This window comes from Hydractinia symbiolongicarpus, chromosome 9, assembly GCF_029227915.1.
Source record: "Hydractinia symbiolongicarpus strain clone_291-10 chromosome 9, HSymV2.1, whole genome shotgun sequence".
Classification (NCBI taxonomy): Eukaryota; Metazoa; Cnidaria; class Hydrozoa; order Anthoathecata; family Hydractiniidae; genus Hydractinia; species Hydractinia symbiolongicarpus.
Window position 1 is genome coordinate 21,296,182 of NC_079883.1, and position 121,896 is coordinate 21,418,077.

The 121,896-nt window shown below is 36.0% G+C and overlaps 7 protein-coding genes across 12 annotated transcripts in view; 4 read left to right on the top strand and 3 right to left on the bottom strand.

Moving 5' to 3' along the window:
- Positions 1-2,033, top strand: part of LOC130656725 (slit homolog 1 protein-like) — a 4,358-nt gene extending 2,325 nt beyond the window's left edge. Inside the window, exon 2 of the mRNA XM_057459639.1 lies at positions 39-2,033. Coding sequence (XP_057315622.1) covers positions 146-1,651 — 1,506 coding nt within the window. The 5' untranslated portion in view covers positions 39-145 and the 3' untranslated portion in view covers positions 1,652-2,033. The remainder of the gene's footprint in view (positions 1-38) is intronic.
- A 19,206-nt stretch (positions 2,034-21,239) lies between these two features.
- On the bottom strand, positions 21,240-32,193 carry LOC130656838 (zinc finger protein 675-like). Of its 2 annotated transcripts, none has more exons than XM_057459780.1 (12): positions 31,981-32,193; positions 26,200-26,295; positions 25,497-25,580; positions 25,252-25,347; positions 24,968-25,078; positions 24,837-24,896; positions 24,520-24,582; positions 23,660-23,713; positions 23,480-23,536; positions 22,962-22,989; positions 22,727-22,771; positions 21,240-22,053 (listed from the first exon to the last, which is right to left on the bottom strand). In XM_057459780.1, the coding sequence occupies exons 1-12, from the start codon at positions 32,035-32,037 to the stop codon at positions 21,269-21,271; spliced, it is 1,536 nt and encodes a 511-aa protein (XP_057315763.1). In that variant the 5' UTR covers positions 32,038-32,193; the 3' UTR covers positions 21,240-21,268. The 2 variants fall into 2 exon arrangements, with proteins under 2 accessions (XP_057315763.1, XP_057315762.1); XM_057459779.1 differs by having other exon boundaries at positions 22,718-22,771; positions 31,981-32,192.
- Positions 28,445-98,421, top strand: LOC130656840 (proteasome subunit alpha type-6-like). Of its 2 annotated transcripts, XM_057459782.1 has the most exons (8): positions 28,445-28,449; positions 90,565-90,664; positions 95,288-95,382; positions 95,511-95,592; positions 96,103-96,258; positions 97,037-97,215; positions 97,316-97,410; positions 98,289-98,421. In XM_057459782.1, the coding sequence occupies exons 2-8, from the start codon at positions 90,589-90,591 to the stop codon at positions 98,344-98,346; spliced, it is 741 nt and encodes a 246-aa protein (XP_057315765.1). In that variant the 5' UTR covers positions 28,445-28,449; positions 90,565-90,588; the 3' UTR covers positions 98,347-98,421. The 2 variants fall into 2 exon arrangements, with proteins under 2 accessions (XP_057315765.1, XP_057315764.1); XM_057459781.1 differs by lacking the exon at positions 28,445-28,449 and having other exon boundaries at positions 90,539-90,664.
- On the top strand, positions 41,422-54,870 carry LOC130656837 (paired amphipathic helix protein Sin3b-like). Its single transcript, XM_057459778.1, has 21 exons — positions 41,422-41,668; positions 41,758-41,824; positions 42,759-42,839; positions 43,142-43,201; positions 44,278-44,324; positions 45,087-45,306; positions 45,794-45,985; positions 46,135-46,969; positions 47,355-47,727; positions 47,825-47,993; positions 48,070-48,165; positions 48,264-48,329; positions 48,758-49,051; positions 49,288-49,471; positions 49,707-49,813; positions 50,261-50,443; positions 50,763-50,846; positions 50,920-51,014; positions 51,551-51,676; positions 53,085-53,223; positions 54,430-54,870. Exons 1-21 carry the CDS (start codon positions 41,442-41,444, stop codon positions 54,712-54,714), a joined length of 3,930 nt encoding a protein of 1,309 aa, XP_057315761.1. The 5' UTR covers positions 41,422-41,441; the 3' UTR covers positions 54,715-54,870.
- On the top strand, positions 62,889-79,972 carry LOC130656836 (uncharacterized). Of its 4 annotated transcripts, none has more exons than XM_057459774.1 (18): positions 62,889-62,948; positions 68,039-68,087; positions 69,029-69,110; positions 69,815-70,435; positions 70,521-70,622; positions 70,821-71,057; positions 71,953-72,057; positions 72,148-72,339; positions 72,632-72,745; positions 73,254-73,448; positions 73,664-73,759; positions 73,838-74,032; positions 74,134-74,217; positions 74,411-74,566; positions 74,638-74,811; positions 74,943-76,229; positions 76,344-76,698; positions 76,872-79,972. In XM_057459774.1, the coding sequence occupies exons 1-18, from the start codon at positions 62,933-62,935 to the stop codon at positions 79,469-79,471; spliced, it is 6,660 nt and encodes a 2,219-aa protein (XP_057315757.1). In that variant the 5' UTR covers positions 62,889-62,932; the 3' UTR covers positions 79,472-79,972. The 4 variants fall into 4 exon arrangements, with proteins under 4 accessions (XP_057315757.1, XP_057315759.1, XP_057315758.1 ...); XM_057459776.1 differs by having other exon boundaries at positions 74,411-74,551; XM_057459775.1 differs by having other exon boundaries at positions 72,148-72,333.
- LOC130656841 (protein FAM177A1-like) lies at positions 83,002-85,414 on the bottom strand. Its single transcript, XM_057459783.1, has 4 exons — positions 85,127-85,414; positions 84,983-85,049; positions 83,849-83,946; positions 83,002-83,537 (listed from the first exon to the last, which is right to left on the bottom strand). The coding sequence occupies exons 1-4, from the start codon at positions 85,400-85,402 to the stop codon at positions 83,418-83,420; spliced, it is 561 nt and encodes a 186-aa protein (XP_057315766.1). The 5' UTR covers positions 85,403-85,414; the 3' UTR covers positions 83,002-83,417.
- Positions 98,422-119,171: 20,750 nt separating the features above from the next.
- On the bottom strand, positions 119,172-121,195 carry LOC130657013 (zinc finger protein 703-like). Its single transcript, XM_057459962.1, has 2 exons — positions 120,857-121,195; positions 119,172-120,432 (listed from the first exon to the last, which is right to left on the bottom strand). The coding sequence occupies exons 1-2, from the start codon at positions 120,998-121,000 to the stop codon at positions 119,266-119,268; spliced, it is 1,311 nt and encodes a 436-aa protein (XP_057315945.1). The 5' UTR covers positions 121,001-121,195; the 3' UTR covers positions 119,172-119,265.
- Positions 121,196-121,896: the final 701 nt, after the last annotated feature.

A 121,896-nucleotide genomic window follows, 5' to 3' on the forward strand; every position in this document is an offset into this window, starting at 1 on the left:
ACTACGAGTTAATTTAAATCTTTTCTCATATCATTTAGACATTAACACAAGACATGTGCTGCTAACAGAAAGAGACACGAAATTACAAATCTAAAAAGAAGTGTATTTACAATACAGACACACGATATACAACTATAAGAAGAAAATGGAGCTGATGACAAGAATGAGGCGCCAAAGTGTTTTCACATTTACGTTATTTTTATACCTATCATATGTTAGCGTGGCGAGTGGGTGCCCGTCATTGTGCAGGTGTAGCAATACCTCAGTTTATTGTCTGTACAAAGAAATGAAAACAAACGATTTGGTGCGAATCGCGCCTTATATACCCACGTATAGCACAAAACTGTTTCTTTCTGGCAATAACTTTGATGAATTTCCAATAAAAGCATTGAAGAATTTGAAAAAGTTGGAATATCTGGCGCTTAGTTTTAATAAATTAAAAAGTGTGCCTCAGAATATTTCGCATTATTTCCCTCGTTTGAAGGAATTGTATTTAACTGCGAACGAAATTCGAGATTTGAAGAGGCTGACTGGATATGAAAATTTAAGGACCCTGAATCTGGACCAAAATCTAATCGAAGAAATTCCCCCTTTTACTTTTAAAGACGTTAAAAACCTGAAGGAGTTGTTGCTGGGGCAAAACAACATAAGAAGAATTTTTGAGAATTCATTTTCTGGGTTGGAACGTTTGGAGCATTTACAGCTCAACAATAATCAGTTAGAACTGATTGATGAAACGGCGTTTCGTTCGAACAGAAGACTGACTGAAATTTATTTGCATGTAAACAAACTGGGTGAAATACAAAATGGTTTATTTAGTCACTTGAAAGAATTACAAACGCTGTATCTGTATGACAACCGCATCTCGAGGATCGGCTCAAGAGCATTCCAAGGTCTAACTGTGAAGACCATATATTTAAGCTCGAATAAGATAAAGTACGTACCAAAGCAAGCGTTTCAAAATATTACAGTTAAAAATAGGATTTACATGCACGATAACCCCTTCCAGTGTGATTGCCAACTCATTATGGTTTCCAAAACATCATTAAAAAAATTACAAAACGACAAGAAAATTATGCTCGGTGCATGCGCATCACCACACCGTTTGGTTAACAAAGGAGTATTTTCATTAAACAGTGAAACAAACAATTGTACAATCTGCGACTTAAATCCATGTGGAAACGAACTAACATGTTCCGCCGATAAAAATGATTCCGAAACATATCAGTGCATTGTACCTGTCGTAACAACTGTTTCGACGACCATTTCGTCAACTGTTTCGACAACCACTTCGTCAACTGTTACAAGAAAGATTAGCAGTACTACTAGCAGTATCGAAGTCACATTCCTCAAGGTAGCCGAACAGCGAGAGGGAGAACAAAGTAAAAATCAGAATAATAAAAAAACAAATAAAACACTTCACGTCATTACTGGCGTGTGTATCGCTGTCGGTTGTGCAATCGCCGTCTTAATCGGCTGGTTGCTATATCAACGACGCAAAAAGAAAGAGTTTGAAGTAAATAATAGAAAAAATGGACACTATGACAACGTTAAGTCTTGTCAAAATGCATTAATCGACCTAAAAAATGTCACTCCAACGAAAGAGAGCGAGACAAAAATTTTTATTAATGACGGCGGAGAATGCGTTTAACAAACAGATAACATAATTTCCAAATCTGCTCTTAAAATCCTAGAAAAACCTAATACTGTACTCCTTACAAAACCTTTCCCATTGCCTCTTTTCGATTTTTAATATTGGTGGGAACGAAGTTACAAACTGTTTTTTATCTTTCTTGTCTATGTGAGTTACTCTTTCACTGTTGTTATTATAAAATATCGGGGTGAACTGCTGGACAGTCAGCTTCAAGAAACCAATCGCCTTATGTTCCCTCCTCCTCTAAATCGTTTCGTCATTACAAAATTTAATACAATATATTCTTAATTTATATGTATTTATTTATAAAATTTTCCTATATAATGTTGACAAAGTGTAAATAACAAGTGTTTAAAAATATATTTTGGTAGATAACTGATTTCTTTTCTCTTTACTGGTGTACACATGACCCCGGTATGGGATTTTTTACCGTTTTAACAAATCCGAAATAAGCCAACTCAAGTTTCAAAGCCTATAGCTATAACTCGATATTGTATGAGCATAATGCGCTTTACCGTTTAAACAGATCCGATATGAGCAACTTATGATTCAATATCTCTGACCATAACCCGATATAACGCAGCTACTCCACAGCCTTACTTTATTGCGCATAATGCGTTCCACTAACCTTCCCCAGGACTTGTTGGTCCTGGGAACGAGATTTTTTTTCTTATTTCTGGGTTTGCCCTAGAACCTATGTGGTAGCCCAAAACAATCTGGTAGGGCATGACGTCATAAGGGATTTTTGCAGAGAAAAATTCCTGGGAACAAGGGCAATGACGTGAGTCACACTTTGAGTAGGAAGTGGATTTGATTTACTTTTATTTTCGCTTCTTTTTAGTCATTATCATCCATTTTTTTAAAATTTGATAAAGGATGTGAATTTTTGAAGAACTTTTGTTACCTTGTTAAAATGTATTTTTTAAAACAGGTGTTATCTTTTTCGACGTATTCGAATGACGACACATAAACTGAAAGTACAGTCACATAGGCATATTTTAACATTTACTTTAGATTCTCAGACATTTTTTTATCACAAGAATAATACATTCGCAAACTTTATTTTCTTCTTTCCATTCTTATGCCAATCATATGATGAGTATTTTAATAGAACAATCATCTCGGCGTGTGGGAGAATGTAGAAGCTGGCATGTTGTAGCACCACTTAATAACGTACTTTGGCTTTACGAACATTACATTCATTGTTTTCCCATATATATATATATATATATATATATATATATGTATATATATATATATATATATATATATATATATATATATATATATATATATATATATATATATATATATATATATATATATATATATATATATATATATATATATATATATATATATATATATATATATACACGTTTTTTTATAAGAAACACGTGTATGAGAAACGGAAGAGTTAAGAAATCTTAAGAAACGTTCACAGGCGCAGCTTGTTTGCACAAATGTAGCTAAAAAGCTTTTGAGAAGCTTGCGCACTGAAAACCGCAGTTTGCCCTAACTGAAACAGACAAAAATGCTCAATGTAACATTGCAAACATAATATTTAATTACTCCTTTCGAATCACATAGAAAACTTATAGTACTAACATAATAAAATAAATGGGATACCTAGAACTCTAGGTTCTTCGCTTAATTTCTTATAAAAAAATACGTGTGGACTACACGCCTTTTGTTTCATAAGAACGATTTTATAAGGACACGAGCCTAAGGTTTGGCCGAAAAATAAGAACAAAATAAGAACAGCTTGAGGCTCAAATTATTGTTTTCATAACCTGAGTCTGTGTTTGCCATTACATAAGAATAATCCAAGATGTAAATTCTCTTGCAATTCTCCCTCAAGCTTTTGATCACGTGTGGCCGTTTCTTTTTTTTCTCGATTTTTCACGAAAAAAATTTTGCAAGCTCGATTAGCAACAAGTATCTGCGCAAAAGGATTCCACAGTAGCAAGACACACGAAATGAAATATATAAGGAATGAGCGAACCCGTAGATTTATCCACGGGCCACAGACTATATTTTAGATAGGACATTAATTCCAAAATGAAGCTGAATTCTGAAGTTGAGAGATAGGAAAATGCCGATCCTAGGACAGCGATTAATAATGTTGTGCCACTCCACGTCAATTTATAGATCATCCACGTCAAATCAACGATAGATGAGTCCATAAAATCCATGTGCACTTTACCACTTTACGTTAAATAAGCGGGCATGCTCTATAATATCCGTCCAAAACCCCCTCCGGACGCGTCCCCCTGGCCCCCTCCCCGTCCCATGGGTCCCTACCCACCCTCATCTGTCGTGCCTTATAATTTATAGTGTTATGTGTGTCTATAATGTCCTCTCGCCAGTGTGGTAATACCATCTTCCAAAATTATGCGTTTATCATCATCAGCATTGAGCGCCAGTTTATTTGTTTTCACCGTGTGAACATCATGCTTAATCGATCGAAAGGTCATTTGGGTTCTGTAAATGTTCTCACCCTCAAACAGGCATCTCTTATAGTCATCGAAACCTATGGTCTCCCTCACCACACATTTCTTCACCCCCTTACATCTCTTACCCTCCCTACCACATAGCTGTTTGTATGCGTATGTCTTAGCTCTTAGGGCGATGAACTCAGTCATCACCTTACCACCCAACTCGTCCTTCATCAGCCCAATGATCTTTTTATTCAAACCTAATGGTAGAGGTCTACCATCTTCCTTATCATACCCAGATGTGTCAAATCTCGCAGACACATCATTCGCTATATCTTTGTAGAAGTCGTCTGTTTTTATGTGGTAAACGAATGAATCCGTATCCATGTAGCAAAGCTTCACATCATCACCATATTTCGGTCTCATGTAATCATGGTGGAACTCATACATAACCATCTTGGATAGATGGAGGATTGTGGGGCCGAGGTAGATCGGTTTGTTCATTTTGATCTTGATCTTGGACATCTCTATCCCCATCAGTGTTTCCGAGAAACGGATTGCACCCCTGAAGTTTGGCTTCATCACCATTTTCTCATAATTCTTTTGGTTGGTGGCCAAACGTATATCCTTCTGTCTTCGCTGATTCTCCATTGTCTTACCAAAGACAGAATTGTTCATCAGCTTGAAGAAATCCTTTTCAAAGTCATTCTTTGACTCCGTGCGCAGCTGTGTATTGAAGTCGATGTAAGGTTTCAACCATGCGCTCTGATCAAACCTCAGTACCCTATGAACCTTATCCAGAACAAGACCGTGATTCAAAGCTTGAGCAAGCGCACGGATATGAATTACATAGTTCCTCTTGTCCGAAAGACACGGTGTCAGCTTCTCGACACCATTGATAACCTTCCTCTCGGGCATGAAAGGAAGATCGTTATGTGTGTCATGAAGATTATGTGGATATCTAACATCAACCTCAAGCATGTACCCCTTTTCACCGTTTTCCACAGCCAACTCTGAAATGAGTTCGGGTGTAAACTTACCGGAATCATCCCACTCAAACCCCCCGGTGGGCATCTTCTGTATCATAGCCCATCCATACAGATTGTTAGCATCAAGATACTGTAGATAGGTTGTATCCTCTGAAGTATTATACATATCACCCATATATGGATTATTTGCCTTCGCGTGTCTGTGAACGGCCTGACAGAGACCACCCCTAATACCCATCTCCACAAACAGTAACATATCCATATCTGACAACAAATCCAGCTCAACATCTGTCTTTTTCAGGCATGCCTGCCAAGCTAATCCGGGGGCCGTGTAAAAATGAGCGGGATCTAGTTTATAGTTTCTCAAACATGTCTCTCTGAATGTCTCAAACACATCACTCAGAAGCAGAACATCCGTCTTGAGATAGATATCATGATAAACGCCCATATTTTCAACTTTCATGTCCTTCCACACCTTCTGGGCATGCGCATAATCGGCATCGCTGATACCATTCATGTTCAACTTGCTATAAAAGTCATCTTTCGAAGGAAGCCTGGTTTCATTAAACCTATCGAATGAATCAACATACTCATATGGGTATACACCCTTCCTTCTCATTATGTTGAATTGCTCATCATTGAAGAATTTTCTAAGGTTTTTACACTGATCGTCGGATAGATTGTCAGCTAAGGAACCTAATCCTCTTGACATAAATCTAAATGAATCGATGAATCTCAGCTTTATCTTTTTGTCTTTGGTCTCACCATTTTTGTCGATGTATTCACCAACCTTAACATCGGTCGAGAAAGAGATATATTTCTCTTTATTCTCTGCGATTACACCCATACCACCTTCTCCGTACTTCCTTGCAAGCTCCTTAATGAATAAATGCGCATCATATCCGCTCAGATTATGGAAGACAACCGGAATATAATTAGGCACCTTGTAACGGAGATTACATTCCATGTGTGCCGATCCACGAAACTTTCCGGTAAAATGACAGTGATCCCTAACCTTGATGTCATCACCAAATTCTCTCATGCAGATGTGGCAGTTGGTGGAATTTTCATATCCATCAAGTTCTTCATCGGTTAGATCTTGCATACCAAGTTGTGGAAACATGTTGTATAACCTTTTCGCCTCGGAAACCACATGATCCACAAAGCGCGGAACACAGTCATCACCACGGTAAAGCTTCAGAGGGTCCAAAACTTCACCATGAGCATATTTACTATAACAACAGAATCCGGTGGGGATATGTTTACCAACTTTCTCGGTGGACGATCCACACTCTATCTCTTCAGGTTTTGTAAAAGCTTCGAAATCGGCATACATAATGAATGGGGCTTTGAGCTGGTACTGACCGTGGGTGAAGGTTAAGGTGCTACCCTCTTTAGGGAGTTGAATATTAACGGCATCGTTATTCTTACAATACTCAAAGTGCTCATCCCTTTTCCGTTCGCTTGGAAAACCAGAGAGACAATTCAAGCAATAATACTCTTTATGTTCATGCTTTGAGTTGACCTTGCTCAAGACACCGCTCAGGTTCTTAACAGCGATATAATGCCTCTTATCCCCTTCACACAGTAAAAACAAAACAACCGTCTCATCCCGGTCAAGATGCTTCGACTTTCGACACATATAGACACCCTCTATGTCATCTTTTGTCAAAACATGCACGGCGATATCAGGGTTCCTTCTCTCAAACAAATCTATTTTATTTAGCGCCATTGGGAAAGATAGACCATCCCAATTGCACTTGTCTTCAAACTTCTTAAGGATTGAGATTCGTTCAGGATGATTATCAATCTTATCATGATATAAGGCAGCTAAAACGGCCCATTTGAAACAGTCCTCGTCACCCTCGTTATGTGGGTTAATCACGGAGAATTTTCCACTGAAATTCTTGGGTAGCGGTAAGTAAGAACTACCTCTGGTTAATTTTAGTTTGTGAAAGTCCACATGCATATGTAGGATCCTTTCGATTGTGAATCCGCTGGCAGGTAGAGCAGGGTGTTCAATCTGCTCAATTATCTTATTACACATACGATCAAAAACATCAGAAATGTCATCGTGAGCGTGTAGTATCTCCATATAACTATTGAAAGCTTTATCGACATATACACACGGGGCATCGGTCGAGCTGGTGTCCTCCCTTACCCACTTCATCCACAAGGTCGCCTGAGTCTTCAGCGACTTCTTTTGACCTAGCACGTCCCTCATTAGCCTCTTTACGACGTGCTCGACCTTTTCGAGAAAGACCCTGACATTCTTCTCACCGTCAGGGTTTATCTTGAACCTTTTGTAGGACCCTACAAACACTTCTTCAATAGGAGTATAAGGGTTTTCCTCCTCTTCCTCCTCTTTCACCTTTTCCTCTCCACTGCCCTTTTTATACAAACCCATGATCTTATCCTTCATGGTTTTGAAAGCTTTACTCGCTTTCTCCTTAATAGCCCTAGGTACATGATTTACCAGTCTCTCCATTCATTCAACTTGCTTTTCACAATAGGTCTGGTTTTAATCATTTCTTGCAGCTCAAACAAATCCATGTCTTGTTGGCTAGTACCGGACCTCGAGGGTCTCGGTGCCGGTACCGGTCTTGGCACTGATACGGGTCTAGTGGGTCTCGGTGGTGGTACCGGTCTGGTGGGTCTCGGCATGGGTACCGGTCTAACCAGTGCTGAAACGGTAGTTGGTCTCAATAATTCGATAATCTCGGCCTTTCTGAGCTTTGCGTAGCCACGTAGGCCGCGTTCTCTAGCGAGAGCTCTTAATTCGGAAACTGTATTTCTCGAAGTCATATCGGGTTGTGATATACTATATGTGGACCTTTAATATGGTTTTATATAATCGTGAAACCAAAAAAAAAAGATTAATTTGTTACTCGCGTGAGTAACAAAAAATCTGACACCAAACAAATCAATTATATTGTTTAATGACAAGATCGATGGATGCGCGACATATGGGGCATTTATCCCCCTCATTCTCCAATTTATATGCACATGATAGACAGCAGCAAAAATGCCCTGTTCTACCATGAACAATGGTTGCGGTCTTTTGTTTAGAAAGACAAATGATACATCTATCATCTTCATCAATGTCATCGTCAGCGTCGTCCTCATCCTCATCAATATTTTGAAAATATCCCCGTACGCAAAATCGGCACCAACATTTGGGATAAGGGCCATAATCATAATCGGGATCTTCAAAATAATTATAATAATGGCCCTTATATGATAAGTATTTTAGCAATGGGGTTATTAATCTGATGTTCACATCCTGTTTATAATCAATGGATCCGTACCGAGTCTCACCATAACCCTCGGTATGATTACGGCTATAACCCATATCTTCAAACCATTGTTGGCTATAAAACCCACCCAATTTATGCCTATTCACATGTCTATTTGCAACAATAGGTACATATCCAGGAAGTACTTCGAACTGTGGTTCATTAGGAGCGTCAACAGATGTTGATACAATATACCGTGTCAAATGGTTTATAATCCGTCGATCCTCATCACCCAAGTCATTCTTCAGTACACTTTCACTTATTTCGAGGTGTTTGGCTATACCTCTTATGTTGTCGGGGACCAGTTCATTATTTATGATCTGGGTTTCGTATTCAACTTTTCTTACCCAATCACTTGGATATCCGGGTTCCGAGATATCTTCGCTTGGATATCCGGGCCCCGAGATATTTTCATCGTAGAAAAATCTTCGGAATAATATCCAGTGTATTTCGAGAGGTGGGGAGGGTTCGTTATCAACTGTCGATGTCATGCTTGGCTATGATATACGATTGTGCAATCTTTAACCCAATTTTTAAAAATCGTGCTGAAGGGTTGTGAGTGTCCTAGTTTGTGGTTGCCCCACCATGCTAAAATTGTAGTAAAACACGCTAAAACACACATACATCGATAGACCATGGGTACCCACCAACATTTGTTACTCGTCTGAGTAACAAAAAAAAGGGTTGTTCAATCACTTGGATCTTTTGTCGTTATAACGTTTTTGAGATTTTAGATATGCCTCCCTGTTTTTCGACCTCCACCTTGAACAGTATCCATACCATTCCCGTTTGGTATCCAGATCTATGGTGTAGGATGGGTCGAGATCATTCTTCTCAATCACCTCAACCAGTTTAGCCTTTTTCATCCCGGTGATATACTTCACCCCACGGGATTTAGCAACCTCTCGCAACTCTCTCAGTTTCATCAATTTGTAGTCGGGTACACCACCATCGGTGGTATCACAATGTAGATCAGTTTGAGTAGCCACGTCAGACATCTTTATATATATATATATATAATCAGTAAAAATACATTAAAGCACTTTTATCGTACTACATCATAACAAAAAGGAGATAAATAAAGGTGTGCATAAATAAAACAGGTCAAACTCTAAACTTCAAGAGACTTACTATCAACCTCAAAATTTATGGAAAGGACAAAAGGCTGTTCAGAATTTAAGAGGATTAGGTTTCAAGCCAAAGGAGATTAAGAAGTGGCTATCAAAACAAGCATTTTGGCAAGTACATTTACCCGCTCCAAAACATGTTGAAAGACCACATTATGAAGTTATCACCCCTAATGATTTACATCAATTCGATTTATTGTACATGCCCGGTGACATACTGTATGGTAATTAATATAAGTACATTTTGTCGGGAATCGATGCTGCTTCCAGATACAAAGTAGCCCGACCTTTGAGGACTAAGAAAGCCAAAGAGGTTGCCGCTATGATTGAAGACATCTACAAGGCAGGACCATTAACTTATCCGAAAACTTTCCAATGTGATAACGGTTCAGAATTCAAAGCAGATGTGACAAAGCTGTTGGAGAAGCATAAGGTTGAAATTAAAAGGGCGACTACAAAATATAAGCATACGCACACAGCTTTTGTTGAGGCGTTGAACAAGATACTTGCGGAAAATTTATTCAAAATACAAGATGCTCAAGAACTGAATGATTCGGAAAAGGTATCATCTACATGGGTTAAGCATCTGTATAAACTGATTGATAGGCTAAACGATACAAAGACGCAGATGATTGGTATGAAACCAAAAGATGCTATTATAATGAAAGAGGTGCCTCTTGCTAAACGAGAGAATTATCCACCTGAAGTAGAATTACCTAAAGATGGCCTGTATAGATATCTACTACAACCTGGTGAAGAGCATGATGATGGGCGGAGACGGGCAACCGATAGAATATGGTCGAAAAACACATATAGATTGCGTGAGGTAATAGCGCAACCCGGTAACCGTGTAATGTACTATGTTCAAGACGGACCCGGACGGGCTTTTGTAAAAGAGGAATTGATGTTAATACCTGAAGATACAGAATTACCTCCTGATTATGTGCAAGGTTGGTGAAAAAAGGGGGACGATACATAAAAAGTATCTTTACCTGTATCTGGTAAAGATGATGCCGGGGATCACACAGGGCGGTCGGCAGATAGGGCCGCTATGGCTCGGGACGATTGCGCCACATAATGTCACAAACCGCCTTACTTTCAAATATTAATTTTTCAAATAGCACACGAAATATGCGAGCGGCGTACATGCACACATCACTAACCTTGTTCCTGATTTACCGTCTTTCTGAGGCTTTGAACCTCGGCCATTAGACTTTTTTCAAACTGGTTGCGCGTTTCGCTCTCCATCTTTCTGTCGGTTTTCGTAATTTTGTCCAGAGCTTCATAGTATATACCGCACAGGGTTTGAAATTCAATGTGACTAATGTCATCATTATTCAGCGCCCGTGAGAAGGAGTTTTCAAACACGGCGATGGCAGACGTCGCAACATCATATAATTTCATGACTTTGTCCAGTTTGCTCTGATATCTTTTAATCAAGGCCGTGATAGAACCTGTGAAAATGGATCCCGACAGTGCTACGGCACCCAATCCGACAGAAACGGGTATCCCAATGAGTGTAGCACCTGTTACCACCGAACCTATGCCGGAAGTGATGGTTAGGGCCGTGGCGCCGGCATTTAGAATCACAAGTCTGTGTAATTTCTTGTTGTATTTCTCATACTTTGTGTTGAATTTGTTTTTTAATTTTATCAACTCCTCAAGTTGAGAGTTCACGGTATTTGTGTTAAACTTGTCTTGCTCGCTCGAATACTCAGGAGCCGTGGGTAGCTTCGGATAAATCTCTGCCATTGGTTACTACAAAGAAAAAAAACTTTACTCTAAATAACCTATATCTAGTTTATCCAGATCCTTGAGAGTTCTGTGATATGTATCACACAAACTTTCAAAATCGGCTCTACTGATGTACAGGCTGTTTGGTAGCGTTTTATCGAACACATCGATGGCATTTTGTACAACGCGATATGAGGCTCTGACTTTGTTAAGTTTCTCCCGATATATCTTAACATATTCGATGGTAATCGCACATGAAGCAGAGATTAATAGACACATACCCGAACCCCAAACTGCGCGGCCTTTTCTAATAATGGCCGCTGCGGTCGCTATCGAGCTGGTAACGGCCACGATTCCGGACATACCCTCCATAAGCATCAATATAATCAGAGATCCGCCGTATTTGTCTATCCTGTCATAGAACTTATGTCGTAATTTCACCAGCTCCTCAAGTTGGGAATTGGATATATCTGTTTTAAACATTTCTCCGGGACTAGTATGCTCGGCCATTTCTATTATCTTAAGAAAAAACTATCCTCTAAATAATAAAATAATGGCGGACATTGATATTGATCCGTTTGGTGAACATGGTCAAACCGACGAGGGTGCCGATGAAACCACGCCCCTGGTACCGAAGGAACGCACACGGGTACAGATACACACACCCGATGAAAAGGAGACATCATTCGGTGGAGGCTCCTCTCAACGCGCTAGAGTTACTAGTGAACGGGTTAAATCACTCTATGAGGTGCTACTAACTAAATATCCAAACGAGGACCCGAGTGTGATACATACCGATCTGTTTGAGATTCGTGGTGGTGAATTATACTACAAGGGTGATAACAGACCGCTGACACATGGTGGATCTCTAAGGTCTACCGGTACCATTGCAGATCTACTGGGCAAGAAAAGGCTGCGCAGTTTGGGGTTCGATATACCGAAAGGTAGTATAACCCCCCGACAGGCCGCCGGACTAAACAAAATAGAAGAGAGACTACCGTCACCTGATAAAATAGAAACGGCGACCGATATAGAATTAGAAACAATATCTGGAGATGTGGTGAACAGTGTGGAGGACCTGGTATCGCTGGTCGATGATGGTACACTGAGAGGTGAATATCCCGCGGGTGATATTCGTGGATTGGATAGTTCCGTACAAAAAATTCGGGGGAGTCTCCAACTCGCGACCGCTAAAAAGGTAGATATCGAACACAACATCAAGAAGGAAGAAATGAAGTTGAAGGAGTTGGAACATCCGTCGTACACAGATGAACAGAGGGAGAAGGTGGCCAAGGAGTTGGAAAAGCTAAACGATATGTTGGAGGCTAACCAGGATGGTATCAATATCCTCAAGGGTAAACTTAACAGTCAAATAAAAAGCATCAAGGAGACAATCGCCAAGGTACTTAGCAAAGATACAACATTGGGTGAAAAGATACGAACTCTATTCCGTGAGCAGGGTATCACCATCGTCAGTGTACTAACGGCATTTGGTATGGTTATCGGCCTTTTGGTTAAAACTTTGACACCCGGAGGTGGGGGGTCATCCACCGGTAATACAAAAAATCATGAAAAAACTGAGGGTGGTGCGAGGGAATGGATAAAGAACAAGCTGAGTGCGCTAGGATCTCTCCTGGGTAGATTAGCCAGTGCCGCAGCCGCACCACTACCTGGTATAATTGGATCCATCGTATCGTGGATCCTCAATAGAGCAAAGGAGGCCGTTGGTTGGTTGAGTCAAAACCTTTGGGCTTTGATAGTTGGAATCGGAGGTCTGATATACACCTACATGGTTACAAAGCGTTAGTGGAATCTGGAATATATGTTACATGTGTCATGTAACATAGTAGTAGTAGTAGTAGTAGTACCACGCGTACTATTTTTCGAAATACCACACAGCGCCCCCGACACCGATCATGCTTAGTGCGATAAATGCCAATTCCCGTTCATGTTGGCCATTGCTGGGTGTATAAAAGTCGCTCAATACAGGTTCGCGTGGAATATCCGTGAGAGTTGACCCTCCAAACACTTTTCTATATTCACGCATCGCATCATCCAGCTCTGTGAATTTCCCCTCAGCCTTCTTCTCAAGTCTGAGCTGCTTATTGATAAAGTCCACCCTCTCTTGTCTTTTACGTTGCCATATAACCTGAGCCTTTTGCAGCTGTTCTATGGCCAGATCATGCCGCTTCCGTTCCTTATCTATCCTATCCTTGGATAAACTTGAAAAGAGGTAGCTTGATCCGGTGAAAGCCAAAGCGTTCGCGAAGGCACCTCCCAACATCATTGCAATTGAAGCCATGTTTCATATACTACTACAGTATATTTTAGTGGCGTTATTTTAATACGATAGCTTCGGAGTCTATGACATCCGTATCCACCTCCGTGTATTCCACCTTGGGTAAAATACTCTCAACTTTCTTACGTCGATATAAAACCCAGACCAACCATTCCAGTATTCGCAACATTATATATTTATAGTTTCAGGTATAATTTTTTGCTTAACTAGATATTCTCTTGTCATCTCACTTGCGGCGACTATGGCTACAAGCTTTCCGGTATCTTCCAGGTCAAACTTCTGAATTGAGGGTGGTGTCATTTTTAATACATTTTTCCCGAGAATTGAATAGCCCACAGCGAAAACGCATACGACCGATGCTTTATAAATATCGTTGACTATACTTTCCTTATCCATGTCTTATATTTACTTCAAGATTATAGTATCGTGATATTATCCCTTTATTCCATTTCAAGCTTACTTATTCTCATAGTTTTTTTATTACCTGAGTTAATTGGTGGGGTACCCTTCACCTTAATATTTTTGTCCTTATTTTTATAGACGAAAAAAGCACCAATTAAGACAAGTACTATCACCCCACCACCACCCATTATTGTGTAGTTCACCCCACCGTGTTTAGGGCCATCTGTCACAGAATCCTCAATGACAATATCCTTAGGATCCTCCAACTGTGTCTGAGGTGCTGAGTGTATCTGAGGTGCCGACTGTACCTCCGTCTGTGCCATGAGCAATCTTTTATATTCTTCCCTAGTTTTACGATTGAATTCAGCCAGCCTCTTACCAGCCTCAACCTTTTTAGGGTTCTTCGTTGTCACCTGAACTGGAGTATCCGACATCTTTAGTATCCGTATCGATATTGTTTAAATTTTTTCCCGCGATATAATGCCTACCTGTTATTAAACCTACACTGATTGGTGATAGTAGTGATCCGAACTTATAATATAGATCACATGTGAACCTTTGGAGTGCCGAGTTTAGGAATGGATCATTCTCCAGGTCATCACTCAGAGCTTTTTGATTTTTTATACCGAGAGCTGTACAGGCACCCAGGGAGTACATGTGGATTATTGACTGTCCCAAAGACTTTACCATTTGACCAGACAGTTTAGCCTCGTATATGGTGAACAGTTTATCCACCTCATCATTCTTGAGCTTTTGAATTTGCTCCTCCGTATACATCTTACCCAGATATAGCTTGCTATTTCCCGTCAGCACACACTCGAGCAATTTCTGTCTCTTCCCATCATCTTGGTCCTCGATAAAAATTAGGTTGTCAATTGCGGTCTCAGCCATTTTAAATAGCGATAGGTATTTTTTAATACAAAAAAGACAGAAACTAACCAATACCAGCAATAGCACTACAGATATCACCAGTAATATGAAATTTATATATTCTATCATTATAGGATAGTACTGTAGTTTTCCTATAGATTTGTTACAAGGGTCTTGTAACAAAAAACTTCCAATCTAGCAAATCACGTGGGTTCTTGGATGTTCCATCCTCATGACTAAATGTGTATATTTGCCATCTTTTAGCCTTTCCTTAACCTTCTGTATCTCTGATGATTCAATAACATCATTCTCCTCGTGTATAGTTGCGAGATCATGTCTGTCCTTTGGATACCACACATATAACATTTTTGCCTGCCTTCGTAAGTTCTTCGGTATCGCGGTGTATGATTGTGTGAGTAGCCACATGGTGTGGTTTCGATGCCGACCGCTGATGGCCAGCTCCAGCAATGGTTGCCTCTTTTTGTCCAGTTTCTCATCCGCGATGATATCGTCGATCAGGAGTAATGTTTTGTATCCTGCGAATAAATCCGTCATCTTTTGGATCCATTCATACAACAAGCCCATGGGCTCAATTAGAATAAAATATCTATCACTCCAGAACCATTTTCGACACATATATGTCTTGTTCCATCTTAATGTTGGACATATAATCACAATGAAATCGAAGTGATCAAAGTATTCACTCTCTAGTAGCGTTACTACGCGTTTGGATTTTCCGCAGCCGGTTGGACCGACGAATAGTGCCGTGTGAGGATCTTTCATGTAGTCCATCTTAATATAGTACATCCATAATTTCACCGTTTTGAATATTTAATTGAGCATCCATTATTAGATATATGTAAGCGTTTAAGGATCCCGCTGCCTCGGCCGTCTTTTCAACTTGCAGTGTGATGCCCTCGCTCGCATTTTCAATCCGTCGGCCGGTCCCGTGCAGTGAGTTTTCATCTATGGTTCTGAAATCCAACCATAGAGCATATTTCGTGGTTAGGTAGTCCGCGACCTTCACATCATGTAATTGCAAATGTTTTTGTATTTCACCTGCATTACCATCCCTTTGCTTACCCTCCGCAAAATACTTGCAAATTTCACCATAATGCTCAAACGGTTGCATCCCCTGAGCGAAAAGTTGGTTGGGCTTACCCTCAACTATGGCGGATACCTTTTTGATCTTAGGATTGTAGAACCTACCTGTATCTCGTTTGTAAGCTTTCTCTTCCTCAAACAGAACCAATATACCCTTCAGGGACTTGCATGGTGTATTGAATGACCAATTCCACGTTGTGTCCGACTTATCCACCCTAATTTGTCTATGTCTCAAGAATCTGTCATAGAGCACGGCCATGTTTTCGTATTCATTTGAGATGAATCTGGCGAGTGTGGGTTGTGTCACAATCTCATATTCGAGAGATATGTTGGAGATTTTGTATTTAGCATCCGGTGCCGGTGCCGAGGCCGAACCGGAAGGTTTGGTTGGAGTTGATAGTACTACCCTGTCATAATTGTTGAATGTTATCTCATAACACAGCCTATTACCTAATCCGGCCTGATAATAAGGAATCGTGCTATCCAACATTTCAAAATCTAGTGGTATGGTGAACTTGTTTTTGTATGCATCATAGATTGCTTTGTCCGCTACCTCCGATGCGTCTTTATCCGCGGCTCCAACTCTCAGTTTCATACAGTTTTCTGTACACCCTTCATCAAAGATGATACCTTGTCTTATTGCATTTCTTTTTTCAGACTTGGTTAACCATAAATCTCTGTAGCACCCGAAAAGATCAAAGTCATCAATGCTCAGAATCTCGGTACCCTCGAACTTGATAGCTAGCTTTTTAACAATTGCCCTCCCTATGTTAGAGACCAATGTTCTCTTCGTGTCAGCTTTTGACTCGAGATCAATGTCGAAACTTATTTTCGAAGTACCCGGAACAATGACATCATCGTTACCTAAATTAGGGAACCTAATCAGGAGTAACTGGTTCTGATCAATCTCACTTGGGTTGTGAGTGACAATTACTTTTTGATGCGTTCCTTTTACGCCATGTGCGGTTCTAAGTGAACGCTCTGGGTTTAACTTTTTCCCGTATTCCATGCTATTCCATATTACTTTTATTTTATTTTACTTTAATTCGGTTAATGCTACGGTATCATCTGTCCGCCGTATCTCTTATGTGTAGGGTAACTGTTTTCTTCATACCACCCCATAACACCTTACCATCCTGACCTGTGACTCTCATGGTAAGTGATTGAAGTAAACCTTTCTTTAGTTTCTTATATTGCGGATTTTTCGGTTCAATATATGTAAAATCACCACCATACTCGGATATATGATATGTCATCAGGTTGTTGCTATATTCACCATCATTAAGATTTAATGAATTATCCAATTCATTAAGATTAAAATGTAGTTCCGTTATACCCCCTAGATTGAATATTTTACTCAACTTAGAGTTTCTAGCTAGTTGTGTTGATTTTACATCACCTCTCACGATTGAATTCAACTCCCTCCCCGTGTAGTGCTGACCCTGTGGTAACCTAACCGTGGTAACTCCATCAGCCAAGGGTATATCTATTAGAGCTGCAACCACATATGTGACATTGTCTGAAAACTTCTCCACGATCGCAACCTCCTTTGTACCATGTGAGTTGTCTATCGGTTGATACAAATAGATTTTCTTCTCGCTATTTACGTCCTTTATTGTGATATACATTATTATATTAGAGATTGTGAATATATTTAAATCAAAGAATGGATGACATTTTCAGATATAACTCGAATGCGACATATAAACCAAATGTAGGGCGGGATCTTCAAATATTGAGCGCTAGGGATCTGTACAAACAGGCTATTATTGTGTCTGAAAGTGGCTCTTTCCCCGCTTCCTTTCCTAATATTTTTACCAATTATGAACTTAGTCAGAACGCGCAACGTATGAGAATTTGGAATGAGCAACCTTTTAGATTATGGCAAACCCAGCTAAATTTCGCCACTTGGTGCGCTTCAAGTGCCTGTGGGGTAAGTTCCGAACACCTTAAGGATGGTAGATCTATGGTCAGGTCGATATATCGTTTTCATGTGTATTATCACATTAGACGAAACATTAAGCGCCTGCAGACACCTCTACCCTTTGAGAATAGTTTTAATCAATATGATAATCCCTATTCAAATGAGGAATTTCTAAAAATCTGTGACGAGTATGATGTTGATTCCAACCCCATGAAATACAGAGGTCAGTACTTTTTCAGTTCATATCAAAAAAGACGTAAAGATTATCCAACTCCCGGGTTGAGTTATTTCACCAACGACTCCATGACGCGGTGGATTGTGGAAAAATCCGATGGATTTACAAAAACGGGCCTTGTTAAGATCTCTAGCAGTGTTAGGGCCTATGCCTATCTAATTCTTAGTTCTCAGGCATCAGCACGCTCCTCCATCCTTGGTAATGATTCAAGTGCTCTGACCGCCCAAAGAGTTTTTATGAATAACCTTGAAGACATTGTTAACCGTAGGGTTGATATTCAGGAGGACATTAAACGTTATCAGGATACTCTAAACTACGCTTCAAGTAAGGTTGATTATTCGGTTGGACAAGGTATTTATATGTTACCTAGTGACATGAATCTCAGAATTAAGACTGGTGTGGTGGGTTACAACAACAAGATTTTGATATCAGGTGAAGATCTGACCATTGGTATCAATCGAAAGGTCAATGTTACCGAAAAAACAACCGAATCACATAAAAGGATAACTAAAAAGAAGCAGGTAACACCCGATCATCCTGATATCCATCCTGATCATCCTGATAAACACATTACCGTACACCACGTGGATACTACAGATAAACAAATTACTGCACCTTACCACAAAGATACTCCTCCTACACACGAAGATGAGAAGATCGCTCTTGTGATTGTTATGACAACAGGTTATTTCATATGGTATTTGTTTAGATAAAGAATGACGTCAATTAAATGTCAATCAAACCAGAATAACAATAGAGAAACAATGCATTCCTTACATACCAAATATCCTTAGCAACGGCTACTTTCGTTTTGACTTTTTTCTTATGTAAACAACTTTCTGGTATGTAAAATCCTATTGTTATAAGCGTTTGATTGACAGATGGTAGATAACAAAAAACTGCTTTCCGATAGAATCTATAAAGTGGTATAAAGAGATGTAATCGTGAATATAAACACAATGGCTTTTCCAACAGTTGAAGAATTTGAACAAAACATAGAACAAGTTACTCCGATCATAAAGTGGAGAGAGCTGCCTAAAAACGATATTTACCTTGTTAAATATGTGAAAGAGATGGAAATATCAAGACCTGGTGCTCTTTCTGAAAAATCTATGTATGCGGAGGTTCAAGATAGAATTGGAAATAAATATAAGACATGGTTGCCCGCAAGACTTTGTGATGAATTGAAGGATTATGGTTGGAAGGGTGATGCCTTTGTCAGATCAAATGGTCTCAAACAATCTCAAAAGAATCATCAAAATCGATTCTTCAGTTATGACATTATGTGGCGCTAAACCTTGCAACATTGCAAGCATCTTTACTTGTTTCTGGTAAAGATAGACACACATAACACTATAAATTATAAGGCACGACAGATGAGGGTGGGTAGGGACCCATGGGACGGGGAGGGGGCCAGGGGGACGCGTCCGGAGGGGGTTTTGGACGGATATTATAGAGCATGCCCGCTTATTCAACGTAAAGTGGTAAAGTGCACATGGATTTTATGGACTCATCTATCGTTGATTTGACGTGGATGATCTATAAATTGACGTGGAGTGGCACAACATTATTAATCGCTGTCCTAGGATCGGCATTTTCCTATCTCTAGCTGTATGAAGAACAAAATAAGAATAAAACAGGCTGAAAAAAGCCTTTACAAGACGATTTTACTAGTTCTGATAAAAAACGTGTATCTATTTCCAAAATTAATGTAATAATTCTTTATTTTACACGTTGGGAGGATACTGTCAAGAAAGAGAGATTAAAGAGACGATGTTTTGCTTTTCCTGAGGAATTTTCTTTAAAAATTACCAGCAGCCGTTTGGTGTTGCGAGGGCGAAATATAATGCTGTGGGAACAAACTATTTGCTCTAGAGACTTTGGCCAAAATCATGCCCTGGAAAACCTGAATATATTCGTCTGCAAAAAAATACGTTCGCAAAATAAGTCAATATTTTAGTACCATTTTTCGCAAAAACGACTTCCGCAAAAAGTTCCTAAGTTGGATTCCACCCAACCTCGTCCCCAGGGACGATACTCGCCGTCCCGAGATAAAAGAGACAACAGGCGCTGGGAACGACGTTGGATTCCACCAACAAAAGTATAAAATGTAGTGCAAGACCAAAATGTTAAACAACAAACGGTTTTCCAACAAGCGTTACTCTCCTGGACAACAAGAAGATGACAAAACCCGTATGTTTAGCTGTTAGAAATTTTGCAAAATTCGCGTTTGTGTGTGCATAGTTCATAGTTTTTACTATAAAACGTTTTTTCTATGGTGTATGCTACATATATGAGCTTTACTCGGCACGCTCTAAACTTTAGAAAATTATAACGCGAAGCTTCGCATTCACAAGGTTCTTGGTTTGATCTACAGCGCGGGTATATTTAGCAGGTGTCTTTACCACAGCTATGGGTCAACCCATGCCATACTAGGGAAATTGGGTAGGCAATACCAGTGTATTTCTGATATATATATTTAGAACACAGGACCCACATTGATAAAATTGTTTTCAACACTGAAGTGGCTATATTCTGTATAAATATCCGGGAATAATAATAATTAGCATGGTGAACCATTCTATGGTAAAAATGACTTTAGAGAGCCCATAGTTTCTAAGGTTCAGAACAAAATTTATACATTTTTCCTGTCTTTTTTTTGATTTTCAGACCGTACATTCCGAGCGTTATGTCAAAAAAATAGTACGTAAAAATCTTGTACTAATCTTAGGTAAAACTAGGAGAAAAAAAATGAAGCATGTTTTATTGTTTGATATTTTCTTACACTTAAAAATAATAAATATATTAGAAAAGAGAACATTATTTAAAATAAACAGAATTTGTCTGCAGGATATAATTTTTACACCATGATTAGAATTAAAATTACTAATTTTCGCAGGTAATTTCGCAAATGATCACGGATCACGCCAAAATTATCAAAATATAAAAATATTTAAGATTTTACACTTATGACGATCGTTTGCTTAGATTTTTCAGGTTTCCATGTGAATAACTTAAGGCAAAAATTTCAAGACTTATCGACATTTCGTTATTTTTAGTATAAGTTCCAAAAATTGGTCAAAATCCGCGAAAATTAGTATCAATAATTTAGGTGAAAAGCATGGTAAGAATTTACAGACACAAGAGAGCGAGCAAAAGAATCAGTCTTTTTAGTTAAAAAAAACTAAATCAACCATCAACCCTCCGCCGTAGTGATAAATTGTACGACAGTGGGACCTGGTTCACCGACCAACTGTTCAAGTTCTTGTTGTTGCTGCTGCATTTGCATTTGTTGCTCTTCTTCGCGTTGCTGTTGCTCCTCTTGCTTTTTCTTTTTATATTTTCTCGGTTCTCCTGTATGCAATTTCATATGTTCTAAATAAGATATTCTCCAACTTGTTCTCATCCCGCAGAAATCACACACGAATCTGCGTGTTTCATTATGAGTACCGTTAACATGCGCGCTCAAACTCGCACTCGTCTTGAACTGTTTATCACAATGCGTACATTGAAAAGAACGCTCCTCCGTGTGTGTCTTTTGATGCTTGGTTAAGAAGTCCTTTCTGTTGAATTTTTTGTCACACACCTCACACGTGTACGCCATGGGATGCTTGTGATAATGATGTACATGTTGAGCTAAACTGCTTTTAGTACTATAGGCCTTCCCACATTCCTTACAGAGATTAGTCTTTGCTGTATGTTTCGCTTTCATATGCTTCGACAAACCAAGTTGGTCACTATACGTAAAATTGCATAAATTACATCTGAAATTAAACTCAGTTACTTCATCGGAGTCTGAATCGGTATCCTCCATGTTTTCGGGAAAGCCAGCTGTGTTATTAAAAGAGTTATCACTGCTTGGTTTCAAGGTGAACGGGACAGTTGTCGTGTTTCCGAATTGTGGTCGTTGTTGATCATCGATAACAGCAGTGGCACAAAACGTCGCGTCGGATGTTTGGAGTATAAATGTAGTCGTATTTCCTGAACACAGATAAATATTCTTCACAAGATAATGGTGTATTATACAGTACCTAGAAAAAGGATGGCTTCTACGAGGAATATAATCGGTAATATATATATTATAATACTGAAAATATCAATAAGCATATCTCAAAAGAAAGAGCTTAAGGGAAGTAATCATCGCGGGAAAAAGTCTTAGCGACATTTTTTCCGCCGGACCATAATTTCGCGAATCTGGTGTTTACAAATTTTAAGTGAAAATTTTGGCAAATAGTAAGAAGAAAACAAATACTGGCCGCAATCGAAAAGACAACGGAGGTAAAATGTGCAGACAGTAAAAACACTATTTGAAAACTAAAGGTGTAATAGTGCAAACAGTGTGATTGTAATTGATGAGAATAATTAAGAAGAATAACTTTCTATATATCATTACTATATCTAAGCAGTTTATGCAGTATAAAATTTCTAAGAATCTGCCAATATTTCTTTTTCGCGAGAAAAAAATTCACGAACCGGAACGATAAATTGGTTAAAATTCTTGAATTAGCAAAAAAATCCTTCCCGCGAAAATTACCTTTTTTAAGGCACTTTATTAAATAGATTCCTTGGAGAAATGAGAGCATATGGACTCAGCTTGAGTTTTTTAGAATACGTAAAGATATTTTAATGAACGGTAAGAATATACCTGATTCGCCTTGATTATTCAAGTCAAATGGCGCAGCTTGAAGGCTGTAATAATCTGCAAATAAAAAAAAAAAATATTCAGCTACACTCTTTAATTTTATCACAAGCAGAAAAGGAGAAATTAATAATAAAAATAGAATCGCCTTTATAATTTAACTGCAACAATTCCCTGCGAATGCAGATTGTGAGATTGTGACTGGCATCACCTTCCTTACTGTTTGTGGATATTAAATGATGTAGATTACCTGTTGTGTCTGTAGTTACCCCGTGATTCTAAACGATAAAAATATGTATTATACAGAATTTGATATATGAAAAGTTTGTATTTAATTAATAATTAATTAATTAATAACTCCCAGAGTTAAAAGCTACACTCCCAGGTTTTTTTTAAAACTAAAAATAAAATTTCCCCCTAAAAATCTAAAAATACAGGAGACCAAACAGTCTTTGATACAGTAAATCAATAAAGCAATATTTAAAACAACTTAACGAGGATTAATAAGGTAACTGGAAAAGCCCACTCATTCGTAGAAACTATCAAGTCTGAAAGATAAGCGAAAATGAGTAGCCATTAGTCGCAAAGTTACGAGTTGTAATTTGTTTCTTTGCTTTGAATATGCCCTGTACACTGAAGTTATATTTTCTCTTCTATTTTTTTTCAAATATAAAACAGAAAAAAAAGAATGCAAAATTATCATGAACAAAATTTAGTACAAATATGGAAACTTTTCACCTTGCGAAATATTAGAAACATATTTTTTACCTGTGTAACACTGGCAGAAGAATTGAGATTAGCATCTAACGAAGTTACCATGTCTGCCTAAAATCACAAATAAAATATTATTATATAACAATAAAAACTTTTACACTTAAGGAACGTTAGCACGGGCTGTGTCCTCCAGTCGCTATGGCTGCTAGAATGCCTTGCGGAATCTATACTCACAGTTGGCATGTTAGATGTCTCTTCAGGTAACGTTGTTGCTAGTGAGAGTTCAACCTAAAAAGGGGACATTCAACCATTTAGTCAGTCAGCTGCAGCATTCTAAGTACTACTATTGAAGATTTTAGGCCAAAATTTTTGTTTTACTGTGTACTTTTGTGGAACTCTCCTATTAGGCAGCAGAAGCTTGAAATATTTTTGGTAAACAATAACTTTATAAAAATAAACTATGAAAAACAATAGTGAGCCAAAACTAACAGCTTTATTTACCAATTCAGTCAATACCGTACTTATTATTCCCGCCTCTCTAGCAAACCCGCCTTTATCGTATGGTACATACTATCCCTGTCTCTCCGATAATCCCCACCTGTACCGTATTTATGACAACAATATTTCAGTCACCGCTAGCAGTGTAAGTAACAAAAAAAACAATTTCGAATGCATACCCGTTAGACAAAAGTTGTGAAAGTTGCGTTATTGCATTGCATTCGACAGATTTGTCCTAAATTAATTCGTTTTTATGCTTTTCACACATAAAAATTATGTTACAGCTTTAAAAACTTGCTGAATTTCTTTTGTTAAAAAGAATACTAGCCCAATTTTCACGCTTTGTAAAAATAATCTGTCTCTTAATATCCCCGCCTCTCTAATATTCCCTCTACTGTAGTAAATTTACCTTTGTTTCTATGGTTGAAATGGTAATTCCGTAGCAGAAACAATTGAGTAAATACGATATATGTAAAAACTTTTTTGAGAGATATTGATATCTAATACCCAACTTTATAAAAATATTAAATTTAGTTCCACATTTCATGCGAAGCGGCCAGATACCACATGAAATTCGACCTTTTAAACAATCTAACCTGTTGTGCAACTGGTTCATTTTCTTGACTTGTGTCAGTTTTATTTGCTGCTTCATTGGCCTCCTTTGAAAAGAAGGTTTTCACATATTAGCTGAAGACACACTAAAGGCGTCACACATAATATTGCTATCGCCAAATTCCAGAAAGGCTTTAATAAAATAAACAAGTAAAGGTAATTTCGGTGCTATGCTAAAAAGTTCGGCTTATTTAACAACAATAAGTGTTTTTTCTTCTTTAAATTAATAAGAACAGACATTTACATTCTACTCATATGGCAGCTTAAAAAAATTATATGCACTGAGGAAAACAAAGCAAACCTCTTCTAACAACGTTACATCATTGTTGGAGATTGGTTGTGAAGCAGGTTCCGTTTTCGCCTGAAAAATAGACAGAACAGGGTTAGAAAATGCACACAAACAAAAGCTATAATTAACATAACTCTTCCTACCTTAACTTTTGTCACTTTCTTTTTCCCTCTCTTTTTGACTCTCCTGTCATCTTTTTCAACTATCATATTCTGCCTGGCATCTTTTACAACATTCAATTCTTTTGTTGCATTCTATAAAGAAATGACAATGTTAGGAAATAACTAAAAAATAAGACCATCATATTACAATAGCAGCGACTAATAAAATTCTTGTATTCTTATATTGTATTTCAAATAGTACATGATTTTTCTTCCATATAATAATGGGCATAGACTACGCTTGAAAATAAATGAACGGCTAATACTTGTGAAGATTTTATGCACAGATCTAAGTATTTCTCTTTCCATGAAAGCCTTTCCTCCTGAGATCTTTGAATTTCCAATTTCAAGTTCCAAACGGTCTAGAAAAACATAAAAACATTACATAGACCGTTACCATCAAACTTTTAAGCTTTCTTTTTATGACAACACCTGCTTAAAATTTCTTTACTGGTAAAATCAGGTACAATACTAGGAAAAATATTGCCCCAATGTGAAAACATTAGCAAACCTCTTTATGTTTTAAAGTTTCCTTTTGAAAGTTTCTTTCCAGATTTTGTTTATCAACTTGAGTTTGGTTTAATTCTTGTGTCAACTAAAGAAGAATATTACACATAATTTAGTTTGCAAGTCCTGGCCAGCTCCAAATGAGCATAAAGCTGGAACATGAAACAAGAAGCAAAAAGTTTAAAAAGCGAAACAAAGTTATTTTGTGTCAATTTAAGGATCCACCAAAATTTCAAAGAAATATAAGAATCTGTATCATCAATTTTAGCTTATTGCTATTATGATGCCCAGACTGGTACTTAGACTTGCTGATGCTCTATTACACAGCTACCTGAAGTTAAAAAAACTAAATATTGCAAAAGTTTTAATTCTGCAACTGCACTCCAAGACAGTGGATTGCAGAATTAAATTCAGCAGAGCAAAATTTGAAGTACTGCCTGAAAATGAATATCCCCAAAATAATGTGATGGGGTATGAACCTTCCCTCACCCCCACCCCCTTTGGAAAAAAAAGGTCACCCTCTATATAGGCATTCTCCACCTTAAAGAGAGTTCCCTTCGTTTTTTGGGTAATATTTTTACTACCGCAAAATTTTCGCAAGCTGTCTCTTAAGATATTAATAATACATTTAGTCAAAAAAAGAATTTCTCTATAATACATTGCAATCACATAAGTACAAGAGCAATTACATAATTAATTTTGCATACCTGCTGAACCCGCATTTGTAACTCATGATTTTCTGTCTTCAGCCCATCACACTCCTCTCTTAGATTCGTATAGTTTGACAAAAACTGCTCTGCATCCTGTAAATACAGTTATGCAGAAAAATTTGTAAAATGTCTAATAGTTTTTCAAAAAAACACAAATAGAAAGCCAACCTATACCAACTTCTATATATAACTTTTTTATATAACCATGATTCCAATATTTTCCTCTTAATACAAAAAAAGGTTAGGGACATTTTAAGGACAATTACATTCTGTGAGTTACCCAGATGTAAATTAGTTATACTCCCATCAAATGTTCACAAGACAAAACAGTTGAGTAAGTCAATTCAAACACATGTTCTCACTCACATATTTTAAACACTTTTATCTTTATTTTTATTCATGTTCTTCTGCATGATTGAAACTCTAATAAAATCTGTTATACACAACTACACAACTACCTGTTCTTAAATAATTTGTGATTTGGTACCCTCCTAACCAGTACTTAACAAACTTTACTACGGATTACAAATCAAGTACTGAATGGTAGTAGCTATTGTTATTATTACAATACTCTAAAAATATGATTAGCTATAATTCGGTTTTTAAGGTTCTCCTTAAGCCATTTATACTTGAAAGTTGTTGGTTTTTTTCACTAGGAGTTTAGGTTTTCAGCATTAGATTATACAGTTTGCAAAAATTTAATGACTGTATATATGAAAACTCTTTGCAGGATCAGTTTCAAAAATAGTGTGACATTTTCTGAAAGTGCCAAAAATGAGCATTTTTAGAGTTTCAGCATCAAATGGAACACATCTTGCCTTATTTACTTAAAATTTTAGTATGTTGGTCTTATGGTGGTTACCACCCTCAAATGACATTTTGATTTCAAAAAAACGTGGTAATTTTGAGGTTACCATCAATAATATAGGTCTTCCTTGTGATAGCAAATACTTGAGAAATAGTGGGGCTACCAAATTGAATTTTTTTTCATGTAAACTAGATAGCCCGAAGTCCTACATTATCCAAAAAGTGCAAAAAATTTTACCATATATGTGCTGTTTTCGAGGTTACAATCTACTGAAAAAAATTTAGAGTTATTTTGATATTAGTGATTCAAGATATTTTTCTCATAAATATGTACAAAACATGTACTTAAAATATCTTTTGGAGCATTTCACGTGCTGTTTAAGGAAATATGTTGATTTTGAGGTTACCCACGGTACAATTCTGTGTTTAAATAAGATAAAACGGAAAAATCTGTGAACTATGTGTAATCTTGAAACATTGCTTCACTACAAGTTGTATAAAATTAATGACATTGTTCAGTGATTTGAAAATTAAGATAAGTGTAGTATTTATGAGGTTACCATTACTTTTGAAGTTATCAGCTCATGCAAGTGCTAGTACTACATGTATATACAGTACTTTTTCATTCCATTGTAACCTCAGCTTGAACACAAATGTTGAATTCAATTATATCAGTTGGAAAGCATTAGATTCATACTGTTTATTAATTTAATTTGGCCTCACAAACTCACACTTTAAAATATAGTTTTAAATGCAACATCTAGTAGGTAATCTCACAGAAAACACATTTTGATAAAATGGTAACCTGATATTTCGTGGAACTAGTGAATATTAGTTTGATACTATAAAATGTTATATTACATAAAAGTTATACCTGAAACATTATAATGATAATTTTGCAAAATAGTAGCATATCTTGTAGAAACATTTCTACATATAACAGAAACCTTAAAATATCAACTTAAATGCATCTCTTAATTTTCTTCACAATTTTCCATACGTATAGACATAATACCATTAAAAGCAATAAATCTGATTCTCTATGCTCTGCATTACCTCATTGAGGAATGAAAAAAATCATTAAATTTGGTAACCTCAATATAGTCACACACTTTACAAATTCAATTATTCAAAGATTGAGTTGGGTTGCTTACCAATTTAGTCACCACTGTACCAAGTTTTATTAAAGTAACCCCAGGGAATCCTTAGATATAAGGCTTTAAAGAGGGTAACCTCATTTTGGTAAAATTTACCACATCACATTTTCGAGTATATCTTGAAAACTAAATAACCTCAAAATGTGCTTCCTTTTTTCAAAGTTGCCCATTTTTATACACCAAATGTACCTACCTTTCGTTAACAGTAAGCTCAAAATTACATTTTGTAGAGAATGACAAATGATGACATGTTGAAATGTCACAAAACCCCCCTTTGTGTTTGAAACTGATCGCAGCTGTGGTCCATGAGCACTGTAGATCACTTGTAATTGATCCTCTGGTAATGGTTATTTTGTTATGACAGTCATACAAACGATTTTTGGCAAAATGGGATCCACAATTTTAACATTTTCTTTGTAGAATGGTTTGTAAAGACGATATTTTGATTCACAAATTGCAACCTGTTGTTTCAAAATTGGTTTTCAAGTTAGACAGAATTTATTTTTGGTATTTTTAACTGGGATTCTTTGGTCTGTGAATGTCACAAAACCAATTATAGTAAAGTATTTTTCAGCGTACAAATACAGTTTCAGGGAAAAAGGGTCATTCGCAGGGTTCTGACAGGGCTCTTCGTAAATAAGGATGGAATTCTTTCTTGAAATCTTCATTTTTTAATTTTAGATGGTTTTTTGCTAATTTAACTTTCCTTTAATTTATAAATTTTTGTTTACATTAAGAACTAAAATTTTCAGTGGAAAATGTTTTGGCGGAAAAACTTTCAGACACTTTTTATTTCAGCGGAAAAATTTTCGGACAAGATTTATAAAGTCGAAAAATGTATATATGGGTAAGTGAACGAATTACGAATTACAGTAATGATTACGGAAAATGACACAAAGAAGGCTAAAAGCATTTATAGTGTACATATATTCAATCAAGATCTAAAAAAGGCCTTCAGGATCTAATTTTATAGATAGAGCCTCAGCCAAATGTGAAAATAACGGAAATAGTAAGTTTGAAAACTGCTTTTTTTATTAATTTTCTGATTACCTTATATATATTTCTATGCACTGGTCCCTTTTTAAAAAAATTAGAAAAAACAAAATTTTCTGACAAAAAAACTTTTGGCAGACACAAATTTTGGATGGAAAAATTTTCGGACAAAAAAAACACTTTTTGTTTCTAATGTAATCAAAGTCTGTTTTTCACTCAACCAAACTTGACATTCCCAGTGGGAGAATGGATAGTCTTAAAATGGAAAACACATTTAAAACCAGGATGTCCTGTTTCTAAAGAGGAAATTTCTAATCAGGCTAAAATACCATGTCATGCAATGTTTCTGGTTAACGGAAAAGGGATGACAAGAACAATGAAATCACATAATTAGACGTTTCACATTATAGTCTGTATATGTTCAATAGTCCTTATAGCTCACTCCTCTTCTTAAAATAAAAAAAACCCCTCTATTTAATCAAAACACTTCTCTTCTACCTTTTAAAATCTTCTTTTCCAATGTGTGAACTCTTCCCTTCCACCACCTTAAAAAATTCACAAAACCCAATTCTTTTGCCATTTATTGTGTCGATTAATAACTACTGAATTGAGCTGAATTAATTTGCGATGTAGTTTTATTCAGGCCACATACTTCATAGGACCTGCTACAATGAAAACAGTTGGTAAAATGAGACACAGTTAGTATACAGACCATGGGTGCAAACTTGCAGATCAGATTTTTCAATTTTGAATGTGAATTTAATAAGATTTTGACTGTAGGTATTATGGATATTTTTTATTTTCTGTACAAATAATTAGTTGCACAGTATGAAAATTTACTATGTTGTAAGAAGAAACATTGTTATTTTAAACATTGTTAACAGAAACCGCCCGCACTTTACCGAACTCGCTTAAACTCGCCTGGAACATTCCCGAAATACAATTCCCTTGTGTAACATACCATGCGGACGATAGTTGGAAAAAGGTGCTTGAAGATAAAGGAGTTAATAAAGTTTATATATAAGTTATTTATCAAGTATATCTTTTTATAAACTATCAAAAACAGTTCTTTTAAGAACTTCGCTACCGTACAGTAAGTTTATTTTAATTTTTACAGTTTTTCCAATCATTAGTGCCTGCTTTTGTTCGGGTTATGCAGGTTTATTCGGGAAATACTTGGTTTTTTTCAAAACGCCAACCTCACCCAAAACGCCCGCACTTTTTACACGGTGTATGTGGCTTATCAACAACCTTGTACAGAAACTGTGAACTTGTGTATCGTTTGAATATATAGTACGGTTTTTTTAATTGTTAATAAGGAGAATTTTTAAAATTTTTATGAAGAAGGAGAAGTGAGCCACAGCGTCAATCATATTATAGGACCTTTTCGAGCATCTAGGCCTGATTTAAACTAATTTCTGACAAATAAGGGGCCGTCGACAAACAGTTTTCATCTCCGTTAACTGCAAATTGGTCGTTAGGGAGGGAGGGGGTAATGCATTGTCCGTTAAAAATATAAAAATGGAGACGAATTTCACTTTCTCATATTTTTTGTTTCTTTTAGGGAAAATGAAAAATATTCAACAAATTAGAAAATGTTTCCACAGTAAAAATCTGCCATAATCTAGAATTGTTTGTTAAAAAAATGTATCTCAGGTTCGTGAAAGCCTCCACAAAGATCGTTCCGTAAAGCGCGGAGGGGGGCAAAATTCTATTTAACAGCAAATTTGATAGATAGATAGATAGATAGATAGATAGATAGATAGATAGATAGATAGATAGATAGATAGATAGATAGATAGATAGATAGATAGATAGATAGATAGATAGATAGATAGATAGATAGATAGATAGATAGATAGATAGATAGATAGATAGATAGATAGATAGATAGATAGATAGATAGATAGATAGATAGATAGATAGATAGATAGATAGATAGATAGATAGATAGATAGATAGATAGATAGATAGATAGATAGATAGATAGATAGATAGATAGATAGATAGATAGATAGATAGATAGATAGATAGATAGATAGATAGATAGATAGATAGATAGATAGATAGATAGATAGATAGATAGATAGATAGATAGATAGATAGATAGATAGATAGATAGATAGATAGATAGATAGATAGATAGATAGATAGATAGATAGATAGATAGATAGATAGATAGATAGATAGATAGATGTGCATATTTTACATGGCTAGCCTCACAAATATCGAGGGATATACCCTGTCTATTATTTCCAGGAGGGGCCATGGCGTTGATGGAGAGTCCTAGAGTATTTAATGCTCATTTTGAGCTACGCAGACCCATTTTGAGCTACACAGACCCAATTAGGCAACTCCCGGCAACATCCAACGACCCACACAGTGTGCCATCTTCCCAATTTCCCTCACATGGCTTTGGTTAACCCAGGGCTATGGTAACATTCACTCGCCCATTTTGAATCGTCATCAAGAGGAATCGAGCCCCGGTCCCCCTCACAGAGTACAAGAGCTATAACAACTAATCTACGGCGCTCTCTGTTGCTGTTAACAGAGAAGAAAACTAACGTAGGGGAAGTGGGCTAGCCGTTAAGGGGCTGGGGGGAGGGTGGGTCTGAGTCTAACGGAGACGAAAACTGTTTGTTGACGGCCCCTAAATCTGGAGTTTTTTTCTTTAGAATAGCTACTAAAAATCTTTTTGTTTTTAAGAAAACTTGTTTAAAACTCATTGAATTTAATTGAGGTAGGATATGGATAGCTAACTATTTATATAAGTCAGCAATGTTACTTCATAAAAAAAAAAAAGTAAGAAGTAAACACTTACAAAGAGGGATTTGTCGACGTCCTGGTTTTCGTTGGCTATTGCGTTATTCGTGTCCATTCTGTATAAATAATTTTGTTTTCGATGGTAATCTAGGCAAAATAGATCTCCTTTTTTTGTTTTAACAAAAATCTAAAAAATGGACAAGACAGTAAAACGACATATGACAGTCAACAAAACAAGTGCTTTTTATACAAAAATTCGCAAATCAGGCGCCTTGTCTCTGCCATTTTGAATATTTTATCACGGAACGGTCCGTAAGCGGGGGCGAAATAGCCAGAAGACCCCAGCGTGCTTTTTTACCACCGGGAATTCAAGGAAACAGATGGGGAAATAATCGTGGTAATTAATTTTAATATCCCCAACGAAAGTTTATTTAACCAGGTTAATGGTTCAAAGTATCACGGTCGATGGTAATTAGAAGTATCTTTACCGATCGGAAATATAACTTGATGATGTGGAGTACTTTAAGGGTCGAATTTTTGAGCTGTTGATCTTCAACTTGAAATCCTTACTCTTTACTTTCGCGATTTATTAACAATTTATTTCCAAAACTTTTTGAAAACCTGAGTTGCAAATATAAAAGATTAGAAAGATTTATAAAACGCTTAAATACTTTACAAAAATAACGCATACAAACGTGGTACTTCACCCTTGTCCCAAAGATTTTTTGTTTTTTTGATATGGAAAAGACAGCGAAGGTGGTGATACTTATATCGGCAGATGCAACATCTACTAATATAAACGCAACAAGCAAGAAGGTGTGGACGCGTGTATTTCACTACATGAAATTATTCAAACATGAATTACCAAACTATACACCAAGCCACTAAACGTACCTGTTTGTGCTAGAGTACAACATTTTCAGTTCCTTAATAACTAATAGGAACAGTCATTGAAAAAAAATCCCAGGATCGGTAGCCTTTTAATATGAGGATGAAACTTTTATGCGATGAAACTTTTATGCCCTGGGATCGATGTTAAAAAAATTCGCACCACCTTATGCATCATAATTTCTCGTATTATTTGAATGTGAATAAAAAAAAACATCTTCGTACGTAAGGAAAATTAACAAACATTTATGCACCATACACCTGATAACCAAGTCAGATTTTCAACTTTAAACCGAACAGATGATAACCAGGTCAAATGTTCAACCAAAAAAACGTTCGAATCGAACGTTTTTTTGGTTGAACATTTGGACTTCAAAGATATTTCGTTAATAATATGTATAGAAAAACTGGAGTAAATAAAATAAAAATATTTTCAACGCTTTTCTTAAAATCACAAAAACAAACTAATATTAACGATGCGCCAGTATTTTCGATAGCTCCTTCGATTCTTTTTTTTTACTTTAATTTTAGAGACTGTATAAGGGAATAAACTGTTGCAAGAACTTGGGGGGAAACAAGTCGAATAATGATTACGAACATATTCCTTTTTTTCTAGATATTAGTTATAAGGAGGTCGTGGCATCAGATAACTATCGAGCAACATCGTGAAAACGTCGAAAAAAAGACGTGGTCTTACGACGTTCTAGCGACAATAGAGTAAGTTTTGCAATTTAACCTGAACACATAGAAATAAGGTTGTCGAATTCTTGCCGCTTGACTCGTTTCACATTCGATTTTACTCTACATAAACAACAAAAATAAGTTTTTAAAAGCAGTGTGAGTCAATTGAACCTCGAAGAGGTCATCTTTCTACGGTGTACGCATGCTAGTCGACACCACCGGGACGGTGGTGTCGACTATAGATAGGTTTCACTGTGTAGTACGCCATGCAGCCTTTATCCAGCAGAGATACTTCAAATTTACAAGAAAGCTACCACAATTTCAACTGTTAAATAGGTTGGTAAGACGCTCTGATCCAGACAAGACATTCTCTGAAATTAGGAGCTAGACAACCAAAACGATCTACATTATAGTCCAACCTTGTCCTAAGGTCATTTTGTCTCCCGCTGGTCCAGCGCTTATTATTCACATGTCCTGGCATTGAGGTTTCATTATAGTCCTTTGTCTTGTCTTTTGTCTCGAAGTTTTAGATATTTACCATGATCCAAGATGTTATACATAAAGTCACAGGATCGCTCCCCTCTACACGAATAAACTTGTTTAAAAGGAGTTTGGTCTCTATCAAACGAACGGGTTATTCACGTCCACAAAATCCAGGCATCGCTAAGAAAGAAAAGAAAACGTTGGGCACTTGCGTTTTTCCATTAGTCTGGACGAGAAACGTAGTTTAAACAATCAACCTGAACATAGAGAGCTCATGGGTTTATGTTAGCTTTGGAGTTCCTCCAATTTTAGCTTAAAGCTTTTTTCAGAATGTAATATTGGTCTAGGTATCAAATTGGTTCAAAAATTAGGCAACCTGTTACTAGACTTTCATCATCGGCCGGAAATTACTTTTTCTTCACTCAGCAACCATTCCAGTTGTGTTGTGACAAAAGAGTCTCATATCAGTATTTAAAGAGTATTGAGAGAAGAAAACATATGTGTATGTTGAGTGTACTGCTGACAAGCAAAGGGGGAAAGTAGGTTTTGTTATGCCAGTGTGCGATACCGTTAGAAAAATTAGGACTGGCATCAGCTAAGCCACTCAGCGGCAAAAAAGTCCCTCACCCTTCTTAACAATCTTGCATTGCTCCCAAAATTAGGAAGCACAAAGAAACAACGCGGTTGGATCACAGCAATTGGTCGTTACATCAGACTAGATCAACAAGATTTGACAACCTTGATGTCCAATCTTGTTGTTTAATATGCCTAGATAACACATTTATAAAAAAAATATATCTTCTTTCTTAGTCAAGTACGACGTCATAAGCTTGTCATGTCATGCTACAATCTCGCTCCCAGGGCTTTGTTAGGAGAAATAAAGCTCTGGGATCGAGGTTGGTCATGCTGACGAGACATACATTTTCCAAGGGGCGTCAAAAGCGAGTTTTTGGAAATAGACAAAAACTTCGTCTAAAATTACGTATGCTATAGCGCTAGTTTCGCAGTTGGACGTTGAAAGAACCTTAATGCTATACTCTTGAAAGGGACAGATTTTTTAGAAAAGAAAAAATTTTCAAGCGCATGCTTCAGGAAATCACATAAGCATTTCGCTGTAATTTTTCGTTTAGTGGAAAACCGGCTTTGAAGATACATAACACATATCGTTTTAGGTTATCGTGTAGGGGAAAATTATTTTCCGAAAAACAACGATGTTGCCGCCGCCCCCCGCGCGCAATTTTTCGTTATGTCGTTTTTGCTACAAGATTATTTTCAAATCTCGTTGTTCCCAGCCCTCTTGTTTACAAATAACCAGACATGGCGGAATAATCGTGAAGCAAAGAAAAGATGGCAGGATTTCTAAGCAGCATAGAGCACAGCATTTTGCAATAAATTAGCTAGCTATATATAAAAATATTTCCAACCTGCAGTCTTTAGCCATTGTTTGAAGTCGGTACACAACATTAAATGGTTAAAAATCTGCTGTCAGTAGCTAGCTATAGGGTGAAAAATGCTAGTTTTAGCTACGATGTCCAGGTTACGTGCAGGGTGGCCACTCGTCCTTGAAAACCTTGAATGTTCTTGAATGTTCTTGAATTTTATTTGGTCTTGAATTGTTCTTGAAATAGTATGTTTTCCACCCTTGGTTCTTGAATGTTCTTGAGTTTTTACAATTCTATGAAAAATCTTTTTAGAATAGTAAAAAAATGTCTAGTAAAAAAAGTACCAGAATGCATGGAAAAAGTATTTTTAATGAAAGTTGGTTGAGCGATGAACAGTTTAAAATATGGTTGAAAAGGGGACCAGATAAACACAAAGCATTGTGTAGACTTTGTAACACAGTGATAGACATAACTATAATGGGAAAAAGTGCTTTAGCATCGCATTCTAAGGGCAACAAGCATCAAGTGAATGTGAAAAACTATAGTCCAGTTTCTGGTCTGTTCTTCAAAAGTAACCCTCCAAAGCCATCATCAAGCAAAGACGCCTCCCCCGCCACTAACAAGATTGATTTAATGATGAGTACATTAGCAGTTTCCCATGCTGAAATTCGTTGGGCTCTGAAAGTACTAACATCACATCATTCATTTCGTTCTTGCTTGAATTTGAACCAGCTATTTTGTGTGATGTTCCCTGACAGTGACATAGCAAAGTCATTCCAGTTATCAAAAACGAAATGTGCGTACTACATCGTACATGGATTAGCCCCATATTTCATGGAAATCTTGCTCCAAGAAATTAAAAATTCGCCAACCTATTCCACACTTTTTGACGAAAGTTTGAATCATTATAAACAGGAAGAACAAATGGACGTTCAGATTCGTTTCTGGAATGAAAATCTCTATGAAGTCCAGACACGTTACCTAACCTCAAGGTTTTTCAGGCGCCCAAATGCAGATAACATCTTGCACGAGATTCTTCAAGCAACTGATGCGTTACCCCAGAAATCAATGGTCATGCTTTCCATGGACGGACCAAACACTAATTGGAAAGTTTATGAAAATTTAAAATCGCATCGTACTGAGAAAGAATATCCCCAAATTATTGATGTTGGTTCGTGTGGATTACACGTGGTGCACGGAGCCTTTCAGACTGGCGTAAAAGCAACTGGCTGGAAATTGGAAAAGGTTTTAAAGGCCATTTGGAAGCTGTTCAATGATTCCCCAGCTCGAAGAGATCTATATATTCAGTTAAGCAAATCAGATGTTTTTCCAATAATGTTTTGCCAGACACGCTGGGTTGAGGATGAACCTGTTGCCATCCGAGCAAAGGAAGTTTGGGAAAATGTTGTGAATGTCATAAAGCATTATCAAACCTTATGCAAATCAAAACAACCAAGCAAAAACAGTTCGTATGACACCTTGGTCACCCACCACACTGACATGTTTATGCAAGTAAAGTTACAATTCTTTGTTGATGTAGCCAGCATGATGTCTTCGTATCTGAAGCAATTCCAGACGGATAATCCAATGATGCCATTTGTTTCGGAAATATTAGAAAATATTATCCGTCGGTTAATGAAGATTTTCATTCGGAAAACCGTTATTGATGAAGCTGATTCAGCTTATTCTTTAATTAAAATTGATTTGCAGAAACGAGAGAATCATTTACCACCGGAATTAGTCAAGTTACCAACTGCCACCAAAACCTTGCTTTCGTCCCTTCAAGCCAGTTTGACAAAGAAGTTGAAGTTTAAAGGAGAATGTGCTGCACTTATTAAAGGTATTATTGAAAAGCTACAAGAACGATCGCCATTGAAACACCTTTTTGTTCGATCTTTGTCTAGTCTTGTTCCAAAGAATATGATTGAAAGTAAAAACTGTCTACTTAAGTTTGAAAAGGTCGTGGACAAGTTTTACACAACAAATCACATCAATTCAAAAGAAGCAGATAATGCCAAGTTGCAGTTGGAGGAGTTCATCTCACGCACAGCTAAGACTCATAAAGATAAGTTTCTTGGCTTTAGCCTTTCTGATAATCCTTTGGATCATTTTTACCGTGAGTATTTAAACGGTTCTGATAAATACAAAGATTTATGGAAAGTCATGGTGATGGTCTTCACTATTTCACATGGACAAAGCCAGATCGAGAGAGGATTCAGCATCAACAAAGAAGTCACTATCGAAAATCTTAAAAACAAGTCACTATGTGCTCAGCGGTTGGTATATGATGCCTTAAAGTGTTGCAAGAAAGATGTGCATGATATTGAAATCACTGCCAAAATGGTTACATCATGTAAAACAGCCCGTTCTAGGTATGTATTTGCCCTTGAAGAAGTAAAAAAATCAAAAGAAAATGAAGCAGCGAATAACAAGAGAAAGATAATAGCATATGAGATTGATAGTGTGAAACGCAAACGAATGGAGGTAGATACATGTATTCGATCATTGAACAAAGATATGAACAACTGTCTTGATGAGGGCGAGGTTAGCCATGACATTGCTATGTTTCTGAAAGCAAATGCATTCAGAAAAGCCATTACAGAGAAAAAAGTGACAATGGTGGATTTAGATGAGGCTATTAAAAAACTGGAGGAAGATCTCAAAAACTAATAACCTCTATAATACTCGTAGTTTGTTGACATTAGTTTATTTCAAGATATATGGATTATTTATTAGCTTCATATTAGCGTCATTTTGTCTGGTTCATTTTCTAATTTGAAGATCTTCTTATACAATACAATATATGTTCTATTTTTAATTGAGAATTAAAGTTTTATAAAACACAAGAAATAGAATCCTTTGGACCGTTTCCATAATACTGGATAAATAGATTTTAGAAACAAGAAGAGAAGAACACTATTTATTGAACTTTGTTATTTTTGTGACTTTTATATTCTGTTATTTTTAGTTTTACACTTTTGTTACTATATAATTCTAGCTTTCTGATAAGTATTTATAAACTTGTACACAAAGTAGCTATGTACTCCTAAAAGAATGATTTCTGGAACGATATCAACTTTATTATCAAGGTTTCTACATGTCTACACTCTTTTATTTTGTTCAAATTATCACAGATTATGCTATATTGATGTATAAAGTCAGTGAATTGATCAAGATATTAGCTTTTGTTGAAGTTGTTAAAAATTATTTTTGTCCTTGAAAACCAATATTTTGTTCTTGAATTGTTCTTGATTAGTTCTTGGATTTTTTTTTAATTTTGAGTGGCCACCCTGACGTGTGAAACGGTGAGCAAGAAACTAGAAGATGTATAGCTATAGCTACATATATTACAGAACCCGCATTATTAGCACCTGTCTCAACGCAAAAGTTTTAACACTCAAAAGGCCGAATTTTGTCTTAATATAATACAGCAAATGAAACATAAGAGTATGTAGTAAGGGAAGAAATAAAGGACAGCTACAAATTTGGCTATGGTAGTCTGTTTAGGCCATATATCTCTCCTTAGGCTTTTAACATCGATTTTTTAAGTTACAAAAATTCCATCAAACCTACCTCGAGAAGAGTCAAAAATCGATTTTTTCAAAAAAACGTCTTTTCGACGTTCTATTTTCAACACCCCCTCCCTCTAGCAGAAGCATCACACTAATTTTCAATATTTCAGGTAGACCACTCCTTAGATTCCTTAAATAACCTTAGAAAAAGAAAATCTCCTTAAAAGTACTTATATATATATACCTAAAAAATTGAAATTTTAGCTAATCTCCTAATTTCTTATTTTTTTTTATTGTAACTTTTTTGGAAATGCGTTCATGGATTGTTCATCAACAGTAAAATAAGACATATTTCTCTGTTATCTGAAATCCTATATTTTCTATGTTTATTGTATAATGCGTAAAATTTTCTTATCATAGAACATAGTATGTAACATTAAAGATATAGAACTAAAATTGGATATCTCCTTAATTATCCTGATTTTTTTATTTTTTTGTTCTTGCTTGCAACAAAATATCCTTAAAAAATGTCAATTTGTCTCCTTAATTATCCTTACTCTTGTTCTCATTTTATTAGTGGTCACCCTGTATTTCCCAAATGCAAATATGCCATTTTCCAGCATCTTTTGCATTCCATATGTTTAGTCGTGCAAAGCGTAAAGCCTCCATCCGGCCTTGGCGCACCAACTAACTGTAAAAATAATCAAAGCAAATAAGATATCCTATCCCATACAAAGTTGGCATGTATTGGGCACTTCGCAAAACTGAATTGTTTTTATAAAGACCATTGACGGTAGTGATGATTGACATTTTGCTTAATTGGCAAATCACATTCGTGCTACATCCACCATTTTTAAAATTTTGCAGGGTGAAAACAAACCTAATTCGTAGGGCAAAAAATGCTAAAAAATGTAAAAATGGAAGAATAATAAGCTAACGAAAGGTAACCACAAAAACCATCTGTCTGGAAATGATGATTAGCTATCTAGATTTTGCTCCAAAAAATTATCTGTGCTTAAACTTCCTAACATTGTTCTAAAACTCCAAAATGTGTCTAGCTTTGCACTCTCTTCACCAAAAATACAGAAACTTTTCACCTCCATAAAAATTGTTAGGACGTCAAACCGAATCGCTGAATGGAGTCGGAGGTACCACAGAGTCTATCGTGCTTCAAAGTATATTCTGCAGATTATCTTCTTCGTAGTGCCTACCTGGTAGGCTGTGTGTTGTGATGAGTTTGTTTATGTACTATATCTAGCTATTTTATAATGCTGATTGTATATTTTCCAAGAAACAAGTGTTTTATTGATATTTGATTACTTCTTTTTGAAAAGGAAAATTAATATTTTGATAAACGTCATGGTCAAAACCCCCTCCCCTCAAAACGTCGAAATGACGGTTTTTTTGAAAAAATCGATTTTTGACTCTTCCCTTATATGATCTAAATATATATATATTTAGTACTATATTTGTGACGAGGGTGCCGAGTCACCGGAAACGCCACAAAATCCACTGGGGACTTCTGGCGTTTTAAAAAAAACCTAAAAGTTTTGCCCGGAGAACCGGAATCAACCCCAAAACAATATTTTTTAAACATTTATTACCATGATGTATAATTTATTCTTTTAATGTCGAGCAGTGGTAGTGGATGTTAGACTTGAGTCTCTGGTTATGACGGAGGGTTAGTAAACGAAATAAGAATGCATATATTTATGTTAACATAAATGTCTGTCTTCTCTGTGTATTAACGAAGTCCGTAGATACTTTACAGTACAGATATTGCTTAATAGTCTATTCCTAGCCTATTTTGCCATTCCAAAGACTTTTGCTGTAATACTTTCTAGTTTTGCAAAGCAAAATAATTGAAAGTTTGCTAGAACAAAGATGACTTAGGGAGCACTCACATAGATTTTGGATTTTTTAGCGTCATTTAAACACTAAGAGATTGTTGACCTGCCCACCCTCCCCTCTTATTTTAGCATCATTAAAAAAACATTCAATGTGATGAGAAGACAGGGTAAAAGAAATTACTTACACCCTTTTACTATACCTGTACGTCCACTCATTGCTATTTCATAATAAAATATCAGGAGGAGAAGAGAAATAATTTTGTTTTATGTATTTATTTAATTTTAGGCTGGTTTTGTATTTCACCAGTTGAATTTGAAAATGCAGGACCACACTGTCTTAAGCTAATAGAGGATGTTTCTTTCTTCTTGTTTTTACTGTAGCTAAATATATTCTAGAGAAACAAGATGAATATAGATGAATTCTATGGTTTACGTTTTCAGCAGTAAGCTCTTTCGGTTTTGGCATTTGCGGGATATTATTTGCAAATAAAGTCATGCAAATGCCAATTGATAAAGTCTAACTTACTTACTAGCCGTCCACTCATTACGTACTAATGATGATAGAAAAAACAAAAATCAAAACATTACACTTGGAAAGTTGTCTTTAAGATGTAAACAACACCAAATTTATATTTGGTGTGTGTGGATCTGCAAAAGCAATATATATATTTAAAGTTTGCCGTAGTGACAAGTGCTGAATGTGTATTTTTGATGCTATGATTTATGTATTATAAGGAAAGTATTATGAAACGAAGCCATGATGAAACTGACGTATTTGGAGGACGCAGACCTGGGCCACCTGGTATTCCAACACCTGGCCTTCCTGCACATGCAGCTCCATATCCCCATGTATTAGCTCCACCTGGACAGTTGGCACATAGTTTTGAGCAAATGAGAGATACTTTACCAAGACCACCATTTTCCACCTCACATCTTAGTGGACCTGCTCCGTACGTTAGCAATAGTCTTGTCCAGAATAATTGTGTAGAATAAAAATGTCTAAACTTCTAATTGATTTATGTATCTTTCTGTGCTTTAGGCCTAATCCACCACCCGTTGCTCCTAGCCATTTGCCACCTTCACAACCTGCAGTACATTCTACAAAGGTATGTAGTATTTCGAGGTCTTCAGATAAATATTTAGTAATCATGTGTCTGTGTGATTTTCTTGTGGTGCTACAGACTCGTGAAAAACAAAAGGTTAATGAAAGAATAAATGAAATAAGAATAAAAGGGCTATTCCATCATTTGTAAGGTTTCCTAATCCCATGACATAAAACCTTAATAGGGATTCCTATGTGTGACTCACAGGTTTGCAAAGCTTGAGTAAGATTGCAATGTGGTAAGCGCCAGTAAGACAGATAATTAATGTTGGGATCTAGCAATGGGAATGCATACATGTTAAAAATCATTTATCCTAATGTCAAAAATGGATTTGTTTTTAAACAAAATGAGTTTGTATATAAATGCATTATTTCGTTGCAAGTAATTTGATGTGATTTAGCATTATTTTAAATTTCCCTTCCCCATCTCCTATAACTATTGTTCTTATGTATATCTTTGTCCATTGATTATTTGTGCCTCAAACGAGTAAATGGTGAAATACTTTCAAAAAAGGTTCCTCTTTATTATTTTGCAAGTTGGATGAACTGGGAAAAAAAAGAAAAATATATAACCTATAGGAAATCTGGACATTTGAGTATTATTTTTAATAAACACTAGATGTGAATTATTTTCCTCACTCTTACATTTGTACTGGTGATCACATTTGTGTACTTGTTGCATTGGAAATGCTTGCATTGCAAAAAACATTAACCTAAATTCAAACTGCTTTTAAATTCAGCTGAGTTTAAAAGCAGTTTATAGGTCTTCCTTAAAGTTGTTATTTGTGTTAAAAATGTATCTTGAAGTTATTTTCGAAGATAGTGGATATTCCTAGAACCAAAATGGAATGTGCACTAGATACTTTAAGCGTATATATGCAGACCAACAACTGGTCAAAGATATAAAATGATTTTACTTACTTTTGAATTTAATTTAGCAAAATTACCAAACACACATTCAAACTCCAAACCCAGCACATGCTCCAACACCTGGTCAACAGCAGTACCAACGCTTAAAGGTTAGCATAAATATGTACATCTCTGGTTAGTCAAGGCAAGGTTAAACTGCTGTTCATTTGTTAAAAATATAAAGCTTTTTTACTCACTTAATTCAAATATATAATTGATTCTGTAAGGTTCAGCATGTCAAAATACATTTTGGAAGTTTACTCTCACAACTGTGTACATTGCGAATAATGTAAACAGACACAACATAAACAGGCCCACACCATATATAGTTTGTTGGCTAAAAAAGAGATTCTTAGAGAAAAAGAACTGAGGCTATGATAGTGGTTTGCTTTATAAATAATTATATTTTAAGGTTGAGGATGCTTTATCCTACTTAGATCAAGTTAAGCTTCAGTTTGGAAACCAACCTCAAGTAAGTATTTATTGTATGCCAATTTTTAAAGTAGTTAACTAGCTATCTTTATTTTATCATTATAGTATGTTTATGTTGTTGTTCCAGTCCTTTTTACCATTAGTACCCTAATTATTTTTGTGAGCTTCAAAAAATACAGTTCACGAATGTTAATTTCTAAAAAGAAGCATAACATATCAATGTGCAAAAATACAACCACTCAGTCATCACATAATTTGCAAAAGAATATATTTCCGACCAACAGCACATCCTAAACATGGATGTATTATCATCGCTATATTGGTTTAAAATTTTATGCAACTAAAATGATTGTTTTAAAAAAACAATGTAAAAGATAACTTAAGGTTGGCACATGCTCTTTATATGACTCAGTTCACATTTATATTTATAACATCTGCAATAAAAGCCACAAGTATATAAGTGTGGGTATAGGAAGTTAGTAATTACAATTGTAGTGCATTCTCATATGGTGTTGCATTAACCTAATATTAAGATACTATAAACAATTCATTCATATTGGGCTGAAATTGTGCTGCACTTGGTTAATAAAGGGTTTAAAATTTCATTTAAAATAACAAGCTATGATGTAGCCTTAGCAGCTCTGTTCTGATGTGAAGTGCATGTGCAAAAATCTCTCGCCTAACTTTAATAATGGCTTTAGTGAAGTTGGGAAAGCTAATTCAAGTGTAAACATTAAAGAGCACTTGTTTTTGTAAACAAAAAAAATTGCAAACCATCAGTTTAAGAATGACTTTACAAATGGGTGCTTTTGAAAAACATGCATTAATTATGTATCCTTTTTCAGACCATGGCAACATCATAACATTGAACTTTAAAGTATTTTTAACTTTAAAAAGGTGACAAAATGAATACCTGTAGAAATTCCACCCACCACTTTTACAAGATTTCAAAATTTCAAGATTATTCACACAAGGTACCAAGCGATGTGAACAAAAAACTGAAAAAGGCTTTAAACAAGATGACACTATTTGTATCATTATTAAGATCATTATTTGTAGTGTTGTACATGTTATTTGTAGTGTTGTATATCATACATTTTATTGTTGTTTTTTTAGGTGTACAATGAGTTTCTTGATATAATGAAAGAGTTCAAGTCTCAGACGTAAGTTAGTCATCATGAACAATGTTCGATTAGAGTAGTATACTAGTTGTAAGACCCTGAAGTAATTTTTTTTTAATTTTTTTACTTCTCATAAAACGGTTTGTGGTTAATTTTCCTATGAGGGTGGGAATTTTAAAAGTTTCATTAAAGAAACTAGACAACAAACATAATACTTCTGCCACCATGAACTTGTCCATACCCTTGTTTAATTGTATTGCCTGTGGAATACTCATAACATTAAATTTATAGTTGATCGATTAATTTGTCCATGATATTTCTATAATAATAAAACAGTGCGATATACAAAGTTTTCACAGCTAATGAAATTGCAATATATTTTATTATGTAAAAACGTAGAGAAATAGAACTTTATGCAAAATTGGGCATATTATTTTGGCTTGAAATAACATCCTTTTTTTAAAAAATGCATTTTCATTCAAATATAGAATTGTTGATGCAAGGGAAAAAATGGAAATAATAGCTACCCTTCAAAACTAAACGACAATCAATTCAAAAGTTTTTCTGTTATATTCAATTTTTTTAAAAAGAATAGGCAATCATTGTAAACTTTAAAATTTCGAGTTATTAAAAGATTAAACATATGAACACAAGCACGTCAATAATTCCACATGTGGTTCTTGTTTTTAAAGTGATAGCCGTGAACTGTTTTTCCCTATATTTGTTGCTTTATTATTAATGTGCCAGTAACTTATTTTTTCCAGCATGTTCATTAGCCTTCATTGGCTCTTCTTTTATTTTTAGTATTGACACTCCTGGAGTAATTAGTCGTGTGTCAGCTTTGTTTAAAGGACATCCAGATCTAATAGTTGGCTTCAATACATTTTTGCCACCGGGCTACAAAATTGAAGTAAGTTTGACAGATATAAACACAGTCAATGTGTGTGCACCCACTGGCACAACAACACACCTGATTTCTGGTAATGGTTTGATCGCTGCTCCAACCCAACCCAATCTAAATAAAGTAAGTAACATTTCATGGGTCTTTTAAGACATTTGTACAATGCAAAAGTTATTTAAAATGTGATAGTAATTTTTGTCACATTGAGTTGATATTTTTTGTTGTTGTAAGAAGTACACATCAGTTGATAAGTTGTTTCATCTAAAAACCTACCATTTTGACTGGTCATATTTAGCTAAATCTTGAGACGTGAACGTGTGTTTCTTCTAAGCAAAGTGTGCAAACTCTCTAAGTTTTTGTTTGTCTTTGCAAAGACTTAAGATACTTCTCTTGTCATCAAGCTTTGATCAAAGGATCATCTCATCTCATTATATATCTTTTTTTACTAAACAAGAACTGTATTTGTGATAGATATAATCTCAAATCATTATGTGTTTGAAATAAGGTAAATATTTTTTACAAAACAGTAAACTAGATTACGCGACAAAAAAAGAGATTTCTCTCCAGCAAAAAGTAAAAAAGTATGACTTAACTATATTCTGCATTTTAGACTCCTTCAGCTCCAGCAGCAGCAAGTGGTACAAGTTTGCCCACTACAATACCACCAACCTCATCACCCTCAACCACTGTTTCAAAGTCACCAACAAGACCAACATCTTTACCAGCAAAGCCATTATCTCCCACTGCGCAAGCATTACCGGCTTTATCATTACCTTCTCCTGGTGTTCAGTCACAGACACAGGTATTAGTAATTTTTGGTTACGTTTTTATTCTTTTTATACTTTAGACCTGAGTGAAAGTAGTGGTTAATAATAATTTATTTTATTTTCGTACTCAGCCTGCAATCAACCAGTACTTTGAATATCATCTTGTTTTCTTTTTTTACTTTAGGCTCAACATCATGCCATCAACTATGTTACTAAGATTAAAAACAGATTCCAGGGACAGCCAGAGGTCTATCAAAAGTTCTTAGATATCTTAAATAATTACCAGACCGAACAAAAAGCTATAAAGGAAAACGCAGTGGACCAGTTTGGAAGATCACTGCAAGAGCAAGAGGTGTATGACCGGGAGGGAAAATTAGCTTCTGAAGTGTATCAACAAGTTGCTAAACTTTTCAATAAACAAGAAGATCTGTTGCAAGAATTTAGTCAGTTTCTTCCGGACGCAACTGGCTCGTCATTCAATGCTTCAGCTGCTGTATCACTCAGCAATGCTGTATCTTCGTACCAGCCACTTTCTAAAAAGTCTACCCCACTTTCTGGCAATTCCAGCAAACCAGCATCTAATAAAAACAAAAAGTCTTTGCCTTCTTCTTTGTCCAATACAAACTCTGTCAAGGTCGAATCGATGGATGTTGATGTGAAGGAAAATGGAGATAAACATGGGAAGAAGCGACACAAGTCAGCATTGAAAGACGTATCATTGGCTGAAGCTGTCAAGCATGGAAATCTAAGTGAATTCGCGTTTTTCGAGAAAGTTCGAAAAGCTTTAAAAAGTCCAGATGTGTATGAAAATTTTCTACGCTGTCTTGTTTTATTTAATCAAGAGGTAATTTCACGACCAGAACTCGTTCAGCTGGCAACCACTTTCCTTGGTAAATTCCCAGACCTTTTCACCTGGTTTAAGATGTTCCTAGGATACAAGGATAATCAACAAACAGAAACCAACATATCTGGTTTTAAGGATCGTGGCACAGGCGGAGAATTAGCACATTTAGAAATTGGTATGTTTGCTTTAGGTTTAATTGTCTAAATGCTTCAATGTTGTAGATGTCAATGGGACATTATATTTATTGAAATTTTAGTTTGATATTTTACAATGTTGACGGACCTTCAAATTTATCTCCTTTGATGTTGAGCTGCAACAACAGTTTTAATGTATGTTGTATTCACTTTGAAATCAAGGTGTGGTTAACAAGTTGCTAAAAAGCGGTAAAAATAATACCACCCAACAATTAATTTTGAGGTTGGATGTGTTGAAAATATACATACACGTGCTTTAAATTTTATACTAAACATAAATATAACAAAATATTTATAAATTTGTCATATCAAAGAAACATAAAACTGGAGGAGGGTGTATTAACCTTAAAAATGACTTAATTTCAGATTTCGCATCTTGTAAACGCAGCGGTGCAAGCTATAGAGCTTTGCCAAAAAGTTACACACAACCGAAATGTTCAGGGCGCACAGTTCTTTGCAAAGAACTGCTCAATGACACGTGGGTTTCCTTACCGTCTTGGTCTGAAGACACCCAGTTCCCAGGCACTCGAAAGACGCAATATGAGGAGCATATCTACAAATGCGAAGATGAAAGGTTTGAGCTAGATGTGGTGATAGAGATGAACCTGACGACGATCAAAGTTTTGGAAGGTGTCCAGAAGAAATTATCACGAATGAGTTCTGATGAGCAACAGAAATTTCGATTGGATAACAGTCTTGGGGGAACTTCAGATGCCATCCACAGAAAGGCCATTTACAGGTATTTGTGCTGATTCTTTGTTAACAGAAGCAAATGTCTCATTAGATGTGCATTATATTATATTTATTATTTTATTTTTTATTTTTTTATTTATTAGGATTTATGGAGACAAATCACCTGAGATAATCGATGGTTTGAAGAAGACACCCCACGTGGCCATACCTCTTGTGTTAAAACGTTTGAAACAGAAAGATGAAGAGTGGAGAATTGCGCAGAAGCAATTTAATAAAATATGGAGAGATCAGAATGAGAAATACTACTTAAAGGTGAAACTCTTTGTTGATTTGATAACAAATGTGATGCTTTGATTTTCGAGTAACTTTTATATCTTTTTTTTTGCAGTCTTTGGATCATCAAGGCATCAATTTCAAACAAAATGACTTGAAGGCTATACGATCAAAATCACTTATTAGAGACATCGAGCAAATATTTGAAGAGGTTAAAGATTTTTTATTGTTGTTTCCATCGTAGAGTATTTTTTTGTCTTGACTGTAGAGTATTTTTTATTATTGTTTATTGATTTGTGTCCTGTTCAGAGATCCGACCAAATGGACGACGTAAATGCAGAGGCCTCTGGTCCGCATATTACATGCACATATCAGGTTGGTATTTCTTGGCTTCTTTTTTTTGTTTTTTAAAGAATGGCAACCCTCTCAACATAAATATAATAGAGACAATGGCATTTTTTCAGCCAAAGTGTTAATTTTTAGATGCGTAGTTCAGTGCGCACTTTCTATGACGTCTATTTTACAGAATAATCCACGTTAAGGCCCACAAAGGCCCCGAAATTTGATAGACATGGCCATGCCGACGTCAGCAACAATTATTACATTTTGAGAGTCGAGATCTAAGCAAGTTTAAGTTGCGTGAATCTAGTATGGAGATGTTGTTTAAAACTACTTGTTTGAAAAAAAAATCGAAATATGCGAACTTTCCTCAATATACTTTGTGGAGGATTGTAGAACTACCTTGGTATTTAAAAATGCCTAACGTGGTTGTGTTTAAACTGACTTTGTCTTGTCAAATTTAGGACCAATCAGCTCTCGAGGATGCTTCAGCATTGATCATCCATCACATGAAGAGGCAAGCAGGAATACACAAGGATGACAAGACCAAAATCAAAACTATCCTGCTTCAATTTCTTCAAGAGTTGTTTTTTGCGCCACGAGGTGAGCTCAGTGACGATGAGCAGGAAGTAGACGAGATGTCGAAAAAAGACGAGAAAACAGCCACAACGAATGATGTCAGTATGACAGATGTTGACGATGTGTATAACATGATTTTTGTGAACAACACTTGGTATACCATCTTGAGATTGCATCAAGTATGTTTTGTTGTGTTGTCAGTTAACATCACTAAGAAACGTAGTGATGAAATCCAAAGATAACTTAGCTTTTATCACAATTTTTGCTGCAGAATTTTTTCAATTAATGTCTTGGCTGTGTTAATTTTTAGTGATGGAGCATAGGCTTGTAATATACCTGATTTTGCATAATTTTAGTTTATGTAAAAAGTTGTATTTGTATTGTCGGATATATGAGGTCTATAAAATTTATTTAGATGCTTTGTGAACGTCTCTTGAAGATGTATAAATTAGCAATGAAGATGGCTAAGTTTGATGCTCGCGACAAAAAATATCGACGGGAAGGTACTGCTGAAGCCTTACGCTTGAAAAAGGCCGGCTTGACAGACGTAGAAGAATATTATCCCACATTTCTTGAAATGGTCAAAAATTTATTAGACGGTAGCTTGATCTTCTTTTTACATTTAGTTTTTTTATATTTAGTGTTAACAGTCAACTTTCTTTTTTATACAGCTGTGTAAAAACTATTCATTCAGTAGCCCGTGAAAAAATCTACGGGTTCGCATTTCCTTTTTTGCTTTTTCGTGTGTCTGTAGCATGACTATGAAATCGTGCAGACACGGTTGATATTGAATAATGGATTGATGAAAACTTATTATAATTCTTTATTAATTAGGTCAACTTGATCCGAATGGATACGAGGATACGTTACGTGAAACATTCGGTGTAAATGCTTATGTGTCTTTCACTATGGATAAACTCATTCAAAACATTGTGAGACAGGTAAAGATTTGATTATTAGTTAGTCGTTGTATTTTAAAGACAGCCCCCCTCCCCCCTAAATCCATTACAGTTTCAGAATCCTTAACAAAAATTTTGTATATAAGAAATTATTTGGGTTCACATTTTTCTATTTTTCTCTCATGTGACACGTGCACGTATTACGGTATTTTACAACCCTAAAATGTAAAAAACTCGACAATTTATAATGTCTCAAGATTTGCCAAAAGGTGTACTTATGAAATAACTGATAAACGGTCCTTAGTTCTGGAAAATTCAACGTAAAATATATATCCTTAACGGCACATGGTAAATTAGAAAACTATATAAGAATTTTCTATCCTCGTTCTATGCTGACATCAGCATAAAATATCTAATGTGTAATATAAGTAAAGGGTATAAGTGTCATTACGACAAAAAGCTCATCGATAAAATGTCTTATTCGTCTAGCTTCATAACTTAGTCACTGATGACGTCAGCTTAAAGATAATGGAGTTTTATAAAGAGGAAAAACTGAATGAGGCTACTGGTGGTGCGGCTGTTACTGCAACTGCTCGTGCTGGCGCAGAACTTGCTTACCAGAAGAGAATTGAAAGCTTATTGTTGGATGAAAACTGTTTTAAAGCTTGTGTTGTAAGTACCTTGCGGTTCGAGATTTGAATTGGCGTTCAAAGTGATGAGACCTTAATGCGTTCCTTGATATCGTCGTAATGTCATAGCTATAGAGTGTAGAGGAATTAAATTACACAGAAAAATCCGTGCGAATGTTGCGGAAATAAACGTCTACTCCTAATTAACCCCTTTAACCCTCGTTTAACATGGAGTGTAACCTAACCTTGATTTTTTTTAATGTGTTACGACGACTACTCGAAAAACTTACTTTTTCCTTTAATTTTCCAAGTTTAGCGCGTTTTACTGAAACTAAGAAAAAGTGTACACATTTTTTTTCTAGTATAAAGACAAAGGTGTTTGCAAAATGAGCATTGAACTCTTACCAAGTGAAGATGATCAATCTGAAGACCAAGCAGAAGCTGAGGTATATTTTAAACTTCTCTTTTAAATCGGCCTACGTAGTCGTTAGCTGTTATGATTGTATTTTTTCTCCTTAGAAGTGGTCTGAATATGTGGAGAAGTATGTAGGCAATACGGAAATCATGCCAGAACTAAAAGAACATTTATGCAAAAAGCCAATCTTTTTGTTGAGGTAAAGTGAAGGATGTTTTTGTTAACCGTGTTGTATTTTGAAAGGTAGTGTATCTCCTTCCAAATTAACCAGGTTAATTTTGTTCGTAACCAGGATAAACTGTAAGGTTGGCAGTTGGCAGTCGAGTTTTTAATTTTGCGTAGATTAAATTTGACCAGTTTTGTTACATTCCTAAAAAAAACATTTCGACATTTTGACATTTCGAAAAATAAAATTCATGCGGAAACTCAATATATATATTTGCTTAGTTTTTTAATCTGATTTTTTTTTTCTATATAGATAAACTACGACTTGCCGTTTACTTTTGCAAAAATAAGAATAATTCAAAAAAAAGGAATCCAAGCAAAATGAACTTAAAAACAGGCCTCATCATGAAAACTACAAGAAATTATTGCCCTCATGTGCCTGAAGGGCGTGGAACTTAAAAATATTTTTTAAACACATTTGCTAAAATTTTAAGCTTGTACCATTTAGCGATAAAAATCTCGTGATAAATGCAATGATGATAAACGTGCTGATTATACATTTTTTTGCAGAAACGCTCGAATGTTACAAAAACGCATTTCTGAACAAGAAACTGAAGGAAAGAAAGCCGCTGAAAGTAAAGAAGATGCAAAAGAAACGGTTAAAGATGAACCTTGTGAGAACAAACAAGATGAAAAGTGAGTATCATTGCAAATTCTTTTAATAGCACACTGTGGTAGCAGACAAACGAAACTTCAACGCTTTTTTCGTTCTAAATTTTGTCCTCCCGAAAATTAGGTAAAAGTGATCTGTAGGTTGCTGTCGATATTTCAAACTTTGAAGTAGCTGGGAAGGAAGTTTAAGATGTTAAAAGTTCCAAAAACAGGACAATCATGCTTAAATTATTGTTCTTTTTTTCATTAAAAATAAAGTAAGAGCCGTCTGATTTTTCGAAAATGATCCAAAACTACACAATTTCAAGTTCCTGTAAATTGTGTAGTTTCTTTTTGCTTAATAAGTTAGCACATATGTAACAATACAATCAGCTTCTGGAAACTTGAGCCGCGATTGGTGGCTGACGACCCCGCCCAATCTTTGTAAAAATAGGGCGCACTTGTTATGACAAGCCACTCCTCAAAAATTATGGCGGCTAAACTGCGGGTTGTTTTGACCCGATTTTGTCCGGATATTTGCGGGACCCGTCCTTTATGGGGGTTGAAATTTGGTGACTTTTAATTACTCTCAGTTTCCTTCAGGATACTCAACAAAATTTGCTATGACGTCGTTTGTGCCGCCCAGTGACTCATCGGTTAAAAGGTGGTCAAAAGAAAACCGAAAACAATTTTCTTGTTCTAATACCCTTGTCAACAGTTCAAAGTCTTATTTTAGCTTTTTTATACTTGTATCATGTCATTTTACACATCTAAAACGTTTACAATCCTTTTTCTTATTCTAAAGTTCATGCTTCACTGTAGCTTTTTTACGGGATCGGAAATTTCTGATGACGTCATCTCGAAGTGAATAACGTCATCAAAAATTTTTTATAACAATGTTTCTAAGTATACTAACAAACATTAACAAGCATAGGAAGTCGAGTAAAAAAGTGTATATAGAAAGATTACGGTAAAAAGTATGGCTTTTGTTATATGACGAATTTCTCTTCATAGGCTAAAACTCTGGTTTTCAATTAACATTCTCAATAAGAAGCTATAAATATGGCGCGACTGAACTGTCGGAAATTGGGATTGCATTTTGTACTGGGGAAAATTTTGTTGATGAAAATATCCAATGGCTTTCGTGTCTAAATTTCCCGAAAATATCTAATCGAAAAAAAAAGATTCTCTTAACGACATGAAATGAAATAAGAGATTTAGAGAAAACTGGCCTTAAGAATTTTTTCCGACCTATACTCTCTTTATCAGTACACAGAAGTACTTTTAAAATGCATTCTGAAAAATTACAGCCTGATATAAGCAGTTTGCTGACATTTACAACTAACATGACAAAGTACGCCATGTTTTCGATACTTAAAAGTACATATTAGAACATTGTTTTTTGGTAACAAATGTGTTTTTTTAGCTCGGTTTAATTCTGCTTTGTGTTTAGAGAGGCGCAGCTGTTCCCTAACGTGTACATGTTAAACGGATTGGAATGCAAGATCAGTTTAAACTCCTACAAAATGCGTTATGTTTCTGGAACAAGTGATTTCATGTACAGGAGAAATGCTATTGGAAGAGCAAAGGAGGTAGGGACGCACAATTTGTAATTGTGAAAGTCATGCGTAAATTGTTCTTAAATATCTGCGAATTAAGCCTAATTTTTTCGAGGAGTGAACAATTTTTTAGACAAAAAAACACAGAAATATCAATGAGAAAAAACACGTAAACAGCTCCAATAACTTATTGGCTTGAAAAAACCAGAAAAAAAAGTTTCTGCGATTTTTCGTTGAAGTTGTTTGTTTTTATGAAAATCAAATTTGAACTTACCTAAACAAATTTGACTCCTGAAAATAAATCCTCGCGAAAATTTTAAGCATAGCTGACTTGCAAAATCAAATCCTCGCGAAATTCTGTTTGTTTACAACCACACGTAAATTACCTTAAGGTGATTGCTCTCCTTTTCACTATAGTGTGTACATTTAACATTGTTGTTTTTTCGAAGGTCATTTTTTTCGCGAATGATAACGTTGAAGTATTTTACAGGAACGTAATTCTGCGGTTTTAGCTAAAATTCGCGAAATTGTCACCCCACGAAAAAACAAGTATTTTTCATATATTAAATTTTTCATCCTTTAATGTTTAAAGCAAAATAACAAAATGATTTTTTTCCGGTATTATTGCTGGAAACACTTTTTGATACATTACGTCTTTTTTACAAGAAACAACTACTAACTCGCAAAATATTAGGAAAATTGAAATAATGACTTAACAGGTCTCTTGCTTAAAAGCATTTTAAAGATACCAAACGGGTAAATTTTCAAAAAATCTACAATTTAAAGTAAAAAAACATCCAAACTGAATTCAAAATGTTATAAACAAATCTCACGTGTTTATTAGAATAAAAATGTTGACTAAAATTTCGTCAATTACCTTACGTGGATTAATTTTCGCGAATGCCAGCTAACGTTAAAAAATTCGCTTGGATTAATTTTCGCGAATCGCCAGATTTGAAAAATTTCGCTTTGACTTATTTTCGCGAATAAGCTTATCTAAAAAATTTTGCGTGGATAAATTTTCGTGAAGGAAGGATAACTGACAGGAAGAGGAAACAAGCATGCCGATTACTTTTTCATTAAAAATTTGCGAATGACAAAAAATTTTGCGTTGATTAATTTTGTGTGGTTTATTTATCGCAAATGATCCGAATTTGATAAAGTTAATCCGCGTAAGTTACTACATATTTCCTGTGTTTGATACAACTTTTCGTAACATAACCTTGTCTTACATTTCAGTCCCATCCTAAAATCAATGTTCAACTTCACGCAGCTTATTCGAATGTGCATTCTGCTTGGCTGCTCGAAAATACAACAAGAGATCAATGTAGACAAACAGAGGAATGGTTAAATGGAAAGTCTGACGTAGAAGAAATGTTGCCTTGCCTGACTACAAAGGCTTCGAGTGAGAATGGTGGTATCAGTGTTAATAAATACTCAGTGGTGTACACAAAAGATTTTAAACAAGGACTTGCGGCTACTATAAACACTGCAACTAAAACAACATCCACAGTAACAACCTGAACGACTTCCTTTGAACGCTGTTTTTATCATATTTCCGCATGGATGAAGAAGAGGGACAGTGAAAGTACATGTATTTAATTTCTTAGGTATATTTTAACATACTGAGTTGAACTTATATTTTGTATATATATAAAACTTGAAGAAAGAGTAAAACAAGTGGTGTTTTGATAGTTTATTTCTGAATACAACGTTAAAAAAATTTTGAATATAATCTAGAAAACCAAGATAAGATATTAAATAATATATATACATTGGTAAAATTATTTCAATATTTGGCTATCAATTTGGAAAGGTTTTTTTAATAAAATGTATCTTATATAATAAAAGTCAACTTTGTTTAACAGAAATTCACCTCCCGCAATATAACTAATGGATAAATAAAGTTTCTATTCATGAAAATAATTATATACTGTATAGAACTAATAAAATTACTAAATAAAAAATTTAAACACTTTTGCAAATTTCTCTATTGTAAAAAAAATTTCCTGGAGTTTTCTCCACAATTTTGGAAGTAACAGAAACCTTGAAATAATGTTTCCACAATTGCTCCCCAAGAACATGAGGCATCAAGGTAATATTGCTGAATCGGAGTTTGTTTTTAGGAACATTTGCAGGGCAGACTTTCGGCAATACACCTACTTACAGTTTAAGTTGTTCCCTAAAGAAAACAAACTGAAACTCTAATCAAAGCATACTTATAGTCTTGAAAGCTCAATTTCATGTGGAATAACATCGTACTAACATGGTCCTCTGACTGTTAGGCTCCTTATCTTTTATAAGGAAATTTACAAGTAAAAAAAAGTAAAATACTTTATTGTTACATAGTTAGATTTATTCCAGAGTTCTTAAGAAAGCGCTAAAATGATTATTCTACAGGGTTGCCTAGTCCCCTCACAATCATAAATTTATGTAAATAGAAGTCGTTCATCCTCAAATACTAAGATGGAAAACTTTCACAAAAAACCTATTTTCTTACCAATCAGATTTTTTTAAAGGAGATAGAGAGTAAAGCATATTTTGGCTGGAATTTCACTTGGTGGACAGGAAAAAATTAATTTTCGCAGGAATTTAGTTTGGCAGATTTTACAAAAACTTAGGATACAATAGACCCTTTGACAATGTTTAGTGTATTCAAAATTATGTCCTTTACATGCCACTTTTTTATAAACTTATACATTTTCATGCAGAAAAGTTAACTGGTGCACCAAATTTAGAACAAAAAGTATGCACCCAATGCTTTGCACAAAAAATAATACTCGCAAAAGTATAATTTTTTCCAGAAATAAAACACATTGTGAAAAGTCTTTTTTAAATTTATACATATACAAGAAACTGAATTTTTTTTCTTGTTATTGTTATTGCACAAAAATGAATACGTTTGCCATTGTGTGCAAATTATTATGCATAAAATTAGTATAAATAAGGCAAGTCATCTGGGGATATTTTCCCTCAAACTTGTCGAAAATGACCAATTTAATACTGATCGTGGACAACTGAGGTCAAATATATTCAGATAACTTCAGTTGTATATATGAGAAAAGCCTAATTCTTATTCTACTTAACAAGGGCTTCTGAATTAACCCAAACTTTTACATAAAAACATATAAATCTTTTTAACCGTTGTCTTTATAAAAGTATTGGATCTAAAACAGTCAGAGGACTACAAAGAAAATTGCCTAAATAGTATATAAAGTTATTATATATAGCAGTTTTCCCCTTTTTGAAATTATCATGTATTTAAACAATGTTTAACTATATATTTAGCTACACTGAAAAAACTTTCCAAAGCAAACTTTCATTGAAAAAGTCTAAAAATTGTTAAATTCTCTCTCGGAAAGGTTTTTGCCATTAAATTATATATTCAGGATATTACACATTCCTTCTTTTCTTTTGTATGTGATAGCTCCTCCATGTTTTTATTAAATTGTTTAACAGCGCCATTTTCTTTCCTTGATGAATCAACCTTTAATTTTCCCTCTCTATCTTCAGAAGGCATTGTTTTATATTTATGAAAATCTTTTTCCTTAAGTTTTTTACTTTTTTTCTTGCCTTTTATTTCTTCATTCTCGTTACTGCCAAGCTTATATTTTTCTCTGATACTCTGTCTTAATTTTTCTCTTTGCCTGGTTTGTTCTTCGTGCTTCTCTTCTCTTTTTGCTTTTACTTTCTCACTTTTTCTTTGATCTTTTTCAATCTGTTTTTGAAGCTTTCTCTGGCTTTCAGGGGAATTTTTTTCAGAAACTTCTGTTGATAGCTTATAATTTTTCTTAATCGACGCCAACTTTTTAGCAGCAATAATATCTGTGAATGTTGACATTTTACTAATAAAGTAGGGCTGGTTGTTTATGTTAAGTGGTAGCCATATTTATGGCCACTAGTTGTGGGTGTGTATTTTACAGAATTTCTATCATGTACCCTTTATCGTATCATGTACCCAGACCGGTTTCGGGTTCAAGCGAGAGTGTGGCCGGGGGGGGGGGGGAGGTGCGACGTATTGTTTGATTTTGAGGTGTGGAGAAGTCGCGGTACCGCGAAGTTTATTTCGTAAACAGTCGCTCCACATACATCTAGTCGCTCCACACTTTATCGTTGCCTCCACAATTATTCAGTGGCTCCACAACAAAGTGCACTACATTTTTAATTGGTACACACCTCGCCCATATTATAAGTCAAACAGTTACGCTCCACTTTAGGGGGGATTTCCACAAAGTTCGCCGGCGAAATATATCTGAGCATGGACAGTTTTGTTTGTTTTGATTTTTCTTTAAAATAATTTGCTTTGCGGAATGGCGAATTAGCTGCGAAATATCTTTTTGATCTCCACGGAAAACAAAATAACATGTGCCAAATTTATAAAATACTGAATGTAAGCACTTTTGTGGCTACACTGAAGATTGCGTTCTGATTGGTTAAAAGTTTATTACAGAAAAATATATTGCCACTAAAAAGTAGAAACCGTTTCTACTTTAACGGCAAAGCAAATTTTTTGGATACAAAATCAAAACAAACAGAACTACGTATGCTCCAGATATGAATGTACAAGAACTTACTTAGAAATATATATAACAAACACAAGGGATATGACATATAAGAAACAAGGCTAGAAAAATGAATTTTATAAACTGAAGGGGAACTTGCTGATTAAGATATAAACCAGGGGTTGGGCTCAAAGCAATTATTAAAAATGCATGTTATAAAATAGGAGTTAGAACTTCAGAAAATCCAAAGTTAAGAATAACTAGGGTATTAGAAGGAGAACCAGTGTGGTTAGAATTTTTTATATTCCTAAACCGAATTTCCACTAGGCGTTCCAGAACGCGCCGAGCGTAGCGGCTATTGTTTTTTCCGTTCCAAACCTCCTAAAAGCGGTCCGCTCAGCGCGGTTTTAAAAGTCAACTCTACTTCGACTTTTACGCGCGTTTTCAAAGCGCTATCCAATTAAGCTGCTTCAAGGCCACGTGATATAAACAACTTTTTGCGAGAGCCATCAAAAGCATCACCTGTGACTAGATATCTCATTGTGACACAAGGCCTTTCATTTGCACTTATGGGCTCTCTCATCTTTGTTTCGCTTTTTGTAATTAAGGGAACAACCCAAGATAAAGAGTTTCACGTTTAGTTGTTAAAAAAAAAGTTGACTGTCATACAATTTCATATCTTGAACGAGAAGATTGGATTCTCCTTTTAGTTTTCCTTCTTGATACAGCCGTCTTATCTAAAACCGTTTTGCATACTTCTTTGTTTTTTTTTCATTCAGCAACAACAATAGTTTCAGAAGATTTATTTTCTTAAACAGCAATAATTTTCTACGTAGAAACGTTCATGTTTACATTTTTTTCGTCGTCTAAAAGTTTACGCGCTCTTTTTGTTGCTTTTAACAAGTGGAAATCAAAAAATAACATTCGAAGCGGATTTATAAGCGGCTATTGTTTTAAAACAATAGCTGGCTACGCTCAGCGCGTTTTGACCGCCTAGTGGAAAATCGCCTTAAGACGACTATCATCGTGATGTGTGTTTTCTATAATCCCCAAACCTCTTACGTAAATCAGCAGGCAAAATAATGCAGGCGGTAATTCGTGGACCAGTCTATTATATTATATCAGTGAAAAGATGCTAGTAGCCACAGCACAAAAGTTTTCACCCATAATTTGACTTTCTTTACCTAAGGTCTGCTTTTCTTGCCTGTCGATTTTTCTGATTTTTTCCGCGCATGTTCAAGAATCTCATAAAAAACGTAAACATTGAAAGTCATCTATGAAGTGTGAGGGTTCTGCGAATACTTTCGGGGTCCAGAGTCCCACTTTTTTCAATATGCCGTGGAAGTAAATAAGAATGGTTGAGAAAAAAATGAAGTTCCAACATCAAACATAACGTAAATGTTGAGGAATCAAATCATTTTTTCAATATATGTGTTTATCTTAGTTGTTTTATTCCTTAGTCTTGAGAAGCAAAATTTCGTACTTATTTATCTTTATTTATTATTATTTTATAGCAACTTGTGATGCGACTGTGTCCTCTTTTTTAACCCTCTATTTAACACCTATACCAGTCAGGAAAATCCTCTTAATTAAGCTGTACAGCTTAATTTAAATGTCAGCTTAATTAGGGTGTATGATACAGTTTAATTAGGCGTTTTAAAGCTTAGTTAAGATGTGCAAAACTTTGACCGTCTAAAACACAAATAACTGAATACATGGAATCACAGTCCTTATTTACTTGCGCACACATCTAAGTGATTACATAATGCCCAATGCGCGCGCAGAAATGGAAGCACGCGCAGGAAAAATACGGCACTATGATTAAGTGTATTTTAGCATCTATATATCTAACTGAATAAATCCAATATTTACGTGCATATAAACATCTCCAATACATTAGTTTTTTCGAAGCACCCCGGAGGTCTGCTAAGTTTGAAGTTTTTTTGAACCCGGGTGCTAGAAATACCATTCTTCTTTTATAATATAGTGGTGCAGCAGTGATTCTGCTAAAATTTACATTTTTTGAGAAATCAAGGGGGAAACTTTTTCTACCTCCTAATTTAGATGTATGTCACCTAATTAAGCGGTATGATATAGCTTATTTAGGATATCTCCAAATTAAGCTATACAGCTTAGATAAGAGGATTTCCCTGACTGCCTAGCTACACAAACAAACAGTATAAAGTTAAACTTCAGACTGTATGTAGGTGTGTGTGGATTGCCTCCTCTCTAATTTCAAAGGAATAGCACTTCTATAATTGTTCTCAAAAGGTGTTCTAGGGTGTACAGTAACAAAATACTTAGGATAAATACTCTTAAAGTTTGTTTATGAAGGGGTCTTTAGCTACTAGATACACTCCCTGGAGAAGTCTAGCTAGCTACACAGCTTAGGGTAAATTTAACTCACAGTTTTTCTATGCCACATTTGAGCAGAGCGTTTGTTATTTCCAAAATATAAACAATTTGGCAGTTATTTTTATTGGTTTCACTCAACCTCACAAAAACCATCCAAAACACAACAGAAAGACAGACCAACATAATTTGCAGAATGGTCTGTTTCTTCCAGGATGCGTTTGACCAGGTTTGCCACAGCAAAAGTGAATAGGCTTCTATTCATTTTTTAGAATGAATAGAAGAATTGTAGTACAGCCTTTCTAATTCACGTCGGCAAACCGCAAATGCCGAGGTAAATGCTGAGGCAAATTGAAAAAAAAACAAGTTCACGTTGGCAAAATTTTTCTTTGCATATAAGTTTTTAAAAAATTCATAGAATCCTTCAATTGTCTTAAATCTATCATAAATACATACTCGTTATACTTTTTCATTATAATAGCCCATTCATTCTCCATTTCAATTCTTACTAATTCGGATCCAGCAGTTTAATAAAATCACTATCAGTCCTGGTATTTTGAGGCGATCACGCCCCCGTACCTCCGCACACTCCTGCAACAATGGAGCAGCGTTTTCAATCACACACCAAAAACACTTTAATCACTTCAATAATGCGCACCTGAAATGTCTTTTTATAAACTAATTATTTACTATGCTAATAATCAAATTCATTAGGTTGTATATCGCAGAAGTCGCCGGTGGCATGCTTTGAAAATGCTTGTCACTGGCACAACTTAACATGAAGCATAACTGTACAGGAGCCTCGATTGTTAGAGTCTTCGCAGAACATCTCTTCTCACAAAACCGAGGGCAGGGCTGACTTATTGCCTGCTGTGTCGTGTGGGAGACAGAACTTCTGGACTTCTTTTTAATATACAATTTTTTTGATTATTGTTACTAAAAATATTTGATTTCTCTTTCCTCTTTTAAAAAGGTTTTTTAAACTTTATTCAGCATTTTTTTTCTTTGGTAATACATCACCCGAACATTTGTCCGAAAGATGTATTAAGGTACAGGACACCTAATCTCTCCTTGCAGTATTCTCTGTCACAAATGAAGGCCAGAGTGACTTGTGGCATGGTTCCAAATGGTCTCCCGTCTTTCGTTCGAGTCTCAGTGTAATGTACCTGCCAAGCATAAGAGTGTCAGCATGAAGGAAAGGGGCCGACTTTAATGTTCTCTATACCTTATGTTTTTCATACTAACACCAATCGTTTTTGATTGTGGCATTCATTCAAATTTCGCAACAAAATTAGGTCGACATTTTTTTTTCCTACATAAAATGGGTAAATACCGACCTGAAACGCTATAATAAAGGTTCGCTTGGGTAATTTTTTTGCCGTCACAAAAAAAAGGTTGTAGTAATATTATATAGGTGCATTATATGTCACATGAAGCTACTGGAACTTGTGTTGTGATTCAATCAGCCATATATAAATACTCTGCTCTCTTTTCTCCACTGACTGTACTAATTTTTGTTGCAAATATATAAATAATGAGTGGGAAATAGTAAAATTTTGTTGCACATGTTTTTATAATATAAGAAACTCTGTTGCAATTTTCCTTGGCCTGAACAAGAGAACTGTCACATATTGTTTTTTTCTTGTGGTTCACGTCATTATGGCTACAGATGTTAAAATTTGTTAGCTATATGTTGAAGGGAAGAAAAAAAAATTTGTGTTGCATAATTGAAATAACTTATATATGTATTACAATGATTTATGTGCACTAAAGATTTTTTTAAAAAAATGATTTATTGAATACTTTGTTTCCCAGCATCGTTCCATGATCATTCTATTCTGTGAGCTTTGTTATTCAAATATCAATATTAAAAGTTCCTTCCATGCAGTAAAAGCCTTTTGTAAATTGCACACACTGCGACAAGTGTGAACGTGGCAACCCAATATTGTATGTACAAAATAATGTACATGTCCTTTAACATTAAATTCCATACAAGTTTATATACACCAATTTTATAGCATTTCAGCTGTTGACGGCTATTTTTAAGTATACATGTAAATCATGTAACAATTACAATGTGTTTATAAAACAATAATGTGATATGATTGTATCATACGATCCAAAAGTTACCCCAAACTTATCCCAAAGTCCCAAGGTAGGTATACTTAAAACTACATGCTCCAAAACCTCACTATGATTTTGAGCTTTGACAGTTTTTCCGGTATATATAAAACATTGTAATTGTTATAATGTTTATTTACTTAAAAAGGGACGAAACATAGTTGAAAGAGTTGTGTAATTTTTTATCTATATATTATAATACCACACACTGAATTATTTTTTCAAAGTTATAACAATTTTAAATCCATTTAAAAATAAAAGAAATTGTTAGCTCGCTCATCCTAGCCATCAATAATAAACTATTTTATCGCAACAATTTTTATGTAAGCATAACTGACCTGCAAGAAGTAGAAAAATTGAGCACTATTTGCATGCACAACATTTCACAAAAATTGTTGTGCACGCGCAAGTTAATTCATGTAGCTTGCATGCCCTGTGTGCATAAAATCTTAATTCATGAAGCCCTGAGTAATAAACTTTGGAATGCACTGATCTATACACCTTGGTTTGTGTCTAAAATTATAAATGCTACTGTAGGATATGTCACATTTGTTTATGTTTGTATATAGCACCCTAGCTACTATGAGCTACTCTGGGTTATATATTCATGTTAAACTGATCAGACATGCCTAGTTTATTTCTATACTTTACAACTTTACACCCTCAACAAGTTTTTTATTTTATTTCGGATTGTAAATAAAAGCTTTATTAGTTTTTATTTGACTTCAATGCATCTTATTTTTCAGTAAAATATCAATAACAGTGACATGAATCAATCAGATGGTAAGTTTATATATTTTCTTTTTCGTTATTAGTATTGCAAAAAAAACACAAAGACAAAAATAGTTCCAAATTGCCTTGTTAAATTGAAAATTCATTCGTTATCATTTCAAAATTGGTTGGCATTCATTTTCCACTTGTTTTAAAAAAATAAAATTAATTTGTTTTAACACTTTGTTAAATTCGTTTCAGTTCAAATCGTTTTAAAATTGCTTCCAATATTACACATATTTATCACACCTTGTCAATTTCTAAAGAAATTTAACAATCAAATTATGTAAATATCTGCATTCTCGCTCACAAAAATAACAAAACAGATCACAGAAGGCGAAAAGAATAGTGGATTGTTTAAAACAGTTTAAATGGGGTTTTGGAAAGCGAAAATATTGTCGTAGATCCTTTACAAAAAGGGTAAAACCGGGATCATAGAAAGCAAAATATAGCTCTAGATTAGTTAAAAATCGCTGTAGATTGTGTAGATCTAAACTATGAATATACATACAATTTTGATAATACTAAATAATTAACCTTGCATAAATTTTTGTGACTTCTGTCTAAGTGAGAAAGGAATGTCTAAAAATAGTTTCACATAATAAATTCCTCATGTTTTTAACTGTTTTTTGAATTGCTTTGGGAAAACAATTTGTTTCAGAATTTGTTTCAAATCAAAAAAATAATGCTAGGATCTTGAAACGATCATGATTGTTTCAATTCATATAAAATATTAGACTAATGGTGGAGATGGTCCCTTTCATTAGAGAAATTTCTAAGCTATATATACAATCCCTGGCAAAGTATATTTTTAATTTCGTTGCCACAACTAGTTATATATAAGCGATTTCTATACTAGATCTATGCAGTTTGAATTTATTTTAAGGCGGACTTAGAATGTTTAGGCTATTTCGTATATTCCAATGCTCAAAATGTGCTAATTATTGCTGAAGTCAGCATGACCACTTTCTCAAATTTTGGAGCCTTTGTGGGTCCATACGTGGCTTGTTTTGTTAAGTGGACATGTTAGAAAGTGCACCTATACGCATTTGAAAGAGTAGCATAGAGTTTTTGAAGCTGTTTGCCAACTTTGTAAAATGTTAGAAAAAGCACAGATTACAGCTTTTAGGTCAAAATATTCATAGTTTTTTGCTGGGTCATTTTCTATCGATTTAAATGCAAGTCAAACAATGGCTTTACCAAGAAGAATAATGATGCCATGTGGTTGTTTGCATACCATAACTAATTCCAAAATATTTTCACATGTGGTTACAATTTTTTTTTAATTGCTGAGCTATTCATATTTTTTCATGGGAGACAATTGGGGGATGTTTAAACTTGTGAACCCCACACACAAAAACTGACAGTCTGAACTAACAACTTTCTCAGTCTCTCAGCCAAAAAAATGTTTAAGGGAAAATAAGTTGATCACTATATTGTCAAACCGATGTGCAAATATATACAAGTAAGGGAATTCCTAGCCAATTTTGCGCGAATTGCCAAAATATTATTAATATAAAATCATGAGCAACAGCTTTTAAATAAAACAACTGAGAAAAAAAGAAATCAAAACTGTAACAACCGAACGTTTTAACAAACAATTTTACGAAACAAAAATGGCTTGTAAGAAGCAAATAAAGTTATGTAAAAATTCACAAATTTTGTGAGTTTTGTCAATTTGGCAAAAAAGTTCCAACAAAAATTATTGAAGAAGTAGCTATTCGCAAAATAAATATTATTTAACACTAAGTTTTTTTTTTCTCATTTACCTAGAACTACATTATTTACAAAAAACTCGTCAAATCCTTTCTCAACAGAAATAACTTTCGAAAACCAAATCCTTTTTCATGCAAAATTATCAAAATTTAATTCTCGTGAAATATTAGGACTTGCAAACTTTGCAACAATTAGTCCTTGTGAAAATTAATTCTCTTAAGGTAAATGATGCTAAAAAAATTAAAATTATACAGAGAGACAAGAAGAATATTATTAACAGATCCATTTTTTTTCAACTTTATTGACATAATCTCTGCCATATTTTCTCTATTTTAACTCATTCAAAAAAAGTCAAAATGATTAGAAGCGATCTGATTTGCTGTTCTAACTGTTTTGAATTGCTAGCTTCCAGAGTGTTTACAAAGCTCTCCTTTTCTTCAAATGCTGTTTTTAATCATCAGAATAGAGTCTATGAAAAGAAAAAGAAAGTTAGGCTTACTGAACTAATGCAATGTAATGTAAAAAGGAGGTTTTTGAGATTTAAAATATTTCAAAAACAATGGTTTACCACAATGTCCTTAAACGGGCAAGGATGTTGATTTTCTGTTTTTTTTACTAGCTTCAAACACCTAATGTACATACACAATGTTTTATTACACACAGGTATTTTGAGAACAATCTTTAACAACTTTTTTGTTAAATTTTCATGTATAGTTTAATATATACACATCCCAGGACAAGCATCAGCTGGGCTAGTGTGGGGTTTAAACCACAAACCTTTCGATTTGTAATTGATGGTATTGAAACCCATTACACCAACGAGGCCACAGGCGATCCTACTACATGTCACCAGAGTGATTTTTGCAAAGCTAAATTTGTATTTCTTACAACGAGTTTCAATGGGCTAAAATTCGTTTTAAAAAACGAAATAAATTAAAAATAGTTTATTGATTTTTATGTTTCATTTAGGTTTCACAAACTTAACTCATTTTTCTTTGTATTTTTTATTTGTCTAAGATTTTATATTAGACTTTTTCAGACTATAATAGCTGTATTTTGGCAGCAGTTGAAGTTACGAAGAGTAAACTTCAAGTGTTTGCTGACCAAAAATTCAGAAACCTAAAAATGGAAAAAGAGAGTCCATGCTCTGTAGATAGAACGTTTTGTTTCAAACATAAACTTTTTTATCAGAGAGTACTTCGAAAACCTATAGATCAGAAATTGCGAGACAAAACTTCAATTTCAATTTCAGATGTCACAAAATTATTCCTCGCAAAAATTTATCCCAGAAATTTATTGACCTGTTGTCTCAATTGTGCAGAGCTTCAAACATTAAGAAAATGTATAGGATCATGTACTTTTGACAAACGGCTGAATAGATATTGGGATTTAAAGATATTTTGATGACCTCGTCAACCTGTCGCGTCAACGGCTGTTTGACTAAACTTTAGGAAATTGGTCTTTTTAAGTCGCAGGTGGTCCCTAGGTATCCACATGGGAGATGATATCAGTTATTTCCATGGTATGGTACTATTGTGGTTTCTGAACAATAATAAATAAACAAATTAAACTGAATTGTTTGGAAAGCTGTAAACCATAAACTTTAAAAATATAAGTTTTATAGAAAATATTCCAGACAATAGTGTTTAAAACAATGCAGAATAACTGTGAAATACTTTTTAACTTAACCTCCTCTATTCTTTCAAAGCTCCTGTTTCATCTTCCTTTTAAGCAAAAAAAAAGACATAATGATGCTTGCAATGGCATTATCAGAATTTGAAAATACTAGATTTAGAGGATAAGTCTGCATTTTTTTCTTTTTAAATATGAACTTGAGAAAACACAAATTCCAAGAAAAAACAACAACAAATAATTTTAGAATTGTTAGGTTCTCAGTTTGAGGCAAGCCCCAAATAATGTAATGATAGTCAATATGTATAAACTTAAATCTGCACCGATATTCTTTTTCCGAACTGTTCCATCAGATCTATAATTTTTTTGTGTGTTTATTTTTTTTTTGGTGAACCGAAAAGGTGTTAGACATCAAAGGATCACTCGTTATGTGAATAAGTTGCTCTACTTAAAAGCATTATTTTAACCGTTAACATGAATGTGCATGTGTGTGATGAAGACAACTAAAATCTTTCATGGGGTGTAAATATACCTTTCTGTTTTCTTAAATAGTTGTTGGTGTCTGTTCAAAATGGTTGCACCACAGCTTTACTTTGGAGTACGGAGTAATTTTATTACAAGGTGCTGACAGGCAGACAAAAATGCACAAAATACTAATGCAGGAAAAATGTACAATGGTGAAAATCTGAGGATTGGCAAGCCCATGGATTTTTTCACCACACTTCTACATTTTGGGTTTCATAAATGTAGAACTTTTTAATAAATATGCATTTTATCCTTAATTTGTGTGTTAGTTGATAGTCAGTTAAAAGCGGAGTATTAAATATGAGTATGATTCATTTCCTTGTGTTCACACAGTTAAGAAATAAAAATAACACTTCTTGGCAAATTATTTATTAAAAAATATCAATGTTAGTGTATTGCTTTTAATTGCAAGGGGAAAACCTTCTTGTTGTACAAAAAATGATCAAAGGAGCATAAAAACCAATCTTCTGTGCATTGCACAAAAATTAATGCACAAATATTTAGCACATGAAGTCGACTAAGATGACCATCTCTACTATCCTTCTTGCCTTTATCTACTGCTGTTACTACTATGTACAAAACAGTAAAAAGCTAACAGCTAATGTCCCTAACACTACATTTTTACCGTGCACAACAGATTTTTTTTTCTCTTTCTTGAACAGATAACAGCAATTGCTAGAACCAAAATTAGAAATTAAGAAATAAAATCAAAAGCGGAAATCCTATTTCAGTAATGCTGTTGTAGAAATACACCATAAATACTATAATATAACCCATATTCAAATTGTAGCTAAGGTTGCATGAAATAGTGGCACGATCGGTAAAAGTCTGATGACCTGACAGTGTACAACTAAACCGCTGTGGAATTTTTCACCAGCTAACAACTGCTATATATAATATTTTATTGCTAAGACATTACTTCTAACTGTGCATGAAATGATAGAGGCACTGCATGTTTATTCGCAAATTCTTGTTCACAAATTCGAGCCGTACCTGTGTCATCCAAAAAAAATAGTTCTTGTTATGTCTAAGTGCTTTTGATTTTTGTAGACATTTTCAACATAGACAAAATAATATATTCGTCTCATTGTTGGTGTCCACATAAAAAAACACTTCAGTAAAACAGGAAGGGTTTTGTTTATTTTAACATTCAATAGATTTTTTCTGTCATAAACTCTTAAGCTTAACAGTAATATAATATTAAAGTCATGTGTGTTTTTTTTATTTAGATGATATCTTTGGTAGGAACATTGACCAGTTGGATCGTGAAACTCCTAGGTAGGAATTAAAAATCATTGTAGTTAATTTATCATTCCCATATGACACTGTCAATACTCTTCATTGACATCATCGCATGTCAGGAATTAAAATATTCTTTCAACTAAAAACAATTCAACGCGACTGTGTTATTGACTTTCAAAATATTTACCTTAAAATCTTTTTAAATCTTAAAGTTGTCAGTGATTCTTTCCAGAACATGGTCAACTCTTGAAGAAATTATATCAGGCTGTAGACTGTTTAACTGTATTAATTTAGTGTGGTTTTTAAACTGCTCAACTAAGCCTCTGTCTTTGTATTAATGTGGTTTTCATTATTTTCGCTTTGGTAGACATAACGTTTTCAGTTTTTTATTTTCAGACTGTATATTTTACATGTGTGTAGCGTCATAACAGGATATTAGCAATTAAGTTTTCAAAAATGTCTATGCTAAAAATGGCAAATCATAATGTTATTAAATCACAGGAGTGTTGTCAATACTCGCATATGTAATCACGTTGTTTACATTCAGTAATTAGATGTTTAATTTACCAGCTCTTGGTGGTATTCTGTTTGAGGCCGAAGTATTTATTGCATTTAAATGTTCCTTTTTGTTGGTTGCTTTTTTCTATGAATGATTATTAAGTTTAATTGCTTGTATTTAATCATGGTATACCACTTTAATTAAGCTTAATTCGATCAATTTATACTCATATTGTATGGTGTTTTTACATGTGCATGCTTTATGAAACCAAAAAAGACTTTCAGTTCGTAATCAAGAACAATTTTCCCATCGAAGTTGCTACATGCTCGCTGTTTTTCAAATGTATAACAAAAACTTCATGTTTGCACATAGGTAAAACATTTTTATCTAACAATGACGTATGATTGTAAGCTTTTATTTGTATGAAAAATCATTATTGGGATGACTAATGTTTTTTATGTATTTTTTTTTTATTAAGGTTCAATTTGTCAGAAGAGGAGGATGATAATGAACAAACAACAGCTGGAAAAACGAAAACAAAACAGAACGTAGAGAAGAAGGTATGATTTTTTTTATTTTTATTTTGAACTCGGTGTAAATCTAATTTGATTGTTTTATACTATTTTCACTTATATTTGTTAAAGAATTTCTAACACTTAGAATATGCTTTTAAAAAGTCTCAACCGATATTTGCTATTAATTATGTTAAATTTTGTTAAATGAGCTAATTTATTTATTCGCGTCTGAAAATAAGTCATGTTCAAGACTTCCTTCGCTTATCACTACTAGTTGTAATCTTTATTTCTATGAGAAGGTTTTATATACGGTATAGACAGCTGAAGAAGTTTATCCCACATGTACTTGTTGGGCACGCTTTCTATATCATTACTCAATTACAAGTCATGGTTGATCATATTTTAAATCTGTAATCAAATCTAGGCGTTTGTTGAGAAAACCTATGGACGCTTTCAGATGAGCTTTAATTTGTATAATTGACTGACCATTTTCTTTCCCTTTCACGTTATACACATGTTCTGCCTTTTACAAACAGATTTTTTTCGTTAGATATAACTGTTCTAAAATCATACAGTGTTTCTATCAACGCGTTGTTATGAAATTTTTCAAAAATTCTATATAATAAATTAGCGCTTTGTGCTTTAATCAGTCATCAACCTGTTTCTTATCAATCTTTTTATAAGGGATGACTCAAAATCAAGGTATAGGCTAAATTTACCGTGTAGTTTGTTTTCAATTTTATCTTTAGCCTCCATCTATTGCGTCAGTGCAGCCATACAGCCGAGCATCGTCACAAAGCAGTGCCCCCGTGATGTCACCACACCCTGTCAAGAAAACCATGCAGCCTTCTCAAGACATAATACAACACAGTAATCCTACAGGACAGTATTACAACCAACGATATCCTCTTTCACCAGCTAAAAATTACCCAATTCAGCCAATGAAAAACTTTTCTGGGAACCCTCCTCCTAATAACTTATCACTGTCAAGACAGATGGAGAATGGTCCTCATGTTCATCAGCAGATTAGCAATATGCCGAGACACGTGACTAGTGAACCAGCAATGCGACCTCCTCCTAACCACATCCCTAGACAGATCACTGCAGAGCACCCAAATCATATTAAAACGCCATTCATGAATCAATTGTTAAACTCTCAGAATATGATTAACCCTCCGCAGCAACAAGTTATACGTACAACAGCACCAGCTCCGCCGCCATGCTATTGTCCTGACTGTATCCATCCGCCACCAACAATGCCGCAACAAGTTGTTATTAACTCAGAGAGACAAAGAATAGAGGACGAAATACTGTTGAGGCAAAGAGAACTTGATTCATGTTGGCAAGAAGATGAAGTAGATTGTCCAAGGGTAAAATTTATAAAATCATCCATTTTTATGTAGCCGATGATACGTGTTTTCTTGTGTTTTAACTAGCTTTCTTGGAATTTTTTAGGATTTTACTGCGATTGACCGAAAGAAAGAAAAATTTTATGCTGAACGTGCTGATGTTAATTTTTCACACCCAAGACAAGAAATAAATGATCAACACGAGAAGGTAAGCCTCTTTTCGACTTTTCGATTATTATTTTTTTTGTACACCTCGCATAAACACAATGTTTATTGTTGTATCTGATATTATACGAAGAAAAGAAAGTAGGGTCCCGTCTTAATTGTACAGTATTTTTTCTTTTTTCTTCATTTTCTTTAGCCTTATTTCATATACTTTTTTCCATATACTCTTTAATTTCTTCAGGATATGCATCTTCATAACCGTGACATCAAGACCTCTGCAGCTTCCACTTCTGCATATTCAACATCTGTCTCACACAGTAACCAGCCTGCGCCACCTGTTTCCAGTTATGGTCCCATCATGAAAACGAAAGCGAAAGCAGTGGTGTCGCCTTTTCCAAGAAATGTTCCTCAAAAGAAAGTCAATATCAATACTATTGTTAGTCAATTCTCCTATTCAAATGATCCTGATACACCACAGGTATTACTTTATAATGCTAATCATTTTATGTGTCCAGATGTTTGATCACGTATCGGTAGATTTTCTTACACCAGAACGTTAAAATAAACTACCACATAGCATGTAAGCATCGTTAAGAGACTGTTCATATGAGGCGAGCTAACCCTGTTAACCGAGCTGGCTGATATTTTGTTACGTTCATATGAGGCGAGCTGACCCTGTTAGGCGCGCTGAAGAAAGTCACGAAAGTTTGTTCATGTATTTTATATCGCGTTCTAAAGGAAATTTAAATCACAAGGAGTCCTTCAAAAAATGTGTTTTATGAAAAAGCTACAAATAATGATTATTTTGTCAAAACAACGATAAATACACAACAATATAATTGATGATGTTTTTCTTCTGGAGTGTTTTTATATATTTATTGTTCCGATGCATATAATATTATTTTTACCAATAATTATATAAATTGACAAAAAAGTTAAACCTTCAACACTTTTGGCATTTTTGTACAGAAAAAATGCTTTCTACAAATAAAATAATCTTGATCATGCTCAAAAATAAAGTCAACCCGCCTGGCCGGGCTGGCCCGTTTATATGGAAATTTTTTATCCCGCCTAGCCGAGATCATGATAAAAACAAGCCAGATCTCGGCAAGGCGGGCTGGCTCGGTTGTCATATAAACATATTTTTATTTTTGTATGTGTTTCTTTAAAGTAGCAAGATCCCGCTCAGTTGAGCCGGCCCGCTTTCATATGAAGGGCCCCTAACACAGTCTTCTAGAGTAACATGGAGTGCTTCATGTCTTTCAGTGAATAACTGCCGTAGATGTTCCACTTAAATTTCTTTGTATTATTTTCAATCTTTTTAATCAACGTCCAGTACTTGGAGTGATTTATTGGATATCATTTCTTTTTAGGATTACACATCAACATCTTGCTGGCCACACTCAGAAATGGGTTCCAGAATCCCATCTTCTGAAATGATTAGTCTATCTCCACTATGCATGTCAGGCGTCCCTTCAGTAAGCGTGACCTTTGCTTGTAACATTTTGTAAAAAAAAATTCAAAATCATTTATATGTTTATAATATATTGCGTTTTTATTATGTCCAGGGTATTCAAACTCCTGTCGAACCAGGGACTGGTCAAAAGCCAATCCAACAAGAAGCGCCACTGGGTGTACCATCTGCAACTTCATTACAGCATTTGCCTGGACATGAAAAGAAAAGCGTTCTCGACAAGTTCAAAGGGAATGAACAGTATAAAAGACCTTCAAACATTCCACCGCAACCAGATTCAGTTAAGGTGGATGTGGATTAAGAGCTGTTAATTAATTTTAGCGAATATTAATTTTCACGAATTTTATTCACAATCGCGAAAATATATGTGCGCGAAAATTACTGGAAATGACTATTTCTTTAAAAGTGACTTCGCGAAGCCTTTCAACGTAGCGAAATATCTCAACATAGCAAAATATCCCAACATAGCGAAATATCTCAACTGACTGATTCGCGAAAATTAATATTCACAGCATGTATTTTTGGATCTCACGAAAATTAATCAACTTCAATAACAAAGATTTGTACACTTTCTGTAGGACTACACTGGATCGAGATGGCCACAGTCAGAAATGGGGTCACGTATACCTTCTTCTGAACGTATAAGCCTCTCTCCTCTGACTATGTCAGGAGTTCCCTCAGCTGTACCGTCGGTAAGTTCATATTTCATCTCATCTAAAGGTTTTTGTTAATCTTTCCTTGTCGACCAGAAAATAATCAGGAAATTATAGTTACTGAAGTGAAAATCTGAACAATCCAGTATTTTACAGTAGTAGTTCAATTGCAAATTTCACAATTATTTTCCAGTACTCTATTTTGTGAAGAGATTCAAGATTGCAAATTTTATTTCTTGAATTCATCACAATGAATCCTGAAGAAATCAGGAAAACTCAGCAATATTTGTGTTGGGATTAGATCAAATTTGCCGACGTGATTTTAAAATTTTGTTGATACGCCTGCATTCTCCTCGGCAATTCGTGAGTGAGAAAAGCTGATATGTTCTTTAATTTTGAACAGTTTGAACTCCTTGCTAGCTATGAGTGTTGACATACATGGATTAGTAGCGTAGATCTTTGGTCTTTTTTATTGGTCCAGCTTCGGATGGGCCTAATAATTAATTTTCGTACAAAAGTTTTTTACGTCATTTCTGTAAATCTTTAGGGAATACAGACACCTGCTGAGCCTAATACAGGGGTAGTTCCTTTACGAGCTCAAGTGAAGAGGGTGGAACCAGAATCACCAATATCGCATGCAAAAGCAGACAGACCACCTGCAGAAAGAACGACTCCAACAGAACTACAACAAAACAAACACGAAGCTCTGAATCAACCCATTGATCAAAACGATGCCTTGCAGGTAAGAAGAACTTTACGCTACATTAGCGTTATCCCGGCCAAGATTATTAGTTGCACGTCAGGTCAAATTTAAAAATTCTTCAAATTATAACTACTTTCAAATCTTGATGACCAAAGCAAAGGCATGGGTTTAATGAATCTGACCCATGGTTATTTTTCATATGCCGTTATTGTCTCTTAAAAAAAAAATAATAAGTTTTATCTGATTTTTTATAGGACTACTCACAAATCCCTCAATCCGAATTGACATCTCGAGTGCCGTCAATGGAAAGGATACGTCTGTCACCGTTGTGTCAATCTGGAATACAATCCGTATGACTATGTTACTTTGTAATCTTGCTCTCCTTATTGTTAATCATCTCTTATCGTTTGTACACAATTTCTTCTTAGGGTCGTGAAAGTCCCCAAGAGTTGAGTCCTGAGCCGGAACCTATTGTAAACGAGAACGGAGTGACGCTGCGGGCAAAGAAAGAAGACAAAGCTAACGCGAAGCTCGAAACTATTATGTCTCGTCTTAACATTGGAGATAACAGCACAGCGAAGTGTGTTCCACGGTTTGATCACGCCGAACAAGACTCTATAAAGGTATAAGACTTTTTCTTTTAAATTTGTTATGCATTGACGTACCCTTATGTTTGTCCACTTATCCTTTCTAACGTAATTTTCACGTTACAAATACGTTATAGGTGTTCAGTCGTCCAGAGCTGTCATCAAGAATGCAATCATACGAAAGTTTAAACTTTACTCCGCCGTGGTCAGCTAATACCTCTGTAAGAAACCATTTAACTCTGTGTTTTGCAACAATTCGATATTTTGCGCACCATTTTAGGGTATTGTTACACTTTAACAATATAATATTTTGCCACAACCTTTTAGGGTGTTCTTACACAATCTAGTACCTTGCGCAAATTTTAAGGGTTTTGTTACACTCCCATAATTTAACACCCTGCGCACCTTTTTTAGGGTATTGTTACACCATGCGATCATTCCAGTTTGTACGGAGGAGCAAAGCCGTTGAGGCAACAACCTGTGATTGAAGAATGTGAAGACGATTTTGGAAAAGAGTCGGTAAATGCGAGGTCAAATAGTGACGCTGGTGCTAAGGCAATTAAATTGATGGTTGGTTAATTGAATGAATGGATGAAGAGAATAAATAAATGAATGAATAAATGGTTAATTTTTTTATTTAGGTTGTTGATCCAATTGATAACCCGTCGTCTTCTGATGAAAGAAAAAGCGTTCCAGATGATTTACCTCACTCACATAGTTCAAACAATGCACCTTATCCGTTCGAAGCAGGGCCGAAATATCAATCCCGTGACGGGGTTTACAATAACAATCAAAATCCACACTCTCAGCATATGGTAAGAGTATTATCCAACCGTATTCTTCCATGCTCATTTTAGTATTCTATTCTCGTACTTTGTCCTTGTATTGACATTTTACCTTCTTTATTCGGTTATTGATGTTAACATTCCTTCTTCTTTTGTTACAGCGAAAGGGCGTTAAAATAGTGGAGGGTTACAACTCTGCTCCTGAAATTAAGAATCAAGCTCGGAATGACACCCTCCTCCCTCCGACACCTGGTGTGGCAAAAAGAAGAAATTCGTGGTCATCCGTAGAATCAGCAAGTTCAATAAACAGTCACATGTCTACTGTGGTCAATGCGCCTACATCCATGCATAACACTGCGCCTGCATCGCCTGATCCTGATGGCTCTGAAGCTTCGGACTCTATCATTTCAGAGCAAGAAGTAGATGACAACACTACAGAATTTCCTGATACTTACAGCCAAACTGGGTCACCAGTTCCGCAATCTCAAGCGAATTCTTTAGGTGGACAATTTCCTGGTAAACAAGGCCCGCAGTATCCGTTTCAGAGATGGCCACCTAAAAATCCAATGTCTCACAATGGTCCAACGCAACACTTGCCACAGCATATTGCGCCCCCACACGGTACATCTCATGGTACTTCTCAATATGGTATGTCTGAACAACGTCCTGTACACTTAGGTTTTCGTGCAAATCCAAGAGACAATGAGCAACACAACGATGCATTGCAGAGAACGTCCCAACTTCAGAATTTTATTAACATGGCAAAAGAACAGTTCCGAAAAGAACCTCAACATCACGACTATCAAGAGCATGTGCACAACCCTCCTCACCCACCCACAAGACATCTACACCAATCACAACAGTACGCACACTATGGAGCGTCGCAACATCAGCACCCACCACCTGCTGAACACCAGGGTCAAGTCATGTTCGATAATTACCCGCCAGCTCATGGTTATCCAGGTCAGTTTCATCCGCACGATCACCAGGGATACCAACATGGTAATTTTCCTCCTCAGCACACTCGGCGTATTCACGAACCTCACCACCATTCTCGAGAAGGCCAGCGACATCCAAATGAAATTCAGCATATCCCACACGAGGTGCAACACCTTCCTCACGATCTGCAACACCTTCAACATGATCACCCACATCGTCACTATTTAACAGGCGATCAGGAGCTGATGCTGAATCACCCGAGACAGCCTCGTATGCATACTATTCCAGAAGCCTCGTTACCACAGCAAACGTTGCATGGGCACCAAGGACCTATGGAAGTACACGGCGATGTTCATAACCCTGGACCTCACAGTTATAACACAAATCATCAACACGCACAACATTTTCGCCACCCACCTAACTCTCTGGGACAAAATCACATGCACGACGTTTATGAAAATTCCATGAATCCGGTACATGAAGCCAATCACTTGCAGCAACAACAACAAGTATGTGGACTTCTTTTTAAAATGATGCCAGTGCTAGTTTTAAGGCCTAACCTGTGTATTACGGTGTGTATAATATTTTTTAATTACTCTTTCCACTTCTTCCTTTTTCTGCAGGTCTCTTCGAAACACTATACTCAGCAGAGAACGTATAGTATCACAAGCCTGGAGCCACATCGCGCTTCCCCTCCACACACAGACGCTCTTGATAACGTAAGCGTCGTCAGCTTTGCTAGTATGGCTGCCTCGCATCAAAACATTGATACAAAAGCAGATATGATGTCATCATTGCTAAGCATGCTGGGTACGCATGATCCAGATGATATGGCGCGGACTTTATTTGCTATGTCGAGCAGCCCTGACTCATGCGCCGCCATGCGCCAGAGTGGTTGCATATCGCTATTAATAGAGCTGCTTCATAATGAAGATTATGAGATTAATGGAATCAACTGGGGAGCACGTCAGAGGGCTGGTAGGTATTGTCGTTCATTCTTTGCAGAGAGAATTGTTTGTGAACGGCAGTTACAGTTTGATATTAGTTATTAAAAATGTTATAATTTACATGTGGAATGAAAGACAGGGGAAATAATTGTATTTTTATTATGTTTCGTGATATCATGAATAACAGTTGACGGTTTTCTTTAGGATTGGCGCTTCATAACATCGTGCACTCGAATAGTGGTGATCGCCGTGGTAAACGAGAAATTCGAGTTCTTCGATTGCTCGAGATCATACGAACTCATAGTGAAGTCATACTTTCAAAGCACGACGAAAATTACCGTTCCAATCGAACCGCGCAACCACTTCGCGAACACGGACCTGGGCCAGCTGTAGCTGCCATTATGAAGTTATCGTTCGAAGAAGAGCATAAGAACAGTATCTGTGAACTCGGTGGGCTGCAAACTGTGGGTGAAATTTTAGCTGTTGATTTTATGGTCAATAAGGAATGTAACGATCCGTATGCCATAGCCTTGCGAAAGTACGCTGGTATGGTTTTGATAAATCTAACTTACAACGACGCCAAAAATAAAGCCGTCTTATGTACCATGACCAGCACTCTCAAAGCTATTATTGGACAGCTGCAGCTGACCGAAGAAGAAGATCTAATTCAAGTGTTCGCTGGAATCATTCGGAACATTTCGTGGAGACCTGACGAAAACACCCAGCGCTCTTTACAAAGTATTAATGCCGTGCGTGCTTTGATGATGTGCACGCAAAAGCTTAAGACGGAGGTTTGCATACGAGCTGTGCTTAGCGCAGTGTGGAATTTATCCGCTCATAATTCCGAAAACAAAGAAGAAATATGTAGAACGCCCGGTTCTTTAAAGTTTCTCGCGTTTGCTTTAAGCTATCGCTCACCTTCAAAAATCATAGACGTTGCCGAAAATGCAGGTGGTATTTTACGGAATATATCTTCGCACATTGCTGTTAATTCAAGTTATCGTCAGATACTGCGTGAAGAAGGCTGCATGCAAACTTTGGTTTCTCAATTGCGTTCCCCTAGTACGCGTGTTGTTTCAAATTCTTGTGGTGTGTTATGGAACTTGTCGGCTCGTTGCGTCGAAGATCAAGAGCTTCTATGGGAACTTGGAGCTGTCTCTGTCTTGAAGACACTAATCCATTCAAAACACAAATCTATCTCCGCTAGTTCAGCGGCCGCTCTTCGTAATTTACTGGCTGTTAAGCCAGGTAGTGGTACAGATACAGAATCCCATGTGTCCTTCCAACACCAACGCTCCAATAGTTTACCGGTCAGGTCGTATAACCAGCGAAATGATAAGAGAAATAAGTTGATAGATGCAAATGCACGTAATCAAGAGATGAAAAGAAAGTTAGTAAAACATAGAAATGAATCTGCGCAGGGAGAACTAACTACACGGTATTACAATTTGTATCATGACCCGCCAATCCGTACCATGAATGAAAATGAAACGAACGAGGAAGGCTGTCCGCCAACGTATAACGAAGCTACAACCGGCTCGTTTTCCGATCCGTCGAAGCAGAGGCACCACAGTCCATCGCAGAGGTTTAATCAATCAGACGAGAACATTAATTTCCATCACTCAGATTCACAAAACGAGCAGTTCTTTTTTCCGTCACATTCAGGTAATTTTCCAGCCATGAACCAATTACACAAACGGTTTGATAGTTCGAGTTCTTGCTCCTCCTTCTCACCAAACGATGCTGCCGGCATGAACAGTCGAATTCCTTTGGTTAAACCAGCAACTGACTCCACTGAATCTAAAAGCGAAGTTGAAGAAAAATTAGTAAAGAAAGATGAAGTAAAGGTGGAGGAAAAAGAAGGCGAAAAAAAGGCATCAGACAATGATAAAACTCCGCGCTCGATCGATATGAAGCCTTACGACGACTGCAAGAAGTCTGTCTCTAAGGACGCTGTTTTGATCTATGTAGGGACCTCGAAGTTAAAAACAAAGGCGCCGAGTAAAAAGGAGAAGAAGAGTAAACAAACAACACCAAAGTTATCTTTAAAATTTAAACGTAATCCTCTCAGGAAATCAAAGGACTCCTTGATGTCAAAAGATTCTTTGCTTGATAAGTCAGACGTGGAGAAAGTAAACGAGAAAACGCGAGATGAGAAAAAGGAAAACGTGTGGATTCAACCTGCTGCAACGAAACAAAAGCTGTTAAACAAATCACATTCGTCCGATCTTGCATTTGATAAAAGTTTCTCGAATTCTTCTACGAAGAAATCTCCGTTTGACATATATTCAATGTCAAATTTTCCCGATCGAGTTGCTAGCGATCAGTGTTTGTCAATGTCGGATCGCTTGTTCCGCGATGGTCTAATGAATAACCAAAATGACATCTATCAAAGTTTGTCTTCCTGTGACGTCAGCAACTGCAAAGAAGATAAAATCTACCCCAATAATCATAGAGGAGCAATAAATACGCCACAAATTTTACCCAGAAGATCCAACGATGTCGGTGCAGAGCAGCAGTTTTACTCACCTCAACTCGGAAACGAGATGCATTATAATCGACAACAAAATTACCGGCATCCGGTTCAACGGACTTATAGCGCCAGTAATCAAAACATGCACGTCACTAACCAAAATGGCTACCTTCAAACTGTTGATTCGGCCACTGATACCGAGAAAAAGACCAGTAAATCTAAAATTAGCGGTATTTTAAAAAACCCGTTGAGAAAAAATAGCGATGGCGCTAGTAAGTTCTTAAAATCGAAAAAAATAGAGAAGAAGAGCAAAAAGAAAGGGGAAGAATGAACTTTGCAGATGTGTTTTTAATATTAAATGGCTGCGTGTGTCTTCGTGTTTCACAACAAACAATTGATTTGAGTGTTTTTAGATCATGTATGACATGCAAGTTGAATGTTTTTTTACGTTTCGTGTGTACTTGTTGTTTGCAGTGTGAAACATACATCTTTCCGTTTTGTAATAAATGTTTCATTTACTCGGGTTGATCATTGATTTGTAACAATTATATTGCAGAGTGCATGACAGCCTTAGGATTTTCGACAAAAATTTGCGTCGTTTAATACTTTCAATCGTTCTAAATTTATGTAAAATTAAGTATTTAGAGGTCATTTCAGAGTTTTTAATACCCTTCGTGGTTCTAAACTTTATGATATGTGATAAGGCCCTGTTATGTTTTATATTTTTATGTCAAATAAATGTATGGTTGTAATGTAAAAATATAAATGATGTAGTTTTCAAATATACTTCTTTGGTTTGTTGCATTTCTGTTGAAGGTATGAAATTTTAACATATGTTAACCTTTTCTTTTAACTCGACTATCATGTTCATCATATGTTCGTTCTATTTTTAATAAGAAACATGACGCTGAGATTATACGTAGTTTCAATTGCTAACTCGCAAAATATCGAAATATTTGAAACAGTAATTTGATATTTTCCAACTGAAAAGATTTTTGTATACATTTTCACATTAAAAAATCTAGGCAAAATTCAAAAGGAATGTTTTTTGTAAAGAAAAAAGTGAAACGAATTAATTTTCTTGGGAAAATTCCGCGAGTTTTTTGTCAATTTAGCGAAGACTGCTTCTAGTCTTTGATAAAGTACCTCATGTCAGTAAACGTGACTTATCTGCCTGTTTTTTTGCAAGTTTAATTTTTATATCGGTTTTGATTTGTGATTGGTTCGAATGCATCAGCCAACCTCGTTCCCTTGTTTGTCTTTATGCTGCAGGAGGAGAGATCTGTGAACAAGAACCTACATCAGCCAAGATGTTGGTTATCGGTTTATCTTGTACAATGCACAAGTTTTTATATGTACCAAGAATTTTGACTTGATTATTAAATATTGAATTGTTTAGTTGTGTTTATCTAATCACTCACATGATCAGAGGATTCGTAAACGCAAATATGATTTGAATGTCGTCAATAATAAGTAGGTATTTAATTGAAAAATATCCCTCCTTCATGGGTGTTTTAAATCTCTACTGGCAATTTCGAATATTTTAAAAAAACGCCTGCGGAGGAGAGTGTTTCGGATTGTTAAAAAAATTTACCACAACACTGATAACTGTAAAGACATAAAAAAGGTATCCGTAATGGCGGATGATGAAATTATAGACGCGGACAATATCTATCAAAATCTAACAGGAGATATAGACGACGTAAAAGAAATTGACGAAAGAATCATAAGTTTCATGAGAATTTCACACGAAGCTCCGGAATATATTCAAGATGAAACCCGTCTGTTTTTAAAATCCGTCGACGAACTTAAACAAGTTTTTATTGCGAACATCGTGAAATGCAAACATGTTGAAAAAAGATATGAAGAAGCTACTACAAATCTATTTCTTTGCCAAAAAGAATACGAAAAGTTTCAACAAAATTATTTAGTTCAAGTTGGGCCGGACGTTTCTTCAGCAGAAGAAGTAATAGAAAAACGAAAAGTGGAATTACAGATCGCAGCAGAATGTTTGAAAAACGCAGAACGTGAATTACTTTTTAGTAAAGAAAAGCTATACCTGGTTAGCAAGAAAGCTGAACACGAATTTATAGGTACCTTGAAAAACTACTCAGATAACATTTGGTTTCTTAGGTATACAAAGAAAGCGATAAACGTGGAGAAAGAAGAAATTTATCAACCTCTTCATGGTCGAATTGAATCAACTGATAAACAATATAAACCATACTCCGAAAATAATTATGATGTCATATCCCGCGACGTCATGACTGGAAAAAAGCCCCGTGGTGATGATGAGATATACGCAGAAGTGTATCCGTTGAAAGAAAAATCAGAAGAAAATGAAGATGAAAAAAAATTAATTGAATCGGATAGTGAAATCCCTAACAAAACAGCAACACCGGCTGCTGATGCTATTGAGCCGGTAAGAGATGAACCCGATTCAATTAAGGAAAAGCAGAACGTAACCCGAAAAAAACGGGACAATTCTTCCTCCCGAATTTACAGAGAGCCTAAATACGAGGGATACCGAACCAAACCTAGCTCTTCTGAAAAGAAAAAAAAGAACAAGAAATTTCTGAACTTTCTTCAAAAGAGAATTCATGGACCCTGGGAAGGATGGGATGAAGGGAATCAAAAATAATAATTACTAAGACAAAAAACTTGCTTCTTATTCCTGGCTCGTAGCAACCAGGGGGGGGCAATAATTTTGCTTTTTTTAACCGCATTAACAATCACAGTTAACAATAAGATTTCATACATAATTTGTGTTGTTTTGACATCGTCTAAACCTTAAAACTTGCAAATCTTGTAACCCTTCGAGCTAAGAATAATAATGGTAGCTGTGATGAGGATCTACTGGGACTATTGTGGTGGTAAACTTCCGAAAACATTTGCACAAAAAATGGTCAATATAAACCTTGCGAATCGTAATACTTTCGAAAATTGACCCCTCCTAAGTTTACTTCCACAACAAAGAATTCGCCAAAGTTTAGATTCATTTTATCTCTTTACGCAAAATATAGTCATCAGTGATTAGTTTTTTTAGAATAGAATAAAAGTGAAATGATATTTTATCATTTTGTCGACATGGTTTACATTTTACGCCTCGTTCTCAGCCCCCCAAGACTGCCGTCATAAATCAGAAACAACATTCGCTGGAAACGAGGTTGATATCAACGATTCTTTCCTCACAAATGCAGTAACATCATCATTCTAATTTACAGGAAAGACTTGTATTTCAATTACCAGTAATTTGGAGTTACCCTGAAAATTAAAAGGCTATTTATGTGAGCTAAAATCCACGAAAAATTCCAAAACTGCTGATCACAAAATTCTTTTTCGCGTGGCAGTAACTTGTTACATAGCAAAGCATAATTAAAATTTCGCTAGTTAGTATTTGCAAAAATTCGCTGCCTAATGAAACTTTGCCGGCTTTAACTAAAAGAGGAAATTTAACGGCGGTGACTAAAATTAAGGGTGACGAATATTCTGATCCGGTTAAAATATTTTACAGGGTCGCCTTTATAGAGGCAAAAAAAAAAATTTACCCTACGTTAGGAAACAAATTTTGGCGAGAATTCATTTTCGCAAATTCTGTCTATTCTAAAATCTTTTTGGTGTATAACTGTACTCTGCATAATGAAGCATTTTGGGACCACTCAGCCGCAAAAACATAATTCTCGCGGAAAATTCTCCAACAAAAAAGTTTGTTCTCTCAAAGTAACTTCTCGCGAAACGTTACTGTTAACGTTTCGACACCTGAACCACGGAAGTTTTCCTCCAAATCAAAGATGCTAAACAGGTTGTTCGAGACTCTTCTTCCATCCAGGAAATTTGGCGAAAAAAAAACAAAACGGGGTGTATCTCAAAGGGTAAATTACCATAAAAAACGCGATTTTATAAGACAATAAATAAATTATTTACATCTAGAATACAATAATATTATCGAATATAATAATTTGGTTACGACAAAGTGCGTTAAACTACTTTAATAACACACAAAAAAGATTCAGATTACAAGTATATTTTTTCTGCATGTTTTATAAATATCTGCATTAAAGAATTTACTGACTGATGTACTATTTCTTACACATCGACAGTTTTATAAAAATATTTCTCTTTATAACTAACTATATGATTAAAGACTATAAAAAACTAAAATGAGCTAAAACTCGCCGTGAAATTCAAGCTCCTTTCGACAGCTTAGGGAAACTATGTTCCTCCCCTTGGACACCCTAAGTTCGTTTCATACACACAAAACAACACGCCGAGGAGTGTCAAGCAATGGTATTCTTCTGATGCGTCGCTACACCTCCTTCCATCTGTCCTAATCTTTCGAGGTTTTGATTGCGCGCATACTCTCTTTCACGTTCTTCTGCTTCCTCTTCTTCTTGCTCCTAACATAAAAAGGAATTTTAAAAAAAAACTTGTAACGAATGAAAAACCAAAACACTAACCGTTTCCTCCCTCAATTTTATTTGCAAGCTAATGATTACGCCCACATGTGTGAAGCCCAAACGTGTGACGCCCGAATGTGTGTGTGGGGGGGGGCTTGCTATCGCGTAAGAAGAGATGATAAAGTGCAGGTATAATAAAATCAGAACTTAATTGAATGCTTACATAAAGAAAAATAGAAATGTGGATTGACACTGTTTAAATCTCTAAGATTAAAATTGCGAAATTGTATGTAACAAAACATTTTACATGCCTCCTGTCTGAGTCTGTGGTATTCATTAATTACATATTGATATTTAGGCGATGTGATACCAAAAAAATCTGCAAGTTTTTCTCCACAATATTCTGCGACTAAAGAAAAAATAAAACTTAATTTAAACAAGTTATTGTCAATTCAAACTCTTAAATTTCCAAAAAACAAACAAACGATATTCAATCTTTGAATTAAAAAATGTAATGTTAAATCTGAAATTAGGGCACAAAAAAACTAGCTTTAGGGGGATTTGGTGTGAGAGTTAAAAAAGTTGTTTAAGAAGTATTATTATGACGTCATCTAGGTACCACATATTCCTTATTGTCATTATTTTAGGCCTGTAAAAAATTCAAAATGACTCTCGTACCAGGCCCTTTATTTTTGTTAGCAATACCGTAATTTGGGATTCAAAAATTTAAAAAGGAGCCAACTCGGTTTGAAGAATAGCGCTTTTGATTTTGACCTTCACATGTATTTTTGTCCAACATGGCAAATTGTGACAAATACAAAACTTTTTTCATTTTTGGGCCAATTTTGGTCTAAAACAGTTTTAGGTCATTTATGTAACCATCATTTTTAGCATGCTTTCATCTTCAGAAATACTGAAAACAACTATATTTAAACAACTTCTTAAGCTCTACGATAAAATCAGAAAATAGCATTAGCAATACCAATAGCATTTATCTGATGTTTTAGGGGTTCTTTTTTATTGGCTAATATGTAATCAGGACATAATTATTAACATTCTTTGTGTTATATATATATGATATTGAAGACATTGACTTTTTGTGTGATTCATGTGATATTCGGATATTCTGTGACCTCCTTTTTCCAAATGCAAAAATTTAAACATTTTTTAGTCCTAGAATGGAGACAATGGTTCACAATTTTTATCTTCTATGTAAAAAAGAGACTGGAGGCTAGATAAATTATGTTTTTTATACTGATCATAGTAGGATTTACGCTAATGTCAATAGGAAAGTTTGTGCTCTTTCTTTATGCTGTCTGGAAGGCTGGTCAATATTTTCCACATCACAATAACACAATCACCACGTTTGCTAGGAATTGATATACTCCAGCAGTCTAGTGCAAACTTGTGATGTTGTTCTGACTGAAAGTGGTTGAGTAACTTACCGCGAAAACTACCAACAGCAACATACACAGTGTAATACCAACACCATAATGGCCAATTCAACTCAGCCTGTAAAAAAGTAAAAGAAGATAAAGAAACCTGCATTAGCTACAACTTACTATTAAAAGCACTCAAAAAAGTCTTACTGGATTTCTCTCCTGGATATCAAATTTTTTCTTTTCTTTGCTGTCATCTTCATCTGAAGAACTGCTCTCATCTTTGACAAAATCACTCCGAAAATGAATTTTTTTTCTCCTCACTCTCTTCTTTCTTCTTGTTGATTCATTACCATCAGCTTGATCATCTTCTACATCAGCTACACTTCCGTCAGAGTTTGAATCGTCTATCAGTCTAATGTTGTCAAATTTATCACTTTTCTTTCCCACTTTGAGAACATCCATAACATCACTGTTCCATTGCATATACTGAGATATCTATTTTAAAATTAGGGATACAAAAATATAAAAGTAGATTCTAACGGACACATGACAAAAGTGTAAATTTAACTTAAAAAAGAAAGACATGGTAGCAATAAAGTTGATTTAAATTACTTTTTTAAATAGGGAACTCTGAAAAGTCTTTATGTATTTCTTAATTAACATTCTTCTAATGTGTGAGAACTTGAAAGGAATTGACAAAAATAGTGTAGACATATGAAGAATGCATTATTTGCAAATAAAAAGAAGATTCAACTAAGAAAACAGTGAAACATCAGATGAATTCACTGCATCAGCATTTTTACTTCTGTTCCAGGTACAAGGGAAATTCTTTGTTATAAAGCAATACAAGATCAAATACAATTTTTATTATTATTATTTTTTTTTTTTTTTTTATTTACCCAGGATAGCCTCTTCAGTTCCTATTGGTACTGCTATCAACGAGGGTCCTGCGAAGGGGGTCCTAGCGCATTTAAAGCTCCCATTTGAGCTACGAAAGTCGTGGAAGCACAGCAATCGCTCAACTAGACAACCGCCTAAGATACCAATCCTATTCTCATGCTGAGCGCTAAGCAGAAAGGATAGATTCACACTTTTATAGTCTCTGGCATGACTCGGCCGGGTTTGAACCCAAGACCTCCCGCACTGAAAGCGAACGCTCTACCACAAGGCTATCAGTCGGCTATTAACTCTAAAGACATACTACGAATCACTTTCTCTAAACTAAACGACAAAATTGACCTGAAGAACAAAGGAGATTTCTTTATGAAACCCTGCGTAAAGATTGTGATGCAGATACATAAGAGGCTAAACAAAAAGAAAATTTAAGCAACTAGTTTAAGAACATATGTGCGCAGTGAGGAACAGAGATGTGAAAAAAAAAAGAAAATAAACATATCAGTTAACTGGTATGAGAAAATCATCCAAGTTGAACTGATAATGAAAAGAAAATCATCAACAGAAAATCTAGAAAATCGACTAGGAAGATGAAAGAAACCATCAGTAGTCTAGAATGTGACAAACACTAACAGCATCTCGTATCAACTTCCTGAGATTTGGCTGCCAGTCCTACAGAAGAAACAGTTATTTCCCTCTAGGTCCACAAAAAGGCCACAATTACATTTTTCGTGCACATACATCAAAATTTTTTTGCAAGTTTTTTTCAAGCAAAATTCATCAGTGGTGCCCTGGATTATATTTTTGTAATGTACCAAAGCAAAAAACTCAACACAGACAAGACGGAGAAAAGCAAGCATTAGATGAGGAAAACGAAAAGTGAAATGCTCCAATATCGAAACCACAGTGTAAAACCATGACTTAGGTCATAAGTTCGACAGGGGTCTTTGCAATGGTTTTCAATAACTACAGTGACAGGCCAACTAAGTTTATTTATACTCTTTTACAGAGAATATCTTTTTCTTGATTCAAACAGCTGTTTTCTTCTGTAACGTCAAGCTTTTCTTTGAAAGTCATGTTTGTTTTTGTTCCATAAATAATTTTGAAAACATGCTGAAAATGTGTGAATTTAGGCATATGCACAACAATTGTGCTGTTATGGCTTCCTTGTTTTAGCCATGGTTTAAATTTTCAGTGGGGTACTCTCAAGATGACTTTCATTTATGGGTGTATATGGGTGAACCCACTTTAGTACCAAACCTGGCAGCTGTCCCTGACTGTCTGAATGAAATAAAGGAGATAATAAGTGTCCCAACGAGGGTGCCGATAAGCATACGCTTTAAAAGTGCGGGCATTTTCAAGCCAGTTCGGCATTTTGAAAATAAATCACGCATTTGCCGAAACCAGCATAGACCCGAACAATGCGCGCAAAATGAAAAGAAAAACAGACACTAATGAATCAAAAAACTATGAATATTAAAATAAACTTGCTATGTGGTAGCGAAGTTCCTAACATAACTGTTTTTGATAGTTTATAAAAAGATTTACTTGATAAATAACTTAGGGGTCGTCTACAAATTTCGTATGATATTTTATACGAATATATACGAATTTAATTGCTTTTAATTCGTATAAAAATCGTATACAATTCGTATAGTGTTAAATAGTTATACGATTTTTAAAAAATCTAATACGAATTTTATACGATTTTCATACGAATTGTCATACGAATTATATTCTCTTTTATACGATTTTCATACGAATTGTCATACAAATTATATTCTCTTTCATACGAATTGTCATTCGAATTATATTCTCTTTTATACGAATTTTCATACGAATTATATTTCGTTTTTACACTTTTAAAATGCGATCTAACAAAAACACTTCTATCGCCATTTTTCGTTTTTAAACTTTTAAAATGCGATCTAAAAAAACATTTCTATCGCCGTTTTTCGTTTTTAAACTTTTAAAATGCGATCTAAGAAAACATTTCTATCGCCGTGTTTCGTTTTTAAACTTTTTAAAATGCGATCTAAAAAAACATTTCTATCGCCGTTTTTCGTTTTTCAACTTTTAACATGCGATCTAAAAAAACATTTCTATCGCCGTTTTTCGTTTTAAAACTTTTGAAAATGCGATCTAAAAAACACTTCTATCGCCGTGTTTCGTTTTTAAACTTTTTAAAATGCGATCTAAAAAAACATTTCTATCGCCGTTTTTCGTTTTTCAACTTTTAACATGCGATCTAAAAAAACATTTCTATCGCCGTTTTTCGTTTTTCAACTTTTAACGTGCGATCTAAAAAAAAACATTTCTATCGCCGTTTTTCGTTTTTAAACTTTTGAAAATGCGATCTAAAAAAAACATTTCTATCGCCGTTTTTCGTTTTTCAACTTTTAACATGCGATCTAAAAAAACATTTCTATCGCCGTTTTTCGTTTTTAAACTTTTAACGTGCGATCTAAAAAAAACATTTCTATCGCCGTTTTTCGTTTTAAAACTTTTAAAATGCGATCTAAAAAAACATTTCTATCGCCGTTTTTCGTTTTTAAACTTTTAAAATGCGATCTAAAAAATATTTTATTTTGAAACTCATATACGAATTTAATACAATGTCAAACGATTTTCTTTTTTTTAAAACCATACGCATCTAATTAAAATCTCATACGAATTTTTTGTTAAACTCGTACGAATTTAACTCATACGAATTTAATTTAAAACTCATACGAATTTAATTTAAAACTCATACGAATTTAATTTAAAACTCATACGAATTTTATACGAATTTAAAAAAATTTCATACGAATTTAATTACTGTATGGCAAAAAAAATTCGTATAGCATATACGAATTTTTTTTATACGAATTGCTACAAATTTTGTAGATGACCCCTTATATATAAACTTTATTAACTCCTTTATCTTCAAGCTCCTTCGTTCCAACTATCGTCCACATGGTATGTTACACAAGGAATTGCATTTCGGGAATGTTCCGGGCGAGTTCGGGCAGTATCAGAGGACAACTGCCAATTAATTTCAAAAAGGTGCCTCAACTCGCCTTCATAAATGTGGGCGTTTGCGGCTTATTGACACCCTCTTGTGTCCCAGCTAGAATGTCAAAAAGTACAACTCTCGGTTAAATGAAAACACTTACATTTCATGGTAAAACTAACTCTCACAGAAGAAGCTTTGATTAAAATTTACCTCCCACGAAAAATAAAGTTAATTGCATGCTTGTAAGGTTGTCTAGGAATTTGAATTTTTTTTTAAATATCGTGATTGGTTCTTTAGAATATGGACTAAGAAGATTCACTAATTATGCATGATGTCATGAGTATGCTCTGCAAGGGGGTTAATTTAACATTTTTGACAAGCCATATAGAGTTAAAAATATTTTCAAATATTTTCTGGCCGTTCACTGACACATTTTGAACATGTTACATAAATTTTAATATTTAGTTACCATAACTATGCTTAATGAATACTCATGATGTCACATTTTCGCATAATTAGCGTAACTTGTATGACAAATATCTTGAGAACGGATAAAGATTTTTCAAAAAAAGATTTCTAGCTCAAACATCTTTCATATGAGCTCAACTTTATTGGGATGAACATGAATATGCTAGCTAGCTACATAGCTATCTACCTGAATTAAACTAAAGCTAAATAAGCAGAATATCTGCTGAAACTACATTAGCCCCTAATAAAAAAGTAAGAAGCTGCACGTCCTTTTCCTTTTCTAAATTCCATACCAGTCATCATTCATTTCCATAGCGAGAATGTTATGAAAAATGTCATGGTACAAAACTAGGTGTTATATATTTACGAGTCAAACCAATAACACAATTTTAAAGACCCCGTGGTCCCCCTACCAGAGAACTCCAAAGGCTTTCAGGCTTATTCCAGCGACACAAATTTTAATAAAGAGGATATATATAGCAGTCACAATTAATAAAGTTTCACTAACCTCAGCAGCTGCTGATCCTGAAGGATTACCGGGAATTCGAGTAAAAAGATGCAATGCCCCTCTTACCAAACCTCTCAATATTTTTTGGAGAAATTATCTCAATGATGGAGATATTTCAAGACTCTTGAAACTTCATTAATTACTCCTATTCTTAAAGTTGAAACGAAAACAGTAGCACTGTTTTAATTTCACCTTTAAGCGCAATCGTTATGTACCGTGCACATAACGATTGTTTCTAGCTATAATAAATAACATATGCGAAACAGCTTATTTTTCTTTCTTTATCTATAAATAAGTTTTGTCGGGTCTATTTGGTTGGGGGTAATTCAGTAAAAGTGTATCGGACTTTTTATGTCGGTAGGGATATCAAGCGATATTACTATGTTGTACTTCGTGTGTCGAATCCACTTAGCCCAGTACTAAATGAAGTCATTGCCAAAAGGTGGGGTAGTCTCTGGCCTTTGCGGAGAAAAAGTTTGCGCAAAGCTGTTTGTCGCTGGCGTCTAAACATATCGCTAAGTTAATATAGGTTATTTACAAATTTTTGTATCTAATAAAAATATACAACAGAATAAGGTAAATAAAAAAGTAAAATTCGCAAGTGTTATATTCTCCGACAACGTGTGCGCTTTTTGAACACACTGGGCCCCTGGCGGGATAAAAGGCTGACCATAACTTTTTAATTTACCTGATTTTAAGCCATGGGATTCTCCTTTAGCGACGTTCCTTGATGTTTCAGGTATGAAACTTTCAATTGGGTAACTAAGTCATTCTGCAGCTAGTGGGTCAGCACATTTTCTCAAAATGTCGCGGGGTACAAGTGCTGGTTACGATAGAGTTATTACTGTTTTTTCTCCAGAGGGACGTCTGTATCAAGTTGGTAAGTAGATTTTGACAACAGGACGAAGGTATAGACCCACTCTAATAACAGAGGGTTTTAAATTTATTACTTGTTATCTTAACTTTGGATACTTGCCATATCGCACCATTCTAACCCCAAAAGATCTTTTAACCGTTCTCTTTTTTCATCCTACGGAGGCATAAAATTTGTGGACCATACCTGTTAAAATTGTGTCATTTGCTTAATAATCGACTCGCTTTTAGAAAAAGTAGGAATCAGCAGTAATCAAACTAGCAGTAACCAGCAGTATTTTGAAATAATCACCCCGCGAGAACCACTAGTATTTCGAAGTAACCACCAGAGAACCACCAGTATTTTGAATTAACAACCAGAGAATCAGCTGTTTTTAAGTGACCACAAGAGAACAACCATTTAAATAAATAAAACGAAATAAACACCTGCTTTGAATATGAAACATTTTATAATGTACATACACAACAGTTCATGACCCATTTTTTTAAAATGTTTATGTCTGGTGTGACTAAGGCTTTATGCAACAGTTGAGAAAGAAGGTTTTTAAACGCACACTCTGCAATTAACATAAACAAAATTAATATATTGAATAATAAACTAATATCTGAATTGTAAACCAAATATGACGTAAAACACTAGCGTATGATCCGCCAACTCCGTGAATCCGATAACTCTGTGAAACTGCTTTCTAAGCCTACAACAACTTACCACAGCTCTGTCTACCATTTTTAATGAATGAATTCGATTCAGGGGGTTTGATACTACCACTTAATCATTTTAGGGGTGTCGGAACTCGCGCATGACAAAAATTTGGCCTTAAGTTCAGCCGGCTACACCTTTTTGTGATTTTCAAGTCAAGCGCGACGGTGGTCATTTTTGATATATATTGTTATCTCAGTTAATTGATTATAATTATGGTCATGTTATATATACCTTTTCCTGAGGGTCCAATGATTCAAGAATGTTTTCAAATGAATATTTTAATTTTTAAAATATTTTTGCTAGTCATCAGAAAGCAAACGTGTTTTTCAAATTTCACGGAGTTGAAGGATCCATCACGGCATTATCGAATGATAGTACATGTCGGATCCGGCTTATTTGTCCACAATTAAATGTATTTCTTTTCTTGTCATACCCCCCGAACGGTCCGCGACAGATAGCGCTACAATAATAAAAGTTTCAAATAACCGATATGTTGATGATATGAATATAAGGACGTTAAATGTGTTTTTTTCACGGAGTTGGCGGATTTTGAGACAATTTTTTTTGTGGCAGACCTAAAGTTTGAATGAATTATTAAACTGCAAAGTTTGAAGTCATCAAGCGTGAGAGATTACTGCCATTGTGTCCACTGTTGAGGAATCCATATCAAATTTTAGTTTATTTTTTAGCAGCAATTAGCTACACACTTTCTTCAACGCTTCATAAAAGATTATTCCGCTTAATCAGATTATGTATTTGACCGAAGGATTTTCATTTTGCAATTCGTGTATTGTAAACCAAATATAACGCTATATGGAGGAGGGTCCAAAACGAAACATTATTATCTTTTGGTAGACAAAGTAAAGTTTGAATGAATTAATAAATGTTGTGGAGAAACATTGTGGCATCCAGCAGAAAATATATGTTTGTTTTTCATACATGGTTTCTGTTCAAGTAAAAAAATTATACTTTATATGAACGTTTTTTCCTTGAAACGTGTTACATTATATGTCAAAGAATGAACTTTAATCCTAAAAACGATATTTTCGTTCTGTTCTTTTTGTTTCCATTATTGTCCTTAGGCGAAATAAATAAATAAATAAGTGGCGCCGTAGATTAGTGTTGTGGCGCCGTAGATTAGTGGTTATAGCTCTCGTACTCTGTGCGGGAGACCGGGGTTCGATTCCTCTTGACGGCGATTCAACATATGCGAGTGAATGTTACCATAGCCCCGGGTTAACCCAAGCCATGTGAGGGAAATTGTGAAGATGGCATACTGTGTGGGCCGTTGGATGTTGCCGGGAGTTGTCTAGTAGAGCGCGGGCTCTAATTGGGTCTGCGTAGCTCAAAATGAGCATTAAATACTCTAGGACTCTCCATCTACGCCATGGCCCCTCCTGGAAATAATAGACAGGGTATATCCCTTGATATTTGTGAGGCTAGCCATGTAAAATATGCACATCTATCTATCTCTATCTATAAGTAACTTGAGTCAGTTAATTATCGCGAATTGCGTGAATTTATTCATATTTTCAAAAATTAATCTTTCGCGGAATGCATTTATTGGACCTTGTGAAAACAACTTAAAAGTAGCTAGTTAGCAAAAGCATAAAGTATCAGAAAGAAGCCCTGGGCACTAGGTGCCCTTTTATTTATCGTATTTGGTAGTTTTAAGGTCATGAAGTGTTGTGCATAAAAATCACAACACCTTTGTGCCGCTGTTGCTGCCTTATCTGGAGTGAATTAATAATAACTGCTGGTTCTCTTGTGGTTACTTAAAAAACAGCTGGTTCTCTGGTGGTTACTTCATAATACTGGTGGTTCTCTGGTGGTTACTTCATAATACTGGTGGTTCTCTGGTGGTTACTTCATAATACTGGTGGTTCTCTGGTGGGTACTTCAAAATGCTGCTGGTTACTGCTGGTTCCTACTTTTAGTATCTACGTAATCAACTACTTCGAAATCATGATTGATACTTCTAGTTTGATTCAAGTGTCCCAACCAACTCTCTAGCAGTCAGACAGGGAAATCCTCTTAATTAAGCTGTACAGGTTAATTTAGATGTCAGCTTAATTAGGATGTATGATCAGTATAATAGGGTGTTTTACAGCTTAGTGAGGATGGACAAAATTTAATCGTTCAAAACACACATTTAACTGAATTTTAGCATCTATCTAACTTAGAAAATCCAATATTTACGTGCATATAAACATCTCCAATACATTAGTTTTGTTTCGTAGCACCCCAGAGATTCGCTAAATTTAAAGTTTTTAAATTGGCTGCCTAAATAGGCTGTATTACGAGACGTGACATCCTAACTAGGATGCAGTACAGCTTAAATAGACTATTGCTACGATCAACCATTGTTTCTATTCCATATCTGTTGAACCCAAGGTGCTGGAAATACCATTCTTCCTTATATGTATGGAAGAGTTGCAGTGGTGATTCTGCTAAAATTTACATTTTTCGAAATATAAAAGAAAACTTTTTCTTCCTCCTAATTTAAATGTATGTCACCTAATTAAGCTGTATAATACAGCTTAATTAGGAGACCTTCAAATTAAGCTATACAGCTTAATTAAAAGGATTTCCCCGACTGTCTAGGCCAGTTGGGCTTAACCTACAAACTAGGAATCCCATGTGCCAGGGACTTCTGTTTCACCATATTTGTTTACCGCAATCGATCGATAATTGTGCTATAAGTGATACTGGTGCTGTAATTCAAACCAAGCTCAGTTGTCATAAACAAATGCATCACTCCATTATGAGGGTGCCAATAAGCTTAAGCGTTGGGAAAGTGTGGGCAGTTTCAAAAGACAACTGCCAATTTAATTCGAAAATTTGCACGAACTCGCCCGCCTTTGCGGCTTATCGCCACCCTCCTACTCTGTGTGGAACTTAGTTTTATGCTTTATTATAATTATAAATATTTTATTGGTAAATATATCCAAATGATGTATGAGAACTGAGAAACTTTGTAAAGTTTACCGAGAATCAAGCCTTTCAATAAGAAAATAACACCTGAGCAATAAATCGCTCTCCCTAGGTTGCAATAATTTACACTGGGCAATCTGAATAAATAGAATAGTTTATAAACGCTTATTTTTTATATACAGTTTGGTTATTTTTCTGCAAATAATAAGAAAGAGTGCATTGATTTCCTAAAAAAATGAATTGCTCAGCTAGAAAAACTTTTTGTGGAATTGGAGGAGCAATTAATGGCTTAGCTAGTTTCTCATTTTCATGAATTGGGTGACCCCCCCCCCCCCCCCCCCCCCCCTTATTGATAGACCTGGAGAATGTTTTAGTATATATTTTATGACTTATATATCTTAAAATTATGTTTTATTTGATAAGAAGTTCCTTTTACATTCCTAATATTTGCTGGTCAAAACACCACTAAGTATAGGTTCTTGTCCAATAAGCACAATCTAAGCATGGCTAATAGACGGATTGCCAACTTTCCTTTTATATACTTACAATTCTTACTGAATTGTCATTACCGGAGTCGAACCGGGACTTAGATAATGCTTTATGACCATTTTTAAAAAAAGAGAAATACCTTACATGCATTTTAAACATAGTATATGCTTTAAATTAGTTGTTAAGGCTCTTTTAGACTGATATAAAAGTAAGAAAGACTGATATAAAAAATAAAATATGTGTTTTTTTGCCAAAAACGCCTTCAATCAGGCACAATTTCTAACATTACTGTACATGGACTACAATCTTATATATATAGGCTTTCCAACAGGCCCTGTACTTTCCCTTTACTTTTTTTAACACTTTTGCAGACGTCATGTAATTAAGAAACATGGCACTTCATATGATGTGAGAAAAAAATATTTGTGTGGTTCATTCCAGAATAAATTAGAAGCAGCAAAGCAGTTTAAAATTGCTTACGAAAAGATTTGCTTTCATCTTTAGAATATGCATTTAAAGCCATCAACCAAGGTGCAACCACATCTGTTGCAGTCCGTGGAACTGATTGTGCTGTTGTCGTAACACAAAAGAAGATACCAGTATGTGATAATATTTCACTTTTATACCAAACAAACCTCAATTGTTAAAATATGCAACAATTCTTTTAGGTTTTAGTGTGTCCAAACTTTGAATCATGTTGATATTTTTGTTACTTTATTGTTTTCAGGACAAATTATTAGATTCTAATACGATGACGCATATGTTTAAATTAAGTGAAAAAGTTGGGTGCGTCATGACTGGAATGATGGGTAAGATTTCAGACTGAACATTTTTGTTTACTAAGTAAAAGTTAAGAGATTTAGTTGTAAAAACTTGTGAAAGTTTAAATTACAAAGGGAGAGTCAGCAAAAGATTGTGAATATGAGTGTGTAAGGTTGACTGATTTACGTAACACATTTTTGAAGAATTTGTTGTTGTTTGCCTTCACAATTTGACTTCTTGACCTGGTTAATCTTGGTTACAAACTTTACAAGTGTAGAAAAGTGAGTAAGTAAGCTAAACATTCTCCTGGTTTGGCTAGAAAAGTATAAAGTCACAACACAGGGGGAATGAGCGTTTTGGGGAACAAAAAATTGTAAAGATATGGTAACTAATGTTTTAAACAATCCTCTTGAAACATAAAGTCGATTCACATGTATGCAGAACATGCCGATTTGCATAGTTGATTCAAAATTACTGTTATTTTATTGACTGGTTACAATTTAAAACTTATCTTTGTGTTTACTTTATCAACCCTACATTTATTTGCACTGTTTTAGGTGATTGCAGATACCAAGTACAACGAGCAAGAATGATTGCGGCTAAATGGAAATATAGATTTGGTTACGAGATCTCCACCGATATGCTTTGCCGCAAAATAGCTGACATTTCACAAGTTTATACGCAAAATGCAGAAATGAGACCTTTGGGTTGCTGTAAGTTTAATTTATAATTATTTTTATTAGTTTCTCAATTCTGTCCCACAAGTAATGATATTGTTTTGCTTTTTGTATTTCTCTATCTATTTGCTACAATTTCACTTTGGTTGTATATTATAGCATTAAATATATTCCCATTATTCTAATATGACCAAATAAATGAAATGGACTCCGAGTTGAAGAGAATTGCTGTAAACAAAGAGTTCTTACACCTTCTTGAATCTCCAACGAATCAAATACCTCTATTTTATATGTACAATCATGCAGCTAACTTTTTCTAGAATACCTGTAAAAATAAGAACAAAAACCTCGTTCATTTTTGGCATATCAAAATCAGCAAAACTGTACTTTAATTCAGTGCCGTTAAATTTTTTAAATTAATAAAAAAATACAAAAAAAGAACATTGTTTTCTTCTCCCCTTTATAACCCATCCATTATACTGAATTTGCTGTTTTTAACAAAAAGTGTTTATATGGATATGATTTCCAGTGGTAACATTTTTGTAAGAAATAGTAATGACAGGAAAGAGAACCCAATGCGATTACACAAACAAATTCCTAGCCGTTTTTTACTTCGCATATTGTAATAATTTTCCTATAAAAAATTAGAAAGGATGATTTGAAAACAATTTTGTTCAATTTTAGTGCGTTTTTAGCAATTTAGAGGTGCTAATATTCAAATTCCCCTCTCCCCTCACAAAAAAATTACTTTCTACGTTACTGGTAATGACTTCGTTTTGAAAAACAGGAAATACACATTTTTTTTCCTCCCTAGGTATGATATTAATTGGCATAGATGAGGAAGGTAATCCGCAATTATATAAAACTGATCCTGCTGGTTATTTCTGTGGCTTCAAGGCTGCGAGTGCTGGTGTGAAACAAAACGAAGCCAATAGTTACCTTGAAAAGAAATTAAAGAAGAAGCAAGCGTATACTTACAAAGAAGCTGTAGAGGTAAAATGTGTTTGTATGTTAAAGAGTTGGTGCATTGTTTGAATTTAGTTGCTTGCGTTGTGTAAATTCTACTTTTTATCTGTGTTGTATCTTTTTCTAGATGGCGATCAGTTGTCTGATGTCTGTTCTTTCTGTGGATTTCAAACCATCTGAAATTGAAGTTGCTGTTACAACAGTCGATCGTCCGTCTTTTACGTGAGTTACTCTCTTTTGTTTTTGTTGACAGTATTAAGTAGTGAGAATGACAATGCATTTAACTGCTGGAAATGTACGGATGTTTAGTTTACTGGTAACGAAAAAGCAGTTTTTAACGTTATTAAGACGGATTTTTAAGACTCGAATTGGACGGCGAATTCGCGTGCGAAATGTATCTAAGTATGTTTCGTTTGTGTTGATTTTACGTGAAAGTGTGCTTCGTACTTTTGCGGAAATCGGAATAATAACATAATTTTTTTCCGATGCAAAATAGCCATTTAAAATTAGCCCCGCCTCTACTGTACTTGCACCGCAGATGCACATCACAAACTTAAAAGTAATGATTTTCTCGTTTTTATTCGAAAGGCATAGAGGTTGTGTTTATTGGCGTATTAACAGTATATATATTGATTTTGTTTGATTTTCGAATGTTACCGTTTACTGACATCTGGATTCGTTGTAAGGAGATGTACTGTAAACATTGTCGGTGTACACATAATGAAAAATGGCGACACATTGTCGGTGTACACATTATCAAAAATGGCGACAAAACTATACATAGGGAAATTTAGAATTTTAATCGTTTGACTTTTCAAGTAAAGTATTTTTTTCGGGAGTATGCCATGGTAGTGTGCGAAGGTCAATTTGATAACATTGATTGAAAGGTTTATTAAATGCACACTATTGGTAAGAATATTTAAAAGGGGATTGGTACTGAAGTGGATTTTTAATCGCTTACAGAAAAATTTTTGCAAAAGATGAAAGTATATCACTGAAGTCCGGTGATTTCTGTTTTGAAGTTTACGTTCATGTTCAGGTAAAATCAAAAGTGTTTGTTTGTGTATTTCTATCAGTGATAAAAGTTGTAAATTTTTTAGGGTCCTGACGGAAGCTGAAATAGATGAACATCTGACATCGATCGCTGAGAGAGATTAAGACATAGCTTGTGTGTAAGCGAAGACGTGCCTATGTAGACTGTCATTTATATATAAATAAACTTTCTGTTAACAAGTGAGATTTTTTCCTTTCGTTTTATAAATTACTGTGTTTTGTTGGATACCTCAGTGCCAAAGTTTTTGAGTCTAATTTTTCCCGAGGTCAAATAAGCGAAAATTCACGAAATCGAAAAATTCTTTGAAAGGTAATTTACGACAGTTCTTGTACTGTAAAAACACGAAAGAATACATACTGTATAGGTTTTAATGAAAAAGAACTTTTGACAGAGTGCATTTCCTAAAATCTGTTATCACATTCTCGTCTGCTGAAATCACATATTCAGCAGTTGTATTTGGACAGTAAAAACCATTTGATTTAAATGTGAAGATTTTAAAGAAATGATCCAATAATGATAATCCCTATCTCAAAGAGCTCTGAGGTTGAGAATGATAATAATCGTCATCGAGAGAAGATGCGCGTTGAGATCTTAAAGGAGAGGCGAACTGCGTTGCAACACACCTGCTGAATAAAAGTTTATGATAAGTGTTGATTTTAAAGACCAGCCTGATTGGCTTGATCGCCTGCTCCATAAACTATAAATATAAACCATACATCATTTTGTTTACATTTTTGTGAGTGCTGAATTAATTATAATTGAGGATTTTTACGCATTTGTCAAACGGGTGGCTAAATTAGAAAACAATGGGATATATTTCTCTCTTTATTGTGATGGTCACAGGGTCAATGTACACAAAGTGGAAGATCAAAATGGCAAAAATGTTGAACAACTTGTAAAGAACATATTTTTATTATTTTGTACTACTTAACTTGCGAATAAAATAGCGAGTAAAGATAAAGAAAGTAAAAAACCAAGGAAGATGAAGCCACCATATTGCACTTTTGATTTGTTATCGAAGGTTTCCGGTCTGTATATTTATTCAAATTTGGCGTCATCTCATGATAACAAACTTTATCGTTCGAAGTTGGCAGTATGTTGTGGAAAAGGGACTCAAAACATGAAAAAATATTGTTGTTGGTTATGACAGATATTTCTTTAGTTCAGAGAAGTTTTAAAAAGCTGTTGCTACTATAGTTCGAAAATATTCATGGTTATCTCAAGTAAAAGATGTTATTTTTGATGTTTACTAAAAAGTACATTTAAAACCTACTTATTTTCACCCCATACAGCCATGGAATTTTTGTAAAAATGTTGTTAGAAAGATTTATAGGTAGTTAGTCGTGAAATATAGTTTTTTACTTGGTATTATAGTAGTTATCTTAGCAGAATGTAGGATTTAGAAATCTATATATATTTCTCGCTTAAAATTTATTTTCTGGCTGCCACAAAATAGTTTCTTGTTCGCCTCTCCTTTAACTTTTTACTATACAAGATCAAAACTTTCGAGGTTTTATATAACATAGTATTCCATAGATTTGAGGTTATCGATTGTCATGTGTGCTCCACATTTATCAAAGATTAGCTACATTTTTTCGCTTGTCAATTTGCCATCCCTTTCTGGTGGTATCCATCCTTCAAGAATACGCTTTCCATCAAGCTTTTACTTTAAAGCGGGGAGGTTTTCCTCATAAACAGGGTAATTTATCGCTCATTGCATTTAATATATATTTTTATTGTATGGAGACATTTGACTGGGTGTTCCTCCTGCACAAGCCTATAATCAGTTAAACGACGTTTCAGGCTGCATACAAAAAATATAACATAAATTCTTCCGCATTATAAATTGTAATTGAACGAAGTTTCTTTCCATAGTGACAATTTCATCCGTAGGTGCTTGGTCTTAAAGTGTGTTTGGTTAGCATAATCTTGATTTTTTTGGTACACAGCTTTCTTCCCTCTTTTAGACATTTGATACACAATGGAACAAGTAACTTTGACTTTTATAATATCTTTTTGTATTCGAGTTCCGTCTTGAGACGCTGATCAAGGAAATGTATCGTGTGCTATTGACAAGCGGTTGCAGAGGTATCGGGGTTTGAGCTAGCTTTAAGAAATTGGTCCCAGGTGTTCCCTAGTTACCCACCCACGCAGGAAATGACGTCAGTTATTTCCACCCGTGTCCAAGTTATTTTGCCTCAAACTTAAAATTGTAATGTAATGACTTCAGTAACTTTGATTATGTTGCTGTTGTCAATCTTTGTATTAAAGTCGAAATTTAGTAAATAACAGAATAGTTTTGTAGAGAGATAGGAATATGTATGTTCTAGCGCAGTCGCCGGACGAAGACGACAAATTCTTGAAATCCAAAAACTCAATTCCGATAAATCCGAAAACAAATCCGACTCCGAAAAATCCTGCGCTAGAGATTTTATTGATTGAAATCAAAAAATCCATATAATAAATGAATGAGTACACTGTGAACCAGTTACACGCTATCGCGAAAACCTTAGCTTGGAATAGACTGACAGGCTATTCTAAGCTACGCAAAGCCGACCTTGCTCTATTGGAGGCACCCCAACGACCTGTTCCTGCTCCGGGAGCATTTACACCAGATGCCTTGGATATATTCGAGCGTCAAGAGATGTCAAAAACCCGTCCTATTAAGAGTAAGATTGAGCCTCGACTCCCCACACCCGAAGCTATGAATGTATTCGAACTATGTGCCAGAGGGGATTAGAAACCCGGTGCAAAGTATATATGCATCGACAAAAAATCGCATCCTTGCTCTTTATGATGGAGTCAGGATGACTCTGATAGGTGAAGTTGAAGAAGAGACAAGGGAGGATCATGTCGAACAAGAGGCGCAACCGGAGCAAGTCTTCGTGCCCCAGGAACATAAGCGTACTCACCATAGGACCTTCAGGAGTATGGTACGGATGTCGATGGGTACTTGGGGATGGTGCGATCACACGCGAAAACCTTGGTTAAGAAGCAGGTTAAAGACATCGGGTCTGCTAAGGTACAGTGTTCCCTCTGGATTTTATGAAAGAAGCTAGTGGAGGGTACCAACGAGTTTATCGAAGTCGATAAGGTCTTCCACAGCAACATGACACCAGTCTCCCAGGGTCCTGTCGTGGACGAGGTGCTGGATACAATGTTTGCTCAAGTCAGGATGCATGTAGAGAACCCAGCGCTGCCCAAGAGCGGCTTTACGATCAGTTGAATCATGCACCTTGACGTGGACTTCCACAAACTCAAGCTGACGAGAGGTTCCTCGTATATAGAAGCACCCAAGTGGATAGCCACCAAAAAGGCCATCATTAACCCCGCGAACAAGGACGAGAAGTGTTTCAAGTGGAGCATTATCGCTGCTCTGCATCATGAAGAGAGAGCTAGGGATCAACAGAGAATCAGCTAGCTAAGACCCTACATGGAGCGCTATAACTGGCAAGGCATCGAGTTTTCCACAAGCATCAAGGACATCTCTAAATTTGAGAAGAACAACCCCGACATCGCGCTGAACGTCTTGTACGTGACGGAGAAGACTTTCAATATCCTGCGTCGATCTACACACAACGAACGCGAGAGACAGGTTAATCTGCTACTCCTCACGGATGATATAAAGACCCACTATATAGCTGTCAAAAATTTCTCACGGCTATTGGGTAGTGAGACATCGAAGAATACGGCAAAAATGCACTTCTGTCTGAACTGCTTGCAAGCCTTTCCAACAATCGAATCGCGAGACAAGCACTATACCTACTGCAGGGTCAACGAAGCAGTCAAGATCACGATGGCAAGCGAAAAGGAAAAGTGGCTCTACCACAAGGAGGATCAACAGCAGTTCAAAGTACCTTTCGCCATCTATGCAGACTTCGAATCCCTGCTCGCTCCCATGACTGAAGATAAGAGGGAGACCAAGACGAAAAAACTGAACAAGCACGTACCATGTGGCTGGTGTACGTATAGTACCTTTGCGTACGGGTCCGTGCTAGACCCACTGACAGTCTACAGGGGTGAAGACTGTGTGACGAAGTTCGTCAACCACCTAGAGGATGAGGTAAGGCGACTTTACAGCTTCTACCTTAAGCAGGACATGTTACCACTAACGGAGGTACTAAAGAGGGAGCACAACTCCGCCACGACTTGTCACATCTGCATGAAACCCTTTGACAACGACGAATATAGCCGTAAAGTTCGAGACCACTGTCACTAAACGGGGCTGTATAGAGGTGCAGCGCACGCGATTTGCAACCTCAGATACAAAATACCCAGCCACGTGTCCGTGATCTTCCATAATCTTTCAGGGTACGACCCACACTTGTTCATCCGAGAACTCGGAGAGAAGTATGACACCCAGTATATTGGCTGCATCGCTGAAAACACCGAAAAGTACATCTCCTTCAACGTTAAAATCAGGCATGGGATACGGTGATGCTGATACGTACAAGACCATAGAGATCAGATTCATCGACAGCTGTCGCTTCATGGAGTCAAGCCTGGAGAAATTGGCAATCAACCTCGATGATGAACAGTGCAAAAATCTCCGTTGGTAGTTCGCTGAGGATGACACCTTTAAACTCATACGCAGGAAAGGTGTCGATCCCTACGAGTACATGGATGGCTGGTGCGATTCAAGGAAACGGAACTACCACCCAAGGAGGCTTTCTATAGCAAGTTAAACATGAATGAGATCAGCGACGAAGACTACGAACACGCGAAAAAAGTCTGGAATATCATCAATCCAAGGTTGCTTAGGTCACCATGGGAGACTACCATGATACGTATCTTGCCACAGAAGTCCTGCTACTAGCAGACGTATTCGAGAGCTTTCGGTGAGTCTGCTTGGATAACTACAAGCTCGACCCTGCCCATTTCTACAGCGCACCAGGCCTGGCATGGAAAGCAGCGTTGAAATACACAGAAATCAAGCTGGGGCTCTTTACGGACCCCGACATGTTCCTGATGTTTGAAAAAGGTATCCGTGGAGGCATAACCCAAGCTGTGCGCAGATATTACAAATCCAACAACAAGTACATGGGGGATCAATACGATCTGGAGGTTAAGTCATCATACTTGCAGTACCTCGATGCCAACAATTTCTACGGCTGGGCTATGCGTCAAGATCTACCCACGCACGGGTTTAAATGGCTGTCGAACGTTGAGACCTTTACGGATAAGAGGATCGAGAAGCTTGTTGCTGACAACAAGCATGGTTATATCCTGGAAGTTGACATCGATTATCCAAAGAGCCTGCACGACAAGCACAATGAGCTGCCTTTCCTACCGGAGCGCAAGGTGGTTCACAAGGTCGAGAAACTGATACCCAATTTGGAGCACAAGCGGAGGTACGTGGTGCACATCAGAGCCCTTCATCAACCTTTAAAGCATGGGCTTGAGCTCAAGAAGGTATACAGAGTCATCCAGTTTAACCAGACGCTCTGGTTGAGGGGTTATATCGATCACAACACGGGGTTGAGAACCGCCGCCAAAAACGAGTTCGAGAAGGACTTCTACAAGCTTATGAACCTTTCCGTATTCGCCAAGACTATGGAGAACCTGAGGAACCACCGCAACATCCAGCTGGTTAGCAACGATGACAAGTACACGAAGCTCGTCATGAAGCCAAACTTCAAGGGTGAGAACTATTTTAGCAGCCACCTCATGGGTGTGGAAATGGATAAGACTGAGGTAAAGATGAACAAGCCGGTGTATACCGGGCAAGCTATTTTAGATCTTTCAAAGATCGTCATGTACGACTTCCACTACGACTACATGCAGCCCAAGTACGGTAGCAAGCTGAGGGTCTGCTGTATGGGCACCGATTCATTCGTCTACCATATAAGAACAAAGGATTTTTATCAAGATATTGCTGATAATGTCGAGACACGTTTCGATACGAGTGCCTATAGCAAGGATGATGGCAGACCTCTCCCCGTCGGCAAAAAAAAAAGGTCTTAGGTCTTATGAAGGACGAGCTAAATGGGAAGGTCATGCCAGAATTCATCACCCTGAGAGTGCAACTCGCGAGGCTCCGTTACACGAACATGCAGCCTATGTGGATTGATGCTAATCAAAAGAAGGACCATCGATATATAGCCTAGCTAGAATGCAGTTTTGTGTGCTTGATCGAGTACACAAGACAAATGTACATATTTTTACTAATCGCCGTGCTACTACCAAACGTCTTGATCCTTGTTTGCTTCTTCCGCTATCGACGTATAATAAACATGGTTCAAGATATTGCAGAGATAATCGATGTAGTCGACACGCCAGCAGAAGCCCTTGAGCAACGTGAAAAAACCCCTCGAAAAAAGGCAAGCTTTGAAAGATGCACGTAAGGGTAAACAGCATCTTCTACCAAAAAAATGCACCGAAGCTTTCCTGGACAAGGCCTCACCCGAAGTGATCGACAAGATACATGCCGAGTACGTTCAGCGTGAGATCCAGGAAAAGGGAGAGAAAACTGCCAAGGCACTCTCCTGTCACGCCATCAGCGTGTACACGAAGGCTATAGGAAACGTGGTGCCCCTCGATAGTCCTGATAAGCTACGTCAAGAATTGGAAGAGGACCCTATTATCCGGGACAGTATGGCTGATCTGGGCATACTAGTCTATTCAGCTTTTGGGAAGCTCCTGGCACCTCTTTTAGTCGCTGCGCATACGATTAATCACACCCAACTCTCAACGTCCAAGGTGGTTGAAGAAAAGGTTGATAAAGAGCAAGAAAACAATGGGAAACAGTCTATCAAAGATACGCATGGATAATCGTGAACGTTACGAGCGTTTAAAGAACATGGCACTAGATTTTACAAGTTACCCTCCCTGCGTTATTCGGATTGGTGCAGTACATCATAACACCCCCAGCGGCTCGCTTCCCACCACACGTCTGTGTTTTAAAGACGAGACCCTATAAGAATTCACTGGAGTACGAGTGGAGATTTTTTTTCTTAACGCGGAGGGTGTGATTTTGTAAGTCTCACGACTTACAAGAAATGAGCGAACAACAACCACAAGAAGTAACAGTCTTCACAAAGCCAGTAAAGCACCCAGGGAGAGTCGCGCAAGGTCACAATTTGGCGGCACTGATGAAGAAGAGGAAGGAAGATCTGAAGTAACAAGAAGGTGCTGTAGAATCTACAGTCAAAACCTCTTTTGGGGTGAGTTCTGTACAGTCAGGCAATGTATACATTGGTGGAGGCCTGTTTGCTATACTCACCTGTGTAGGAATTGGATTCTATATTTTCCGTAAGCAACCCGCAGCGGCTCAACAGCCTGCCGAAATCCCAGAGCAGCGTCAGCCTTCAAAGTCCACAGCCCAGCCCGATACCGACTTTTTTCACATGTGATAATCTATAATATAAACATGAGTTCTAATGTGACCCCTCAACAAAATTAGATAATAGATACTGTGTATGAAACAGTCGTGGACCTGGGCTTTACATTCGCTTACGCCATGGTTGGCAAGAGGTTCCTTGGTATAACGAGCCCCAGCACCAAGCTGGATACAAGCGATGTGATGAAGATGGTGGTCTACTTCACAGCAGGACGGGGAAGCCGTGAGATGGCCGTCTCCAAAGGCTGGATTCCCGCCTCCGTAGTACCAAAGCCTAAGTAAGTACATCCAAGGTTTGTGTCTGCCCAAGGCAGACACAACCTAGAATAAATGAATCTAGACATAGTAAAAGACCCGCATACGGCAATCTTCACAGGGCCTGCCTCGTGCGGTAAGACCCAACGAGTGCTCGACCTCCTGGAGAACGAGTACAAGCACCACTTCGAGAACATCATCATATTCTGCCCCACTATCCGCTGGAACAAGACTTATCTCTATAGAGCATCGCTTTGGAAGGATGACTACGTGTTCTTGATAGAGCCGAGTGATCAACTCTTTTACTGGATCGAGCAACTATCGAAGCTGCTAGCGGGTGAAGAGAGCTTATTCATTGTTGACGATCTTATAGCGGACGAGAGCCTGGATAAGAAGCGTCAACCCTTGCTCGAGCTTACCATCAGTGGGAGACATAGAAAGCATAGCCTCTGGTTATTAACGCAGAGTTATACGGCTCTGCCAAAGAATCTCAGACGTCAAAAGAAGTAATTGTTTATGTGGTACCCCCACGAGAGGTCAGATATGAAGCTGGTTGATGAAGAAGACAACATGATCTCGGATTGGGAAGGGATCAAGACCCAGCCGAGCAAATCTAAGCATGCGTGCTTGTATGTGAGATTGGAACACCCTCGGACCTGGAAAATTTTGGAGTGACGCGGACATCAGGTGTACCCGGCGAGTACAACTGATCAGACACGCATAGGCGGAGAAACCACGCTATTACCGATCTCCGGGAGGTACTTAGATCCAAGTACCTAAACCCGGACACGGTGTTACTGAGAAAAGCCGGTCTTTATTGCTTATTTGCGGCAGAGTCCGGCTGGAGCACCCCAGAAATTGGAGCATTTTGCCTTGACTTTCAACTAATTAAATATGTCCTGTATCAAAAAATTACGAGAGGAGGTTGATGGAGAGATCCGGAAATTGGAGGAAGCAATCAAGAACTTTGAAGCGAGTCATGAGGAACTCGCGATTAGAGATTGGGAGCTGTATGAGAAATACAACAATAGGATCGCTTTAATCGCCTGTGTTTCGTCGCTGGCTCTTACCATGATCCACTATATGATGAAATATTAAGACCCGGGTGTTACGGCGCTAGAAGTATTGTTGCTCGATCGAAGCCACAAAAACTACGCTTATAAGTCGCAACTGAGCAAGTTGCCGGCTGCAGGCAACTTGATGAAATGGCCATCTGGCTCGAGAAATTTACCACTCTTTAACATGTTCCGCTGTCAGCAAAAATCACGAGCACCGTCCTCGCAACACGATCCCCGGATCAAAAAAAAAATTACAAGTAGATATGTCTTGTGTTGATTTTTTCAAAGGGAAAAAAGTACGATCCTTTTTCGTCAAGGATAAGGCACAATGCCTCGTGGCCCACTATGTTGTTAGAGCCATTGGGTATACTGATAATGACAATGGCAGGAGGACGGTTCGGACCCATGTTCCCAACAAGTATATAATACAGTTTAAAGACGTTAAAAATGCTCTGAATAAGCAGGTCAATATTGACCTGCTTCATCAGGACACGGTTTTACTGACAGAATCAGGCCTTTATTGCCTCCTTTTAAGGTGTGGCAGACCCGAGGCCAAACCATTCCTGGGGTGGGTTGTAGAGAAGGTGCTACCTAAAGAAATGCGAAAGCTTGCCGAATCTCTTGAAGCAAAGGACGTGGCTCTCAAAGAAAGAGACATGGCCCTGGCACTACTTGATGATGACCTCGAGGACAGGGATAGACAGCTTGTGGTGTTGAATAATGAACTTGATGGCAGGGATAGACAGCTTGCAGCGCAGTGCCAAGAAAATGCGAGACTCCGTGAAAGGTATGTACCATATGCCCAAGATCCTGGGAAAAGCAATGTTATTATGATTTATCAGAAGCATACCACACAGGACGATGATGAGTACCATCACCTCCCATATCAGTGCACTCGCACAGAGGGATGCGCTATATGTTCTAAAAGAAAATGGTTTAAAGGGAAATTTCCAAATTCCGAAGAGATTGTTGTTATCGATAATCCCAATAGTGTACATGCCTTTAACAAATTTGCCGAGGAAGGACATGTGGCGCGATGCATATGCCACTTCCGGCTTATCGACCTTATTCAAGACGAGTTATACGACTTGGGTGTTCCAGCGCTATATGACTAAGTCACATGTTTTTGTAGCTCTTGTCGAGCCACAAAAACAACAGCTGTATGTTAAAAGGTAGTCAAATGTCAAAGAAAAAGATGGAAGCCTTGTCTATGGCTATCCATTCTACACCCTACATCCTTATGATTATACACGCCTTCCAGCGATGATGACTCCGACGATAATTAAATGGATGTTGCTCGGGATCAGGCCCATCTGCCAGTACAGGAGACGTGTACCTGTCACAATACGGTCGAGTCTATACGTCTTTTTGCTCCACCAAGCGTCCGTTGCGCGTCTTTTAACATCACCGTGTTCTTCGCCGGGCCGCAGCAAGTACAAGTAGAGACCATCGTTGGGTAATGGCTTTTCTTCAGGGTGCTGTTGCTCTTTCGTAAACGGGACATCATCGAGCTTAATCGCTTTCGAAGGTTTCATACCAATCATAGCGGTCTTTGTATTGTTTAAACTTTTCACGATAGTGTACAAGTGTTTAACCCATGTGGTACTTTGTTCATCACTGACCAACTCTTGCGCATCTTGAGGTTTGAACAGCCTTTCGGCGAGCATCTTGTTATACGATTCGACAAACACCGTAAAAGTGTGATGGTATTTGGTTGTTGCACGCTTTATCTCGACCCCTTTGCTTTCCAACTCTGAACCATTATCACATTGGAATATACTCGGATAACGCAGAGGTCCGCTTTGTATATGTCCTTTTTCGTACGCAAGGGTCTTGCTACTTTGTACCTGGAAGCCACGTCGATGCCCGTAAGGATGTATTTATACGTATTTCCATACAGCATGTCATCGGGCATGTACAGCAAATCAAATTGGTGCATTTCGTTGGGCTTTGTGATGGTGAAATGCGGATAATTGATACGCTTGGGACCTCGAATATGTCTAAGCCAAGCAAGTTGCCGACTGAGCCAATGGTTAACTCTCTTTCTAGAAAGACCAGAGTGTTCAGCCAGTAATTTGATAGATTTTTGACAGTGCAAAGATGTTCCGGGGTGTAGTAGATTTGACTTAGCTTTTCAGCTTCTTCTTCTGTGAGGATATGTGCTTTCGACATTTATTAGATGTCGAAAATGTTCTTTACATATACTTGTACACCCCAAAGTCAAGAAGTGCTAAAGATCCTACGATGAACGTGAGCTCGCCGTCTTGTTGTTGTTTGGGAGGTACATAATAGTCCGAGAGCTTTAGAGCTTTCTCGATCGTCGCGCTATTGTAATCTCGCATACCTTCATCTAGCTCTTTCAAGCTTTCGCCTGCTTGATGCTTAAGTTCCCGTTACTTGCTGTACCAATCGATTTTCGCTTGCCTGTCACGTACCCACTGTGCAGGGTAGTGGCGAGAGTTGTAGAGTTCGCAGCTCAGCATCTATACTTGGCTGCTGCTGGTGCTGTGGGTATTGCTGTTGCGTATGTAGGTAACAGGAGGAGTAAGGGTGGAAGAAATTAATGAGAGTCTAGTATGTTGATCAATACACGAGACCTATTTCTTCATCCAGATGAAAGCGAGGATTAGCTCTACTCCCAACATGATAACGGTAGCCTTGGTATTCTCATGCTGAGTTGCATCGACTCCTGGCGCAGTGTGCGACTCTGATTGGGAGGGAGCCCCTACGCTTGGTGCTTGATGTTTGGAATTCTGTGGAACTGTGGGGTGATGTAGCTTGCCAGCGTTAATCTGCGGGTTAACACCAATCGAGAAGTACTTCTTGCTGATGAGGATTTTGTTCGTGAAATTCACGACATTCCCTATATGAAGGCTCATATCGGAAGGGATCATGTATGCCCCATGAGCAACGCTGAAATCGACCTTGGACCGTGCATATTTGAGTACATTTTGGAATCGCCTTATTTCCTCACCCGTGTCACTAGGCCGAAGGATCAGCTCTTCAAAGGTCGTCAAGTATAGACGCTGCGCATCGATCGAACTAACTCGATTGCCGATTATGTTGGACCTCGCGTTAGCTTGGCTTTGAAGTATCAAGTAAGCGTAAAAGCGCACGCTTTGGGATAACCTTTCTATACCTATACGCGTGAGACCTTGAGAGGTTTCGATAATTCATCGACTCCATGAATCTTCATCGAAATAACTAGACCCGCTCCCGGGATAGTCTTTACGAATAGCCTGCCAGCTACTGAAGAGTGTCTCGTTCCTCCACTCGCTTTCCCCAAATTCACGTGCTAATTGTTGGAACTTTTGCATGTTGATTGAGACGTCAGAACCTATTGGAATCCGGTAGAGACACTTCGAGATCTTGAAGGATTTTGCAAATCTGGAAGTACACGTGGACACGGTAAACGGAGCAAACAAGAGGTAGGGATGTGGTTAGATGCTGCATAGAAATACCGCAAGCTGAAGTTGCGCAGTAGGTAGCAAAATTGAGCTGAGTGGACCAGAGGCTGAAGGGGTGGCTTTGCCATGTATTTAACACCGCCTCGGAGTGGCACTCGTAGTCGACAAAGATATTAGGAAATTTCACCATAAACGAGGACCCCTTCGCGTCAATCACGATGTCTTGCATTGAGAGATCTTCACCCTTAAGTCTTTCGAGATAGCGCCCATGCGTAGGGGCATACTTTGCCTTTGGATTATACGAGTAAATACTCATCTTTTCTTTTAAGAAACATGAAGCAACTGTATGTCACAGATATAGAGAACCCTACGATATTTGAGGACTACCTAGGCCAGGACACGAGGATAGCTCTGAAGTCGATCAGCATTCGACCTACGTGGCTGCAGTAACAACGAGTTTACCATCCGTAAATAAATTTCCAACGTTCTGAATGATACGGAAACAGTAGAGGTACTTATTTTTTTATATTTTAGCTAACGTTTTTAAAATGGTAATGTATTGCTTCTCCACAATAACTTTTCCAGTAGTGAGTTGTTTCTTATATTTTTTGATGTGAAAAATTTACAAAAAAAAAGACAAAAATAATACCCCGAACTTTATCCTATCCATTAATATATAGGCAAAGAAACTCGTCTAAAATTTTAAGTACAAGAATTTTGTTCTCCAAAATATAGGTAGATAGAAAATTATGCAGTTCCAAACTTGTTCCCTGGTCTCTTGCGTTTAGCCGACAATTAATGACAAGACTAAAACGCACTGGGAATGAGGTTAATGAAGCGCTCGAGAACACGTTTATTAATATTCCAGATTGTTAGATTTTTATGAGAACGTCATAACTAAATTGAAAGAAACAGCATCATCTAACATTTTTGCGCCGCATTAAATATGGTGGTCCTTACATTATCTGTGACGCGTCGATTTTTACCGAGGCATTGATTTAAGAGTTTACTGAAGATATTTTGAAATTGTGCATAGTCAGCGGAAAAGATGTCAAACAGATTGGAATTTTGTTAACTTATTCTTTCTTTCTTTTCGCTGTAAAAATTTAAAAGGACTTAAGGACTGTACTGTGCTTTTTCAAACGCCCACTGTCTTTCGAACGCCTGTCGCCAATAAACACTCCCCAAGTATGGAAAATTTCAATAAACGCCCGATCCTTAATGAACGCCCCTTCTTCAGTCAAAGAGGCTTTTGTTAGATATTCTTCTGATTCAAAAAATTTATTTGTGTTGAAATTTTGATAAAAATATAGGTATGTCAAAACATGAACATTCGAACACACAATCTTACAGTCTAAGTTTCGTTCCGCATTTTACACACTTTTTTATACTGTTGCATAGGATAAGTGTGTAAAATGCGGAACCGAACTTAGACCGTAAAACCGTGTATTTCCTAGTTTTTTAATAAACATCTAGTTTTTATCTAACGCCCATCTACAATAAACCGCCCCTAAAAATTTTAAAAATTAAATATACGCCCGACGCCTTTGTTAGAGAAATTACGGTAATTACGGTACAGCGTACTAATCGCCATTTAGCTTTTTAGTTCATTGAAATCCGTTCTGATGATTACAGTGTCATTTTTACGGAATTTCCAGTACAGTATCTACGAATAATCAAACTTGTCTATCGAGATTAATTGTTGAACACAAAGCAATAATAACAGATAAATTGGAAACAATAGATGCAATCTTGTCAGTGGGTGGAGCGGATCACATGCGATGCTAAAATGTTAAGTATTTCGAAATTCTGAGAGGGGAATCGCGTGGTATAGTATTCTTCGTATTGTTGAATTTTGAATGTTGAATCGCAAAAATGTCCAAAATACGAAGATCACCGTTAAGTTTGTTTTTATTAAGTTACTTTCTAAAAACTAAACCATTCTATTGGTTTTTGTTTTTTGGCACGACAATTGGGAGGAGGAGTCGATGTCCCACACAAATGTGATTAGTCAATTTGCGTCAAACCATGACAAAAGTATGCTCGTAAAAAGCGAATATTTCGACAGCGGAAAAGCAGATCATAACATATTAAGATTTAATGGAAACCATTATATTGGAGCCGTTCAGGCTCCAAACACTTAGGAAAATATTGTCTATCAAAAGGCCGGGGGAGTGGCCTTCAAATTGAGGTCCTCGTTGCTAAGCATACATATTTAATCGTCTGAAATGTTCTAGAATAAAATTGAAAGACCAGTCTTTGAGAATTAAACAGAATTTTTAATGAGGGAAAGCCTTTTATGCCTGCGACATGAACTTTTTAGGTGTTCAGGTATTTAGCACTCCAATACGCCTTGACTGTTTTTCAAACTGTTTATCTTTTCAAACAAATAACAGAGTGGGAATAAAAATATGTATACGATTTAAAAAAGAGGACGCCATTATTAATTTTTAATACTTATATAAACACATTTTAAAGTATTTCTTTTACCACTGGTAAATGGTTCGCTAAATTCTTGCAATAGAACTTAATAAACGAAGATACATGAATTTCATGGATTGGATGTGTTTAACACTAGCCTACAAGATAAACCATTTTCCAAAGAAAACATATTCTACATTCATTCTTAGCAATTTCTGTAAGAAATTTTGTATCTCCCCCTGTCGTAAATCGTATTTATGCGTGCGTTTAGCTTTTTTGATTCCAAAGTTATTATCAGTTAAAATATTTTAAATATAACGTTCTCGTTAATGCTACTTAATGAGATAACAATAGATCATTCATTTTAGTGACATATCATGACAGCCTTATTCTCATTAATTACAATTTATTTTCCACTTGTCAACAACCAGCTAACAATGACGTTAAAACTTAATTAAACTTGTCTCCATCCTATATATAACTTTTTTTCTAATGAGAACCACCATATGTCGTTCTGAAAATTGACCACATTCATTGATTTCTAAAGAGGTTTTTTTTGTTACTTTACGTGCTCCAAATAAAGCAGTTATCAAATATTCATTGACGAAAGTTACTTTAGGTAGGACATTCGTGAAATTTGTCAAGAAATAAGAAAAGAAAATTTAGTTAGTAATTCATGAATGCAGCGTGATTCAAATTAATAAATACCTAATATTAGTAAAAGAAATTGGAAAAAGGTGCGGGAAGGTTAAATGTTCAGAAATATGTTTTTATGTTGTAAAAATGATCCATATCGTTGTGGATATGTTTTATTTCATAACGTTTCTATTATTAGGGGACTTAGGGGGGGAGGGGGGTTTGGGATGAAAATACTGATCAACAACACGCAGACGTGACTGACCGAGTTCAGTCGCCTTTTGTAAAATGCAATTTTGCGACAAAGAAATTGATGTCATCTCAGAAGTGCAGTATCATGTGATAAGGAGAGTATTTGTTCATTCTTCAAAGTCTCCACCGTTTTTTGAAAGTAAGTTACGACACAGAAGTGATGTTATCAGGTTGTTTACAGAGTGAGTGCGATTGCTATCAAGTTGAGTTACAAGTCGTTAAAATAGGCGTCTAATTCCCATTGTATCAGAATAACTTCTAATACTTCCGTGTAATCACCAACCTGATGTGTTTCACTGCGTTTCTGCATCGATATTTGTGTAATCACCAGCCTTGTTTAAAGCATTTTGAATATTCACGTATTTAAAACGTTTGCATGATTCGGACACTTCTAGAGATGCCGAAAGAAAAACACCAAATAGAGGCGCAGACAAGTTTTAGATATTCCACATTCTTTTTTAATGAATAACCACGCCTTCTTTCAAACATATTATTAATTACACCGTTTTCATTTAAAAAATAACGGTTTCTAGCCCCTCCAATTCTGACATACTCCGGCCTACTTGAGTCTCAATTAACTCTTACAGGGTTTTTAGAAATGTCTAGCTGCATTTCCTCTTTCATCTTATTTAAAGGGACAAAGAGATGAAACCATTCACACGTAATTTAGCTGCCACCATAAAATCCTGAAAAATACACGAAGCTGTATTAAAATCTAGTGAATCCCAAAAATCAGCTTAAGCATGACCCTTTAGAGAAGCCTTCTAAAAAAGAGCAACCTCGCCCCTAGAGTTTTTTGTCTCTTTTTAGCCCTTAAGGTCAACATGTGCTGAAAACGATTTAAGTGTTCTATTAAATGCTTATTTTCTACGGTTGATTCTGTTATTGTTTCTATTTCTGTAATATATTTGATTATAATGTCATTTTTAAAATTCATAAACAGCTAGTCTATCAAGTCAAAAAAAGGATGGCCCATCGATCAAGAAAAAATGCTCTGATTGGAGACATTTTAAGTAGTTAAGTGGCAACCATTTCCTCTGTATGTCGATCAGATAAATACCAATCTTAAATTTGTGGTTCAATCCAATTGCTATTTTTTTTCATTGACATAACTGGACGTTTAAAAATTACCATCCCTAATTTTTCATGTCTCTTTGTGCGATTAAGTTAACCATCTTGTTTTCAACCAACATAACTGTGTGACATCTCTTCTGCAACATTATAATTTAATTGAACATTTTTATGTCATGCTATTTGACAAATTAGATTAAGTGTATTTTAGCTTGACAGATCTTGTCGCCTAAGAATCCTGTTTACAATAAGCTATACTTCAAAACCTTGTATTGCCAGGGATTTGGTTCCTTTTTTGGCATTTTAAGTTTACTAATCTTTTATAAAAAACTTTAACCACGCCAGAGTGGCGTGATGTCATTAATCTCAGCCGTGCATGACAAAAACTACAGAAATTAGCAAATGTTCGAAGTTGGTTAAAACAAAGTTCATTCTCGTCCTCAGCTCGTTGAGATAAACAAGTGATGGATAGCTACAAGTCATTTCTATATAATTAACCATTGTTTAATTTTTTTTTATATTTTGACAGATTGGTTTTAAAGACAACGTTTGTCCTTTCTAGTATACCAAGGATTAGAACTTACAAATTTTGAAATAAATACTCTGGAGTGACAACAGAACGGAGGGAAGGCACAACAGCATGATTTTTTTCTAAGAAAACTTTTAGAAAAAGTTTAGAATTTGAATAACGTTTTAGCCAACCTGAAAGCCTTTAATTCCAAATATTTTTAAGAGACCCCTGAAGTCAGTATTTAAAAAAAAAAAACAATTCTTCGTACTTGTCAAATTTTAATTCTTTTTTCAAGAAACTTACTGTATATAAAGGTTACAAAATCTTGACATAAAAAAAAGTTACCAAAAACCCATATTATATTTTCTTCAAGTTTATGAAAACCATAAACAAGAGTCAAAGTATGGTTTTTACGTAAAACTTTGAAACATTTTAAACTTAAACAATGAAGATAAAAAATATCTGGCATCGTATAATTTAAAATCTTCCAAACCCATCACAAAATTCTTTTTGCAATCTATCATGTTTAGGAGAATGCTAGCATATACACTGCTTAAAACTGAAAGAGCAGGAAAAGAAACGCTTTAAGAGACTATAAAATCCACCAGGCTATACACACGGACTCATTCAACTAATGGATTTGCCTGCTCATTGAAAAAAATGGTGACAAAACACGAATATATATTCATGATGTCGACAATATGAGCACAAAATGACATAATTTTAGGTTTCTTAATGATCTGCTAATTCTTAACTTTGAGCGAGTAATACATGCTGTATTTCCTAACACACATGCGCATGCACGTGGTATTTTCTTCTTGTAACGATCTAAAAAAAGATTAAAAAAACACAGTCAAGATGCCGAAAAAACCTGAAATTATTCTATAAATGCTTATATTAAAGAGCTATTACATAAACGAGGTGTTACCTTGGAACCGTTAGATCTACATCTAAGCAGTATGGAATTAAAAACGCGTTCAATAGGTGGTAATAAATCATGGACGTAGATGATTAAAAGTGATATTATCTCTATATCACGAGCAGTTAGGAGCTAAATGGCACAGCATTAATGTCGATTACTGTCAATACAAGCACATATAGTATATATATATCATATTTGATTGACATGGTTGTTATACACTTCCCTTTATCAACTTTAAGATGAGCATTCTCGTAATTTCCTGGCACCTACAGTGGAGGAAATCTTCTAGTAAAGATGTTTTATTTTATCCACTCGAAATCAAGAATTTAGATTGCTTTTGTCATGCAATTGAACCCTGTTTATCCCTATGCTTTTTCGGTAAAAAAGTTACTAGCTACTTAAGATATAAATATTTTGTTGTTTTCTCATTCTGTTTTTCTACTGACTCATCAAAAATATTATTAGCACATTACCACAAAACTATTTTCTTTTCTCTCTTTCAGCGATTGCTAAATTCTGTTAAATACCACAATTTTTTATCATATTTGACAATTTATAATATAAATGATCCAGTTGTAGATTTTGCTGTTTGACAATTTACATAAAATGACATAGATCAAATAATGACTAACTCGCTTACATGATGTTTTAATATGATGAACTGCGTATGACTTGCTCCCTACTGTTTCTCTATCTCTCGCGTCATCAGGGAAATCCATATATGTTCCATCTCAGTAGTTTTTATCCTTATATGTTTTCACTTCATATTTATTATATATCATTTTTACTTAATCTATTTTATTTATTTTTTACTAACTAAATTTTTACTATTTTTATCTGTGTTTATCCTGATCTTATCCTGTATGGAAATATTCAGAAAATAAAATAAAAAAATAAAGTGCCAACCACGGAAATTAAAATAGGCATTTTTCACACAGAGCCAGCGAAACCATGGAGAGTGGTAATGGATGTGGGAAATTATGGAACAACAATAACAACAACTAATCTGGTACTTTTTAATTCCCACGGTGACCCTTCACTTCAAATATCGATTTTCTGGCCCTGAAACTTCAACAAACAACGAGTTCTGTGTGTAGCCATCTTTTTTTTCAACTTCGTTTTTAGATCCTTTTCATAAGAGAAAGAGACCTACTTGAAATAAGTTGGAATGTGATAAGGAGACCCTAAATTTTTTAACTGCCTATTTCTAGACAAGGTGCCAGATTTATATTGGTGACAGATTCATAGTGTGACGTCATAATAATAAGAAATCGTGCATTTTTCTTCGTACAGAGAGTTTTCTTTATAACTTGTTAAATATGTTCAATTAACTCGTGGTTTGTTGTTATAATTTGTGCGAAAAAAAAATATTTTTTAAAATTACTTTCGAATTTGTTTAACTAATAATAATGATAACTAACGTAGATATATTGAATTTTAGTTTGTTCGAAAGAACTAGCTCCAATACAATCATATACAACGTAGTTTCCTTATCTACTCCAAAACGTTTTTCACTGTGGGGGCATGTATTCCTGACTTACTTTTTTTGGGTCAACTTTTGTAATGTGAATAGTTGAAATTTGTTAGGAAATTTGTAAATTAAAAATAGCCGTACTTATACTGACCGGCCCACCTTCGTCCCTAGGGTTTTTTGCCTTTTTGTTATAAGGGAACACGGCGAAAAATATTTTTTACAATTTTAGCCGTATGAAAAACACCTATTTTCCTTTATTTTTACGCATCATTGCTCAATGCCCGAAAGATAGGGCGTTGAAAGGAACAACAAGTATATAGTTTTGTCCACAAGTTTATGAGAAAACGAGCTGCGTTTTCTTTTGGTGATTTGAAATGACATTTTAAGCACACTACGCAAAAAGGGCTTGGGTACTAGCAATACAAAGAAGCTTAGGGCCCTTGATTAATTTACGATCTGGTCTTTTAAAGAGGTCTTTTCCGATACATAATTTCTTTTAGGAGATAAACTGCGGATTAATAGAATATCACATTTAGTATAGACAGTTTTCTTTAAAACTTTTCTTAATCGTATCTTTGTATTGGTAGTCTAGTGTAAATGACCACAGACTTTCTAAACAGATAAGATTAAAACGATTAAAAAGAAAGTAGATTAGGAATATCAGATCTTGCCTACAAAACAGGTGCAGCAGCAGATGACGTCATTCGTAAACAAGATCATTCAGTGAGGGCGGCAAAAATGGTACCCTGAGCTTCATTATCCAATATCGCGTATATTACAAAATCACTTTGTGATTTTCTTTCCGCAGTACTTTCTTTAATCATAAAAAAATTTAATTTTTAAAAATTAAGAAAATTGTAAGGATGAACATATGAAATTGGTTTCGAATTTCTTAAATTGATTTTTTTCTAGTTTCATCTTGCATTTCAAGCGCATTTCGTGATGAAGCCTCTAATGATTTTGGCGCGAAACCACCTCAAAAATAAACACGATAAACAAAAGGCGTTGACTTTATCAAAATAATTTCAATAGTTTACAGTATTTTAACTTTTAATTAGAAAACTTTTTTTTCCTTGTCACGTAAAAACACATCGTAAATATTTGATTTCTCGCTTATATCTCAAAAAAATTTTTTCTTCATGGCTAGCTCTCCTTGGTGAAAAAAAGATGTTTTTTTTTAACAAGTCTCTTTGAAAACGCCGTGTTAAATTTTCACGTCAAAACTGCAAACTCGGCGAAGTTCTGACAAATTGCAACTTAAAGCCCGCTTCACACTTGCAGACAACAAGTTTTGTAATCATCAAATCAAAATGGACGTCATTTGAAAGAAGAGAAGAAAATTCTTTTTTAATTTGTTGACACTTGTGTTTTAATATTTTTCAATTAACATCATCATAATATCTACAACCCATATACACATATACAATTAGCGGCTCTTGTATAACTCAGAAGAAGAAAAGAAAGTGTTAAGTGCATTGTTCACCTTCGTTGACGGCATGTCTTAGTTGTTGCACCGAATGTATTTACAATCAAAGAAGGCGACAACGCGCATTATCACCTTAACGTTAAAATATCGTTATCCATTTGAGGATACAGGCATGGCTTCTAATTAAGAATATACACGCTAAAAATTCATATAAAAATTCCTATGATAATAAATTATTATTTCTGTTGTTTCTAATAATGAAAAACGCTATGCGGTGGAGGGACGTAACCATGTCCGGGTCTGCTGTATGGCGAATATCGTACAGGACTGGAAGCTGGTCCGTATGAATACCCTGGTAAGGTGGGTCGAGGACTGGCTTTGCGTTGTCCACATGGGCAGCCATGTACAGTGCAGGGGTTTGTTGAAGGCGGTGGTTGGATGTTGGAGGGCATGCTTTGTGGTGTGGTTGCATGCCCATCACACTTTGCTTTGTGCTGTTGTAAGTTCGTATGAGTTCGCAAATGTTGGAACAACTCTTCTGAAGTTGTAAATCCGTTTCCACAATGCTTACCATCGGAAACCCAGTTGCAAACAAAAGGTTTCGGATTTGACGATGCTTTTGCGTACGAGTCAAACGTCGAGTTTGTTGTTGGTAGGTGTGGTAGTGGTGGAGGAGGGAAAGATTTATGCGGGCCTCCTCCATGGGTACACTGATGTATTAAAGCGGGATGAAGGAAATTTTGAATATTAGTATGCGATGGAGGAACTTTAGAACAGTTTGTACAGGTCGGATCACGACAAGTTATCATTGGTTGCAACTGCGGCTTATAATGCGACGCGTATAATGAAGGTAGGGCAGCTGGATAGTTACATTTAGGTTCCGTTCTCGTTTGGGTACATGAGAAACACGTACACTGCGTCCCCTGCGACTGTCGATTTATGGCAGGCATGTCTGAGTGAGGTCCCATTTTTTTACACTGTACGCACTCACTGTGATTGTGATGCGGCGAAAGCATGGATGTTTTGTGTGGTAAGTGCGGTAACGGTGGAGAAGCGGAATGGCATGGTAACGGGTAGTAGTCCTTACTGTCTCTGTGAGGATAAAAACGAGCTCTTTCAGATTCGCTCATTGAGACAGTCGTGTTAAGTTTACTGTGGACTGTGCTACTCATAGATAACTGCTTCGATAATATCGGACTAGCATTCGACCTTAGTGCCGGAGGAGAACTTCGTCTGTTTGCTGGTTTTGTGTCCATTTTATAAGGTTTAAACGACGATTTGTGCTCTTCTTCACCGCTGCTTAACGAGTTAAAAATAGCAGATGTAGCTTTGATGTCTTTTTTTTCGTTATCAGGTTTCCCAATGCTACTACAAGTCGCTGCCAACAATGCCAGTGGCGATGCTTTCGTTTCTGAACTCTAAAAAAGAAAGAAAAATTCATTCATACTGATATCACATCATAGATCGTGCCACGAAAAGAAAAAGCTTACACTGGTTTTTAAACTTTGCGTTTGTTGTCAAAATGAAATCGCAAACTGGGACTGAAATATTAATTTCATCTACATGAACTAGGAATATGAATGATTGATAGGTGTCAACAGAAAGTATAAACCTTGTAAATATTTTGAGTTATTATTATCCCAAATAAATTGAATGGAAAAAAATAATGATTAACAGAGTATAAAAGCAAGTTTTTTTCCTATCTCCTTTATGCTTCCATCTTTAAACTTTTTTTAACTGCGTCGAAGCTAAACTCGAAATGTTTTGTTTTTCATGTTTTTTTTCCAAAGAAGTACACATAAAGAAAAAACACCAAAAAGAACAAGAAGAAGTATATCTTACCGTCAAATGAGGCTGTAAGTAAGCCATATGAATAGGTAGACGCTGTTGAGCAATCATTTCGTGACAATTCTTTATCTTAAGTTTATCTTCTGCTTGTGTGTAAAAATCTGAGGTCACCAATGGTCTTTCTTCTCCAATAGTCATCGCGAAACTGAACTTACTCGCTCTGTTCAGCGCGAATTAATTTCGATCTATGATCAAAGATTCCGACGCAGACTAAGATATACAATGCCATGCGCCACAACTCATAAGCTGTCAATCACTCAAACCTTATAGAAAACCGATAACCAATCAAAACATTCATTGAATAAAATTCTTCAATTGGATTGGTTCTTATTAAAACAATAGTCTGTCAATAATAATGATTAGAGTAGGATTGTGATAATTTACACCCTGAAGAGCGATAGAGAAGGCGGGATATAATTAACTTACAAGTCGCCAAATGTTTAGTCCTCAGACAGAACATCAATAATAAAATGACAGTTAATGTCAATCAAAGTACGTCATTACAACATTGGATGAAATGTTGCCGAAATAAGTTCTGACCACAAAAGACAGAACCAAACAGGCTAATCAACGAACAAATAAAAATATATATGTACTAGAAATTTTTTTTTTATTTGTAAAAAACTCACGTGTGATTTTTATCTTTTTATTTTGTTTTAAATAAATAAAGATATAGAAAAAAGTATTAAAAAACCTTTCATGTCTCTTTTTACTTGATACGCACGAAAACTTCTGTTTATATTCATTTTAAACATAAAACACATTTTATATGTGATATAAAAAATATTTGCGGCAGCTATTCAATTCGGTTTTCTTTCATGCGTTTTTTTGTTTTACTTTTAAAGTGTGAGTGAGTAAGTTCTATTACAAGTTGCAGTTGTCAATCACTTTAGATCGGTTATTCAAAAATGAAAAACTCTTGATAAACATGTTGTGTTATTCCCACAGACATCATCAATTAAGCATGTCATTTTAACAAGAATTTATATTAAACAGTTGAGGTGTGCGTTCTCAAGAAGTTGAGAGGCGAAACA

Bases quoted from the DNA above. Each gene is read 5' to 3' on its own strand.
- LOC130657013 (XM_057459962.1), bottom strand. From the start codon at position 121,000: ATGACTATTGGAGAAGAAAGACCATTGGTGACCTCAGATTTTTACACA. The intron at 120,433-120,856 runs GTAAGATATACT...TTTCTTTTTTAG, and splicing joins ACTTACAGCCTCATTTGACG to AGTTCAGAAACGAAAGCATC.
- LOC130656841 (XM_057459783.1), bottom strand. From the start codon at position 85,402: ATGCAATGGAACAGTGATGTTATGGATGTTCTCAAAGTGGGAAAGAAA. The intron at 85,050-85,126 runs GTAAGACTTTTT...ACTTTTTTACAG, and splicing joins ATATCCAGGAGAGAAATCCA to GCTGAGTTGAATTGGCCATT. The intron at 83,947-84,982 runs GTAAGTTACTCA...TTTTTTCTTTAG, and splicing joins TGCTGTTGGTAGTTTTCGCG to TCGCAGAATATTGTGGAGAA.
- LOC130656836 (XM_057459774.1), top strand. The intron at 70,436-70,520 runs GTAAAATTTATA...GGAATTTTTTAG, and splicing joins ATGAAGTAGATTGTCCAAGG to GATTTTACTGCGATTGACCG. The intron at 76,230-76,343 runs GTATGTGGACTT...CTTTTTCTGCAG, and splicing joins ACTTGCAGCAACAACAACAA to GTCTCTTCGAAACACTATAC.
- LOC130656838 (XM_057459779.1), bottom strand. From the start codon at position 32,037: ATGGACACGAATAACGCAATAGCCAACGAAAACCAGGACGTCGACAAA. The intron at 24,897-24,967 runs GTAGGAAGAGTT...TCTATTTTTCAG, and splicing joins AGAAAGTGACAAAAGTTAAG to GCGAAAACGGAACCTGCTTC. The intron at 22,054-22,717 runs GTATATTCTTAC...ATCTGTGTTCAG, and splicing joins GAATAATCAAGGCGAATCAG to GAAATACGACTACATTTATA.
- LOC130656837 (XM_057459778.1), top strand. From the start codon at position 41,442: ATGTATTATAAGGAAAGTATTATGAAACGAAGCCATGATGAAACTGAC. The intron at 47,728-47,824 runs GTATTTGTGCTG...TTTATTTATTAG, and splicing joins CACAGAAAGGCCATTTACAG to GATTTATGGAGACAAATCAC. The intron at 51,015-51,550 runs GTAAAGTGAAGG...ATTTTTTTGCAG, and splicing joins AAGCCAATCTTTTTGTTGAG to AAACGCTCGAATGTTACAAA.
- LOC130656840 (XM_057459782.1), top strand. From the start codon at position 90,589: ATGTCGCGGGGTACAAGTGCTGGTTACGATAGAGTTATTACTGTTTTT. The intron at 96,259-97,036 runs GTAAGTTTAATT...TTTCCTCCCTAG, and splicing joins AATGAGACCTTTGGGTTGCT to GTATGATATTAATTGGCATA. The intron at 97,216-97,315 runs GTAAAATGTGTT...ATCTTTTTCTAG, and splicing joins CTTACAAAGAAGCTGTAGAG to ATGGCGATCAGTTGTCTGAT.